General features: G+C 41.6%; 5 protein-coding genes and 1 long non-coding RNA gene across 11 annotated transcripts in view; 3 read left to right on the forward strand and 3 right to left on the reverse strand.

Moving 5' to 3' along the window:
• Nucleotides 1-2,534: 2,534 nt before the first annotated feature.
• On the reverse strand, nucleotides 2,535-37,920 carry PWWP2A (PWWP domain containing 2A). 3 transcript variants are annotated; one of them, XM_069868963.1, is made up of 3 exons: nucleotides 37,270-37,920; nucleotides 23,866-24,833; nucleotides 2,535-2,643 (listed from the first exon to the last, which is right to left on the reverse strand). In XM_069868963.1, the coding sequence occupies exons 1-3, from the start codon at nucleotides 37,893-37,895 to the stop codon at nucleotides 2,615-2,617; spliced, it is 1,623 nt and encodes a 540-aa protein (XP_069725064.1). In that variant the 5' UTR covers nucleotides 37,896-37,920; the 3' UTR covers nucleotides 2,535-2,614. The 3 variants fall into 3 exon arrangements, with proteins under 3 accessions (XP_069725064.1, XP_069725065.1, XP_069725063.1); XM_069868964.1 differs by lacking the exon at nucleotides 2,535-2,643 and adding an exon at nucleotides 9,222-11,891; XM_069868962.1 differs by lacking the exon at nucleotides 2,535-2,643 and having other exon boundaries at nucleotides 21,995-24,833.
• Nucleotides 37,921-38,677: 757 nt separating this feature from the next.
• Nucleotides 38,678-74,603, forward strand: FABP6 (fatty acid binding protein 6). The gene is made up of 6 exons (XM_069868985.1): nucleotides 38,678-38,782; nucleotides 39,678-39,765; nucleotides 70,799-70,903; nucleotides 71,642-71,817; nucleotides 73,324-73,413; nucleotides 74,480-74,603. Exons 2-6 carry the CDS (start codon nucleotides 39,738-39,740, stop codon nucleotides 74,531-74,533), a joined length of 453 nt encoding a protein of 150 aa, XP_069725086.1. The 5' UTR covers nucleotides 38,678-38,782; nucleotides 39,678-39,737; the 3' UTR covers nucleotides 74,534-74,603.
• Nucleotides 74,604-74,704: 101 nt separating this feature from the next.
• C1QTNF2 (C1q and TNF related 2) lies at nucleotides 74,705-86,970 on the reverse strand. 3 transcript variants are annotated; one of them, XR_011338493.1, is made up of 4 exons: nucleotides 86,666-86,970; nucleotides 81,946-82,194; nucleotides 79,061-80,621; nucleotides 74,705-75,162 (listed from the first exon to the last, which is right to left on the reverse strand). XR_011338493.1 is itself a non-coding variant. In XM_069868984.1 (3 exons), exons 2-3 carry the CDS (start codon nucleotides 82,184-82,186, stop codon nucleotides 80,008-80,010), a joined length of 855 nt encoding a protein of 284 aa, XP_069725085.1. In that variant the 5' UTR covers nucleotides 82,187-82,194; nucleotides 86,666-86,970; the 3' UTR covers nucleotides 77,211-80,007. The 3 variants fall into 3 exon arrangements, 1 of the variants encoding a protein (XP_069725085.1); XR_011338492.1 differs by having other exon boundaries at nucleotides 78,262-80,621; XM_069868984.1 differs by lacking the exon at nucleotides 74,705-75,162 and having other exon boundaries at nucleotides 77,211-80,621.
• Nucleotides 86,971-93,623: 6,653 nt separating this feature from the next.
• Nucleotides 93,624-107,047, reverse strand: SLU7 (SLU7 homolog, splicing factor). Of its 2 annotated transcripts, XM_069869078.1 has the most exons (16): nucleotides 106,897-107,046; nucleotides 105,533-105,710; nucleotides 104,749-104,902; nucleotides 104,401-104,481; nucleotides 103,946-104,110; nucleotides 102,443-102,508; nucleotides 100,789-100,836; nucleotides 100,164-100,295; nucleotides 99,790-99,887; nucleotides 98,301-98,368; nucleotides 97,946-98,085; nucleotides 96,952-97,113; nucleotides 96,397-96,501; nucleotides 96,133-96,207; nucleotides 95,788-95,892; nucleotides 93,624-94,803 (listed from the first exon to the last, which is right to left on the reverse strand). In XM_069869078.1, the coding sequence occupies exons 2-16, from the start codon at nucleotides 105,694-105,696 to the stop codon at nucleotides 94,624-94,626; spliced, it is 1,743 nt and encodes a 580-aa protein (XP_069725179.1). In that variant the 5' UTR covers nucleotides 105,697-105,710; nucleotides 106,897-107,046; the 3' UTR covers nucleotides 93,624-94,623. The 2 variants fall into 2 exon arrangements, with proteins under 2 accessions (XP_069725179.1, XP_069725180.1); XM_069869079.1 differs by lacking the exon at nucleotides 100,789-100,836 and having other exon boundaries at nucleotides 106,897-107,047.
• Nucleotides 107,048-107,263: 216 nt separating this feature from the next.
• Nucleotides 107,264-112,071, forward strand: PTTG1 (PTTG1 regulator of sister chromatid separation, securin). Its single transcript, XM_069869042.1, has 6 exons — nucleotides 107,264-107,337; nucleotides 109,018-109,114; nucleotides 109,408-109,583; nucleotides 110,484-110,574; nucleotides 111,386-111,535; nucleotides 111,919-112,071. Exons 2-6 carry the CDS (start codon nucleotides 109,039-109,041, stop codon nucleotides 111,990-111,992), a joined length of 567 nt encoding a protein of 188 aa, XP_069725143.1. The 5' UTR covers nucleotides 107,264-107,337; nucleotides 109,018-109,038; the 3' UTR covers nucleotides 111,993-112,071.
• Nucleotides 112,072-138,208: 26,137 nt separating this feature from the next.
• The window catches only part of LOC138727056 (uncharacterized), an 11,284-nt gene continuing 6,649 nt past the window's right edge, over nucleotides 138,209-142,843 (forward strand). The window contains exons 1-2 of the long non-coding RNA XR_011338517.1: nucleotides 138,209-138,721; nucleotides 139,562-139,787. This is a non-coding gene — a long non-coding RNA (uncharacterized lncRNA). The remainder of the gene's footprint in view (nucleotides 138,722-139,561; nucleotides 139,788-142,843) is intronic.

Below are 142,843 nucleotides of genomic sequence, written 5' to 3' on the forward strand. Positions count from 1 at the left end.
GTAGTACCCACTCAAAGTGCCACACACCAGCTAAATCAGAAGCCTCTAAAATGTGTCATCTGCCTCACAGCATGTTCTCTGGGTAAAATTCAAAGTAATGGCCTGAAAAGAGAGTCCTTTTGCATTGTCCAAAACCTGAACAATTGCATTTATTTTGATTTTTAAGGGTTTGGGTTTTTTTATGCCCAAACTGGTCACCCTAGGTGCCTCTAGAAAGGGACTGGGACTTCCTCCTGGTGTCATTGGCCACAATTCCACCACAGGGCCAGGGTGTTTTGAGTCACACAGGCTTGTAGCCTCTGAAAGGAAAAAAATGTTTTATGAATCTTTTAAATAAACATGCTCTTAAGCTAATGAGTTCCTTGCTGATTTGTTCCAACAGTTACTCACCCTTACTGTAACAAGCATGTGCCTTTTTTCCACTTTGCATTGTCCTCAGCTCCCAGCCTCTGTTCCTTCTTACTCTGCCTGCAAATTAAAAAATCTCTTCGTACCGGCAATTTCTCCCTGCCCAGGTCTGCACAGCAACACAGGGGCCTGCTTGTTGGTCTTCTCCCTACTCTGAAGAGACAGGGCTGCTTTCAGTCTCTCCCTACAAAGAAATTTCTGCACAATTTCCATTGTGTTTGTGTCCCAGACCTTCCTTTTTTGACATTGGAACCGATACTGTGATTTGTCTCCCTTCTGCAAGGTACAGAAGGCATCACACTCCTACTCAGTTCTGCCTTGTTTACACCCTCAAAGACCCTTTAGGCAACAGATGTGCTGAGTTTTAGAACCCCCTGCAGCCTTTTCTGGGATACAGTTTCCCCTTTCCTGCAGCTGTGGATGACATTTTCTTCCTTCTGTGCTGCTGCTCAGTGCTGGAGCAGTCACACTTTGCTTGACAGGCCTGGATTACTGAGCAATGTATGTTCTGTGTTTTTCCAGCCTGCTGTTGCTTTCCAGTGTTTTCAGGGCTGACTTCAGATTTGCTACTGATGAAACCGTCAAAGAGTCTAAGTTTTAGGCGTGACTCGAGCAGAATCTCACAGGCAATATCCCTGTTTGAAGGACCGTAGCAGACTCTTACTCCACGTGCAGAGTACGCGCGGACAATCCTGCTGCACCCACGCATCGTTCACTTTACCTTGTCGATGGTTACCTGCAGGTATTGCCCGTGCTGTGCAGTGCTGAGCCAGGGCGAGGCATCTTTACAATTAGACTTACTAAGCCTGATTGAATGACGAGGTCTATTTCTGAGGGATTTAATTGCATGTTTGCCTTTAATTCTTTAGTAACGGATTTCTTATCCTGTCTTCAGACTCCTGGCCCTGATGTCAGATTAAGCAGCCTAGAATTACCTGGGTTGTCACCTCTGCCCTCTGTTGCTCCACTGGCCTCTCTGTATCCAGCCAGGTGGCTGCTTTGGGTGAGGCAGCCAAGCTTCTTTTCAGGCCTGTTACTGTTCTGCCTGGGGTGCTAAGGGGATGGCAGATGCATCATCCCACTTGTTTTAAGTTGTGAAATGCCAGCACCAGTAATTTATGGTCAGCAGTGGCCACCACTGCATTTTGAGCACTGCTTTTATTCCTAATAGATTAAAATTTCTCTTGTGTCATCCTTATCTTTATTAGTCTTTGCTTTTTTAAGTGTTTCATATCAAGACTATTCTCTTACATCACGTTAATAGTAATGACCCACTTTGTCTTCCCCACATGCATTGGTTTTATGTTTTAATTGCTGCCTTCATATCCCTGTGGAACCTCCTGCATGTACAGCCAAGGATTACCTCATTTTATAGTTTTAAAAGATATATATATTTCTTTTGTCTAGCATCTTAGAAATTCAGTTTTCTTTTTCATATTTCTAGTCAAGTTTTTTCCAATTTTTCCTTCCCATTTTAGTTTTTGTAAAGCAGGGGTAGAAACAGAAAAAAAAGTTTACATTGATAGGTGGGCAGGTGTGCACAGACCTGTGAGTAAATCCAGACTCCATTGTTCTGTAGCCACCGAATTCCAGAACACCGATTCTTGTCTCTAGACATTATAATGTGGCTCAAAGTAACATATCCAGGATCTCACATTAGAAAGCCCTTCTAGAAATAATTTTAAGAAACTCGCAGTGCCCAGTGCCTCTCAGCAGTTTATCTTTTCATTACAAGGGTGTTTGAACAGCTGCTCAGCTGTTTTCTGCCAGGCCTGTCAGTCCTGTTTCCCGAGCTTTAGCATCACACCCATTGCTGTGTGCTTGGTAGCTGTTCTACTCTGTATTAGTTAAAATTACTGCTGCTTCTTCCTCTACTTACTCTACCTTTCCTGAATAGGTACTATCCAGTAATTGCCAGTCCAGCCATTTAAGCCATTCTACTATGTTACCATATTCTAAAGCTTTTACCATTTTTTTTTTTTCCTCATTTTTGAGGCTGTACAAATGTTCTTTCTGTACAGGAATATTAGGAGTAAGAATGAGGAACTAGAAACCTCTGTTTGCTCTCTGATAATCCAGTATGAGTTATTTTAATACTAAACTTCAGATTATGTCACTTGTGTTACCTCTGCCTCTTCCTGTCCATGCATGAAGGAAACAGGACACCCAAGAGAGCCACCTTCATCCACCACTTCTCGGCTGCCACTTAAGCCACCTCCACATCCTGAATCAAACCTAGACACAGAGAAAGTTCAGAGTGGGTGTTCGGGTTAGCACAAAACCTAAATTACTACAAATCCAGCAGGTGAGCTGCCCCAGCAGGGCTCACACGCAGAATTTGACCCATTCAAGATGATCTTCCCAACAATGGAGCTCTTCATGCCATAGACCCAAGATGTGCAGTGAGGTACAACCATTTCCAGTGTCTGTCTGCACTTATTCAACAGATTAGAAGAACCACCAAGGTTTTATAAATAACTTTACAGGCTACAGTAGTGTCTCATACTCAGTAATTCAATTTCTTCTCCTTCCTGTGGCTCCCCCCAGCAGCAGTTCCTCACCAGGTCTCTGTATCCCACCCAGCCTTGCAGGCACAGCTTGTGTTTCTGCCCTTGCAGTGCCATGTTTCACAAAGCTCTAAGGTGTTTGTGACAGGTTCCTGAGAAAGCACTCACTCATTCACAGAAAATGCCTTGGTTTTTTTGTCTCCTCAGCACGGTGCAGCTCTCCACCCAGCTACAGAGAAAGGCTCCATAAACCTTGTCAGAATCTTGCTTGTTCTATTTGGCACGGCTTTGCTGAAGCGGGAGGTGGGCTGAATCTTCCCTCCCCCGATTAACACAAACTTCCTTGAGATTTACCTACCTCTGCTTCCCAGAGCCATTGCCGGAGAGAAAAGAGAAGCTGCTGGTCACCAGTTCCTAGGCTTTAATTAGCTGTGTTATTCCCAAGGGATTTTTTTCTAACAGCCAAGCTCTGTTGCTGTAGCTGCTGCAGCCAAGAACCGATTATATCAAAGTGCCACCTCTTTTTAACAGCAGGTAAAAATGCGAAGGGGCACATTTAATGTGCAGCATGAATGCGTTGCTCATTCACTAGCTTTCCCTGTTTGGAAGAATCCCAGCGTTTTCTTGTTCAGCAACTTAATTTTTTTAACCCTGTGCAGCCTCCTGCTTGAAAGGATGTAATTGTTAGGGAGGATCTTTCATCAGCAGAGGCTCTGGTTAACCCGTTTGTCTGCCAAGGCACAGTAAATTGTCCAGCTCTTGGCTGCTGTGGCATTAAGCCAGAGGCGTTACAGCCTACCCTGACAAAGCAAAGTCCTTTAGAGAATAAAGGTCCTAATGCAAATGAAAACTAAAATAAATCATATTTTTCTGGCTCAGTGTGTTAGTGGTTATTCCCCCGCTTAGAAACTTCACCATCTGCAGCTACAGTTCCAGCCTGGAATCCCTGTACCTGCCCATTTCTCACCCACAGGTTCTCAAGAAGACGATCTACACAGCCGGTATTCCTTACGGCTACACAGCAGATGTAGGTTTGCCTTTCCTAGCCTGACTGAAAGCGATCCTCTGGTCCTGGCTCCCAGTGCTGCCTGCACCCCAGCTATCAGCTCCCCACAGCAACTGGTCTCTGGGTTCACGTGTGTGGGCGCCCCAGGTGCTGACCAAGATCCTGACCCTCCACCAGCCACACTAAATGACAATTCAAGTGCTCAGACACTAACGGTGCCTGTTTATCTGGGATAAACACACTGCTGGGCAGGTTGTTTTCTGTTACTTTTCTATCTCTGGCATGTAAAAGGCAGCCCGTCCCCAGTCCAGCCCCGGGCACAGCAGTGCGGGAGGCGTTGCTGAGCAAAACCCTCCCTGCAGACTGACACATCGGCCAAGCGGGATGTCAGGAAGTGGGGAGGAAATGGTATTAGCTCATCTGGGTAGTAGCTGTGTGCCTGACTGCTGGAATAGCTTCCTAAATGTATTCCTGGAGCGGTGCTGGTTAGTGCCAAGCGATAAAACGGGCCCCTGGAGAGGCAGCACGGCTGTTGGCTCTGCTTGCCTAATTGCATTTGAACACAGCTTCTGACAAAGCATCTCTCTTCATCTTGCTGAGGACTGACACATTCCCAGTGGCTCATTTGGCTGTGGCCTCCATTGTGGGGCACTATTCTACCTAAGGAAGGAAGAATTGCAGTATTTAGAAACTTTGGGAAGGGAGGAGGCTGGGGGCTGATGGATTTTACCGGGTGATCAGGCCCAGTCAACACGGGTTCACAAAAGGCAGGTCTTGCCAGACTAACCTGGTCGCCTTCTATGACAAAGTGACTCGGCTGCTGGATGAGGGAAAGGCTGTGGATGGATCTTCCTGAACTTCAGTAAAGCCTTTGACACAGTTTCTCACAGCATTCTGCTTCGGAAACTGTCACCTCTGGCCTGGAGAGGCGCACACTCTCCTGGGTGGAAAACTGGTTGGCTGGAGGGCCCAGAGAGTGGTGGGAAATGGTGTGAAATCCAGCTGGAGGCCAGCGACAAGTGGGGTTCCCCAGGGCTCAGGGCTGGGTCCAGCCCTGTTCCATGTCTTTATCAATGACCTGGATGAAGGCATCGAGTGCACCCTGAGCAAGTTTGCGGACGACACTAAGCTGGGTGGAAGTGTCGATCTGCTGGAGGGTAGGGAGGCTCTGCAAAGGGATCTGAACAGGCTGGACCGCTGGGTTGAGACCAATGGCATGAGGTTTAACAAGGCCAAATGCCGGGTCCTGCACTTGGGGCACAACAACCCTGTGCAGCTACAGACTGGGAGAAGTCTGTCTAGAAAGCTGCTGGGAGGAGAGGGACCTGGGGGTGTTGGTTGACAGCGACTGAACATGAGCCAGCAGGGGCCCAGGTGGCCAAGAAGGCCAATGGCATCTTGGCTTGGATCAGAAACGGCGTGACCAGCAGGTCCAGGGAGGTTCTTCTCCCTCTGTACTCGGCACTGGTGAGAACGCTCCTCGAATCCTGTGTTCAGTTCTGGGCCCCTCACCACAAGAAGGATGTTGAGGCTCTGGAGCGAGTCCAGAGAAGAGCAACAAAGCTGGTGAGGGCTGGAGAACAGGCCTTATGAGGAGCTGCTGAGAGAGCTGGGGGTGTTTAGCCTGGAGAAGAGGAGGCTGAGGGGAGACCTCATTGCTCTCTACAACTGCCTGAAAGGAGGTTGTAGAGAGGAGGGTGCTGGCCTCTTCTCCCAAGTGACAGGGGACAGGACAAGAGGGAATGACCTCAAGCTCCACCAGGGGAGGTTTAGGCTGGATGTTAGGAAAAAATTCTTCACAGAAAGGGTCATTGGGCACTGGAACAGGCTGCCCAGGGAGGTGGTTGAGTCACCTTCCCTGGAGGTGTTTAAGGCACGGGTGGACGAGGTGCTAAGGGGCATGGTTTAGTGTTTGATAGGAATGGTTGGACTCGATGATCCGGTGGGTCTCTTCCAACCTGGTTATTCTATGATTCTATGATTTACCCTCTACGGCAGCAGCCCCTGACCTTACCTTGGAGCGACAGATCTCTCAGTACCCAATGTACTTGCGTGTCCCTGCTCAAAGCTCAGATACGGCTGAGACCATGGAAGATGCAGCCAGCAGCAAGTTTATGAAGCCAAGATGTGACTGATGGCTTCCGAGATGATTTTGCAGTTTTAATGAAAAGGTGTATAATTTACAGCAGGCCCAGCCCCTGCTCTCACAGCTCATTTGCAATGTTCCCTTTCTAAAGGCAAACAGAACAAACTGAGTAAAGCATGAGAGGATCAATCCTATCTGTGTGCAGAGTATTAGTATTTCTGGGGTCTCATACTTAGCACAGTCCACTATTCATCCTTTTACACTCTGGAGTCCCCAGCCCCTGCCTCTGATGGCTCAGAGTGCTTCAATGTTTGAATGAGCTCTCCAGCAGGCACAGCCCGTTTAATATTTAATGATTGAGACAACCACATTTGGAAATTCCAGTCCCTAAGCTCTTAAAATGCAGAGTTCTTAGCTGAAAATCTGGATTTCAAAATTAGAACTACCCCTCCTGGGCTTTGAATATTTCCCCCAAATTCAGAACACCCCAAAAACTTTGGCAGCGGCATCCAGCCTGCCCAGCACGGGCTACCCACGGCTTGTGCTTTGAATCCAGCAAGGGAGTGAAAACAAAGATGACAGAAACACTCAAGGGAAAAGCAGGAGCAGAGGCATAAACAGGCTACAGAATGTGAATAAGAACCAGCTGCCAGCACCATATGAACCAGCAAACAACGTGATGCTTTTCCTACTGCCACACAGCACAGGCTGAAGCTTGCTACACGCTGCCTTCAGAAAGCCCTGACTCCACTTGCCATCAAAGAGGGAGAATGACAAATGGCTTGAGCAAGGACAAGTGAGCAAGAGAAAAAAAAAAAGAGAATGGTGAGTGGCAGTTGATCCCAAGGCCATATGCCCATCGCCTTGTTCCTGCCGCGGCAGTTGCACAGAGGCCCTGCCGGTCCTGCGGCCTCCCAGCACACTGCTGACAGTCTCTGCACGCTCCTTAGCATCTGGCAGTTCGAGCATCGCTTTGCCTTTGATCGAACACAGGGAGGTGATGCCTTTCAAAACTGCTGGGGTTCTTGGTTGCCCTGCGGGTGCTCCTCACGACACACAAACCCACCTAATGGGTCAGAGAAGCGTTCAAGCCCAGAGGCATCCCCAGCTCCTCAGGAAGTGCAAAAGCATGAGGACTTCACCATGCACATCTCAGCAGCCCCTTTTGCCCTTAGTGGCCTCAGAGGACCCTGTAGGCCGGGGAGATTAATCCAGGGAGCACAAAGATAACGTGAGAGTCTCCTGTGTGTGACTGCCTCAGCCACAGATGAGGCTCCAGGCAGGCGACTGCTCGCATCCTCCCGCCACGCTCCTCACCACATAATGCTTAAAAATAACGAGGATGTGACCGCGTCTCATCATTACTACATCATCTCTCTGTTACTGATCTACCCGATTGCTTTCACCCTAAAAGAAAGCTTATTTCTCTGTGGCGAGCCCTCACATTTTAGCTGGCAAGCTATCAGAAACCCCTCCTGCGCCAGGAGCTGCTCTGAGCAGCTGCTCCCTGCACTTTTGCCCTCATTAAGTGTCACCCTTTTGATGCTCCAGGGCAGCAGTAAACACCATTACAGAGCAGCTTTGTGTAGGACTGGCTTCAGTGCTGAAGGTTGGGTTACTTTTATACTTTCGTCACCGAACTACTGGAGTGAAGGTTAATCAACGGAGTAATTGCAGAACTCTGAAATCTGTCTGGCTAACCTCTCTTGTGGGCTTCACAGTCACGCAGCAAATCCAGCAGGCTCCCACAGCATGAAGCTACCAACACAATGTCACAAAGGAAAAGCCATTAATGAGCAATTACATTTCAGCAGGATTTCCCCTCTCCACCACAGCCTAATGAGGATAACCAATTCAAGAGGAACTGCTGCAAGGATGAATGAATAATGAGAGAAAGAGGATGGGAGTTCCTGCAATCCAGACAGAATAAGAAACAACCCCATGAAGGAAAGGAAAACCACATATGCTGGAACTCTGCTCCAAGCAGATGTGGACGTTCACCCATCAGGCACAGTAGGCACCAACTGGTTTCAAAAGTGTGGTAGAGGCCTGGGGCCAAGCCAACAGTAGCTACAGACAGTGTACATGCACACGATCACTTCAGTCCTGAAGTTAATAACATTTTTGTGAGACTTCCGACTCTCGACAACAGGTCACTGCAACAAAACACTGGACTTAAAAAAGGGTTAGCACCTCTGCATCCCCTACTAATTCTTGGTATAATGCTTCCTTGAAATAAGAATTTCCTAAAAAACAAGTTTAACTGAGCAGCTTATTTTTTGTTTAACCTGGGAGCTCTACTAAAATTGGGACAGCTTTTCTTTACAGTAATAAAATGTAAGTGAAAAAAAAACCTATATAAATGCTACCTTCCGTTTAATGGGAGAGTGCAAGTCTATGGATCCAGCGATGGATCAGTGCCAGCGATGGAGAGGTTCAGTAGCCGAGTTAGCTGTTACAGCACAACTTGCTCCAGCTCCTCAAGGGCACCAGGGCAAGAACAAGCAGCTCTGTGCAAGGTATTTCTTCCCCGAGTGGAGAAATACCCAATCACACTTACCTGCAATGGACAGACTCATCTCAAACTGTTAGCACTGCAAGTGAAAACCAGCTAAAGAAAAGAACAGCAGGCAGTGTGCAGGTGTTCAAAGGCGCAGCACTTCTTGTGTTTCAGCTGGTTTGTGCCTCGGTGCTGCTGCGACAGCACAGACCCCGTCTGCTCACAGTGGGATTCGCTCTGCCCAGCAGAGGTTGGGGAGCCCTGAGCTTGCTCCCAGCTCTGCAGCTCGCTCAGCACTCACCGACTGCGCTGGAATCACGGCAGCAACCTCTTCCCATGACATCCACCTTCCTCCTTTAACCAGGAATTAGCTTGTCTTGGTCACAGCCATGGATAAGAGCTAGCAGGACTTCTCTGTCTCTATAATGGACACATAATCTTTTCTTGTTAATTACACAAGAAAGTTTTTTTCTGTGCTGTGGGAAGCATCCTGCTGGTTGAGCGTGACTTGAGTCAAAGATAAGGTTGGATAGAGACTTGTCCAGGTGACAGACTTCCAGCAGTGGCCTAATAACCTCAGTTTAATCTTTTGTTTAATTCAGAAAAAAAAATGTTAACATAAATCAAAGGCGTTTGGATCAAGGACTGATCAAATAAAGTAGTTATGACATCAAAACATTATCCAACATCATTTCCCTTTAAAAGAGCACTGAAAAAAATCAAGGCTTTATTTGAATAAATGTTACACAACATTCTTTATCATTTACTTCTCAGCAAACCTTAAAGGGTAAATTGTATTTTCCTCATTCAAGTCTACAAAATGAAAGAGGCATAGTGACCATTCAATATACAGACAAGAAGGTAGCATGGAGCAAAGCTTAAATATTAAGCAACTAAAGCAAAAAAAGTGAAAAGCAATACATTACTGTAATTCTCTATCATTAGAATATCCCTGACAATTTCATTTCAAAATGAAAATCTGGTTTCAAACAAAATGGCTGCAATACTTTCTGTGAAAACAAACGCAAATACAGTTCGCTACCTTGTCTATTTTTATGCTATTTGCTTATATACCCATATTCTCCAATGCAGAGACCTGCATCTCTCTTAGGTGTATTCTTTATATTTCAGCTGCTGTGTACAAGTGCTCACGAAGGTTAGGAAATAAGAGCACATGGGGAAGAGTCAGATGTCACACAGGCAGGCACTACTGGCTTCTACTTACAACATCAATCAGTTTTCAATCCAATGTGCAATAACCCTGCTATTACAGTCCTGGGCCTTTTTCCTGAGCAGAAACTGGTTTGTGCCATGTTGTTTGGTGGCTTCTTTTTAGTTTGGTTTCTTTCTGTGTGTGTGTGTGTCTGAATAAATATGTAATTTATTAGGCCAAAATCCTCATTCATTGTTGATACAATTGGGGTTTGGTCTCTGGAGGTGAAAGGCTAGCACATGCATTACACCAAATCGCTTTCCCTTTCCTCAAATTAATTTGGCTTAATTTTTCTAAGTTGTGGTTAAATCTCAGGCCACAAACAGGACCCACCTGCTGATCCCCTTCAACTGGTGAAAAGGAAAAGCTCTGTAGAAGGAACATTAATAACAAATTTAAAAGAAAATGTAGTTTATTATAAAAAATGGTTCAATTTAAACCTACTGTACAGCATTATACAGCTATTTTCTAAGAAGTAAGCTGAAAGTATTCAATTTCTGGCTTTAAAAATAAAGAATTTACCTCTGAAAAACAGAAACTCAACCAACATGAAGCATGATCTGCCTCAACATGTGTGTATCATTGATACACCTACCCTGGATTTGGATGCCTGTCTCAGCCTCTCACTTCCCCCCTCTTCTATTGTTTAACAAGTATAAACCTGGTGCCAATATCAAAGCCCAACAATAGAGTTGTCCTAACTTCCAATTTGATGTGATTAATTTGGGCTTCATACATGAAGGCTGTGAAACGGCCTTTGTGCTGATACAGATGCTTCTCAGAAAGGTATCTCTTTTTAAATAACCTAGACAAAGACACTCTTTTCTCCAATTGAATCAAGATATTAGTGAAGAGGAAAAGAGCTCACTACAATTCTTTTCGCTTCTATAGAAACAAAAACTTGACTTTTAGCAGATTATGTGCACATTTTCATTTCTTCAAAACAAATATTTATTTTGCTGGGTTATAAAATAAATCCCCTTCTAATAACTTTGTAAGAAATGATACTGCTGAGAAAGTGTGCACACAATGTCAAATAATCAGTGACAAATAAATTAATAATTAATAACTCAATATTTCAGTGGTTGTTCAGCATTCACAAGCTCCACTGAAATAAGCCTTACCAAACACCTTTGGGGGAGGGGAATAACATGGACAAAACCCACTGGGTTTCTTTTTTTGATTTACAGCTATTTAAAGTCAATGCAACTCAGATCAACAGCCATCTGAAACACCAATGAAACCTTTACTCTACTAGTTAACTATCTGAAAAATATTTATGTCAAAAGGAAAAATTAACCCATGAATTGAAATAGAAATGCCATTCCATTTAATCATTCTCCATTCGTGATTCCCGTCTTGTTATAGTATTATAAGCAAAATGCTGCTCTCTGCGTTGTAACCCTTTGCAATGTTATTCCACAATCCTCAGTTCCCTAAGTGTTACAATAGCATAAACAAAACGCAACCATATTCACACAGAAGGAGCTTTCCCGTAACAGAGAGATACATGGAGTTTGTGGTCACTGTCCTTTCCATCACCTCTATGGGAAATATTGGTCTCGTATAGCAGGACTGTTCATATTTTACAATACAATTGGTTTTAGACATGCTTTTGATCACAGATCACAGCTCTGCTAACACCTGCACTAAATACTAACTAAGCCTCATAGAATGGAAAATTGCAATACTAAAATTAAGAATTAAAATAAAAGTTCAAAAGTTACAGTCAGCTTCCCAGGCAACTGGCTCCATCACTGGCACCTATCAAAACATACAAACGTGACCGTCACATTACAAAAAAACCCAGTTATTTGCAGTGATTCTTCATACTAATAGTTCAAGTGGTTCCTTGCATGTAAGTGTTTCATATAGTCTCTAATAATTTCATGCGTCATTTATTGCAAAAAAGTTTTATAAAATATTTCCTAACATCTTTTTTAAACTTTAAAGAAAATGTACATTAGGTACAGGTGCCCTAATGGGTGTGAGGGGGAGCTTTAACATATTTACCCCCTTTCCCCTTCAAAAAAAGTTTACTGCTTGGTGAAGATTTCAGAGGAAAAATTAGACAATTCAGTCTCAGATTTCTTTCAGTCCTGATGAGCTGGTGCTCTTCATGGCAGTGTAGTGAGGTTCCATAAAAACAGCAGTTGACTAGTGTCTCTGAGCTGAAAAGGGGAGAGAAAGGGAAAATGGTTAAATGTCTTCCAGTATATACTGCAAAAGTAGGTAAGCAAAGTCTGAGGCGTCCAGAAAAGTCACCAGTTCACCTGCTTTGTGCAATGCAGAAGACAAAAAAAAAAAATTTACATTATCACAAAATGTACACAAGTGAACAAACTCCTCAGTTGACTGGAGTTTTAAGAGAAGCTACCAGACTGATCTATGTTATATCTCACCCCCTTTCAGCATCCAGAGAGAATTTAGATTTTTAAAGGCATGTAAAGATAGCTAACAAAGGTGGGATATTTATACACTAAGTCCATACAACGAAACAAAGCTAAATCTGACACCGTGTTCAAATAGAAGAGGGAAATAAAATAACAGGCAGCTCATTACCCCTGTTCTAACCTGCTTGGTATGATTAGTTGATAGCATAGTGCACCCTTCACTTAAGGCAGGGCTCAAACCAGACAGAGCTGCCAATGTCACTGATCACTTCAGGTCCCCAGCCTGAATCCACATTGGTCTGTCAGACACTGTAAGAGAGCAGCACCTGTCTGACAGATGTAAAGAGCTGCCATTTGTTGAGACCTATGGTAGGAAAAAATCCATTTAACAGGAGTAAAGAACTGCAATGGTGTGAAAACAATTAACCTCCTTGCCTGCCTGTGTTTTTAATGGCTGTACTACTTTTGCTTTCCAGAAAACAACATACCAAAGATGCTAAAAACTCAAAGAAAAAACAGCATCCATTTTTTTTGAGCTAAAACTGGGCTTTACAAGCAGAGTTACAGGGTAATTACACATAATTGAGCAAACAAACTAGCACACAGCAAAACAAAGCAGCTACCTGTACAGACACCTATGCAGATGCTGTACTGCCCACTGCAGAACTTGGTGCTCAAAGCCAGAGCGACTCCATGAAATTTTGCTCGACAAAGTCACTATCTAAAATTAAGCAGAAACTGAAGCAATGGATAATAATTCATGGTGACTATGACTTTTCTGTATTTTAGAGTAAAAAAGCAAGCTTAGGGCACTACCTATTTAATATTGTTAGCATCTTACATCCAGTGAGCAATGCAGCCCATGATAAATCAGATTTTTTTATGCACTACGAAACCCAAACAAGTGTGACGGTGGGGCAGAGAACTTGCCGTCGCAGCAACACAACTAGTAGACAAATACAGTTAATAATTTTTTCCTTCCACATCTTAGATTTGCCTTGCTTTCTAAAATCTGAAAACCGCCAGCTCTTCCTCTACAGGACATGGCTCAGATAAGATACCAGTTTTTCCCCTCCACGTAAAAACCATAAAGATAAGATTGTGCCTTCTTTTGGCTTTGTATCGTCACACAAAACTGTGTGTGTACACTGCTTTAGTTATGGTCAAACTACCAAGAATTTCTTTATTATAGTAATTAAATCTGGTTAAAAGAGTAGTAGATGACTCACAGTTGCAGAGTATATTGCAGTTTCTTTGTATTTTGCTTCTCATTCTTTATTACGAGTGTTATAAAAACTGTTCCCATTTGGTCGCTCACATGGTCTTTAAACAGAAATTCAAAGCCTTCTTGCCAGTGGCATTATAATCTTTGTTGAATTGATTATAGGATGGAAGAAAACTGAGACAACAGAAGGTGAAAAAGCAAATGGAGCAGTTGCTCTTATGGATGTTACGACTGGGAGACAAAAATCCAGAGTAAAAACTAGATTTACAAAAATAGGCTTATTGACTCTAAGAGTGTTTCTGATTACTGCAGAATCTCACTATTCCAACACATACCAATCATACACTTGTTACCTGCATGTTTGGCAAAATTAATGAATATGAAATATTTCCTGTGGGAACCTCAGCATTGTCACAGTGAAGCTGTCTTCAGAGTTCTGCACATGAATTTAACCCAGGCCAGTGAGGAATAACCTTAGGCTAGATTGCTATATCGTATGAAAACTGATTAGGGGATGTCTGATCTACCCAGATAAAATACAGCTGGTTTCACATTCTTTTATCTGCACCAAGAGCAGTGTTTTGTATAGCAAAGGTTTAAGGCAGGAGAATATAAGATTAAGCTCCCCAGATATAGCGACTGAAAAATAAAGCCATGCATGTGCAGTCACACATCTCATTCACCTTGTATTGTGGAGGAATGTCTCTTACCCTGCGGATCTCCCTGCTGTGAACCACGCGGAGCAGGAACTGGCAACCCAGAGAACAAAAGGTACAAGGAGTGGAGTTGCCACAAAGGCTGAAGTGTCCCTGGGTGCTCACAGACAGTGCTTCCACAATTGCATCTGTCTGCCTCGGCTTAATATCCGTGTCATTAAATTCCCCGGCCCTCGTGAACACAGCAAGTCGGCTGTTTCATCCATCACTCACTGAGTTCATTCCCTCCATCGCGTAATCCATGACTGGTAGGTGAGTGACAGCAAAGGGGACGGCTTTCCAGTGATGTACAGCATGCTGGAGACTGCGGAGTCACCATAAAATTTCCCACCAGTAAGAAATATAAGCACATGTGTTAGGATGCGCACTGACACGGCTTACAATCTTTCACCACCGATGTCATAAACGTCTGCCCCACTCAACTACATTTTACACTCCCCTTCCTGGGAGTCATCACTGCAATGGGGATTCCAATTCTTTTAATCGTGAAAATGTTCTTAATCTAATATACTCACTGGTGTCTGAAGAGAAGCACTGCCTTTGAAAGTATCCGTTTTTCTCTTTACAGGAAAAGCAGAAAGACAACAGGCAGCTATCAAGAGGAAGAAAAGGCAGCCCAGAAGGGAAAGGAAAGCAAAAAGAGCATTATCTCACTCCCATCACACACAAGGAGAAGATACATAGCTCTTAAAGCAGACAGCCCACATTTAAAAATATAGTAGCATATATGCAACTTCATAAGGGGACTAATAATTTGCCCACATGCAAAACTGTATCATAGAAGAAACAGCACATGTTATTTCACTGCTACAGATTCAAATGTTAACAAGTTAGGAAGAGTTAAAATAGGCTTGTCTTCTAGATAAAGAATTACTAAGAGCAAGCAGAAGTGCTGCATTCCTCCTACAGCCCAAGACAATCTTCAACAACAGGCCCTCAGCTACAAGAAAAATCAAGAGCAGTAACACACATTCTCCAGTTCACATGTTTAATTCTCTGAAATATATAACACTCTATCCAGAGTTCCTAAGAGCCAGCCAAACACAGCTCTTTATATAAACCTATCAGAAGAGATTAAATCCCCAAATCCTTCAACACTTGAAAAATCTCAAGAAAATTTTTTCTCTCTAAAATAACCAGGTATTGCTAATGTGATATTCCAACAAATCAAAATATCCTCTGCTCAAAACCTTCAGCTGTGATTTTTAACAGCAACCTGTATAGAGAAAAAATGAGTTTTTTGTTTGTTTTGGGTTTTTTTCCCTAGGAGAAATACAGAAAACAAGTTTGTTTTTCCTTTTATTTTTTTTTTTGGTGGGAAAAGGTAGGGGAGGAGCTATTTTTAATTCTAAGCCTTCTCTCTCTTGTTTTTCTTGAAGGACTCAATGCGAATTGTGAGAGATTCGGGAGCTTTCACAAAAACACTCCCAGTGTGTTTCATGATGTCCACGTTAGCTTGAGCATCATGAAACCAGTAACAGTAACCTGATAATAGTTTCTTTCTCCAGTTGCTCAGACCTTGACCACTTGTTATAATAACCCCTAGCAAACGTGTTTCATGGTATTTTTACCAATATAAAAAAAAGTTTGTGTGTCAGAGTCAGGTGGCCAAAAGGACACAACTTTGTCATCGATCACCTTCCAGTTACGGTTCCACATGCGTCACCAACAGGAGAGCAAAGTACCTAGCCCATTCCTAGTACTAGGAAACAAAGAAATGTTCCTTAACACATACACCTGCGTCCCAGTATGAAGTACTAACTGATTTTTAGGGCTGATGCCTTAGAAAAGCTGACACAATGTGTCCCTTACTAAAACGAATACCAAGATGACTTCAGTTTTAAATGACTAAAGAACTGGATAACATGAAAACAGTCCACAATTATTTATGAAATGTCATTCATATGGATAATGAAGCATTTAACCAGGTCATACAGAGTGGTCTGAGATTCTAACCCTAACTAAATTTCTTTGAAAAATCCAGTTTTTAGGGATTTACTTCCATTTCACCAGAGATAATTACCAAAACTTGCACCACATGCTTTACAATTCTGAGCCACTGCAGAAGTACAATTAAACACCAGCGTATCCTAAAGCCAAACAAAAATCCTAAATGTTATTAAATAAAAGACTATGTAAAATTAGCATTTAAGTAAATATTTGCTTGGAACTGTATCTGCTTACTTCACTGACAATTCAAGTACCCTCTTCCTCTTTATGTACCTGTTAAAAACAGGCAAGGACAATTCTGTTACCAGAATTTCGTTGCATTTGTTACAGGATCTTTTAGTGATGGTAACAAGCTACTGAGAACACAGCTTGCCTTCCAAATCACAGTTTTATAGCACATGGCTGGCACATATCAGAATATTTCTTATTTATATTGCATATTTGACATCAAAACCATTCACAAGCAAACATGAACAGTGACCTAGATTAAGTTTTCTAAAAAAAAACCCCTTAATTTAAAGTCGACAAGTTATATAAATGATGGCATCCAAACAGACTTTGCATAGAAGAGGCCCCTTGGCAGGAGATGCAGTGCAGTTTTACTATACATGGAAGCTAAGACTCTATTGTTAGAAGGCCATATTTCCATTACACCAAGTGTGATACCTGCACGACTGAGAACAAGATACATGAGGCAGAATCCTTCATGATATGCATATTTCTACAAAGACTCTGGTTTTCCAAAATCAGAACTGTTAATAACAAAATTACAGAAGACAGAGCTGTGACAGGGTCAGGGTAGGCTGTCTATTCTATTCCATATCCAAACGTGGGATGAATTTAACCCATTCCTGTCTAAGATTAGCCTAATTTACTGTTTTTAAAAACCTATAATTGCAAAAACTATGCAATTCCCTAAACAGACCCCCCCACCACTTCAGTATAACAACTGGAATGAGTATTCTAGTGCCTAATCTTATAATTTTAAATGTTGTTTCTTGTCCTAGATGGTAGCATATTTCCCCTCAGCCCCTGCTCCTTTCCTGAAGGTTTTTGCAGACTTTAAACATCTTCACTTCCAACAGCCCTTCCTTCCTTCCTTCTCTGGACTGAGGAATAAAATCATTGGCATAGCAACTGCATCACAGTTGTTCAAAATATGCACAGTCCCGATTCTGAAATTAACTTCGAACATGAAGGCCAAATAAATCCCAGAGATCCATTTGCCCTCACACACTGAGCAAGCAAAGCTGGAATTTAAACTCACAATAGGGGATCCCGATTTGTCCCCTGCGCCAGCTTAGACCTACAGCCTGCGTTATTAACTACATCCCTTTGGCCCATGGGCAGGCAGGCAGATAGAGAAGAATAGAGACTGCACACCTCCACTGGCACAGGAAATCAGAGTTTTCAGCCCTGGGCGTACAGTAATTATCTGGAAAGGTTATGCAGCCACACAGGATCATCTCTTACCCCTATTTGTCTCCCTGTTGGATGTACAAAGTGGCTCAGACCTTCTAAGGTATTAAAGCCCTGGTCTTATCAATGACATTCATTTTCCACACTGCTGCTTATCCTACTTCATGCCAAGAACATCGACTGCTTTTTCTTGGAGGGAAAAAAAGTGAAGCTGTGGATCTGAGTTCCCTTCAACAACCGGAACCTGGCATTACAGCTTGACCTGCCCCAGGGAGAATTATCCCCAACTGCCCAATTCAGTAGCAACAACAAAGCTGCTTAGGGAAAAAGCACAATAGGAAACTGTCTCACCAGCCTTGCCTGGGAATTGCTCTTTTGCCTTGTGTTCGCAGAAGAGCAGTTGTGTCACTCTAGTTTATTAATTTTTTTCTTATATTAATCTAAATTACAATCTCCCTTGGTATACCTGGGATGTGTATTACAGACCAGAGACTGAAATGTATGAGTCAGTCACAGGAAACTATAAAGCTGCTCCTAGGATGTAACAATTGAAGAACAATAATCAGATATTTCTGACTTGGGGAAGAATCACTGCCAGTCACTAAAAGTTTAGTAAAACGCCACCTAAATTACCATAGAGAATTTTACCACTGACGTCAAAGAAAGATGAGTTCAAACTGGAACAGGTGCAAAGAAACATCAGTAAAACGAGCAGATAATAGAAAAGCCCAATTAAATGGCCACACTCTATACAGAGACTAACAGCACAGCTCCACAGGAGGAAACTAATTAAACTAAAATATGAAGTCACAAAGAACAGTAGTTGAGCTTTTTAAAACATTGGATAGGAACTTGCCATGATGATTGTTAAGGATATGTATCAAAACAGGAGTTCTTCCCATTACAGATTAAGAATAATTTGAAGCTGACTCATTTGATTGCATCCACATCTCACAAGCTGCATCTAATGCATCTTCAGATAGCTTGACAGCTTCTATCTGTCCCGCCATTAAACTTGGATGATCTCTGATCACTGCAACTGTGTCAGAAGCAGCTTTTAGTTAGTTATGCAAAACCTCTGTTATTATTGATCCCTTATTTATAGGAATTTTTTTTTATAGGAATTTACTGCAAATACAGCCTGCTATATCCCCCAAAGCAATCATACTACGTCTAAAAAAAATGACACACACTTAAGCACAGCTTACACTGACAAAATGCAGTAGCAAGTCAGTCCATTTCCACAAGTGTGAAGTAGATTCTAGATGTTCAAATAGCTGACTGTGAGACAATGACATACATTTCACCAGAATTATCCTACAAGTTCTCTAGAACAGAAGACCGCCCCCCCAACTGCGCTTGCAGAGTAACGTGTTGTCCTCAAACAAGTAATCGCATCTAGCTTAATATACCAAGTTCCTCTCTTTTACTCCAGGTTCCCTACGACCTTTCTATTTTCACTTGTAAAAACTAAACTGAAAATAAGAACGGAAAGATAAAGCACTTCAGCCTTTAACTGCTATAAACCCTGTAATGAAAGATTATTTCCAAGTTCATTTTTAAATAGCATACCTACAGTTTTATCAAATGGCTTATGACATAAACCACTGCCATCTTACTGCCCTTGGAATCAGTCTCACCCCATCCCAGTTCAGGCCTTAACTACAAGTTAGTCAGTGATCCCACTGCAGTGACTGAATCTGCTCACTCTTGTAAGCATTTATTAGAAAAAAACAATAAAGAAAGAGGAGATGAACTGAAACAGCTTCCTTCTTTCCAGAATTCTTCAGCCAAGGTAGCAGCCCTATTTTTCACTGTGGTTCCCAGAACATGCATGAGGACAGAGGACAGCTCGACTGAGGACTAGCTACTAAGGTTTATTTTCCAAAATTCATGTTCCTATTCTACTCTGACAACTTTAGCAAGTGCTTAGACATGAATGGAAATCAGTTTGGGGTCTTAAGGGAATTAGAAACAAATCTAAGGGTAGAAATGCAAAAAACCTCTTAACACTTCCTCACTTCCATTGATGTGCTATTTCTTAAACATAATCGCATTTAGAAACTTTTTTTGTGTTTTTTACATGCTGAAAAAAATTACTTCTCAGCCTTCACAGTTACCTAAATTACCCCCATTAAACACACCCCTCCTAGCAAGCTGTTATTCATGGAGGTGTCAAATATAAGATAGCACTGCCTAAGAGAAAACACCATATAATCAGTGATGATTACCTCATTTAAGTGTTGACATAAAATTACAACCCTGATTAGAAAAATAACAAACATTTGTCCCACCTCCTGTAGAATTCCAGAGACATACAAGCCCTTCACGTTTGCTTCTAGCTTCACTCATGAAGTGATCACACCTTCAAATGCTCCTGTTTAAAGCAATTAGTATAAGTTTTGGAATAAGTACTCTCTCCCAAAGTATTTTCACTGAAACTAAATCTTTCAAGGAAAAGTAGGCTTGTACTAGAAACTCACCACCACTTGTCACGTTTTCCCCCCTTAACTGAAAGGCGAGAAATATTCAACAACTGCATTGAGGAATTTAATCAATTCGGAACACCAGCATTTGCAATTTATTCTGTTACAGCTGATAGCAAACTAACAGTCACTCTGTGTACTGACATTCATCTTCTGAAGCCAGAGGCTGCTTCCAACAGTTGCACAGCTTAACTCCCCAGGTGCGCTACCCAGCACTGTCCAGGTGTGCTCCTGTCAGCTGCTACGTCACAAGTCATTTCAACTGCCAATCTAATTCCAAGGTGTAGATGTGCACCAAACTGCAAGAACAGCACTCCACACCTAAAGGGCAGGTGGTGCAGGTAGGCACAGTGTTGGGTTTTGCAGTTCATAGCTAAAACATTACTAAACTTTGTCCAAGTCCTCAAAGCTAAGCCACACACAGCATCCGTACTGTCATACCCAAGGTAACCAGAGCGTACATTAAGTCTAACATTTTCTCCATTGTAAACTCTGTTCTATAGTGTTAAGAGACTTCAGAGTGAAGGGAAAATCATGGGTGAGGATGAACACAGTATCTTCAACCTAATGTAGCACGGTGTTGTGTAAAAAAAAAAAAAGTCTATTTGGTTTGAGACCTGTTAAGTCTGAAGCAATAACACACATTCATTATAAAACTTAGGAAAGACTGATCAAGACTGATCAACTACAAACTAAAACTAATTCCTTTTGTAAACAGTTCTTTTAAACACAAAACAATCTAAAGAAACCTTTCATACTTGCTGCTCTCCCAACTCACCAGCCAACACCTGAGCAAACTTTGACTATGTAAGGTTTAGTACTATTCTAACTTTTTATATATAAAAAGAGTACAAAGCTCTCATTTCTTTTAAAGAAAAATTAACAATAAAAATATTGATCTCACCACTACCTGGCTTTGAACAACTGTAACTCATGAAGTTTGCTTGAGCTTCTAAACCTCAAGGAACTAATGTAGACATCTACACCACATTGTATGGGTTCCTAACTTTAAAAAGCACTCTGCTTTAATAACAAAGTACGACTTATTTACTTAAACAGGAACTGTTTTCTGTTTGCAGGAAAGAATACATTTAAGTGAAAAAGGATTATTTTTTTTTTTCACATTATGAAATTTATTGTGTGTTTATCACATTCAAAAAGCATTGACCAGTGGGGGTTTCTGGGAACTGTTAGAACGACAAGGTAAAGACGGTATATTTGCAAGCTTAAGTAGCACCTAACGGAGATTATCATAGGTTTGAGGAAAATTTGCAAGGCCGTGTATATGACACTTTAGGCTTCCAATAGTTCTGTGGACACAACAGCGATTTAAAAAGCTAGAAAGAAACTGAATGCTTTGGAAAGACCAGAGAGAATCATGAACTTATGAAAGTCAATCTTAAGTTAAAAAGATTGCAGGGTTTGATGATCAACTCCTTACCCCCATTTTCATGTCTGTTTAAACTCTAATTTCAGTCTAAGCTTAAACTTTTACATAAATCCATCATGATTGCCTACATGGGCAATTGTGGATAAAACAAGATGAAAACTGCTTTGGGATGAACGCTGAGAGATTCTTCACAAGGCATTGCAAGGCTGAAACAGGAGTGGGTTGGAGAAGAGACAGTAATTCGCATGGTCAGAAAAGGACCAAAACTAGAAGAAAAAAAAAATGTCAAGTCAGTTGCATGAAAATGCCCCAACACTGAGCAACAGACATGCAAGAAAGGCTGAAGTTACAGCAGAGAGTGGGTCTGATTAGGTTCTGATAGACAGAGAAAACTGAAAACATTTCCCCACTATCTAAGTGACACTGTCCACAATCTTTATTCAAATATAGGGAACAAAATCTGATTAAGGGAGGAATTTTATAAACTTAACAGAAAGCCCTCTACAGAGCTAGTTCTGAAAACAAGGGACAGATAATAGCTTAATCTTAAAATTAGGACTGAAGTATACCAATAGCACTTTACATCAAGAGTTATTTTAAAGAATGAATGAAAAAGGACAATTTTCTTTTAAAAAGGGTGTCCTCTAAACATGGCATACATCCTGGATTTTTTTCAAAGCTTTTTGAGAAACACACACAAATAATTCAGATTTAGTCAATTTTATTTACAGTTTGGTTTTTTACATTTCAGAGCATTACACAATTACATATTCTCATTTTCTGACCTGCAAACAGATACCTTAAACGGAAATATTAAAAAAAAAAGTTAGATACATCCAAAATGCAACAATTACACATCTGACAATTCACAAAGTGTAATTTACTAGGACGTATCCTAAGAATTTAGGAACAACCAGTCAGGAGAAAATCTGACCAATTTCAGCAATCAATTATTTACACATTCAGAACAAAGCCTCTCTTAAGCTAAACCTCCAGGCAAACAGCCTGAAAGATTTCTTCAGGAAGAAAGACCAGAAGATATAATTCACACCTATGCAGCATTAACAGCCCTTGATCCCAAATACTGAGCAACTTCTCAGCTTTGTTTTAGAGCTACAGGCATTCCCTCTCAGCTTCTCAGACCCTGAAGTGTTACATTTGTGCCCCTGTGTGCATAGAAAGGCTGAGTGTTTAAGTGGTCGCTACAATAAAACCCTATTTAATCTGGTCTTTAAGTTACATGAATAATTCTTCCTTGAAAATTTCAGCAAGTCTTCTAATGCCATTTAAACTGGCCTAGTGGATCGGGGCATGCCTCTGCAAGATGTCTAAGCATGCTTTGAACCAATTCGCACTGGCCAGACTAAATACATTAAAGACTATTTAAAATAATATTTAAAGACCATTTAGACAAGGCTTAACATTTCTACACTTCCCAGATGGGCCACCTAAAAAACCAAAAAGTCACAGCTACTACTTTCATCCCTTGTGTTAACCCTTTGCCACACAGCAACTAGTTATATACTGGGTAGAAACTACTAAAAAATTCCCTGCAAATAAGCTGCCTTTCAGCTGAGGCTATGGCTCCTATGCATTGGGTGTTTGAGGAGGGGTTTTTTCCTTTAAAAAAAAATGCTCACTTGTAAAATACTGAAGTCCTCACTTTAGGCTAATTTTGATTGCATGTTCGATTTAACTGTCAAGAAACCGCTACAAATGGAACAACTTTAGTATAAAAAGAGCAGTCAACTGAGTGCAACTTCTGACTTGCCAAGTCCTTCATGGTAGCTCTCTTAACTAGGCTATGAATTTTGTGGAGCCTCCAGATGTCTCGCCTACCTTACTCTCCATGTTCACGTTTCAAACTGCGTCAGCAGGGCCCGAACTTCGGGAGTCAGCTGCTTAGCAGCCTTAGCTGCCTCTGTGACGGCCTTGCGGTAAAGACCCTTTCTCTTCTTATTAAAGCGCAACTGGAAGCTTTCTAAAAAGGGGGATAGCTGTGCAAGAGCAAGAAAAGATGTTGTTGTGGAGCCAAACCATGAGATACGAGCCTCCTGTCGAACTAAAAGGCCATTATCTTTCCGGCTCACAGTTATGGTAAGAATACGGGCTGGCCACCAAGGGAAGCCATAAATCTTGGCCCACACAATGTCCCCTACACATACCGTCCTGCCATCTGGTGTGACACACTTAGAGACGTTTTTAGAAAAGACTTCCGTTTTCAAGGAATTACTGAGTTTTTTCTCTTCCTTTGAAGAAGAGGAGGAGGAGGAAGGTGCATGCATGCTGCCTGGAGGAAAATCAAAGCTTTCAGTAGAGCTACACTCAGAGTTGGTAGATTTCAAATCATCTGTGCTATCACTACTACAAACTGATGCACTGGAAGAGTCAGATTTCTTTTGATTAAGGGTCATGTAAACCGTTATATTGCTTTTGCTGCCTCTCTTGCCCAATGTCTGGTGTTCATCCTGATCAACAGTTACATGCACTTCACTTGTGTCCTGAACCTCACTGCTGGCCTCTTCAGGGCCTTTTGAGGGGCTCTGATTTTCTGAAGGGGCCTCACCTGCTGAGCGGGTGGAGGAGCAGCGAGACTGGGGCTTAGTTGCCATCTTGCCACTCCGTATTTTCTCAAGTCCTGTCTTGAGAGAAGAGTCATTTTCTTCATTCCGATACCTTTGTGGCTTTAAACGCAATCGGGGTGGGAGGGAACCTGAGCTGGTATTCTGAAGACGCCGTGTGAAGTGGACCTTTGAATGTGCATTTTTGGAAGAGGAGGTTGCACTCTGCTTCTTTTGTGCCTTTTCTTTGGCCATTTTCAAGACTTCCCGAGCTTTTGCATGATCCATGTTTTTGCTCTGGAGAACTTTTTTTGTATTTAACTGCGCTTTTGAAGTATTTGCTTGTGCAGAAACTTTAACTACTCTGCTTCTGCTGTGGGCAATATTTGAAACCTTGACCACAGCATTCCTTTTCTGGCTTTCATTTTGGCTTTTTCCATCCACTTTATGGTCAGTCTTAAGTTTTTTATTCACAGTAGTCACACTCTCATTTCTTCGTTTTTTATTATCCTCATATTTTGAAGAGTCACTTGCATTGCCACCTTTTTTTATTTCCTTTTTTTCTGCAACAACATTGTTTTTGCACTTGTCACATAAGACCTGCCGGGGTCGTAGTTTGATAGCATTCATGATAGAAGTGGGTTCCTCCCTGTACATTTTGCGCTTGGGCCGCTTAATTTTCCGAGGCGGAGGTTGAGGTATTGACTGGTTATACGTGTCCCTGATAAACAAAGGGGGAGGATATGGCGCTCCCTCATGAAAGAGAGGAGGTGGTTTAGAAGTCCATAGGCTTTTAGCTATGCTAGGTTCTGATGGCTGCGTGAGAGAAGAGTCATCAGGGACTGCAGCATTAGATTCACACTTCACCTGTGCCTCATCTTGGAATGGTTTACTTTGGAGCTGCATGGCTTCAGGTTTATCCTTGTATTCCCTTTTCGGAAATATGGTCACAGGGATTCCATGGGGTCCAAACCTGAAAGAAAAGAAAAAAACGAAGATTTTGAGGGATTTTTCGCTGCACTTATTAAAAAGCATTTGAAAATTTATTCACATTAGCCAGGCAGGTAGACACTATTTTTAAGACACGAGTCCCAGGAAAATTCACATCTAGCCTTAGGGTTGGCTCTGAAAAAGCAAGACACCATAACCAACTCAGCTGAGAACAAGAAATACACAAATACATCCCTTATTATCAGTTTCTCTTGCATCAATGAGATGCCTTGAAAATCTAACAACACTGTCAACATAGAGACAGCAGTAAACGCTTACGAAGCATACAAACTACACACTCATCCAGTCAACTCCAAATCTACCCAAGCATCTTCAGTAACTTTTATAAAATCTTTCAATTTCTAGCACTGTTCAAAAAAACATGTTTGAGATTTAATCAAGGCAAATAAAGACAGTGTAAATACCTGCATTGAACAGAGTGCCATCATTTTAATCCACCAAAGATCAGCACTTGATTATCTGATGCATTACAGCCCCAAACCTGCTAGCCTATTAGTTGGAGTTTCTTCCAGCAAATCTACATGCATTTCAACATAGAACACTCCTCCCTTTTTGCAAGCAAATATTTGAAAGCTTTGCCTACTACTCCCTAGACCGCTTCAGATTTCTGCTGCCCCATTTGACACGCACAGGACTTCTCACCATCCCAGTGAGCTCTCAGAGAAAAGAATGAAAAATCCCAGGATGACTTAAGTATTAGCTCAATTTCCCTAAAGTAACAAAAGCAGCATGTTGCCTAACAGGCAACCAACACTTTTTGCAAGGGGTTTTGCTAAAGGAAACATTTCCCAAGTTTGCAAGGCATTATGCTTGCCTTCACCTGAGAGGAAATCAAATAGTAAAATCATTTGACAGTAAAGTATCTTTCAATCCCCAGAACAGGGCAGGAAGGATTATAAAAACTTGCTTAACCTTCCTTGTGTTCCACTCCACAAGCTACCAGCCTTACACAGAGCTTTCATAGAGACTGTTCACTGCTCTCAAGCTCTGTCTGATTCCTGCTACCCCCGCAACACATGAGTTTGGCTTATATAAAAGTTGAGTTTTTAATAGTTTAATCTTCATGGAGTAACAACATGATAGACAAGGTTGCAATTTAAATGTCAAATCATCCATTCTGCATCACTAAATACATACCATTTTGTTTATTCCACCCCCGAACCTGAGAGGAGAATGAAGTAATAACCCAAGATTTGTCCTCAGGTTACCACTAGTTCATGTTGCACTGCAGCTGCTCAACTGTAACATCCTCTGAACTAACTGAACTGAAGTTTATTTACAACCTATTGTTGCCTCTCAACTGAGAATAAATGCTGAATACCAGTCCATTTCCCATTCACACTCCCGCAAGAAACACACAGCTTATGCAAGTGCCTACATGTTGGCCTTAAGATTCTTCACACTGTTACCAACTAAAGCAGTCACTTGTTTGTCCTTCTGCTCATCTGTTAAGCCTCTTCCTACACTTAAAAGTTGCAACCAAAGCAAACAACTCAGGCAAGATTAAATTATCCATCCTGCTTGCACTTCACTATAGAAGAACAGAAAAAGCAGGCAACCTAAGCAAGGTGCAACCTAACAATTCTGTCACAATTAAAAAGGGAAGTCAAACATATGACAGTTTACAGTGTAATATCAACACAGGCCCTGTTGTTCCCCTACACCCAGGGACTCTTACATTCACATCTCTGAATTCTGGAGACAGAGGCAGGAGCCCGGGTGGAGCAGTTTGGTCCTTATCCACGGGCTTATGAGTGCTCTTTACCACAAAATACCCCATCTCCCACACAGAAGTTAATTATTGAGGTTCAGGCCCACTCCAGTTGAACTCCATGTGTCCCTCCAGAAACGAGCAGCATAATTAAATGCACTCTAATGCACGAGTGCAAACCACACTGAGTTACAAACATTTAGCCTACAGTCAGGCATCAAACCACAACAGACTCACTCGGAACTAAGTCTTACGTTCCCTACAGTCCCACAAGTATAAAGAAGTTGCTTTTCCACACACACTTTTCCTTCCACTTAGGATTACATAGAAGTTATTCAAGTCCAACTAGGACAGTATTTTCAGTTTTATTTCATCAAGTACTTCAGCTTCTTTGAGTGCAGTAAGATCCAGATCCCATTTTTTACCACCTGATAAAGACTACAAGATTTGAGGAAAAGTTAATTTACTAAAAGAGTTGAGAACAAGACAGGGCAAGATCTCTGCCGTGCTAATTTCAGTCCCAGACAAACACCACAGAAGTAAAACTAGACAGAAATGTAATATCAAATGGGCTAAACCCTGCAGAAGAACATCACTTACAACTATTTTCACTGTCTCAAGAAATGCATTTCCTAGCCCCTCACAAGGCACTCCCATAGCCCAATGCACAAGTCTTTCTTCTAGAAAATATTTAAGTTGACTCTGTGTGAGGAAATTATTAATAGTGACCACTGAACAAGTGGATGAAGAGGACTGAAAGGAGGTTCTCCAGTCAAGTACTTAGCATCTCCTCTTCCTAGATTTTCATTCTACTGCCTCACGAGCAATATCAGCGCGATTAGCACTCCGAAAGCACCTTAGACTATCCTTTCCTTCAAGAATCTCTACAATAAACAGGATAAATAGAACAGGACAAAAAGAACAGGACAGCCGAAGTGGAAATTTATCTAAGATGCAAACCCACTTTACTACAATACAAAACCAATCCAGACTGAATCTCTGAAATCTGCCTTACAAAAGGGACTGTTTGAACCAATGTCTCAGCCTACCTCAACAGTAATGAATTGTAGAATTAGAGAACATTCATGGATCTCATCAAGTACCAGTGAAGCAAGAGGAAATGAAGACGCTATTCCTGTAAACTACGCATCAATACATAAAGACATAGCTAGTCAAGACATAATCTGCCTGAAGTACAAGATAGATTTGGCAAGCCCACAGACCAAATATTACTTCCAACAGCTGAGTGTACAGTGCCTTCTCTTCGGCCTTATCCAACATCACGTTTTATCCATAAACATTCAGTTTACAGATGATCTTTGTTTCTCCTTGGTGAATGAAGTTGTCCAGCTGTACAATTTGGAATATGAAAATCCAGAAGAGAGAACAATGGCAGGAAAACTTAGGAATGACACAGGTAAATGATACAGAAAAGAATGAAGACAAAGAACTAGGTAAGAAAAGAGTGAAAACAAAACAAGAAATGGCCTGTTTTTCTTAAAAGAAGAAGTGGAATGAAGATGTGGCCTTAAACCTATTCAAAATAAGGCGTGACACAGTATCTAATGAGTTCAACAGTGAACTAGAATTTCAAGACTTATTTTCATATGCCTAGTTGGTGAACCGTGAAGATAAATGCTTCTCATACAGACGCAATCATTTGTTACACCAACTACACATCTGGAATATCCAGGAGTGCCACATGTATGTAGGTTAGACATGAAAGTGGCAAAAGCTAGCATTTTGCTCATCTGCTACAGAGATGAAGATAGACCACAAGACTACCATATGAAAAAAGTTTAAAAATCCAAGCAACGTAACTCAGTTGTATCAAGATATTTACTGATCCACAATAACTGGGCAGTAGCAGATCACCTCTTAAAAAGAAACCACTTCAGGTACGCCTCAGCAAGACTATCTGTCCCATGTTGCATGTTTAAATACTACAGAGAATTGCCTTGTCTTTATCTAAGAAAACAGTATTTTTAAAAACATTGATCCTGAGAATCACCTGTGCCTACTACCAGAAAAGGCTACTATTCAAAAGACACACTCCAGTTACTGTTTGATCAAAAAAACCATCCATTTGTGCAGAAGTTCCAGCTGTTAAGTGTACAACCCACTCACCCATAACACAGTTCTACCTCAGACTATCACGTGACAGATTAGGATTTGTTGATGGGGAATCTAAAATTGAAGCGTTAGGAAAACCAAGGCAAGAAGTGAGCATTTCAACCTAGTTTAAGCCAGTTCTGCAAAACAAAATTAGAACCAGTTTTCCACATTGCCAGCTTCCTCTCCTGTAAAGGTGACCTAGGCATTTTTTTTTTTTTTTTGCTTTGAAAAGTCCTCTCTAATGGAGAAATTCCTTACAATGGGTCCCAGCCATATGATATCCAAGAAGTTTTACAAGTTACTGGAGCAATCAGGAGGATCTAAGCATATCTCTGCTATACGTACCACTTTGGAATTTAAGAAACCACATCAGCATTAAAGAAACAGCCACAGGAATATCAGAAACTGTATTTAAATAAGAGACTAATGGGGTAGAGAACATCTATCTGGGCAGCCCAGTGATTTTTAGGCCGAGAAGAGCTTTTGATTGACTAGAGCGTGCAGAGACAGAAATGAGAGAAACAGTCTGGTTTTACTTCCACAGTTTGTCAAGTGCAAGGTAATGAATAGGTAGCAAAGGCATCTTTTGTAATTATGTAAGCTCTAGTTTGGGGATCAAACCCAGAAGCCTGCCACTTAAAGCCATACAGATTTCTATTTCAGATATGTAAACTGAAGTACTTAAAGCGAGGTAAAAACACTTTTTTAAAAACAAAATTCTGTAGCAGGATTACTGTAATGAATACATGTTAGTATTCAATTTCTATGCAAAACAGGAGAGTAAGGGATATTTTATGAAAAATAAACATAAGATAAGGAACAAATCCCACTTAAATTCATAACTACACATACATAAACATTTAAACAATACAGCCTGGGGCAAAGTGGCCTTATGTTACCATGTAAAGACTTAAGCTCCATCTTTAGCCTCCAATGTCTACCTTTTACTTCTCTACTAGAAGAAACAAAATTGAAAAAGCATCTTGTTCTTCCAAGAGCCAAAGGAGAAAGACCACTGAACAGGTTCAAAAGTATTTTACATTTGTCTACTAACACACTGAAGAAGATCAACAAAGCATGGCAACTTCCAGTGTAGTGATAAGTTTGTTGTAAAGGACCATGATCAAAACCCATCTTCACCACTAAGTCAGACTACTGTAATCTCCGATTACCTTTTTATGCATTGCTTTTGTACTCAATATTATTCTTAGTGCTTTGCAATAGCCAAGATAAGTAAGAACTGAAGCAATTTATTGCACAGATAATAAGAGTTCAAAGACTTTAAATACTGGGATTTTAAAAAATACACTGAAATAATGTAGAACTAGTTGTACGCATGTATTTAAACATAGGGTTTAAGCTTTAATATTAAATGTAACATACAATTATATCATAGCTATTTGAACACACAGTATTTCAGAACTCCTCAAAATAACTTGTATTTAAAACACAAATTTTCAATAACCTGATTTTTGATATATGATTTACTTGGTGTAAATACAATATGGAATAAACTGTTTTAAGCAGCAGGTACCTTACTGAAAAAAAGCATGCACAGAAGCCAAACTATCAACTCAACGGTCTAGTCATCTCCTGAGCAATGTAACACTAGGCTAACTAGATTAGAAAACACATATTTCACTTTGAGCGACAAAAGCATGGCAAAGGATTGCAGCGCAAGTGACTCTTTGGAAACAACCCATCATCAAGAATAGATGTTGCCTTGCCATCACAAACTCTCAGCACCAAAATGTGGTTAGACAGTTGAATATGACAGAACAAGTGACAACCCACAGTGTGTTTGATAGGAATGGTTGGACTCGATGATCCAGTGGGTCTCTTCCAACCTGGTTATTCTACGATTCTATGATTCTAAGCAAACTAGTAGGAAGCTTACATACTCAAAAGATTAGTGTTTTTCAAGCACGTATGCTTGCCTGAAGTCCAAGCTCTGGTCTCTGGAACACTTTCCAGGCAGTGGAAAGACAAGTGCAGGGCATGCACAAAACTGATTTTGAAAGCTGATCAGAAGTATCCAGGGCAGCAGCTGATTTCTATCACTCCTAAGCACTGACAACTTTGTCTCCTACTGCAATCACTACCCCAGGAAACCAACTAGCAGACACTAAACAATATGCAAATATACCAAAGGCTGTATTAGCTTACAGTACACCTCTCCATGAAGTTCAAAGTCCTCTGAAAGACTTCACCTTCCAGCAAATTGAACCACAAGAGTCCATGCAGTCAGGATGCTGATGCAGACTCGGAAGGATTATCTGCTACAGGGGCAGGTCAGGGAAGTTGATACACCTGAAGAGTAGGCAGCTGGTCCCCTCATCACTGCTCTCTTTCCACAGAAGTAGGAAGCTACCCTTCACCTTTCCACTGGAAAGGATTTACAAGTGAATTGCAGAATCTCCTTCAATTCTCTGTAACTTGGAGTTCTATCAAGAATATTAAGGTAAACAATTCTACCTTACAAAATTTACATTTAGGCTTCCCGCTGACTACCACAATTTTACAGGCATGCCTATAAAGCTGAAGGTCTGTTCAAACTAAAGTTCTCTTTTAATTTTTTACACCTGTTGGCATTATTAGTTTCCAGTATCACCTGCATATTTCATCAGATGTTTTGCTGATATATTTGGAAGTGTTACACAATTAAGATAAAAAAAAGATAAATAAAATTAAAAAATTAAAAAATATAAATAAATTATTACATGATTAAGGTAAAATACTTTGTATTTGCACTTCAGTCCCACAACAGTGTAAAGAAATAAAAAGTACTTAAAGCATACTGTAAATTTCAGCTCCACTCTGTTTCTCAACACTTCAAGCCAAGTTAAGTTAAGTGAAGTCAAGTCAAGCTACTCTTAGAAAGTAACAGCAACCCATACTGGGTAACACAGAAAAGCATTCCATGAGGACAGTTTAACCATCAGCTGCTGCATCACAGTCCAACAAAAAAGAGCAGTAGAACACAGCTACTTTAGGAAAGTTTGCAGCACAATCCAAAGATGCCCTATTTACCAGCAAGATTAGAGCTTACTGGTTTGAGAAAGGGAAAAGTCACACTCCTTGTACTGGCTCAAAATCAGAAGCAGATTGGCAAGTGTTTTCAGTATAAGCAGCAGCTTTAATATGCTTTATACCTATAGCAAAAATCCTAACAGCTAGTCTGGTTTTATTAGCCATTTTCACTCACCAAGTGGAAACCTGGAAGTGAGTAAGCATTTCCAACAGCATTCAATTAGTGACCACAAGCAACACTCAAAGTTTTGGATTTAGACAGAGACACAAGAGAAACTATTGTCACATAGAAGCTGAAACATTACAAAATCATTGAAAAATTTAGGTTGAAATCAGTATCACAAATTCTCCTGATGCAACCCTGTCCTCTAAGTGAGGCTAAATTTAACACTATATCATTCGGTAAAACTTTAGTCACCAGCAGAGTGTATGCAATTTACTCTTAGCCACACACACACTCTCACATCGCACCTATGCCTCCAGTGTTCTGGAGATAAAAGCAAATACCAAGGAAGTGTTAAGGCTGTTCTTCAAATGCTAGAATTCCACCAAGCTCCTTTATACATCTGAGAACAGCTGATGAATTGTACAAACACCTTGCAAAGAGCATAATTAAAACCAACAAAAACAACAAACCCAACCCACACACAACCCTGACTAACAGACAGTGCTTTTGAAAACATATACCACAGAACATCAGTATTTCTATAAAATGTAAACCTTCCCAGACAAAGGCAATCAAATGTTGTCCCTATTTATTAAATGAAGTTACTAACAAAAGGGAACTTCAGAGCAAGGAGAACGTCACATTCATTTTTTTTCAAGTAAGAATTCTGCTGTTTCCTCCTCACATCAGCAGATTCTGAATTTCACACCACCTTGGGAGTACCTTCTACCCCCACCACCTTTCCTGGCGTATATGATTACAAGATAACAGACTCTCTCTGTGAAGTTTACACCGAGAAAATGGTTGCATACACAGACTGCAATTTTCAAGAAGTGTTAAATGTAAATGATTAAAAAAATCTACCAAATGTTCTGCAGATTAAGAGAACACTAAGGAATGAATGCAACAGTTCACTATTTATCCTTATTTATTTGCAATAGAAAGGTCAATGAATAAAGAAGGCATAGGATTCAAGAGTCATCAAGAAAGAATGTTGTAACTGAGAATTGTTGCTAGGACTGTTAAGAATTTGAAGCTGTCTTTAAGTTTGTTTTGATCAAAAACTTAATGCATACCTTGCAACAGAAAGTCCTTCCTCATCTTCCACAACCAAACCTCATTTAAGACATAATTTCAAACTTCTGTCTACTAGCAATACACTGTGCATCTCTGGGATATGAAGGGCTTTTAGATTACAAATCAAATTTTGTTCCCCCTAAAGAACTCTTATGATCACACACAAGTCAGAAGGGAAATAGCTTGGAGAAAAAGACAACATGTCCATCACATCTGTAGGAACAGAAGCAAAATTTTAGTCAAACGATAAAAGAATAGAACTCTTGACTGAATGTACATTTAAGCCCTCTCCTACCCTTAATCTTCAGGAAAACAAAATTGCAGCAATAATTACACTCTTTCCAGAAGAGCAAACTAAAACCCATTTTAACAGATTTACAAATGCTACACTCATCAGGCATTTCCTTACTGCTTACTTCCTCCAGGTGCAGAGCAAGATTTGCACTAATTCTGAGCCAGCAGGTGGCATCAACATCTAATCCACCTACAGTGCCAAATCCTGGGCACAGGCAGGCGGACAAGCCCCATTTAAGCCCCATACCCAAGGAACCATTTTCAATGATAGTTTGTACAATGGCAAGGAAAATAAAGGACAGCAGTGCATGAAGTGTTCCAGTATCCACTCTGACAAAGTAAGCCAGGATTCTGCTACCTGCATTTCCTGTCTCTCCTATCAATGTGACTCCATCAGGTACACACAGAGGAACTCCCATCAGAACCTTATGCTAGCAAGGAACAAGGCACTTAAACTTCATTACTACTGTTGCCATTACTTTTTAACAGTAGGATCACATTTTTAACTTGTGCAATAAGCCTTTAGAATTACAAAAGTCAGGATATGCCCCTTTTAAAATGATGATTTAGTGTGTAAGAAATTGATCTGGGGTTTGGCAAATGTGGGTTCCTGTTTTCTGCTGATTTTCAAAACTTCCTGTGCAGCTGCCATGAGTACAGAGAAAATACTTCCTTACCTCAAATAAATGCAGGAATAAAGTCCACTGAACACTGAGGGGCTTGTGTCTTGCGTTATAAACTCCTCAATGGACATCCAATTTACAGGGGTAGGAAGGGAAAGAGGAAATGAGACTGTGAATACAAACACTGCTGACTGCCTATCGAAGTCCATCAGAATAAAATGCAAAGTCAATGCATCATTTCAACAGAATTAAAAAAAAAAAAAAAAGAAACAAATCCAACCAAAAATGCCTTTAAACCCAGAAATATACGGAGACATTTTTGCTTTTCTTTCACCTTGAAGTTCAAATAATTCAGAACATGACTTGAGAAGGCTAAGAAGAGTCCAGTGTGCTTTGAAAACAGTCATTAAACCTTACTCTTCTTAGTACTGTATGGAAGTAGCAGTTCATTGCCCTGCAGGGAAAAGCAGAAATTAAGATCCAAAACGGACTAGGTATTGTCTTCCGGGTATACACTGAGAACAGTATTAGCACATGCAGTGAACACATCAGCCATTTTTGGAAGCCAGTGAATGAGTAAATTCTAATATAAAATTTCACTTTTATTTAACAAGAACTGGTGGTTTTAAGAGATTGATCTTTGCATTAGGGAAGTTTATAAGATTATTCCCATGCACTTGAACAAGCCAGTGGAAACAGTTTTCAGCAACCACCTGTCTTCCATACTAGAAATCCCACTGTTTTCATGTAAATGTATGTCAGAATTTACATGGTTTTGATTTAACTCTCACCCTTCCTTCCCCCCCCTTTTTTCTTTTCCAGTAGAAAAACCTGTTAGAACCCCAATGCCTGCTACAGATACAGAAGGCAGTTAATGAAGAATGCTAACGTTCAACAAGTCCACATGCTGCTACGCAAACCAAAAATAAACTGATATAAAAAAAAAGATGATACCTAAACAGCACTATCCTTCAGTCTTTTATCATCAAAGTCATAAAGTCTAGAATAAAACATAAGTCTCGGGCATTTGTCTAACACTTGGTTTCTGGTAACGCTTCAATTTCTTACAGGTAGAAAGTTCTTAGATTATTTCTAGAGCTCACTTACCACTGCATTCCCTGCTCCGAGACATCTGAACAGAGGCTCTTATTCATCTACAAATATTTACTTGCCACCAACAAAATATTATAAACCTTATGTCTAGAAACTCAACTCCTCTTGACCAGGCTCTCTGAAAAGCTTGGCTTTTAAAATCTAAATTTCACCTTCTGGTTTCCCACTGGTTTCCATGTAACAAGTAGGAAGTAACAAGAAGAACACACGGATGGAGAGAAAGAAGTAGTTCCACTGCATGAGAGAACCTTGGACTAATAGCATAAGCCTTCATGTATCGCCTTCCCCAGGCCCTTGCTGTTAAGCCTTGCCCCAGGACCGGTGTGCTTAAGAACAGAGGAAACTGAGATGCAGCTTCCCCTGAAGCCACAATGCAGAAGCAGCACTCTGCCTTCTACAGATGACCTTTACTGCAAAGGGCTGCAGTAGATCTGCTGCAAGAGAGAAGGATCCTCGGTGCACAAGAGAAGCCCCAGGCAAACGAAGGAATGTTTGTAGAATGGGAGGATGTCTGTGGTCGATCTGCTGTTTAGTAAGATACTGTCTCTTTCGGGAGTAAGAGATAAACTGCTTCTTTCCTTCTTCACCCATAGACCCCTACAAGTACAGACACAAGTGTTTTGCCACCGTGCTAACCAGGGCTACAACATAATTTTGCTGGTACAAACTTCAGACCTACAAAAGAATCAATGTTAACTAACATTACAACTTAATGCCTTCTGGCCTGCTTTGAGAGATTTAGTATTTCCCACTAGAAGGAGGTACAGTTTACAGATCACGTTTTAGTACTTGGCTTTAAAAGTGATAGGATGAGGAGCTTAGATGGGATGATTTAGATGAGAATATTAAGATGAAATGTTTTACTTCGAGAGTGGGGAGGCACTGGCCCAGACTGCCCATAGAAGCTGCGGATGCCCCATCCCTGGAGGTGTTCAAAGCCAAGCTGGATGAGGCTTTGACCAGCCTAATCCAGTGAGAGGTGTCCCTGCAACGCAGGGGGTTGGAACTGGATGAGCTTTAAGGTCCCTTCCGACCTAAACCATTCTATGAAAAAAACAAATCGATAGTTTAGCATTTCAAACCACAGAACGGACAAATTTAAAACTCACTTCCACGCCCTTCAATCACCGTTTCAGAAAAGGTCCTTCGTTTCAAAAACCAACCAAGAAGCTAGGCCCAGAACAAAAGTCATGGTCCTTAATATCTTTTAGAAAGCACTGACAACGTCAATATCACAGAAAGTTATTAAGCAGTCAGTAGCAATGTAAAAGGAATGATAAAAGAAAAAAAACATACGGCCACACACGCAGCTTAAATTTGAGGGAAAAAAGCACTGCATTTTTGGCATACCAATTATTTTAAATAATAACCTTGGTCAAAAATTCACCTTTTACATGTACTCGTATGGTCCTTAAATGCTTATTAAATAAACGCTAAAACGAAGAGGTCTTTTCACCTGTAAACGGTAGACCGTTTAGAAGACACACAGGCTCACTGATGAATCCTGGCCTCCCAAGAACCCCTTGCAATAGGAAGGCGACGAAAAAAGCAAACCACAAACCTCACAGTCTACAGCTTCGGGTTATTTTGTGATACATAACGGTTTCCTCCCTCCTCCCAAAATAAAGGGTATTTAAGAACCATTAAACTTCACCCCATTCACCGCAGACAAGGAACAATCAGCACTAATAACTGTACTCCAGGGCTGAAACGGCCTGGCCTTAACACCATTATCCTGAAAAATAGCGTGTGCTGCACCACGAGGTTACCAAGGCGATGGAGGGCACCGGGGAGGAACAGGTCTCCGGCTCCCCACCTTCGTATAAAGGCTGGGACCAATGCTCACATCTTCATCTCGGGTCCCTCTTCCGCGGCAGACGGGGATGCCGGAGGCCTGACGGGAATCCCAAAGGATGCTCCCATGTGCTCGCCCCTCTCCCAGCTCCTTTCCCCAAGACGCCACCGGCGCGGGGGGCACGGACGGCGAGAAGGGGCCTCCCCACCGCTGCTCCCGGGATGCCCCCGCCCTGCGGGCAGGAGACGCCCGTCCCCAACCCCCGGAGAAGGGAAGGACCCCGCCCTGCCCACCGCAGCCCCCGGGATGCTCCCGAGCCACCGCCTCCGCCCGGGGGCAGGAGCCCCTTTCTCCCCGGCTCCAGCCTGGCCCCACTCGTCCTCAAGGAGGGAGAGGGCCCTGCCCGGACGCGGGGCGAGCCCCTCCGAGGGGCCGGGGCCGTCCCCGGGGCAGGGCTCCCCCGGGAGCGCTCACCTTTTAGAGAGGTCCATGAGGACCCCGGAAAAAAGCTTCTCTCCCAGCCGGAACGAGACCACCAGGGCGTCCTCAATGATGTGGTCCAGGGTGACCCGCACCTCGGAGCCCGGCAGCAGCGCGGCCCCCGCCTCCCCCCGGGCCCCAGGCTCCGGGGACTCGGGCTCGGCGGCATCCGGCTCCTCCTCCTCCGGCCGGGTCGGCTCCTCCTCGGGCCGCGGCTCGGCGGAGCCCCCGGCAGCCGGCGGGCAGGGCTGCGGCTCCGCCTCGGGCAGGTGGTGGCGGGCGGCGGCGGGCGGGCAGGGCTGCGGCTCCGCGCGGGGCTCGGGCGGCGGCGCCGCCTCTGGAGCCGGGGGGGGCGGCGGCTTCTCGCTCCTCTCGGGTTCCGGCTCCCGTGTCCCCGCCGGGCTCCGCGCGCGCTGCACCGGTGGAGGCTCCTCGGCCTTCCCCCCATCGGCCTCCTCGCCGCCGGGCGCCGCCGGCTCCACGGCCTCGGTGACGGCGGGGAGAGGGTCCGCGCCGGCCTCGCTGCCCGGGATCGGCTCCATCTCGGGATCGGCCTCCCCGGCCCCCCCGTCGCCCGGCACAGCCGCGGTCGCCGCCGCCTCCGCAGCCGTGGCCGCCATTTTCTCCGCCGCTTCGCCGCCGCCTCCCTCCAGCAGCGGGATCGAGAGCCGCGGCCTTCCCCGCCCTCCCAGGAGGGAGGCCCCGCCCCCGGGGCGCGCGGCTCGGGGCCGATTGGCGGGCGCGGGGCGATCCTCCTCTTCTATTGGAGGGCGGAGCTGCCGGTCCAGCTCAGCGCGAACTTCTCATTGGCCGGCGGAGACCTCAATCAATGAAGCCTCGGGAAGAGGAGGAAGGGGCGCGGCTTGGCGCTTCATTGGCCGCCGCGGCGCGGTGGGCGGTGCTCGCGGGCCGCCCCGCGCTCCTATTGGCGGCTGGAGGAGCCGGCGGCGCGCGGGGCCGCTGGTTGGCGGGAGCGGACGCCCGTCACGGGGCGCGGGGGGAAGATGGCGGGGGCGGGCGGGAGCGGATGGGAGGGGGTGCCGCCGCCCGGCCTTGTGCCGACGGCGAGGGGCGGGTTGGGGGAGGTGGAGGGAACGGGAGAGCAAAGGGAGGGGAGGTGTGAGGGAAAGCGGCGTTGTGGAAGCCTGAGTGGCATAAACTGGGCGCAGGGACGTAAGGGCAGGAATGGAATCAATGTTTAAGACGTCCCCAGTCCATGTTTTTTCTTCCTGTGAGGTTAACAGTTGCTACCCTGTGGGAATCTGTCCCCCGGGTAATTAACGAAAAACACCAGGTTTTAATATGTTAAGTGTATGGGTTTACATTTTTTTTTTCCTTTTTTTTTTCCTTTTGGGAAGGCGAGTCTTTTGTGAAAGGAGGAATCTGTGAGAAGGAAAAGTAGGAGCAACTGGAGAGAGGAAAGCAAAAGTAGTCCTGAGGCACGAAGGGTTTTATTGCTCCTAGTGCTATTGTGAGGCAGGTTATTCAACTTTCTGAAAAGTAACAGGTAAAACGTGTAAGGTGTTCTTTAAAAAAAAAAATATTCCTTTCATTTCATGTTATTGTCAGACTTGAGAATTGCTTCCAACCATGTATTTACAGTAGAACCTTAGAATTAGAGAATAGTTTGCATCAGAAGGGACCTTAAAGACCATTTATTTCCAGCCCCCGCCACCTCCCACTAGAGCACCTATAAACCGGGAGTCCGGGGAGGGGGTGTCAGTGATAAACCTCCTGACAGTGGGTGCTGAACCCCCGGCGGACAGGTAGATGATTTACAAAAAACAGGCGTGACAAACTAATGAGATTTTTGCAGGAGGTATAAGGGGGGAAAAAAGAAAATCAGATTTACGGCCAGGTACTATAGTTGGCTTTTTTTTCTCTTTATTGTAGGAAAAGTGAGTTGTATGTAGTTAACGGACTACAGAAATGCAAAGCATTGTTTTTAGTAATAATAAATGGAATAATTAGCGTTCTGTAACAGCAAAAAAAGCACCATATATAACTGTATGCAAGCAAATCATGATCTTGCAAGCTGCTAACTAAAGGATTTTACTAAGTGATACAAACATGATGTTGTCCTGATCATAGTGGTTTGACTTATCGAAGGGTCATAAAGACTCTTCCTCTTGTATCTGATAGTGGTTTGCTTTGCATGGTGAGTGTTCCATTATTGATAGTGTAAAGTGTGTGAGGAACACATGGGAACATCGGGAAGATCAGCTAAATGCACTTGGAGACAAATGCACTTTCTGAAGATAAAACACTTAACAAATTTTTGTGTGTTTTACTACAATATCTGTAAAATCAAAGGTTTGTTGGTAGTGTGGGTGGGTAGAATAGAATGTGTTTTATTGGAGGAAGGAGTAGTAGATACTGAATTACATTATTTTTTTTTCCAGCCATGCTTGCAGCTTTGTCAGCCTGTATCACAGAGAAACAGCAGATGGATTCCACATATCATGTGTGGCTTAGAAGAAATCAGATTTGGTAAGCTTTCCCCAAACTACCTACTATTAATATTATTTCCTAAAAAAAATTTCAAATAACTTTGTTGGATCATATTTGTAAAAGATGTGTATTCCGTAACCCGAAGCTATAATGCTTTGAAAGATGGCAGCTGTCTGGGAGCCCCTAAGGCTGAATATGCTCTTTGCCAGAACTGTAGAGAATAATGAGAAAATTTGTGTTGCTACTGAGTTACCATATTTCAAAGCAATCCCTGTGCAAGAATTTCAGTTTCAATTCAGATCTGAGATTTTGGGTGTTTCTGTATGTTTTGCCAAGGGGAATGCAATAGTGGCTGTGGAAGGTTGACCACAGTTGCAAATGGTTCTTACAGAGTTCTCATCTTGAAGAAGCCTGGTCGTGAAAGTGGAAGGACTCTGCTGTTCTTTCCTCTTATTATTTTTGGTTTATGCAATTGTGACAACTTATGACGTGTAGAAAATGAAGAATTGTTCCCCAGAAACTTTCTACCTTTCTCAGATGAGTCCTAGGACAAATTAAAGAAACACATTGATGAAGATAGCTCATATGTAATACCAGAGTTGTTCTTGCATTGCTCTGCTACGCACGAGTTTCCTTGTACTTGGAGGAACTCCAACTGTATTTCAACAGCAGACCATGCACAGGATTGTTCCGCATGTTATAGGTTGGATCATCTGTTAGAATACTGGTTTCCATATTACTGCCTTCAACTAGTAGTAACCTATTCGTTCATCCTAAGACTAATATTGTGAAGAGAAGGCATCACATTAGGTAGAAAGACTGGTAGGGTACAGGGATATGTAGTGTCATGTATTCTGTTGGGTTTTGTTTGGTTTTTTTTTTAAGTATTTTCTACTCAGCAAACCTGGTACTTACGAATACTTGCACTCCGAAATTTGCAAAGTTCCCAGTTGGCTTTCATGCAGGGGAGGCGAGAACCATCATGGTTCTTACTATAAAACAGCATGGCGTGTGAAGGTACTTTGTACGGCTGGTGAATTTAATTGTGCTAGCCGGTCATTTCAGTTAGCCACAGTTCATTTCTCTGGTGCTGCTGTGCCGTGGCACAGAAGGATGGCAGTAAATTCTGAGCCTACAAGAAATTACCAGCTAACACAAAGAGACTACTCAGCCCTTGAGCTGTTGGAACATTGAGATCCAATAGCTCAGCCCAGCAGGCTTTTTGTTATGTTAAATTCAGGCTTATATGGAGGCCCGGCGTAAAATGGAAGATTTCCTCTCGCAAAACTGCGGCGAGGTTGATGCTTGCTGAAATCCACCTTGCTTTTCAGCAGGTGTTCCTTATGGCAGACAGTTACCATTAAAATGCTAACTGTCATCTTTTACAGCTGCTGGAGTCCCCAGCAATCCTTATGCTAAGCTGGGAGACAAACCTGAGTGTATGGCTTGTTAACGGTCCGAATTGTTTCATTGCAGGAACAGAGCAGATTATGTGCTTGACCCAAGCAGTTTAAACTACCAGGGGCGCCTTAAAGTAGAATGTAAACAGCTCTTTTGCAGTGTCATTTGCATGTTCAGAGGTGCTGCATGTGCTTTTAAAAAGTGGTAAATAAGGACATTGTAATTCCACTTTAATGGCCAACAGAAATATCATACCGTAGGTAACCCTTAAATGAAAGTACACTAATAGTAGGCACGTAGATGCAGGATGAAACCTGTGAGTTTAACAAAAAAGTGCTCACTATATAATACTTTTTTCATCTCAAATTCCTTTGATCATAATTTAATTTCTGTTTATTTAAAATCTAATCTGCAGTCTCATTAGGGTAGGGTTTGTCTTGTGGTTGGTTTGTGTAGTGATTAGCATTGTTGGGGCCTTGTTTCTATCTTGGAACCTTTTAGAAACTGCCAAAATGAAATTAATTAAGTTAACAAAACAAATTGCACGAACACTTTATGTAAACTAAAATTAGTCTCTGTGTTCAGCAAGTGGCAGAAAGGACAGAGGTAAAAAGAAGAAACTGTGAATTCAAGAGAGGAATTGATTCAATTGGAAGGAATGAAATTATTAATATGAAGGCAGGAAAAATGCAAAGGTTTGTGAAAATAATGTTACCAGCATATTAATGTGCTGGGCAGCTGGAGGAGTTGTAAGTTTGGTTGAGTGAGTTAAAGGATGTGATGTGGTTACATGATGCCTGTAAGAAGTAGATACAATTGATAGATGGCATGGGTAGACATGGGTGAGAGAATTGTTTCTGTGTGTGTAAGCTAGGATGTGATAAGGATCAGGTCTGGCAGGCCCGACTGTTTAAAGACGCGTGCTGCTCCATACTGGTGAGACTGATTTGTTCTGTCATGACCAAAACGTACTATTGCACTGACCTGGCAAATCTTGAAGTCTCTGAATAGCCACAGCCTGTGTATGTGTTTCAGTTAAGTACATTGGGTTAGGGTCTGCACTGTTTAAAATCATGTATAATGGTAATAACTTTCTCTGGGCATCAGGTTCTGTAAGTACACCACCATGAAATAGCTAACACAAAATGCAAACACATCTGTAGTGCATGGCTGTAATGGAACAACATATGTAAATGGAGTATAATCGGGGTTGCAGCAAAGCTGAAGTGCATGATTGCAGTGTATCTACAGATGCTCGGCTTCCTTGAAGCTAATTTAGCTACCAATAACAGTGAAATTGTGATGGCAGTCTCCAGAATGTGGTGCACCCAGGTAGTTGCCTAGTAGCTGCAATGTATGGTGTTACTGGTATCCAGGCTAGCAGTGTACATGTGAGTTCATGCTGCATTTAATCTGTTTTAGGATAGGCATACGAAAGCTCTCAACAAGTGTGTGGATTCATAGAGAGTGGTTCTAGTGTCTTGGTACAACAGTGGATATTTTTCCTAATATCTAGATGAAGGTGTAAGAATTTTAGATTGGAAGTTTACAACTAGAAGTTCTAACAACCTTGCTGAGACTTTGTGACTCCATGCATTAAAGGGATTGTGATTTATATACATTCGATAGATCCAGTCTTTGTTGGCTCTTCAGCAACAACACGGCAAAATAGTGTACTACAGGGAACATCGTATTTTTCTCTCTGTGTCATTCTGCATCATAGTGGTGACAGCTTCCTTTGCCTGCTGTCATGACCCTGAGGAAGGTCTGAGGGTCCCACAGAAACTCCCACAAGTCAGGGTTTAGGGACCACAGTTCTATACAGTATTAATAATCCATTTTAACACTCTTCAGTGTTGTTTGCAAGTCGTGATCTCCTATTGTAATGACATTTTCAAGGCTCTTCTGTTTAAAAATCAAATAAAAAGTGTAAGCAGTGAAATCTGATTTATATAAGCAATGCAGAGGAATATAAAGAAAGCAAAGATTGATTCTTGCTTGTTCTGCAGACTTACTGCTTCTATAACAAGTTAGAGTAGTAGTGATCTTAAAACAATTGTTAATTATATTTAAGCTCTTTTGAAACTTCATTATTGATTTATTAGAGAAAACTGGTATGGGTGGAGGAAACAATCAGTCATTCCTGTAATGTTTGGTAACTGATTTTTGTAGCCATACGGTAGTTCAGTTTAGGAATGATCATTAAAGGATTTGTAAAATCTCACTGCATGCACGCGTGCCCTACAAGTCTACCCTGCAATTTGAAAAGTTAATTATATGCTAAATTTCTTGAGAACAAGAGATGAAGTCAACAGTTGGGGTTTTAACTAATGTCCATATGGAGAACTGGTTTAAATGAATTGCCATAGTTGGGGTTGCTTAAAAAAACTGAAACTGTAAGTGAGCCCTTGGGGCAAGGCAGTGGCTTTAGCTCACTGCTGACATGTCTCACACTTTAGAATTTAGAAGAAATATGAGTCTTAATCTACTGCCTGTCTTGCCTTGTAATCTGACTGCTTTCTGCTATCTTTTGGAATTTGTGCATCTGTAGGTAGTGGTGCTATCCACATTGGTTCTCTACATATTTTTTTCCTTCAGATAAAACAATTTTGAAGATGCAAAATTGCTAATATTGTTTACTATTTTGGCATCTAAAACCTTATCTCAAGTTTGCATGCGTACGTTATAATTGTATTTTTATTAAAAGATCTTCTGTTATTTTGATAAAAATCAAATTCATCATGCACTGAAAAGATGATCTATGGCGTCTCTCAAATCATGACTATTGTTATGAAGTGATTAACTTGTTGATTGTAACTAATTCTTAGTAGATCAAGTGCCAGTCCTTTTCCCACCCACATATGCTAATTCTCTTCAACAGTTACTTATTGTCAGTATTAAAAGTTGTGGGTGTAAAATGAGTTTGTTCATTTATATGATAATTTTTTTTAGTTCCCAGCTAGATCAATAACTTTATTGAGTCTTAGAGACTCAGTAAATCAAAATGAATCTTAAAATGTGACCGAGATAGCAAAGAACAGGGTTTGCAGGGTATCCTTGTGAAAAGTATTGTTAGGACAATTCAGCCTTCAAAGTGCTGTAGGCCAGAAATGTGTCGGTACCTACAAGGGGTGCAAGTCACCACTCTCTCAGCATGTGAGCTGCCATGTATCTGAGTCAGGCATGAAATACTCCAGTTTTTCCTTGCTAGAGCTAGAAACCTCATGATGGGCTGGCAGTCCATCTGGCCACCTCTTCATCAAGGATGGCAGGAAGGGAAGTAACTTCCATTACGCTGCTCTTATAGGCCAGGTGGATTCAGTCTGGGAGATGCTGGTTTGTTAATGACTAAGAAAACACATTTTCAATTGCGGTTTATATATAGAGGGAGGTATTTACATGACCTAATTTATGTGCCTAGATTAAATGGATGGCTTAGAATAAAGGCATCATGGTCAGGACAGTGGTTCAGAAAGGGATATCTGCTAAGCTAGCTCTGGAAGGGATCTCGGAAGACCATCTGTCCTCTTGACTATATGAGTACACTAGTTTCACAATTTAAATGTGAAATTGTGATCATCACTTGTGCTGCCATCTTCTTAAGAGGTAAGGAAGGTTCTACAAATGTTAACAACTGCCTGGGTAGTGACCAACCGATCCGTTGAGGCATCTAGCTTAATTTTGTCTTAATTTTTATTGCTGAGGCTGATTTTTTTGAAAGCATAAAGGGCTTAGAATCTGAATAATTTTGTGGCTAAAACAGTGACTTATTTTTTTCAGAGCTCACATGAAAAATAAAAGAAGCAGCCTATATGAATCCACTGCAAGGGTGAGGTAGAACACCATTACTTTAGATGTTTCTCTTCTTCGAGAGGAAGTCCTACAAGTCCTCACAAGGGGGTGTATTTTACTGCTGCGTAAGCTACTATTATTAATTTTGTGACAGAGAAGGACAGAGTTCCAATGTCTCATGCAGTGGTTCAGCTGACTAGTTGGAGTCTGTTAAGCTGCTGGAAGCTGTGTTTGATTGTAGCTGGTTTTAAATGTTCTTGTTTGGAAGGGACCAAACTGCATTAAGTACAAGTCATGCTGAAAAGTTTCTCAGGATTTTCCATGCTATTCCTAAGCACTTTTCCCAAATTATTTTTGGCATCGAACTCTTGCATCTCTGTGCGTAGTAGATGTAGTTAATGTAAAATACATGAACATTTAAATTACATGCAGCGTGCTTGTTTGCCGAGTGAAGCAGGGTATACCTTTCTTTAAAGATGAGTGTTGGATTTTTTGTTATATGAAATGGCAAATGAATACATTCTCTAATTATTTCCCCTTCATCAATGTGGGTGCATTGAGTACACAGCGGATGAAGATTTTTATGTCCTTATGTTAAAGCAGCGACATCAAAATATGTTCTAGGGTGTGATGGATGAACGCCTCCTTCCTTTAGGGCAAGAATTGAACCCATTTACTAGAATGTCTTCATAGACAATTGGGGCCTTTAAAAACAGACCTTAAATCATTTGGTGAAAATCCTCAATGTCCAAACCAAATTTTGAAAATTTAGAACTTTTTCCTCCATAGTCACATGGTTAATCATTGACAGTGGTATAAAGACCACCAGTTTCTGTAGCTGCTGAAGGCAACTGCTCTGCAGGCCCAAATAAAGAGGAGCTCTTTTAGATTGATGACTTCCCTTCCAAGTTTGCTGAGCATTAAAAACCCAGTTTGTTTCTGACAATTAAATGGAATTCATTTGTTTCTGTGGTTGAACCTCTTTCTCATTAATGGCACTTTTTTTACTTAGGCTTTTGTTCTATCTTGCTCGTTTTGTAATAAATATTTCTCTTGGCCATATATGAATTATATAGTGGAAAATCATTAAACGAGATGATCTTTTTCTAAGTGAAAATATTTGACCCAGGTCTCCCAATTATATTTAGTTCTCAAGTGTAGGTAAATCAGCATGGTAATTAATTTAGAAGTTCTCATAGAAGTCTTCTGAGCAAATTGCAAAAGTCTGGTTTTGCCTCAAATAACATGTCAATGTAACTCTTCTGTTCTTTGTTTATGGTAGTGTTTCTGAGCTTATTCCACATCCGTAGATAAGCTCTGTTTGACCCCAAGATCAGCTGTTGAGGTATGGCTTTTCCTTACTTATGGTCCCTGGGGATAAATCTCATGTCAAATTGAAGTAACAGAGATGGTAAAATATTGGTCTTAATTACTTACATAAAAAGGAATACTATATAGTTTGTTGTCGTTTAGGTTTTTGTGCTGACAGAGCTTAAGAAGATGGGACAATAGAGGAAATAGAATTGACTGGTAACCCTTTGGAATGATTGTACTTCCCAAGCAGCTGCCAACACATCTCTGAGACTGCGTCCTTCCCTTTGTCACTTACTTGTAGCTTCAGCTTTGCTGGCTGTGAAATATGGACAATAACTCTTAATTCACAGAAGTGTAATGTGGTTTAATTATAGTGAATGTTTAAAAAAACTTGAGCATGAAAAGTGCTGTGTAAGTGCTAAATGTTATCCTTGACAAAGACACAGTAACAAGATAATTAGTCTTTCAGATGCATCTAGTTACTTCATAAATTACAAATTAATTTCTCACCTTAAGAGCTGTTGACACATTCAGCCTTTTTGCTATTGTTTTACATAGTTCATCAGCTGTATTTCAGTAAAATGGCTGGTGAAGGCAAATGTGTTTTCCAGCTAGACATTTCCTATATGCAGCATTTAAATGCGGATTGGCTACACATCAGATATAAGCACTGCATTAAGTCAACAAACTTGCATTGGTATTTTCTAGGTAAGATTTTGATTGTCAGTTCCCTTTGAAGTCACCTTGACTTCACAGTTTACCTGAATAACAGTGAGTAACTTTTGTCTCACATCCTTATGTTATTGTCTGCATGCCATTCATAACTCTTAGTTCCTTTGACTTTGCTATCTACTATCTGTCTGATGGTTTGAAAGCTATAAAATGGGGGCACTGTGGAGCCTAGGATTCTGCACTAACTTGGTTCTTTATGCCTCTTCTGTGACACAGTTTTGAAACTGTTCAAAGGGATGGGGTGTGGCGTAAATGGCAACTCATCCATGGTTTTCAAACCTTTTCCCCTTGCTGGAAAAGACCAATCAAAAGTATTGACAGCTGTAATGTACTGCTTAGCCATGCCATCCAGGTAAATGGTCGGTAAAAACAAACAAACAATCAAACAGCAACAACAAAAAATCCAGCTGGTACTGAGGTTCTGCATTTCTCACGTGAGGGGAGGAAAAAGTCACTGATGTGGAATTTTCCCATACCATGTAATCACATCAATATAAAGGTATTCAGGGTAATGTTCATTTCTGAATATAATTCCACTGACTTCTTAATCCAGTTACACAGAGGATTAATTTGTGCCTCGTGATGTCTGCAGAAACACACACAAAAGCACTGACAACAGTTGGAGGGGTCATGGCCCATTTGTGTATGCTAATGTCTCTGTGCCTGATGTGCACATTTCATCTTTTTATTGGGTGCTCTGTTCTCTGACTAAAGTTAGAATAGAAACTTCCAGTTAGCAATTTTTGATGCAGGGCTTTTTTTTTTTTTTTCTTCTTTTTTCCTGGAGGATTTGGGGTGGGTTTTTTTTTTTGGTAACTTTTATCAAGAGGACTGGTTCTTATTCCTTCTTTGTCTATCTGTTTTGCTTTTCTTTCTGTCTTTCCACAGAGTTCCCTTTTATCCACCCTCTTACTTCCTCAGGCCTTATCTGACGTGCATGGTTTACCAAGTCAAGAAGTGCTATCATCACAGACAGGCTCTTCTGAGCTTGAAAACGTACCTCAGACTGTACGTGTCCCTACCTACTCTGTGTGGGATGCATTCTTGATAAAAAATAATGAATGATCCCTAGTGTTTAATAAGAATGACAAGTTTATCAGTTTGAAAAGATCACAGGTGTTGAGGGAGGATATGTACAGAAATAAACTACAGATATGGCCCTCCGCCTTTTGGGGAGGGCGATGGAAGAGGAGGAGAGCTGTGTCCTTATGTCCTTACTCTCTTTGGAAGACAGTACAAATTTTTAGCTATTCAAATTAAGATCCTTCTTCGAATTTCTCCTCCTCCCCCAAAATGAGGACTAGCTGAGGATGTTGTTGCCATCTTGTCGGTTGCCTCGGGGCATGCATATAGCATTCAGCAGCTGGAGCTGAGTGCTGTCATCCCACCTCATCTTTAACAGTGAAGTTAATTCTGCAAAATCTCTTCATTTTACTGCCATGTGCTGAACAGCTTTTCATTTGGATTCAGAAATGTGTGGTATTTGGTGTTTCAGGTGGGAAATACCTTCCCTCACCTAATAGAAGATAGCTGTGCTGTAACACTATGTTGTCACATGCCTTAATTCCATCAGCAATTTTGTGTTTGTGTCACTGTCTATCCAGGCTTGGTTAGCCTAAAGTTGTAGAGACCTTTCTTTGCTAAAACCCTATGAGCGTTAAGTATGCAAGAAAGAAAAGGCTGTACTGCTTTCAGGACACAAACATTCCCCCTTGCATTGTCAGTAAAATATGCTTGGCATGCAGTGACTTTCAGTGCTTCCTGATACAGGAGCACTTAAAAGACAGCCTGGCCACAAGACTGCAGAGTTCACTTGTTAACACAGTGAAATGACAATGTGAACATTAGTTCATGATAACTAAAGATACCTGCACTTCTGAACACTCTAATTCTTCCTAGATACTAAAATGTTTTGCTCTTTTCAGTATGTGTTCTCTTGCCTGTCAGTGTCTCATGTTCTGTTTTCTTGTGGAATTAAAGTTGTAGAGCCTGTTGTGCTAGGTGTATCTCCTGTATTTTATGCGTATCCGATATGCGTGTTTTCTTACCGTTACCTAATGAAATTACAGGTAGGATTTGATAAAGTCAGGTCACTTTTTAATTGTTCTTCATGTTATCTTGTAACTTGTAACTCTGAGAAAACACTACCTGCAGTTGGTTTGCACATCAAGAGAAAGAATCCTTCAAGCTGAGAGCTTGCTCTGTTACCTTTCAAGAATGTGCTTGATTGTCAGTGGTTGGGAAATGGCATTTCGCTCATTTGGAGACTCCATTTGACTCAAGCCTTATAGCCATAGAAAAAACATTCCATTATCCCCAAAACAAAACAGGCTGTGGTTCTGCTACTGTAATCAATAAACAACTGTGTTTTGTTATGTCAGGGTAAGTGCTTGGCAGCTGGTCCATGAAACCATGTCAGAGATGATTAACTTAAGAGACTTGATTTTCTTATTGATGATAAGGACATGTCGTGATCATTGGAAGAATTTGCAAGATGGTAAATGTTGCTTAGTCCAAAAGTTCTGAAAGTGTAGAGTTCGAGTGATGCAGTCCCAGAGGATACTCTAACCAGTGCTTTTCCTTGGTCATGTCACAGACAAGCCCATAAAATTACAGATGCCAAGGTGTAATAACATCTCTGTCACTGTGTCATTCAGTCTGTGTTTAGCCATGATTTCTGCATACCTATCTGCTGGCAATTCTAAACAGAAAATGAATGTCATTAGAACTAATCCTGATAATTTGCAAAACATTGTTTGTTCCTTTTAACTGCACTCTGTAAGATAAGAGTGGCTGGATCTCCCATTTGAGCTCCTGCATTTGTTGTTTATCATGGTTATTGTCTGTATTCTACTTGACAGTTGAAGTGAATGGAAGCGTTGCCAAAGCATAATGTGCAGACCTGGATTCTTCACGTTCAGAGAGGGTTGTTTTTTTAGCAGGAATGCATAAAGACTTTTGACAGGTGATTTTTGGTAGTTTAGCGTGGTTTTAGGGCATTTCAAGGAAGTCTGAATTGTTGCATTACAGGAGTGTGCATTATAAGGACACAAGCAGGAAGATTGTGTTGTCTCACAAAATGTTTTTACCCATGTCACACAGTTCTCCAGAGCTGTGCCTAGTCTGTGGAGTCTGACAGCCAGGCCAAATTCAGGACTGAGTTGCTCAGCTTTGCAATTCTTCCATTGGTCAAGTGACTTGTAAAGCTGCAAAAGCCCAGTATTTATATTGTTGAGGTTATCAAGAACGCTTGGGATTTTGGCACGTACCAAAGTCTTGTTTCTGTCTGGCTAATATGAATTCTTGGTCTGGAATCTGTTGAGGCTGTGTGGTACCTTCTACAAAGTATTTTGCGCTATCTGTAGGCCCCCAGTTCCAGTGCTCTAATTAAAGCACCTAACACTGTATTTTCTAGTCAAAAGCTCAATGTTGCCACATTTTTTTGTTTAGTTGGTTTTTGTTACTGGCTAATTTAAACATTTAAGTTGTGAAGTAAGCTAACGTGCCTGCCTTAGGGAAGGAAACTTGAATAGTGGTGCTCAGTAGGATCTGCAGATCCTGAAATGGTAGTAGAATGCATGAAAATAGTGCAGAATGTTTGAACACTGTTATTTCACTAGAGCAATAGCAGTCATGCCTGATCTTGAATTACATATGAAAGATGATGCAGTATTAGTATCTTTTATAACACAAATTCTTTTATTTCTAGAAAAAGCCCAACGGAAACTCTTCCCTCTCACCCCAGAGCAAATAATAAAAAGGAAAATGCAAACCTCCAACAACCGTTTCACCATCCTTGTGAGGAAAAGTGTTGGTGTAACTATACTGCATTTCTCTATACTAATCTCATTCCCCATGTGGAGGCTTATAGCAGAATAAGGGCCAGGTCTGCAGTAGTGAGGATATGCTGATGTAGCTGTATAGCAGAGTTTATTTTAACAGGTGAAGTTCCTTCCCCACTATGGCTAAAACCACAATGCTGAATAGTACATACTCTACTAGGAAAAGATACCTTTACTAGCCTAAATTTACTGAAATGGTTGGTTAGAAGAGTAGTTGTTTTTCTTCATGCTTCTAGTAGGCACAGTTAGGCTGCAAAACCAGTAAGAACTGATTTAAAAATGCTTTTTTTCCTGGCATAGTTTATATTAGTTTGAAGATTAAACTGCAATAGAGATACTTCATTCTGAAAAGGAAGGACATATTAATGACTGTTTTTTTTGCAAGATCCTTGTATTTAGGCTCAGCCTAACTAATGGAATAAAAAGAGAGGCAAAACTATAAGAAAAACAAATTAACTGTACCATGTAATTATTATCGGGGAAAGATCGAGAGTGATTTAAAACTGCAACACTGCTTCCAAGCAATCTGCACTTCACACAAGCTTTATTCTTAGTGTTTCTGAGGTCTGCAGTCTAGGTAATTAACGTTGGAGCACCACTGGCCTTTGGTATTACTTTCATTTGTCATTTATTAGTATGTGGGTTAGATGCTATATTCACTGAACGTTCCATCACCAGTTTTTGTACTTCAATCCAGTGTATGTCTGGGGGTGGTTAGTTTGTTCTGCTTTGGCATCCATTTGAATCACAAAAATGTTCTGAAATGCAACTTGAATTTCATGATGTATCCTGTCAAGTTACACATTTCTGTAGTAAATAAGGTATGGTGAAGCATACAATGCAATGCAAGGGGTTGTGTCCCAAAAGAATTACCAGAATGAAATCACACTTTCTCTTAATAATAATGGAGAAATTGTGGTTAGGATTCTGCATAAAAGCTAGAGCAGCCAAATATCTTAGCAAGGCAGGGGAAGGAACAGAAGAAGGAAGGGGAAAATATCTTCTCTGAGATGAAGAATCAAAGATACAAAAATCAGTGTTGTTTAAAATTCAATACGTGGAAAAAATCAGCCATCACAAAGCATTGTCCATACCTTTGAAGAAGCAGCATTGAGGGGCAACTTCTGTTTTGATGTATTTTTATTATAACGTGACTGATAAAATGATTCAGTTGCTTTGCACTATCAAAATACTTTCACTGAGGCTCTCCAGAAAAAAGACAAATAGTTATAGGGTTTTTTTTAGGTTAGATGTCTAAAGTACTGATGGCTCCAGAAGAGAAACTACGTATCTAAACTTCAGCATTACTCTGAATATCATCTTTTTTTCCCAAAGGGTTCACCTCATCTGAAAAATTAGGAAGTTCTTGAGGTCCTTAAAATGAGTAAAGATAGCAATCATTTGCCACTGATGCCTTTAGCTGATGAGGTGCTGTGATCAAATGGTAGACAGATCAAATTCAGTTCCTTTAGGATTTGCATGCTACTTTCTTTCCAAACCTAAATTCAATCCATTTCATCTTTTTATTTTTATTCTTTAATAGAGAAACATTGATATCTCACACACAGTAGTGGCTTCTTATCAGATGTTGAACAGAATGGAACTAATCTGAAAAGAACTAAACGCTTATTTTTATGGCCTAATCCTAGAGATTGCACGTCTCACTAATTACGTAATGATAAATAGTACATTTGACTTGAATATTGTATCATTTTGGGGATTTTTAATAATCCAACCTTTTGTAATTTTTTATTTGTTTGATTGCTTGTTTTTGAGTATTGTGTTCCTCAATCTCTGCTCAGGCAAATTCTCTTTAATTTCAACAGGAGTTAGCCCAGTAAAGAATTGAAAAAGTAGTAAAGCCTTTGGAATTTTGCCTTTTTTTTTTTTTTGCTTGGCAGTGTCCCCTTATGCATATTTCATAACCTGGCCTACCCTGCTCTTGCAAGCATAGAACAGGCTTTGCAACTGTCTCATGTGTGAAATGTGAAAGTTTAAAATTTTTGTGTAAGCCACTCTAAGCAAAATAGTATTTTATAGTTCCCAACACTGATGTCTATTTTAACACATTGTAATTGGGGGCATTTCATAGCATTGCTCTAGTTTTTCATGTGGGTTTTTATAAACCGTGAATGGGTTTCTTAAAATTTTGTCTGTCTGCTACAGTGAGATTTTTGTAATGTAAGGGTTTTTTCTTTTACGGTATAAAATTAATACGAAAGGTTCAACTTCATTATAAATAAAATCAAGTTGTCTGACTGATGCAAGTTTGGACTTGTAATAGACCAGGTAAATACTGCTTCTGCATTCAGGTTGGAGGCCAGGAATTCTTCATCATATCAGTAGAGAGGCTGTAGCTACAATTTGACTGTAGTTTTGCTTTTTCTAAACCAATCTCAATTTGATTCTGATTTCTGAAGTCACCCAGAGTGAGTCAGATCTGGTCAAGCCAAATGAAGCTCTTGAATCATTCCCGAATGATGGGAAAAATGAGTCAATTTGGAAAGCTAAGTAAGTAAAGACAGTTGTCATAGGCATAAAGCAACCACAAAGCTTTATATGGCTCGTTGAGAGAGAGAAGGTCCCACCCAGTGTGTCAAGATTGTGAGTATAAATGGATTTCAGGTCTCTTCTGTAAGCAGAGCTGGTGAATGGGCAGAAGAGAAGTATGTATGAGTGAATGAAGAGGAAAAATGGACCAGCACTTACGTTGTATGATTGTTTTGGGATTAACGTAAAGCGGTACACCCAAAGTGGAAGAGGTTTGAGCTGTGGCTTGGACTTGAATGTTCTTTTGAATGGAAGCTAAAATATTTAATGACAAGGAAGTAGGCAGTGGACTTAAAACTCTGAAGACGGGTGATGAGGCTGTGACGTGTCTTGCACAGTAAGAACAGAATTCCTTGCACTCATTAGCATTTTGGTTGCCAGCAGTATTGGCCTAGATACATGTATTGCAATAACTGTGCTTTCTCAATAGTTTTGAGAAAACCCGTGCTACTGTCAAATACCACAGGGAATAGTTACCATTTTGCACAAACTATTGTTATCTGTGGGAAAACGTCTCATGCAGAGACCTAGAAAACAGGAGGACTGGATGTAATATGGAAACGTATCAGAATTCATGTGTAAATATGATGGTGCTTCCTGGCTGTTAATGATCGTAGACAAAATACAGTGCATGTGCTGAGTCAAGAAGAGTTACCATAATACAGTCAGCTCTGTGAGCATGGCTACAAAATTTGGTGAAAATTCCTTATATAAAGGCAGGACCTTGGTGATAATTTTAATTTACAGTCAGGTATGTACCAAGACAAAACCCTTTTCTTTTAGATCTTTTCTACTCATTTGTAACCTATTGCTGCCACCTCATTACTACACTGTTCTTTGCTAGTGCAGTAAATCTGGCGACCTAATGGTGCACAAGTGCCTTTGAGGACAGCACTGACTTCTAAAATATTCATTTCTATGCGGATCAGGGATATCCCAGTCTGGCTGTAATCAGAAGAAGAAGGAAGGAGACAATCTGTGAACATGACTGTTTAGGGAGCAATTTCTGTCAAAAGAACAATCGGCAACAAAGGTGGATGTGAGCTGGCCTTGCGCGCCCAAGAACAAGTAAGAGTGATGTGGGCTTGTTTGATAGCTCTGATAGTATAATTGCTTCTTTGTATTCCTTATCCTCTAGCCAGCTGCTTCTCCTTCACCATGCTGAAATGCCTGTTGTTCCTCTCTGCTAACTGCTGAGTAATGTAGGGCCACTGAAAGGTGCCAGACTGACAGCAGTGGGATCTGCACTCCTTTGTTTATACTGGGAGTGCAGGTATGTCACCAGCCCTGACAGTGCCCCTTGCTGTACTTGTGGGACACAGTCCTGACTTGCAGGGACAAATAGTAAAAACAGAGGATCCTTCAGGGCAGTTAAGTTCTTGGTTATTCTTTTTTTTGTCAAAATGGTGCCAGTTTTAGGAGTGAGCTACATGTTCTGCCACAGCAGTGCAACTGTTTCCAGCCAGCAATCCAGACAGATCAGTTCCTAGCCTGAGATATTCCAAATGGAATAGACCTTTGTGCTGTGAAATCGGTTTGCAGCAAGTCTCCAGCCACTGGGAGGTGAACTGACTACCAAATTTATCTCACCTAGGCTTAATGAACAGTCATCAGGTAGTAATGATCCTACTGGTCATAATTTAAATGTAAGTGGATTCCATATCCCTAGAGTAATTTCTTGTGCCATCCAAACCTCATCAAAGTGTCTTGGTGGAAATGATTTAAGCTAACATGTTGTACTTCATGTTGGCAGGCAGCTAAGGAACCTGTTTATCGGCTACTGTGGCTCAGTGGTAACATTTTAACTTGTAGTAACTTAATCATGTGTCTCAGTCCTGTGTTTTATTCAGACTGAGGCATAACTCTAGGCTTTTTATTTTTAATATCAGAATTACAATACTAGCAAGGGTGTGTCCATCAATGCCACAATGCCACCCTCAGTGGGTAAACCCTTGCTTTTTTTTTTGCTTTCTTTCTTTTGAGATACTTAAACATTCACTATGCTAGTGAGGAAAAAAACCCCAACCAAATATAAATTACATAAACTCATAGCTGACCCTGCATGAAAATATAATACAGAGGCCACAGCAACTCCTGAGCTGGCTCAACCAAGCAATAGCACTTAAAGCTCTCTTTCTCTTTAATTTTTTATTTGGATCATGTCTGTATGTAGGTCACAATGACTTAAAAGATCAGGAACTGACCAGACAAAAAAAAACCTTTCAAAAAAATACCATTATTGTCAAAGAAGGATTCTTTCTCAAACAGAAGAAAATTATTACTGAAAGGATTTCACTGTTCACTGCTATTTTGGTTGGTTGTGATTCCAGTTACCCGTGACTGAGCAGAGGGAGGACCTGCAGTGGTTGTGTTCTCAGTTTGCCTGTCTCCTGCTTGTAAGCTTATCCAGCTTAAGCAGCAAGATGCCATGACACTGGTTCAAGCTATTTCTCTTCCTGGCTTTTTGCACTGTGTTGACCCCACGTAAATCAATTCTAGCTTGATCATCCTTCCTCAGGAATAAAGAAGAGATGTGAAACCTCTCACCACAGCTCCACTGGTCTACGTTTCTGCTTTCCTCCAGTCTAGATCGAAGGGTCTGGACAAAAAACCTCTCCTGCCACTTCTACCCTTGCGAACAACTCAGTGGCCAATAGCCACCCTGTGATTCTGAGCTTCTCTGCAAGAATTAACCGTTTATGCAGGGACCTGCACAGTCCATACCTCTTTTCTGGGCAAGCCACTTTTCAGCTTAGAGCTTGAAGAGGGTAGGGAAAGCAGATCTGTCTTGTCCTCTGGTCAGCCTTTGTGCAAGCACAGTGTGTAACAGTAGTCTAATAAGCATTTCTTCTACAAGAGGAAGCTGGAGGCAGTGATGCAGCTGTGAAGAGTTAGGGCACAGAAGGTCTAAACGCCTCTGGCCAAAGAGCTCTCAATGACATTTGAATTACAAATAGTGATACTGTGTGGCAACAGGGCAGGTAAAATACCCCACAAAACCAAGGTATAAGCTAAGCCCAGAGTACAAATCACTTGTAGAAAAGCTGTGTGGAAGTTTAGATTGATGTTTTTGAAATCAACGGTGGAAACCTATAGATTCTCCTTGGCTTTAGAATCTATACTGGGTGCCCAGATTGTGTATCACAGTCCATACACGTGTGATTAGCAAACCTTTTTTTTTTTTTTTTCCTATGCCCTTCCCTGGAGATAGCAGTAACTTCAAGGCACTGTGCCGCAGTGGAGGTGCTTTTCACAAAGCTTAGGACTTTTGAGACAAATCTGCTCTCGGAGGATGATGTATCTTTCAGGAAAGCAGGAAAACATTTTTTATTTTGAATGAGAGTGGTCTTTTTCATTTTTAATTTCCTGCAGTATTTTTAAAAAAAAAGTGTTGATTTTTATAATTTTATAAAATTACTGGCATAAAGCCATTATTTATTATAAATACCATGTTTTCTAATAAATAAGTTAAGAGTTTTGGTAAACTAACTTTGTAAAAAATTATTTGCGTAGTAGTAAATGCCATAATCAAGGTGATCAACACTGTTTTGAATCCTCGGTGAAGGAATTTACTTTCTAATTGCTTTAAAACATTGGAAAATTATTTTCTAGGTTTGTGCCAAATATAGTTATTGAGAGAGATGGGGCAAAGAAGCAGAATCTGTTTTGTGTTTGTATTTTCCTCTTGTGTTGTGAGTTTTGTTTGTGAACAAAGGAAATCTTTCATTTGGCTCCATGGCCAAGGTAGAAATAGTTGATTATTTTGTCATAGACTCATAGTTTACATTGGAAGAGATCTAGTCTAACCCCCCCACCTCCAAAACATACATAGTTAAAGGCAAATGCCTTAAAGTTTAGATGGTCAGGACCATCTCTTCTTGAGTCCTGGCCAGTGCAAAGGATGGAGATTCTACAACTTCTCTGGGCTACCTCTTCCAGTATTTCACCAGCCTCGTTATCTTAAGAAAAAATAAAACAATAATAGCCAATAGAATTTTTTGTATTCCCAGTTGTATCTGTTCTTCCTCCTCTTATCCATATGGCCTCTGAGAAGTGTATGACTCCATCTTCTCTGTTTCCTCTTGTGAGGTAGTTGTAGAATGCAATAAGGTCTCCCCTTTGTCTTTATTTATCGAAGGTGAAGAGACTCAGTTCTCAAGAGGAAAGCTAGGCATAAAAACATAGGTAAACCAGAGGTTTAATGCTTTAGTTGCTCTTAATTGTGAAGTGGTTTATTGCCGATTCCAGTATTAATGGAGACCTGCTCCCATTTTGGATTAGCTCTATTTTCACCATATGTTAGTGTTCTTTCCCAGCTTGCTTTCTCTGTTTCAGCTTTTTTTTATTGTTGTCCATCCAGTCTGCCAAAATGAAAGTCATGAAGTAGTTAATATCAGTATGTGAAGCATCACAGACGTTGCATGAGCCTAACATTCAAAGGAGATGACTAGAGCAGAATACATGTTTATTTTTCTTCAAATAATTGTCTCAGCCTGCCTGTTTTACAGGCTCCAGAATACAACAGGATAGTGTTTTATATCAAATCACTCTGTGACTTTGAGAATTAATTGTCACAGAGGGCTGAGACAGACCTTGCAGTTCAATATCAGAATGTCCTCATCATGCTTCTGTTGGTGTTACAAGTTGAGAGGGTTTTTTATGATAAAGGCTGATCATTCCAGCATTCTGTCTTTGCATTCAGGAATCATTACTGTGGTTTATTCTGCATGAAGGATTCTGCATTCTACCAAGAAGCAGAAAGTGAAAAAACCACGCATAATGAAAGCAAAAGGTAGCCCACCTTGAACCAAAGCAACATTGTGTTGCAACCTGATGCCAAACAGAGCCGCTTTGTGTTAACAGAGAGTAAACTGAAGCAAAGGCGATAGTGGCTTGTTTTCAGAATCTCATCAGGCTGGTTCTAGTGCTTTGAAGGGCGGTGGTAGACTTGCTGTTAAACACAGCGTAGCATTTTCAGTGAATACGTTTAATAATCTGCCTATAGTTCAAATTTTGTAAATACCACAAAACATCCAGTATTGTGCAGGAAGCATTTATGTGTTTTGGTTTCTTTAAATCTCCTGGTTTTTAGGACACAAGCTGCAACTGGCCTTACGAGCCACAGATCTTGACACAAGTCCGTCTGAGGCGTATGGGAATGGAGTCCTTGTCAGTAGATGGCAGTGTGGCTCACGGCACAGCATGTGTCTGCTCTGGAGAAACAGTCACGGAAATTGGGGCTATTTTTAGCACCACTCCAGCATGTTCACCAGGGCAGTCAGAAGGATAATCCTGGGGACTAGAATCCTGCGTTCATGGTGGGTGCAGCGGGTTTTCAAGCTTTGTGCAAATTTTGTCAAAGCATTTTCTGTCTGAGGAGCCAGGATATGGGAACTGAATTGAACATCCACATTTTTAGGCATCCTGAGAATAAGTGACCTGTATATGTTACCACACTGAGGCATTCAAAAATGCAAGTTTAGGTTAAGAATGAAGTTTAATAAATAAACAATCGTTCGGTTTTTTTGTTCCTTACTGCTTTCTCATAACTTAGGAGGAAAGCAGCTGTTGTTTGGTACTGTAAAGTTAAGAAACTTCCAAGTGGAAGTTCAGATTTCAAAGTGTTTTCCAGATTTTCCCTCTGATTCCAGAAGGACTCTTTAGGAGAAATGTGGCGTATTCTAGAGTCTTAAGATAAAATTACAGCTGTCAACCACATAGTTTCATTTTCCCAGTTTTACATCAGTGTTGTTTGATTAATAACAAATTTATTGTTGACTGACTCAAGAATAAATAAAACCATTGAAAGAGGGACACTATAGTCTAGATGCAACACAAGCAGTTAATAGAACAAGCAGTTGCAAAGATCTGCTTGTTTTGGAGATGGTTGAGAAATGGCATGTAAGATGTATTTCTCTGCTACAAAAGTATATTTATTTCTCCTTTGAAATGTATCGAAGGCAATACAAACCATTTCAGATTGTTGTAATCATACACATCAATGTATAGCCAAAGCCCAAAGAAGTACTTATATGCAAAGAAAACTGACCTTTTTCTGTATTTCAGCAAAAGAAATGCATCCTGCTCTGCACCACACGTTTTCAAACTCCTTCTGTTCATGCACAATTAACTGCATCGGTATTTTCAATATGGCACCCTGTAAACACTGCATCAGCGTAAGAAAAAACAATTCAAATACTGGTTTCTCATGTCTGCCTTTGAGATTCTTTGTGAGAAAATCCTTTCTTGGCTTACTGGAGTAGCAAATAGCTTGTCACCATCAGTAAGTAGCCATCTTTTCCATCTAATAGAGGAAAAGCTTGAGAGAGTGAAGGAGGTGGGAGGAAAGCAGTAAACACGATTTTAACACATAAGAAAAAAGCCAATTGGAAAACAGATGTGCCTTGAAAAAAGAAAAAAAATAGCATCTAAATTAAGCATTTCCCTTAACAGACGTTCAGGAACTGCATTTGAAGGAATCCTTTGGAATAGTACAATTTAACTGTGCATGGGGTTTATGTGAACTAATAAAGCAGCAGGCTTTACAAGTGCAATAGATGAAGGCTAATGCACTTGAGGAAAATCAGTGGAGGTACAGCACAATGTGCTGGAGAAAGCATTAGATGGAGGGTTGTCTAGTGTTTTAACGGACAGCAGTGAACCAGGATTTCTGGCTATTAATCCCATCTCATATGACCTGGGGCAAACTACATAATCTGTATTTAAAATATAGTACTATTGCTTTAATGATGGAGGGCTGGGGAGCAGCAGTCTGGAAAGCAGGATGCATAATCAAGTATGTTGTGTTTATTCCATGCATACTGAACTCTGAGTAACCCTTGCAGTAGAAGGAGTTTCCCTGGCAGGCCGAGTGGGGAATTTGGCCTTTCTGTGGCTCTGCAGCTTTGTGTATTTGCTTCTGTAACCATTGATGATCCAGAAGCAGAGATGTTGACATTAAAAGAGTAAAGATGCGTGAAAATAAGGACGTTGTGAAATTGCAGCATCTTAAGGCAAAAAACTGTTGTGTTGGCATTTTCAGTGGAAACAATCTGCTTTAAAATCAAAATAAATATTTTAGTTTATTACAGTGACCTAGAAAGTTTTGTTTTGAGACATACAAAATGCATATCTGTATTTCTAAATGGGGAATTGTCTTACTGAAGCTGAAAGTTAACCCCTTGCTCAGCACTCATTGCTAGGCTGCATTTTTCATCATATGGATCATGAAGTAAACTCTGCAATATATTAAAGAAAATACTCCAAATATCCCCAGCTAGAGGGAAAAAGTGAAGGGAGTAGGGCTGAAGGCAAGCTCTGTGCAGCATTTCTCCAAGAAAGCCAAAATCAACATCATGTTCACTAAACCATCAGTTGCTTTGTTTCTTGGGTGGAGCTAAGCATTCTGTGATTATTACAGTGGAGTGAACACTGCCAACTAGAATGCAATGTAGGGCACTGCAGAAGAGGTATGTGAGAAGTAGGGACAACACTAAAATGTGCACATCAGTTCAGTGCATGTGAAAATGCAAGCTCTAGGACTAGTTTCAGCAAGTTGTCCAGGTATCAGGAGAGGGATGCTGTTACCAAAGTCCATCCAGAACTCCTGCTCATACTGTAGAAGCTGTATAAGTTCTTGAAACACCAGAGTCCTGGTTTCATCCTGTGTTCATCCTGCTGCCTTCTAAGTCTAATTTGAATAAATTACCATTCAAATTTTGTAGGCAGCTGTACAGAGGAGGCTGATAACTTCCAAATACATTTTGGCTAAGAAATAATTTGCTGAGACCAATGGCATGAGGTTTAACAAGGCCAAATGCCAGGTCCTGCTCTTGGAGCACAGCAACCCTATGCAGTACTACAGACTAGGAGAAGTCTGTCTAGAAAAGCTGCTGGGAGGAGAGGGACCTGGGGGTGTTGGTTGACAGCGACTGAACGTGAGCCAGCAGTGGCCCAGGTGGCCAAGGCAGCCAATAGCATCTTGGCTTGGATCAGAAACGGTGTGACCAGCAGGTCCAGGGAGGTTATTCTCCCTCTGTACTCGGCACTGGTGAGACCGCTCCTCGAATCCTGTGTTCAGTTCTGGGCCCCTCACCACAAGAAGGATGTTGAGGCTCTGGAACGAGTCCAGAGAAGAGCAACAAAGCTGGTGAGGGGGCTGGAGAACAGGCCTTATGAGGAGCGGCTGAGAGAGCTGGGGTTGTTTAGCCTGGAGAAGAGGAGGTTGAGGGGAGACCTCATTGCTCTCTATAACTACCTGAAAGGAGGTTGTAGAGAGGAGGATGCTGGCCTCTTCTCCCAGGTGACAGGGGACAGGACAAGAGGGAATGGCCTCAAGCTCCACCAGGGGAGGTTCAGGCTGGACATCAGGAAAAAAATTTTTCACGGAAAGGGTCATTGAGCACTGGTACAGGCTGCCCAGGGAGGTAGTTGAGTCACCATCCCTGGCGGCATTTAAAAGACAGGTGGATGAGGTGCTGAGGGGCATGGTGTAGTGTTTGATAGGAATGGTTGGACTCGATGATCCTGGGGGTCTTTTCCAACCTAGCGATTCTGTGATTTTTTTTTTCCCTTGGTAGTGGTGCTGGTGTGTGGTGGTGACAGCCTATTACATTCACTTACTATTCACTGCTATTAGTTGCCACTTATTTTAAGTGCAGGTAGAGTTCACATTTGTTTTATATTGGTATGCAGCTTTTTTCCCCCCTTTTGGTGGTGCCTGAGGATTCTTTAGAAGACCATGTGACAGACAGAGGTCTCCAAATTAGACTTGATTACCTTGAAGATAAGCTTCCATTTGGAGCTATGTTGTCCTGATGCGTCAGCAAGTACGGTCATATAGATAGTATCAGGCAATAAAATCTTTACAACACACCACATGAACTGTATAGATAAAGGGAAGTAACTATGGTTTTGGTTAGAGAAGTCCCAAAGAGTAGTTGTAATAATGCCTGTCTTTAGGGATGTCAGTAACTAACTTTATTAGAATTACAGTTTCTTTTTGTTAGGGACTTCTAGTATAAATATATGGCACAAAGACATACATAGAGGTATCATCTTTAACCCAGTTAGCTTTTGCTAGAAGTCTCTGCAGATAAGGTTGAATTGTATCTTTGATTTTAGCAGCTTTTTAAAAGTTGTCTGTATTAGACAAAAACCATTGCGGTTCAAAATGTTGCATAGTTGCATGTTGCATTCTTCACAGAAAGGGTCATTGGGCACTGGAACAGGCTGCCCAGGGAGGTGGTTGAGTCCCCTTCCCTGGAGGTGTTTAAGGGACGGGTGGACGAGGTGCTAAGGGGCATGGTTTAGTGTTTGATAGGAATGGTTGGACTCGATGATCCGGTGGGTCTCTTCCAACCTGGTCATTCTATGATTCTATAGTGGTTCTTAATAGAAACTTGGTATTTCAAACAAATCTTAATAGTTTTGTGAGAGCCAAATTGATAGTAGCCAAAATTAGTTTTACCCTGTGTTCTCAGATTACATGAGTCAAAATTGACGTAACAAAAATCTTCAAGTCTTCTGTTGTAGTTGTTAATAAAATTTAAAAATCAAGATAGCTTCCTGTTTCTGCCATCAGAGCCCTTACCAGTGAATTGGAAGCAATTGGTAGCATTTAGTAAAAGATATGTAATTAAAGGGAAGAATCCCGAAGAAAGAAAAGAACAATTAAATTGAAGTTGCTGGTATCAATCTTACCGTAAAACCATAACATTTTAGTATGTCTGTTAAGGATCTTGGTTTAAGAGGTGGGATGTGTACCAATGAAACTTCTTGTTGATCTGGAAAATGTTACAGGTCCAAGTCACCTCTAGTCCAGAAAGGTTATGTGAAATTGGAGCAAGTGAAGAGGAATACTTGGTTAATAAGAGGAAGAAGTCTGTCACTTCAGAAGTGTCTAACAGAGTTTGGCATGGCTTAGCCCAATTTTTTTACATTAGCAAAAAAGAGGATGTAACTACTTTCTAAATCACTTTGGGGTAAAATCAGAGGAAGGACTTCTGCTTAAGAGAAGAGGCAATGCTGGCACAGGTACAAAAAGGCTTAAATTAGCCATGCTTTAATTTAAACTAGTAATTAAAAGAAGAATTTTGCTTACCAGGGGATAAATTGCCTGCCACGGTAACAAAGACAAGAAATTATATAGAGTGCTATCGGTTCTAAAAGAGACTGAAACAGAGATTTCCCTCCCTTTTTTTTATTTTGATGCTTCTGAGTCCAGGAGTGCTGATTTGATTTACTTGGGTGTTGGACTCTGAAGAGACAATAGGAAATAATGAGTTCAGAGGATCTGTACTGAGCCTTCAGCTTGCAGAAAATTTGTTCAGTGAACCTGAGCTAGGTACCACCAGCTCAGATAGCATGAGTATATTTCTGCTTTTGCTCTCCAGAACCTTGTTTATAATTATCAGCTCAGTCTGTTTTGTTCTTTTAATATAGATCATAAAGTGTATCTCAGACTATGATTACAGGGAGCGTTTTTCAGTGCCAGAGACACCTTGCACCAGTAGTCCACCAGCTGCTTGTTCCCTTTCCATGCCAATACTTGCAAGCTGTTGGTGTGATCATGGGAAGAACTGGATCCAAGCACTGATCCAGCTGAAAAATACCTTTTAACTTTATCTTTGGTATTTTTAATTCAGATCAGGCCCTTGCTGTGGTTGCTACACTACTTCATGAATGGCTATGCTGGCACAAAGCAGGTGGTGGCTCCAGAAGAGCTGGAAATCACTTGAGCAATTTAGGCAACACTGTCATATCCTCAGGCTGCTCTCCTGGAAGGACTACTTGCCATGGTGATGATGGTGCCATTCATCATCTCCTCCTCTCTCTTGTAAGCCATGTTGCACTGGCCGGGCCAGACCTCAGCAGTGCCATTACGGTAGCACTGGAGATCAGGGACAGCACGCGGCGGCCGCAGAACCAAGCACTTCTTACACGAGCTATGCTTACAGAGCTTGTACAGCTAGAATGAATCATTTGGTTATCTTGCTGTCTGGAAACTACCCTTTGGAGATCCAAACAGACTAAAAGTTTTCCTGGTAGAATGTGTTGGCAGAAAACAAATTTCCTTCGAGGGATTCCCCAAAATACTGGAGTTTTGGAAGATCTGTGCCTTCCTGCCTTGCAAATGTTTCTCTCTCTCAGCTTCTGGTAGGATCCTTTCTTTCCTATTTTTGTTAGGCAGATTATCCCCATCAGAATGTCGCATATGGGGCAAGGACAGAGCCTGTCACTGGCAGAAGTCCTGTAAATCTAGCTGGTACATTTCTGTTAAATATTTGGATTCTGTACCAGCATTGTTTTTTTAATAATTCAACTACATCTTGTTCCACTTTTCTACTGCTTATGAATTAGAATAGTAACACCTACTACTCTGCTAAATGGATACTTGGTAAGGCAACATTATAATAGGACTCCCATGCAATTGCACATTACATTAACACCAAATGAGTTCATTCTGAATTCACTGTGAATGATTAGTCTGAATACCAAAGGAATTCATGATCATTAGCCATTTACTATGGAGGGTTGCTGAATAATTGCCAGATACAGCTGTATTAAGGATTTACAAGCTTTCCTGATCAAGTTCTGTAATGAAAGAATCATTAAGCGTAACTTCTTTTCACTAGAGTGTTCCTACTTTTATTCTGAATCTGTACTCCTTGTTCAATTGCATTCTAATTCTAAAAGCACTTCAAAGAATAGTCAGTGTGGTTCATTCACTAATAGAATTACTTCCCTTATCTCCATTTTGTCTTTAAGTATATCTCAGTTGGCTTTATACAACACATCTGAAAGGTTAATAAACTTCAAAGCATGCTGGGAGACATTCAAGGGCAGGGTGACTCTGACATGACAAAAAGAATGCAAAAGCATTATATTTATGACTTTGTGGCAAGTAAATTCTGAAAGTAAAGATATCCAAGGTCTTTGATTTGGTTCCTGAAATTTCCCTCTGTTCCTACTAGCATTTGAAGACTCAGCTGTTTTGCATATCAGAGGTAGCTGACTTGGATGCAGAGGGAATTAGCCACTTGCTTTAGATGAACTTTTCCTTTGGGTATAAGCTTCCACAGGAGTTCTACTTCTTTGACAACTTAGTCATGCTGACTGTCTACCACAGCCACACAGTTGCTGCTCATGTTATCCTGACAAATTCAAGTAGGGTGTTGAGCCTCTTTGTATAACTTCTCCTTGTAGCCAGCAGTTTGATTCCTGCTTGTAGTCCTGACAATATGCATTCAAATTTGATATTTGTTATGTGTTGGTGTTAGATCAGTGGCTCAGGTTTCAAAGTTAGATAAGCACAACCTTAAGTGTGGGGGTTGTTTTGGGTTTTTCCACCACTTGGTAAGACAAATTCAGTGTAAAAAGCCTGTGCATCTCAGACCTCACAGAATAAGATTATGCCTTTTCCTTACATTCTATCTGCAAAATGATGCCCACCCCCACTTGGGTTTCTCTGCAGTCCCTGAACCCGCTCAGTGGGTTTCACTAATGCCAGTCTGCCACAAATAGCATTTGCAAATAAAGTTAGATTCATTAAATTATGTTGAAGTGTTGGTGTAGATGTTCCCACTGAATTCAGGGGAGCCAGCATTTGGCTTCTGATGTATAATAATATTTAACAAAATCCATATGAAGCAGTCTTGTGTCCTGTTGGTTGCCAGGATAGCAATACAAACGAGTTTGGCAAAGGCTAATATTGTACGATATTTCAGCGATGCTGAAAACCAGTGCTTAGGAAATCATCTTTATTTAGAACTTTGTCCCAAAATGAAACCTATGAGCAGTGGCACAGGGTGGGCCTGCAAGCCCTGCCATTCCCTGGGTGAACTCAGGGTTCTGGCAGGACTGAGGTGGGCTCAGTGCCGGAGGCTCTGCCTGGTCCGGGCCCTGGCAGTTGGCCACCAGATGGCAGGCACAGTCTCCTCCAGAATAATGAGATTTTCTTTGACCTACATAGAGAGCAGCTGCATCTTTCTCCACTGAAAATGAGATATACTGCCAAGTGTGCTGGACATAGTGGTCACTTGCTGAAAGCTGTTTTCGCTGTTTTCAGCTTTTACACCTGAAGCTTTTTATTCTTTTGCCTTTCTCTGGTATGATTCTCACCTTATGCCAGGGACAGATCTTTTGTTTTTTTCCACTGGTCTCAGTTACAGCTATTAAATCAATTGGATTTGAACTGATTTCTATTAAGCAGATGTATAACATAACCAAGATTGTTTGCAGCAGTGTGCAGGTTCTACATTGTAGTAGTTGGAATGGATTAAATACACATAAAGTGTTTGAAATACATCTGTACAGAGATAATTTTGGTTTAATTTAATTGTTTTTTACTGGATGTTTCTGGAGATTTCTGCAGAGTTTAGGTCAGTGCCCAGCCCACCAGTGATGAAGCACTTCTGTATCAGCATGCAAAAGCAACATCACATGCTCACAGCTCTGAAAAGGCAGGAAAGTCATGAATACTGTAAATACAAAGTGTAAGGTTATTAAACAGATACTGGTTTTAGCTAGAACTGAAGAGATAGGGACTTGGATGACGCACCGTAGCTATTGTGCAAGTGACTGTAACCTCAGTCAAGTCAGAGGGCCTCTGTTCTTTATTATTCTTGGAGTAAATATCATCCTGACTCAGTATTTGAAAAACTACTGAATGAAAGTCTTTATTCACCAATACACTGTTGAATTTCATTATAATTTGTAACAAAAAATGCAGGAATGAAAATAAGGATTTGTTTCAGAATAAGTGAGCAGAAACATAGCTGCAAATTCACAATGCACAGTAAGAACTCTTTTGCACAGACAGGTACAGATGAGGGCATCTTTGCTTGAAACTTGTTCTAAACTGGTTCTGGTCCTGTGCAGCCAGGCAGAGCCAGCATGTTTGTGAGCACTTCATGGTTTGGATGGATGTTTGTAACCTGCTCTAGAACTGTTATGCACAGCATGACATACAACACCTTGGGAGTGAATAAACTCATGCTTAGTGTGTGGTGAGAGTGACCCACCCAGTCAAGTAGTTATTCATTGATAATTTACTGTATTACACACTGGCTCTATGCCCACCACATTCCCACTGCAGTCAAGCTTCAAGTATTGCACAGTGTCAGCATTTTTATATCTGATCACAAGAAAGTTATCAATATAATCTGATCTTTAGAGAGAGAGAGAGAACGTAAAATCTCAAGTACTGTCCATATAATCTAATTATCTTTTTCCTGTTTCACAGAACCATGTCATTTTTCTTATCCAGTGTGATCTATCTTCCAAGGTCCATGTGGTGTTACTACGCCAGTGCCATTGTCCCACAATAAGTTTTATGTAAACGGTAGAATTTATGGCTTGAGTTCATTTACCTTCTTCACCGGGTTGTGCGTGCCTCTCTGGAACACTGAGCACAGTGCAATACAAAGGCCTTCAGTGCTCAGCTAACCTAAGGACAGTTCCACTGGTCACCCACTCCCGAAAACCACAGTTCGGGCTGGACGCTGATTATTTTTCAGTATACACCGTGCTGCAGGGAAATGACAACAATCTTAATGAGGGACTTGCTCAGCCAATTGTGCTGAGCATCTGTAAAGATTCTTGTAGCCCATCGGTTGGCAAATGTGAAACTCCCTTGGGTGACTGAAAGCAAATGGTTGCTCAGAGCTCTCATTGTTTGCTTCTAAGGGTTTGTTTATTATAAGACTGTTTAAATTAATGTGCCATCCTGTGGACACTGGGTTAATGCCTGGACTTAGAATTTCTTACTGGCTGCATCATCCATTCACTATATCATCAGCTCTGACAGGTCACTTTTCCTCAGTATTTCAGCTTCCTCACATATGAAATAGACTTGATATTTTCCTCTAAATGGTATTTTTGAATTGTTGTACGACTGAAATTACTAGGGGGTTCTGCCTCTACTAATGGCATAGAGGTTACACTGTTGTAGGAGCTTTACTGATATCCACTTCGCTTTACCACAGCAATGAGAACTTAGGCTTCTGTGTATGTGCAACCACTTCATTGTTTTCCATGCTAATGCTGTTTATACAGCTAGGGCCTAAGGATCTGGGACCAGCTGATAAAGTTTCCTTTTCAGTTGTCTGCTCCTGCACAATTGGTCCCAAGTTCAGCAATCTTGAGATTAAGCTGTAGGAGTTTTATTTAAAAAAATAAGTGTCAAATATGGTTGTGGGACAGTCACAATCAGTTCACGAGCACTTTAAAATCAAAAGGGCAAAGGAAACACTAGTAGTGAACGAAGTTTCTCTGTTTCTTCCCTGAACCTTATGCATTTGTAACTGATACAGAACCCCCCAGTTTCATACTTCTCTCCCACAGTCTTGTATTTTGAATGCTAATGACGGGACAAGGAGAATCTTCACAGAGGGAGGGTGCATGGCTCTCTTCTATTTCAAGTGTGGAGACATGCTTTTAATTGCGTGTAGACAGCAGATGGTGTGGCTTTTATGGCATCATGAACTCAAACACAATAGAGTCAGCTACTGCACAGAATGGTAGAATTTAAAGCTGAATAAGTATGGGGAGACTGAAGGGTTAGGGGTTGGAAGGCAGTAATTCCTAGGGCATTTGTCCCATTTTTATTTTACAAGTTGACCATGATTTTGTTATGCTTCACTCTTGTTCACTTCGTATCCGTTCTAGAAAATTACGTTCCTGCCAGGAACATAGACTCAAACAAATAGTCATCAGTCAGTGTGTTGTTCTGGAATCCCTCTCTTTTTTTCCCCATAAGGAAAAGTTTTGAAACTGCAAAAATTTTCCTAAGGCAGGAAATGTTTTCCTGTGCAAACCTCACATGCCTAATGTATTCTGTCTTTGTTTTAAAGGCTGTATAACTTAGGACAGCAGTGGCTTTGTATAAGACAAAGCAGCTTAGTAAGTAAAAGAAAAAAAAATACAAATTAGAAAGGATATTTTCATTGAGTTGCAACATATACTGACAAGTAATATGCCATTAAATATATAGGTGTATATAACAAATATATATAAGTTTAATAAAACTAACCCACCCTCCCCCCAAGAGATACTAATGTAAGGAATTAGTGTGCACGCTGGTGTGCTGTGACAAAACAGTGGGATACAGGCTGTCTTATTTCTAGCTCTTCTTGAATTTACTGCTGGTGTGATGTAATCTACATCCAGTCCCGAATCTTTGAGCCTACCTCAAGACGCAGGCAGTAATGGTCGTACAAGACAGGAGCCACAGGAGGCAGGATTCACCTGGAGGCACCAGTCTATATCAACTCACTAGAACAGTTTGCAAACTACAGTGCATTCTCCAATATGCAGGATTTAGAGCACAGGCTGAGAGAGTGTACAGCTGGCTATGTAAACTCAATGTTATCGGTAATAAAACTGTGAGATGTAGCAATGCTGCTTATTTGTATCATTTTACAGTAAAGCTATAGCATGATTTATGGTATTTTGTTTTATTGAAGTTTCATTCTGTTACTGAAGTTTGTCTCATCTCTGACAGAGTGGGGTATAGATGAGTCTTATCAATAAGAAATACAGGAATGTTAACATAGAATGTATTAATTCGAAAGTATGCCAAGGCGAAGAGTGGTGAAGCATTTAATCACCCAGACTTCATTCTTGTTCTTCTGGTCATTTTCTTGACTCTAGGAAGATGTGTTCTTTTGTTAGCATGCGACATTAAAACCCACTTCGCGTTCAGCAAAACTTGTTGAACACTCTTCTATGTTTCTCCCCAAATTTATTACTTTAATAAAATAAAATTGCAGTCTGTTGCACCACATTTCAATCTTGGGAATGTTTTTGTTCAGATTACAAATTATCAGCCCGTGTTCTTAGCCAGTGGAGCTATGCCAGTGCAGAGCACTTGGGAATTTCCTGCACTGCTGTCTGTGAGGCAGTGGATGCACGGGGCATAGGACACCTCCTGTATGCATTCTAAATTACCCAGCAGACTCCCTGACTTTTAACATATGGTTATCTTACACAAATTAGAACTGTGCTTTTCCAAATATTTATAATTTTTTTGAACTTTGTGGAAACATTTCCTAAGCAATACAAAGCACTGTTTGTTTCTTGATATTAAATAAGGGAACACGGTTCCATGGACTAATCTAATGTACCATTATTACATCCTGAATGCAAAATTACTGGAATTTTGAAAGTAAAAATATATCACTTTATTTAAATATGCACTAAAATGAAACGTGAGCTTTGTCCTTGATTTCTGCTGATCTCTAGTTTATTGTCAAGGATGTATAATTGAGTTACAACCTTAGTTTTCATACAGGTCAGTGGCATCCATGCTAATGACTCACATATATTGTAAAAGTATAATTCCCAGGGGGTGTTGGTATAGGTAGGCTGAATGGTTTGGGCTGGTGTATAAAAAGGAGAGCCTCAAGGCATCTGCATTTACCCATTCTTCTTTGTTTCAGCTGCTGTTCTGCTTTACCAGCCACATTACCAGGGCAACATGGCATTTGCAGGCAAATACGAATTCGAATGCGATGAGAACTACGATGAGTTTGTGAAGAAGATTGGTATGTCCGGGGTGTAAGTCTTAAAGACTATGAATTAGTTAAAAATACTTGTATCAGAAGAGGTTTTTAATTGAAATGTGCTTGAGATCAACAGGGGCTAAGACTGATAGGAGTGCTCTGCACTTCAGCAAGGAGGTTCAGTTTTCATTCTTGCAAGCTCTGTCAGCCACAGGAAATAGTCGTGTTCTACAGAAGCAGTGTTATTGCTTAGTGGCAGCAGAATGAAGGGACAAGGTGTTTGCAGCATGAAGGTCACTTTTTCTGTCCTTAGAATTCATTGATGGGAGTATAAATTCGGTATGAAAATGCTTGTCAAAATCTTACACAGGAACAGGGATGCTAAAATCTATATGCGTAAGTTCAGTGCTTGTATTAATTTACTTAAAAAGCAATACTGATGTGCAGCTGTAGAGCAAAGAAAGAAATTCATATACATTAAATTCCATGCATGTGTAGATTCTATACTTTGCATCTGTACATGCATTCTGTGTATCATTTCTCAAGGAAAAGAATGCAAGACCAAAACATTATTTTAGTAAACATATTGATACACCTGTATCTTCCTTTATATGAGTAGTTAAACTCAAGAGCTTTGATACTGCTGTAAAAAAAGAAAAATACCCAAACCAGATGCTCAGATATTGATGTCTGAGATCAAGCATACTGTTAGCCTGCTTCAATTCAAATACAGCTGGTAGGCTATTAGGTTTGATAAACTGTATGTTTCTGTTGATTAAGGTCTCCCCAGTGACAAGATTGAGTTGGGAAGGAATTGCAAAGTAGTCACTGAGGTGGTGCAGAATGGAAATGACTTCACCTGGACACAGCACTTCCCAGGAGGCCGCACCATGTCCAATTCATTCACAATTGGCAAGGAAGCAGACATGGAGACGATGGGTGGTAAAAAATTCAAGGTAAATTAGTTTAGCTCTTAAATTCCATGCTGTCTTATTTTTTTGGTTTTTTTGTTTTGTTTTTTTTTAATTTAGGATGAAAGTCAAATTATCTCAGGGACATCTTCCTTAAATTGTTTTGAGTTTTTTTATCTGTCCTGGCTTGGAAACATAATTTTTTCCCCATTTCTTGATGTCCCTAGGAAAATATCTAAATCTGATTTTAAAGACAGCTGGAGCTTCAGAACTGTATTTACTAATAAAGAACAAGGTTAGAGCGTTAAGCACCTACTGGTGTCACAGTTCAAGCAAACATAAGGCTCATCAAAACTCGGAAGAGTTGGTTGTCAGCTGTGTTGTTGCCCAGCACCATACAGCAACTGCAGAACTGAGGGGATCCCTGGCTCTGCCTATGCCTGTTGGCAGCACTCACCTTTTGAAGTCACCTGTGCCTGAGCCTGAAACAAAAGACTCTGTAAAGTGAAGGGGGAAAAATACCTCTGTATCATCCTTCCTATTGGAAGTAAAAAGCAACTTGCAACTTAAGCAGCCCCTAGCAAGAAGGAAGATGACACAATATTGATCTGCTCCTGTCATGGAGCAAATCTTGATAGAAAGCCTGCTGTAAAATGATTGCTTTACTTAGCTTATTCTTTTCGCATCTACTTGAAGGGATAAGACAGCTAAACTGTGCATTTGTTAGGTGTCTGGAACCTGACCATAGATAACTGGATTAACACCTTATACATATTGAAGTGATGGGAGGACAAGTGATTGCATCAGGGTGTGATGACAGAACGGCAATAGCATTGCATGATTTCTAGAATGCTTTAGTTGCCTTTCTGATTGTGAGAGGAAAAACACCCATGCCTTTGGTTTTGAGAAATCTTTGTGAAACCTAACTGGTAGAATAAGGCACAAATTTACATGGTCAATTTATTGCAAACTTAATTTTTATATATTAAAAAGTCCATTCTCTCCTTTTTGGCCCTGGACCCTTCTGCAGTCCCAAGCCTATTAAATAGCCAAAGATTGAGGCACAGTAAATGGCTCAGCAGAGAAACCGCTGCCTTTAATTATAGCATCACTATAAATACATAAACTAGCAAGATGGTGTCCTTGTAGCTGGTAAAAAACATCCACTTGTCTCTTCATTTTGCCTATACATAAGAATGCTACTTCAGAATCAACTCATGCAATCATGCCTTTGACTTCACTGTCAAGAGAACTACATGAAAGGGACTGAAAGAGAAGCATAGTCTGTAGTTAGGTCATTTCTAGAGTTATGAAAAAATATTTGCATAGATATAGAACTTGTATGGTGAACATTTTTCTGTTTAAATTGTGAACATTTAAGAACTAAAGCACAAAGGTTTTAGTCTTGTTCATTAAACTGCATGTGTAATACACAACATCTACTTTTTTAAAACTAAAAACTTTAAGCATCAGGTGTACAGATGTTTACAGTGTATGTGATAATATAAATGCCAGTAACCCCAGGGAACATGAATCCTTTCTTTATTACAGGCAACTGCTAGAATGGAAGATGGGAAAATTGTAGCTGATTTTCCAAACTATCATCATACTGCAGAAATTTGTGGAGATAAGCTGATAGAGGTGAGTTCTTAATTACCCTGACTAGTTTATAAAAAAAACAAAATACAAAAATAAACCTTCTAGAGCTGCAAGCTTAAAATTTTCAGTTTAGAAAAAATCTTTAGGTTAAATAAAGTAAAACTATTAAAATACTTTCTCCTTCACTCTAGATACTACAGTTTTGTGCAGGTTTAATCAAAAAAATTAAATGAACAAACTTTTCATCATATATTTTCAAAAACTTGAAATGTAGATCTTGCATCTCGGGGATAGATACACAGCTTTAGAGCTGTGAGACTGGAACATTCAGATGGAAATATTCCCACGCTGCCTTGTCTTTGTGCCTATACCTCAAGAAGAGAAAATAACGTGTCTAAAAATTTTCACCTGCTACTTACATGTTTCTATAAAATTACTAACTTTATTTCATTCTTGTAAAACTTCCTAGCTGCACCTCCTCACAGGGTTTCTGTAGAGACCTATTTCCTTAGTCTTACCAAAGGGAAAGTAACCACCAGAACAAAACACAAAAGAGCTTGGATTTCAAGTAGTATCCTATTCTATCAACCATATGGCAACATAGCTTTGGAAGATTACTGGAACTACACTACTTACTTTCAACTTATAAAACAGACAGGATTGTCAAATACAGCTGTTTTCCTGAACTGACTCCTGTCTATGCTAGTTATGTACATCTGAGTGCATCTTCAACAGAGACTAATCAGAAGTTACTCTATGGATCAAGAAAGGACACTTTCCCTCCCTGAAAGTAATGGCGTTGGTCATCTCTTGCTTTTGGAAAGTGGTTATCTCACTTGTCTGATAACTTGGAGTTGGCAAAGTCATGTTTAACATAGGATACATTTAAGTTATCCCCAAATACTTCTTTATAATTTGTGCGAGAATATTTTTGCACTGTGTGTTTCGGGTTTGACAAGGACATTCAGCTTACTTTCTAGATTATGTCTTCTACCAAAGGGTAAATGTAGCTTCAGTAAAGGACAGGTTCTGCACACTAGCCCACAGGTCTTTTCATTTGTGACACTGAGGCTGTTCAAACAAATTTCTGGTTTGTTCTGTATTCCAGATTTCTAATGTTTGTGGTATAGTCTACAAAAGGACCAGCAAAAGGATTGCCTGAGGCTGTAAAGCCAGTCTCTTCCAGAGCTCTGAAAACCAAACAACAATACAAATAAATAAACTAAAGTTCTGATTGTCTTTCCCTCTCTCTTTCTTTGTATTACAAACATGTTCTTCAGGGGAATGTTATCCTTAACATTAATGCTTACCCCATTTCTAAAGTGCCGACAAATCCTCAGAAAAACAGAATGCAAAAATCAGAAGATGCAATAAAGCATTTAACGATGCTGCTGAAGTCTTAAGTATTTCAGGATACAATACATACTCGGCATAGTCCAGCGTTGTCTACTACCTACTTAATACATTCAGCTTCTGTCTAGAGAACAGGATGGTGCTCTGCCTAAAGTGTACCTCAAAATGCAAGACCTGATGAGAGTCTTGCAGCTGTGCCCAGCAACTTCACAAAGGACAACAGGCACAAACTGGAACACAGGAAGTTCCATGTGAACACAAGGAAAAACATCTTTACTGTGAGGTTATCTTTACTGAACCATGTTTAGTGCAACAAATGGATCTACTGATCTAATAGAATTCTGTTGAAATTCAGTTGTATGAGGCCATAGCGAGAAGTACTAAGGGATCTCTTCAGGCTTATTCCTTGTTTCTGTTCACGTCAGCCAGTGCATTCCTCTGTGAATAATAATGTGACATCTTAGAACATTTATATTTACTGCTTCACCAGCTACACACAAGGACCCACAAAGTTAGGCACAGGTATACTAGACAAGTATACTAGACAAGTATTACATGAAACTTACCCTGGAACAACGGGATGATGGTGGTCTGTCTGAACCATCCACACCCACAAGAACCTGCTCTGAAGGTTATGCCAACACCTGGCAATTCCCCACTTTGAAAAGAAAATGGGACCAGTTCTAGTAGCAACTACATTTAGTGCTGTGCAATGGCACATTTTTTTTTTCACATTCTGCATGCAATCAAGTAACTTCCCTTTATGCAGACAACAATGCTTTGAAAGGAAGGGTGAGATTTCTTATCCAGGCTGTCTACAGAGCATAGAAGGGGTACTTTCACACAGGGAAAAAAAAAAAAAAGCAGCACTTTTTCAACTGGAGGATGTTTTTTAGGCTGAGCTTGACATGGCAGCACAGCGAGCACAGTAAATACCCCTTATAAAAACAAACCCACCAAAACAAGTGCAGAGTTATCACTAAGAATCCACCAATTTGCCCCACATCTGCTGGTATCTAGACTTCTCAGTAAAAAATAGCTTAACAAAATTTAGCTTAGTGCAATACCTGACACGTTATTGTATCAAAGTTTAAATTGTTCTCTACAGTGCATGAAACCTGCTAAAACAAAAGGATCAAACAGCAGCTTTGGCAGCTTTGCAAAAACCAAGTTGTGGCTTTATCAGGGAGATGGTAGCATTTTCCCTTTCCTGTTTAAAAAGCAGCAAACTAGCTCTAAGACTTTTTTCACCTGTATTGCTGCTGCAGGTCTTGTCAGGACTCAGTGGTAGAGTTATTTTAATTTTAATGGCTGCTTTCTCATTTGTTTGGTTACATCTGCAACATCCTCCTGCCTACAGGGCGTAATTCCTGCCACGCCCATTTTGCATTCACAGCCACGTTTCCCTGGATTTGCTTTTGCAGCAGCCTTTCTTACTTCAACGTCTGCCAGGGATGTACGAGTTAATCAGCATGTAAAATCTCTGATCTGCGACTATGCTGCAGGTGACAGTATCCAAAGCACAAGCATAAGGTGGGAAGATTTTGTATCTCCACACATTTAACTTCCAAGTAAATAGTTTCTCATGCAATGCCATTTTTTTCTTTTGGGAGCGAATGTAGGAGAGTTCAGCCAACTGAAAGAGGCTTTTCTCAAGACTTTTGCCACAGTTCCTTTTGGAAGGAGCTGCAGGGGTGAATACAAAGCTAAGTTAATTTTTAAACCAATAGCTACAAAATCAGCCGCCAAAATCTGTTGCGAACTGAACAGTGAAGGTGTGTGCTTCTGCCTTTCCTTGCCTCCTAGCCCTGGCATACTGGATGTGCTGGAGGGACTTGGTTGTGCCAAAACATGGTGCAAAGAGCAGCCCTGAGACTTGCAATGAAGGATGATGCTGTGGCATAACAGGTCTTTCATGAGGGCAGCAGGTACGGATGGTATTTCACTCAGCCAGGCTGTTCCTCCTTACTTTCTGATAGCATCTGCCCATGTGCTCACCCAGTTGCAACCATTCCCAGCTCTTCTCCCACTGCACCAGAGGTACAGGCAGCTGGCTGGGCTGGGGCAAGCAGCCTACGTGGGAGCGGTGGTCTCTTGAGACAGCTCAGCTGTGAAAACCAAAGCTCTTTATTTGGTGTTTTTCCAGAAATGTTGTGTTGCTGGAATAAAGAGACTTTATGTTAACCTCCATTTTATTTTAAAATCAAAGCAAATAACTGCTTGGCTGGAGGACAATGGCAGCACAAACCAAAAATGCTCCTGCATCTTCAGGCTGCGAGCCAGAATGTGTTATTTTTAAAATTCTCCATGGTCTGAGCCAGTCATTTTGAGTTTTGTGTGGTTTTCTCCCACCCCTTTATAGTTGCGAGATTGGCTCAGCAGTGACCCAGATGTGCTTGTATCTTGCCTGCTGCCTTTCCCTCACTGCTCTTCTGGGTGAGGCTGGACGAGCACAGCCCACAGCTGCTTGGTGTGTGTCTTCTTGCAGAATTAGGCTTAGTGGGGACATGTTCAGCATGTAAGCTGATCTTAAGACATCATAAGAGGAAATTAATCTTTTTCAGAGGAACCTGCACAAGAGGTGGACGGGAGCAGCCTGGAGCAAAGGGGTCCTGTGCTCCTCCTGAAGGAAGGACCTTGTAGCCCCAAACTCAGTGGGGATTAGTGGTTCTCTCTGTAACTTGCATTTTGATATTCCAGACATAAAAGGCTCATGTAGGTTTTCATTTTCACTGGAATAAAAGGGATGCTTCGCTAGACAGTTAATAACTTCCACTTTGTCTCATCTGAGGAAACCAGCTTGTGTCCCCTGAGAAGGCTGACACTGGGAAGAAAAGCTCCCTGCTGGGGCCTTCTCTGGAGATAACAAGGGAAGACTGAGCTACCGAGCTAATCTAATTGCTCACTGCTGCTTCCCCTCCACCCACCTCTTCTCTGGTTTATCCCTTCCCTGTGGTGCTCCTCTAGCCCTGGTATCTGCCTTGTGCCAAGTGGGTGCAGCTCATAGAATCACTGGAGGCTAACCTGACTACCAGTAATAAACAACATCAAAACCCCTCAAATATCCATTTTGGGGGATAGGTAACGCATAGAATTGAAGGGAAGTACTGGGAAGGGAAGCAAGGTCTCTGTCTCTTGGTAGCAGTGGGCTGTGAGCACTACTGGAGTAAGTAAAGTTGTGCTATGTAATTTCCGTTTTGGGTGCAGCACAGCTGGGTGGTATTGTGGTGAGGCAGCACCCTCCCCTGTGTCCCACCACCTCCCCTGAGCTGCCCCTAAGTGCACGGGTGCTGGGGGACCTGCGTCATAGTGAAGAGCTGTATGCAGCCCAGCCAAAAAGTGGTTATTGCCCTGCAAGGCTCCTGGTCTGTCAGTGTGGGAGTGCAGGGCTTGGCATTGAAGGAGAACCAGTTCTTGAACTGCTGCTGCTTTTTGGGAAGCTGCCTGCAAAATGCACCCCAGGACTCACTAAACAAGGGAACTTTGGAATGGGGAATATATTATCTGAGCAAATGCTGTCAGGGGAAGGACACCTACCACCCATTGAGTAGCTTCTGGGGCTGCTATTCTTCCACCTTGCAGATTTTCTTGCACAGAAAACAAAAAAGTTTGTGCACCTAGCTAGCTAGGCTGGGGGGGGGGGGCGGAATACTGTTGCACCTGCCCCTACAAAATCCATCACTAAACCACCAGTGTCTGTAGAATCTGTAACACAGTTTTGAAATAGATTCTGAGACACCACTTTTATGAATCTCAAGGCTGTTCCAGCAATACTTTACTTCAGCTTTATTTTATAAAATGTATTTGAAAAAAATTGTGTAAGATATCACACAATTACTGTAGTTCACAAAACTCATGCAAATGTTTCAACTTGTAAAAGTAAGGTTAAAAAAAATATCTTTGTTCTTATGGGATATCCCTTCAATGTCGAAATATGAGGATAAGAGGAACTGGAAGTTCATGAGAGTTTTGGCCAAGGGATGAAAGAGATTAAAAAATATGATTGGATAGCAAGAAGGCACATCTGGTAGTGAGGAAGAGATTCCTTCCTGCTGGCAGAGACCTCAGTGTTACAGGAGTGTTAGACATCTAGGGGCAAGGCAGCCAGACAGAGTGGCTTTATAGCAGAATTCTTTGCTGTGCTAATTGTGAACCATTTTTGAGTGTGTCTGTATTAGTTGATACAAAGGAGGGTAAAAATGCTAAGCTTGGCAAAAGTTCAGCTTTTTACACTTCTGGGGTTTCTCCCATACAGTTTAGAATCAAAACATTGATTTTGGAGCAGCTGTAATATTTGACATACAACATAAAAAGGCAAAGCAGCATTACAATAGACCTTATCTGTAGCATAAGCCATTGAGGAGGATCTCAGCAGCACCACAAGTATCTCCTTCCGGTAAAGGCTGGCAGGGATGAAGGAAGGGGGTTATTAGTGAGTCTCTTTCTGTAGTGAAGGTTCATGCTGTCTTTGACAGCTGAGTCTTATCTGCAAAGTTCATTCTCCACTGTGACTCCAAGGCCTGTGGGTATTTGGCTTGCACAGTCCAGCTTTGGCTCTGGTCACAGCTTACCAATGCTTGTCTTAAACTAGATGCTGGACTCCCGTGCTGGTATGCCGGGGCTGAAACCTGAGAAATGCCAGTGGTGCTCAGTGGCAACAGCTTGTGTCTTAAAAGGAGTCTTACCTTTAACCTTAAAACTGAGCTCTCATCTTTGTGTCACTTCCTGTTTAGACCAGATATCTTTGCTTATTAGTTTGGCTTCAATGATGCTGAGAGTTACTCTTATTTTTGTAACTTTAGCTGACAATTTCCTGACTCTTAAATAGCTGGTAGAGAGTAACTATTAACAAGGATTGTTACTGTTCTGGGGTGTAGAGGGAGGAGGCGCAGTGGTATGATCTCCAGCATCAATGATGGCATTTCAGAGCTCAGCTTTCAGAAAATGGCTCTTGATTTCCATGCTTTATAATAATAATAATATAATCCAAGCATTCTGCACCAGTATTTTAGTTATGTGTCCATGGTGTGTTGGAACTATCATGGAAAACATAAAGGGTGGCTTTGAGACTTAGAGATTCATGAGGCTGCTTAAAGGTGAGTCCTGGTATCCTGTGGACTGTTTGATGACGTCAAGTAAGTAGCTACATAGCCAAAACAGGCTGTTAGTGTCAAGAACGTGAAATGGTAATACAATCCCCCACATGTCCATGTACGGGCTGCACTTTGCTGGACTGAGGTCTCATGCATTTCCTATGTTTTCCCCATAGGCTAGTTTCTCATCCTATATTTCATTGAGATAATCTTGATCAGGATATATCAGGAAGCCAGTAAATAAGCTGTCTGTCCAGTAGGGATCATAAAAGAGCCCATTTTGTTCTGAGTAAAAGATCTGCAGCCATACCTCATCATCCTGCTTCAGAGAAAGAATGGTTGATCCTGAGGCAACATCATGGTTCCCAGTGTTGGCATCAAAAGTCTTGATCCGGTACTGCCCGTTGTGGACCAAGCCAATGGCCAAATGTTTATTGGCCAAAGTGATATCATAAGTGAAGTAGTAAATACCTGGGATGCTGCATATAAATTTCCCACTGGAAGCATTGTAATGTCCTCCCTCGTTCATCAAAATCCTGTCAAATTTGATGGGCAGTCTTTCCCTTGGGTAGCTCTTTGAGACAGCCACGGAGAAGGCAGATCTGGCTTTGTTGACACTACAGGTGCAGGGTCCTGGCATCCCGGTCTCACCCTTGTTCCCTTTGGGCCCTTTCTTTCCAGGTGCACCATTTTTTCCAGGATTACCCTTTAAACCCTTGGGTCCTCGGGGGCCTGCCTTGCCAATAGCTCCTGCTTTCCCCTTTGGTCCTGGCTTGCCAGGGTTTCCTGTTTTGCCTTGTGGACCTAGAAGACAAATAACCTTGTTAGTTTTTTAGTGAAAGGGATGATACGGTGAGTGGAAAGGGGTTATGTTGTTGCTGCAATGTCTGTTCATTTAGGAGCAAAACCTTGCTGGTGAGAATCCCAATGAAATAACACCTGGGGTTGGACATGTATCAGGACTGACTAACCATGTTAGGTAGGTGGCTGACATAACAGGATGTAGGAGCAGGACAGGCTGTTCCGAAAGGACCAAAAGGCTGGTTCAATTATCTGAGTCACTTGAGAAAAACAGGTAATTAGTTACAACATTATCCAGGAGCAAGCTTTAAACCATTGGGTTTTAAAGGAGTGGCATGAGTTAGTGAAGCTTTTGGAACCTAGTTTTGAGCAGATGGAGTATTTTTAATCTCCTATCTCGGTCTTTTTTTTTTTTTCATATTTATAATGAAAATTTGTTGTTTTGGAAAAAAAATGGAGGAGAGGATGACAAAAGGTGCTAGGTATAGTAAAATCCCAGCTTAGTTGGGAGCTGGACCAGTAATAAACCAGAAGATGCCTGGTTCAGGGATTGCCATGAGATGGGAAGTGGGTTGACAACTGTCACAGTGCTGCTGAAACTGCTGATCAGTGCTGATTGCAGTAGTGTCTGCTATAAGACAAAGCCATGGGGATTTGTACCATGTATCTTGACCTGCTGTAGCACAAATGACTTTAAAAACAGCTGTGGGTGGACACCTGTTCTCCAGATTGCCTGATTTGAAGGTGGGAGAAGAGAATAAGGTGCAGCTTGGGCATGCTGATGTTATCCTGAGTCAGGAGTGCGCTCTAGTGTGGAAACGGGAAATTGCTGTTTTCTTGCTATAGCTGGTCCTGAGGCTCATTGAGTCTGAGGCCGGATCTAAAGGAGGGCCCAGGGTTAAAGTAGCATTGTTGTTTGCTTTGATTTAGGTTGACCATAGTCCGAGCAGTGCCTTTTATCCAGCTAGGCTGTTCCAGGCAGCAAGTATTTAATTTTTTCACGTGACTCCATTTCCCTTGAGAGCAGGAGTCAGAGACCACTACTTTGTCCTGCCTTGAAGCATATGTCAGAACAGGGAAAACCTCACTTCACAACAAAGTGAAGCCAGCAGCAAATCACACGCAACATGAAAATACTACCAGCAAATATTGTGAGTCTGAACAACTTGGCGTGAGCTGGCAAGTGGGGGAGAGTGGAAATTTCTAGAAGTGTTTCCCAGATGTCAGCTGTCAGGGCTCAGATTTGGGATGTTCCTCTCAATTGGGCTATCACACTATTGCTTTTACATTTTAATCCTTGTTGTGTTAAGAAGCACTTTTCTCTTACCTTCGTCACCATGCTCGCCTTTATCCCCATCCTTGCCATCTTTGCCATCTTTGCCTGGGAAGCCCATCCTGCCAACTGTCCCTGGAGTCCCAGGTGCCCCGGGTGGGCCAGGTGGCCCAGGGGGTCCCGGCAGGCTGCATGCCAGCTGGGGACCTTCCTGCAGTGCTTCCTTGGCAAAGCCCCCGAGGATGTGGTTTGCCACACAGGGCACGGTCCACAGGAGGAGGACAGCAGAGATCATGGCACAGCCTGTAAAAAGGAGATGGGATATGGCTGTTATGTATAACAGTCTGCGTGTGTGAGTGCAGTGGTGTTCCCTCCACTGGGATGGTGTATTGTATAAACTTGCATAAAAATGGGAGATAGTTAGCCCAATTTGTTTCTTTCGGCCTCTGTAGCTGGAGTAGTCCTTGGAAAAATGAGACACAAAGACTAAAACTGCCCCATACAACTCTGTGACTGGTTCACCATTTGTTTGGTAGCTCTTTGATGAAGAGATCAAGCTAAAGCCAAAGAATTTTTTTTTTTTTTTAAAAAAAAAGGGAATTAACCATCTATCACTCTGATACAACTCCTACCCTCAGGCTACGAGATGCAAACTCTTATCTGATGGAAAAGACTCATATGAAATTTTGTCTTTTCCCTTATTAACAACTACCTCTGATGGTAGGGGATTAAATATCTTACAAGAATCATCCATTTGCATGGGCTTTCTTATCACATCCCAAAGTCCTGCTAATGAAATGCAGAATATAAGCAAGGATTAAAAAGCAAACAAACTGCCTTTCACATATTTCTTAAAGCTTTGGTGCTGAAACAAATCTGTAGTTAAATGTGGATGTAATAGAAGACGAGCTGGGATATCCCGGACCTTGCCTGCCTTTTGGCCAGGCAAGGTCTTGCTTGGCATGAATTCAGATTCTGGGAGGTCTTAGCATCTCCCCAGTAGTGTTATGTTTAACTCTTGCACTGGAAATAACATGTTAAAAATACTGTATGAATTTCATATTGGCCTTAGTGCTCTCATCCTGAAGGGGGTGGAAATGCATATTTCATGCTCCAAGTCCAGTGAGCAATAAGCTCCATATTAATGCTGAGTGGGAGCTCCCAGTTCTGCGATATGTATAATTAAGGACATTCAGAGGAGTGGGAAATGCAAAACAGATCTCCATCCTGGATTTGTCTGCTAAGCCATTTTGTTCTTCATCTCTCTAAGTTTATTTGCTGCTGGTGAAAGGTATCAGTTTAATGACCTTGTGAGGTGGAAATCACCAACTAATAGTAATGTGGACAGTTTATGGAAAGGGAAGCAAAATGTTACAACGCCTGTGGAGTGGGGAGATCCCAAGGAAAGCTAGATTGCTGCTTCCCAGCAACCACCTCACGTAGGGCAGAACAGAAGTGAGAGACATCTGGAGGTGGATGATACTAATAAATTGTGGCAAGGAAAAATGTCAGTGTGGAACATAGCCTGGAAAAAAGCTGGGACCACTTCATGCAGAAAACAAACAAGCAAGAGAGAGCACAGGGCAGGAAGGCAGCTCCTTCTGTTGAACTTTCTTACCGTAAGTAATTCTGTTGCCTTCAGACAACCCAGTTAGTTGACCTGACGGGATAAAAAGTGGCAAACACAAAATATTTCGAGGCTGGGAGGTTAGTAGTACTGGTACTTGGATAGACTGGGAATATTTGGCTACCTGGAGCTGTGTTCTGGCCCAGCTCCTGGGTTGGTGTTAATTAACAGCTCCACAAGAACGTTTCATCCCATGTCACAGCAGTGTGTGTGGGGTGTAAAACCGTCACATTCACAAGAGGATCTATATATAACCTCTTAAGGAAGTCTCTTTGAAAGAAAATAAACCTCATGCTGTTCCACCTTAAAAGGAAAATTGCTCTTCACTGTAGAACATCTGATGAGCTCCAAAAAGCAAATTGGAAACAGATCATTATCTTCCCTCTCTGCAGTATGGGCGGCAGGCCCGGCACTGGAGGCCACGCAGCATGGTTTCAGCTGAGGACTTACTTTCCTAATGGCATTTTAATTATTGTCTTTGTTAAGAGGGTTTTGGAGACTTTTTGACCATGACTGGTGCCTGTTGTGTGGGAGTGTGCGCAGTGCCCAGGTGGTTATGAGAGCTGGCTTAGAAGAGGACTTCTTAGGGAGGAGATCCTGCCTCATCTGACTGTGCACAGGGGCCAGGACTGAGCGCAGGGGTCAGGCAGTGGCTGCAGTTTGTACACTGGTACAGGGCAATGGTTTCAGCATGGAAAAGAAAATGGACCAGCTTCACTTAAACAAGGTAGCTTGGATGTCCGCAGCATAGACATGGCTGGGCAGACCTTAAGGCTGCCATGGAGTGAAGACCCTTTGAGCTCCCAGATGCTAGGTGGGATGTGGCTGAGACCTCATGTATCTCGTGTTCTGATCATAGGTGCTCAAACCTCCAACTACAGAGGGGGGAGAGAAGCTACAAATTGTGATGAAAAATCTGAGCTCTTAAGTAGAAGGATGAGGCTGACAGGTGTCCATCAGCTGGGTTTGAGAGACAGTGATTGCCTGTGTCCAGCAGCTGAATTGATGCAAGTTGTTGCTGTGGGTCCAGGGCATCCACTGGGATCATTGTAGTCTGTAAAACTGTGCTGTGGATCCCCACTGAGTAATTTTTGGGAATACTTGCAAGAGAGCAAACCAAGAAGGGAGTGATTTTGGAAAGTGTGTTCCAGTCTAAGATTCAGGAGGGAACTCCTTTATAGAAGATACCTGAAGGCAAATAAAGCAATAAAGACAGAGCGCCTCTGATTTGCAAGCATGTTGCATGCAGAGCTGAGCATTTCCTGGCTTCTCTCTTCCTAACGAGCTAGATATTTAGGCTCCTTCACTATAATTACATATGAAAATGTAAAGGATGACTCAAAGCAAGCACATGTCCAAAATGGGATGTTCCAACTCTGCCCCATGGCCTTCATGTGACACTCCCTTTCTGCTTTAGGACATTTTGTTTTCATTGCTTGTTCCTTTGATGGGTCCTTCTCTTCCTGCTGAAGCTCAGGCCCTCGGCAGAGGCTACCCTGCGCCCCAGCTCTTGCTGCTGCAGGTGCTGAGGAAGGGAGACAGAGGATTAGCTTTCCTCAAGATTGAGAAATGCAAGGAGCGGATGGCTGCCTTACTCCCCAGCTGCCCCAGCAGACAGAGGCAGTAGGATTGTAACTCAACCCCTCCATGCTGAAGTCTGAGAATTCCATGAGCTTCTGTAGCACATGGAATATCTCTACAGGGGGACTGCAAACCCATGCTCTGTCCTAGCTTTTCTCTACACACTCCTTGTCGCTGGAGCTGCCACTCTGTTAGCGAAAAGCCTCCATCCCTGGGAGCTGTGTCCCCACAGGGCTCTTTGCAGCCCCCAGTCCTGATCTGCAGTGTGGGATGGGCTTGCTGCTGCCAGAGGGGCTTCACAGGCAGGGTATGGTGGGGACACACCTCTTGCCGTGTCTGCCCTATAGCTTTGGCTGCCACAACTCCACTGCTCCGCTTGGCTCCTGCAAGCCCTGTGTGACCACCTTCATCTCAGCCAAGCTGCAGGAGCTTCCTGAGTCCCTTCACAGTTAAGAAGCCAGACCAATTCTATAGATCTATATGCGTTAATAAGATGTTTCTGTAAGAAAAGATTTTGCCTGTAAGAGTGAGTCCCAGATGTGAAGGATCAGTTGTACTTTCTGGTGCTTACAGGGCAGCTGGGCTGAAATCCTGTCAAAGGGAAAATCCCTGAGGGTTTGCCAGACACGGGAAGGTTTGATAGCACGTGCAGTGGTGATGGTGATCAGATGGTGATTTTTGGCCAGGGAAGCCAGGCTGTGCCATGCAGTGGTGGTGTGTGACTGCTCACAGAGAGGAAAAGCACAGTGGGAGAAAGAAGAGGAGAGGGTTGCGGGGAATTGCTTCTCAGAGGGAGGGCAGGATGGTCTGGTAGCCCAGGAGGGTACCTAGCAGTGAACAAATGACCATGGCTTTCTATTCCTTTTCCCTTCAATACCTGAGGGTTTCTTAAACAAAACAACCATCTTCCTGTTTCACAATTTCCCAGTGCACCTCAAGACATCTTAATTAGGCATCAAAATAATTGTTATCCCCCTGAGCCTAATTCTCAGCTTTGGTGGTTGCCCTGTGGTGTCCATCCCCAGGGTGGAAGCACCAGGAGCACTCGGGCACACAGGGCTGATTTAGATAAAATAAGGTCTGCTGGCAGTGACAGCAGCTGAAATAGATGTCTTTAATTACTGATAGAAGCTGGTAAAGTATTTATACCAGATATGAGTTTGATCTGTTATCTGCTGTTGCACAAAGCAATGTCAAAGGAGATAAAGGGGAGCGATGCCTCTCCTGTGTCTGAACCTGCATCACCGTCTCAACTTTAGACAGCCAGGGATGCCTGTGGCAAACCTTTCCTAGCCCTGGGCTAAAGCCTCATTACAGAGGCTGATTGTTACCAGAGCGAAGGGAGAGGCTGCGGTTTTGCTGTACAAGGTGGGTGCTCCTAGCAAAAGCCTGAGGAATGTTTCCTGCCCGGAGTATTTCTTTTAACTGGCAACTGTTGTCTCTATGGATTCCTGTGAAGGCTTCGAAACCTGAGTCCTCAGTGATTTAGACCTTATTTGGTAACCTCTCAAAGTTAAGGTTAAGAGGAGGGAGGGGGAAAAAAAAAGGAAATGTGAATCTACTCACCAAGATTAATCTCTTCAGAGAGATCTTGACAGGTGCTGGAAACATGCAGGACTGTAGGCAGGTGTTTTGCTGTAGGTCGCTGTCACACGTGGTGCCCAAGCCCCCTCCTGCCACAGCAGTATCCGTCTGAAGGGTGTGCAGTATTGACTGTGGTTCTTTTTTATGAACGTTTTACTTCTTTTTGTGCAGATTGCTGGCTTCCTGCAGCAGCTCCAGGTTTTGGCTCGGTGTTGCCAAAAGCATATTTTTATTACTGTGTAATGGGTCTGCGCCTCTTCCTCTGTCACGTGGCATGGGAAGAAATTTTTACGCACATACAGCTGAAAAGCTTGCAATGCTTGGCGAATTTTTCCTTTTTTCTTTCCCCTGTAGTCTCATGTGAAAGGCTTGGGAGTTGCCTGGATCATTTCTGAGTGACTCTGCTGTAGCCACTGCCTGCGCAAGCAGAATTTGTAGGGGTATGGATAACTTGGATTGAACTAGGGAACAACTTGAGTACTTGATCCTGGATCATTAGCAAGGGAAGCACATCTCATCCCAAGGGTGGAAACTCACTTCTAAAACAATTTAGACAAACAGGTAATGACGGATCTCTCCAGGCTTGAAGTAAAGTACATTGTGGTACATTGTGCTGCAGCTTTGCAAACATGAATTTTGGAGGAGACTATGTACCTCAGTGCTGCTTTAGGTGGATGCGTGAGGCAAAACACAGAGACTTCGCCATAGAGATGATACAGCAGAAATGTTTCTGCCTTTGGAAAGGGTTGGGATTTTGTTTTAAGCTTCCAAAGTAATTACAACTCTCTTAGCAATTGCTTAAGGTAAGGCAGTAACCCTGGAAGCAGTGGTTGAAGCTGGAGTTTAGCGGTCATGGGATGAACAGCCAGCTGTGCCAACACTGAAGTGTTGAGTTGCAGTAGATCCCTGTCTCTTGCTTCTCCGTGGCAGCAATTCATGGTGTTATAGGTCTGGATGTTGTTGGTATCCAGGCTTATACTAGCCCATTAAAGCTGGAATTTGCAAATGTCTTATGACTCTCAAAATATGTGAACAAAGGCAGCACTTCCATCATGGTCCTGGGGAGGTACCTCGCCTCCCTCCCTGTTTCGCAGGATGCTCTGTGATGATGCCGAGGTTGGTACAGACCAGACTTGTCTTTTTAAGTGAGGAATGGGGAGAAGCTAAACAGGAGCTGTGACATGACCTAGACTTAGAGCCTGGCCCCACGGGCACTCGGGCCGGCAGTGTGGGAGGTTACAAGGGACCCATCACCCTGCAGTGAGGCTTGCAGCGGCCCTGGGGCTGTCACCACCCACACAGAGTGGGTAACTGGTGATCCTGGCCACAGCCTGTGGGTCCTGGTTGTGGGTGCAAGGTTCCTGCTTTGCCTCAGCCAGGATCCTGCACAGGGCTTGGGACAGGCATGTGCTTGATGGCCGAGCTCCAGATCCTGCCCTGCTGCTCTCCAGCCAGTAAATATTTTCTGCTAAGTGTAGATTGTCAGCTGATTGGGAGTATGAGGGAAGTGTCATTACTTACTGTGCTAGAATTCATCCTTATTGGATCTGTTGTGGGTTTTTTTAAGCTTTCTCCTGCACTTGCTGTTAACCATGATGGGAACAGATATAACATAAAACTGAAGGATGTATGCAGTTTGCTTTGTGAGCTGTAATCGGCTGACCCACTCGTGGTAGGGGTGGGAACATCTGTCTGAGGAAGCACAGGGCTGTTTTCTAGCTGTGTGGATGGTCCTGCAGAGCTCCTTCAGAGCTGGTGCCCTGGCCCTCAGCTCAGCGATGTTCCCTGGCACTGAATAACCACCTCCCTCCCCAGACCCATGCAATCCTCACCTTGAAACCTAATGAATCCTTATTAGGTTTCAATGGGATAAGGGCTGTTTTAGAAAAGCTGCTGTGTGGCCGCAGAGTTCTGGTGTGCCCATGGGGGGCTGCCCCCAGTCCCTTTGGCACTGGAGTGAGTGCACTGGAGGACAGCCCAGACATGGGCTCTGAACGCCACTCTCCCCTGAGGCAACTCTGGTGATGGATCAAATGTGCATTCTCACTTTTTGCCTCTTTCCATGAAGTTTGTTGGAACCCAGTTCCCTTGGAGAGCATCTCCTGCCTGGGTATGGGGCTGGAGTCAGCCAAAAGGCTCAAGGCAATTACGAAACCAGATGAAAACTTCCTGTGCGCTTCGCCAGAGTGCCAGTCTGATTGACCTGGGAAGTCACAGCAGTTTCCTCAGACTCTGACGGTGTTGAGAAGAAAAATCAGAGAGTCGTAGGATGGTTTGTGTTGGAAGGGACCTTAAAGCTCATCCAGTTCCAACCCTCTGCCATGGGCAGGGACACCTGCTGGATCAGATTGCTCAAAGCCTCATCCAGCCTGGCCTTGAACACCTCCAGCGATGGGGCAGCCATGACTTCTCTGGGAAACTTGGGCCAGTGCCTCACCATACTCATGGTAAAAAAATTTCTTCCTAATACCTAATCTAAATCTCCTCTCTTTCAGCTTAAAACCATTACTCTTTGTCCTGTCCCGGCACTCCTTGATAAAGGGCCCCTCCCCATCCCATGAGCTTATCCCAAACCTTCCCCGTAGCAGCTGTGCTGGGGCTTTGACATGGGTGCTAAAATGGGCCAGGGACAAAATGACACTTGAATTGCCAGGCAGGACTGCTGTGTTTTCAGAGTGTGACTGGGGAAGTCAGAGTTCTTTGTGATTTTTTTGCCCAGATCTGTGGTGTGTTGAAGGCAGCAAGAGCCTGACCTAGTTCAGCTCTGGGGGAGAGGCAGTGCTGGGAAGCTCCTGCCAGGCAGATGGAAAATATGTCTGTGCTGCAGCACCGAGCAGAGCTCACCCGGGGTCCCAGACTGCTCTGCTGGAGAACATGTTTGGCAGCACACTGTGTTAAATAAATAAACTGCCTGTTCACAGTGAAACAGAGCAGCCCTGAGACTGGGTTCTCCATTCACTGTTTCAGCTCCATACTGCAGGGACGCAGTACAAGAGATCGTGTCCCTTCTATGCTGCTTTTTAGGATATGCAGGAAGGCAGGACAGGATTTTCCCTCCTTTGCTCTCTGAGCACTGATGCATTTCACCTTTAGGTACTGATCTTGCAGCAATGACTTTGTAATCAAATAAAATTACTCAGCAAATGCCGAAACAGCTGTACTTCACCCAGGGGTGGAGGCAACCAAAATACAGCCTTCCCATTGCACTGGACAACAGCAATGGAAGTGCATTTCTCTTCAAAGATGAGTGTAGGTGCCCTGGGGTTTATTTTGGAGATACTAATGGGAGGGGAAAAGCATTTTTCTACCCAACAGGCCTCCCGGCTTAGTTTGGAATGGTGATCTGAGTAATTTTTATTGCTCTGCCTAAAAGGAGTTTGGACGTCTGCGAGCAGTCTTCAGAGAGTGGTTGTCCCTCTCCAAAAGGCCCCATAAAAATGAGTCAAATCTCTGTTTAAACTTAAAGGATGCCCTTGAGACCATTAGCTCTGCTTAGGAACTGCTGTCCTAATCCATTAAGATAAAAATAAATAGAGCTTATTTTAGGAAGAGGGAAGTGGAAACCAGGCAAACACCAGCGAGCCACCACAAGCACAGTGCAGATGATGTGTTAAGGTTGGGGTTTTTCTTTTGTCTCGTGCACATTCTAAATCAAAGTGAAATTCAACAATTTTTTTGGCTTGCTACAGTTGGCTCCTGCCTAGGTATCTAACAGCACAGTTAGACAAGAAAAGACTCTTCTGAAAATGCCTTGCATTTCCAAAGTACAAAAAACTCCAGCCCCAGTACTGGAGTCTGTAGCACCAGTGGCTGCAATCCCGGTATCTGGGCACATGGGCAGCATTTGCCTGAGCCAGGAAAGCCAGCAGCAAATGGCACAGTGTGGTGCCTCTGTCCTTCAGGGCAAAGAGCAGCTCCCAGAGATGAGTGAGAAATTACTTTCCCTTGCATGTGAGCAGTGATAGATTGTGCAAATAGCAACAGCTACAGATCAGATCTCCTCTCCAAGCAGAGAATTTTGCATTACAGCTGGCTTTTCTGTTCTCAGAGAATTTATAATTTGCTAAAAATAGTCTTGCAGCTATTCTGAAAATATCGCAAAAATAGTAGTGTGTCAACAGACTATACAGTGGGACTGTGCTGCCACGGGGGTTGAACCCTTCTGCACGTGCCCCGTGGGAGACTTTTTAAAGCAAGAAGGGACAGGGAACAAAACCAGAAGCTTGCTGAAAGCACCGTTTTACTCCACGAGCTTGGGTGTCGTGGATGGTATAATGCTTTCCCAGTCAGGATTTGCAGAACCAGGGGCAATGCTGGCATGAGGGAACTCCTCCTTCCCCAGCGCTGCTGGCACAGCCGCCTTGGGGCAGAAGGCACCTTAAGCCTCAGGCCTTGTGCTCCCGCATCCACCTCCCCAGTGCAGTTGGCATGTGTCGTAGCAACTTCTGAATAAAGACAGGCAATGGGTTAAAAATCAGCTGTGGGGTGAGGTTGGAGCCAAATGTGTAGTTTCTAGCTTTATATAAAAAATTGAGAACAAATGCATGTGCAAATCTGATGAGGAATATGCAAGTGGAAAAAAGTCCAGATGTAAGAGATGTGGTGGGAAATTATAGAGCAACAGGCCAAGGGCTGTGCGTGGATTCGAATGCTGTGCAAATGAGCGGCTGGGTGGAAGCTGTTTCTATAATGCTTTAGAATTACTCAAATTACTTTTAAGACTTTGTAGCTTAGAAACTTTGAGTTTGCCAATCTTATCCACTCAGCAAGGTTTTCTTGGGAAAAGTGAGTTTTTCCTCTGTTCCACTGAGGTCTGAAACGTGCTGGCATTTTACAGACACAAAAATCATCTGGTTGGATCATCTAAGATGTAAACAATCTTTGTTTCAAGACAAATAACTGATATAAATTAAAATTTTTCTATTTCTTTGTTGCGTCCTGCCAAAGGAACACAAACAGGAGTACTAACAGAACAGGGAGTTGCCTGTGTGTAGCCCAGGCTGCAATGTTTTGGTCTGAATGGAGTAACTAAAGTTATCTCCAAAAGTGGTGTGGAAAACTGCAGTTATTGGTTGCACTAGGCACCAGCAGGCACGGAGAGAATCCTGATGTTTTTTCTTCTTCCTAAAAGTTGAACTCCATTTCATCCTTAACTGGTTGCTATCATTCCTGCTTTTTTCCTGATCCCTCAGCAGCCAAAACCAATTACAGTTGTGTAGAACTGTGCACCTCTTCCATTAACCCACTCAGAAAAGCCGTAAAGACCTCCAAAAAATACAAGGAAATGTGAAAACATTAAATGAACAACCTTCTGGCACGCCTTGAAAGGTAACACAATGCTAGAGTTCTCAACAGAAAATAAAGAGGACTGGTTTATCTCTGTGTTTTAAAAATGCAAACATCTTCAGCTGGCTAAGGCACAGTTTGCAAGCCGAGTGCGCTTCGGACAGTGCTCAGCAGGATGGGAAAGGAAGCAGTTGCAGCAACCATTGAAAAGGGAGATGAGGAAATAATTTTTGAGTTTTGCCAAGGGCAAGATTCTGTGAAAGCTACCCTGACTGTGCTGGGAGGGTCCGTCTTACATTACGATTAGAGAATTTGACTAGTCTGTGTTACTAGACTAAGGAATTCCCTCTCACCTCCCTTCTGTCTTTGTGCATGCAAAAAACAGTTCTCAACTTCAGCTGACTCTGCTAGAGAATGCTCGTTTCCATTGTACGTTCATTTTTGTCCAAGCTGGTCTCCAAAATTGTTTCAAATGCATTTTGGAAAGGAAAAATTTCTTCTTGTGCAATAGTAAGCAGCCTTTGATACACAGTCATGTTGCATGCCAAATCCAAGGGGAAGCAGATGGAGGAAAATTAATCCTCATGATGAGATCCACAATGTTCTTTAACATTTAACCTTTATGATATAAATAGGACATGTTTTAAGCTTTGTTTATGCTTAAACTGTTGAGACTGATCCAGATGAGATCTACTATGCATCATTCACAAGCTGAAGAAACTATATTTTGAATAAAACACCACTAATTGCTGGAGCTGCCTTTCTGCCTTATCAGAAAAACTGGTCCCTTGGTCCCTAAAGGATCTCTCTTAGCAGATAAAACAAGGCATGCTGGAAAGTAAGTTAGTCACATCTTCAAGTAGTGAAAAGCAAATCCTAAGCATGCTTGAGGAATTTGTTTATTTCTAATAATCATATCTCCCTCTAGCAACAGACATGTTAACACTGGCTTCTAAAATAAACCCACCTTTAACTCTCTCCCCATTTTTCTCTTGAATGCAAGAAAAATAACTCCCTGAACCAGAGTTTAAATTTGAGTGTTACACACTGCCTGGACTGGCAACGAAATTAGTTCTTCATTCCAAACTGCTCTTTTCAGTGTTCTTTCCGATTGCCTGCTTTACTCTAGAAAGAACCAAGTCTCTAGCTACTTTTAAAAAGGTATGGAAATAGCTCAAAGAATGATACAGACTCTTCTGCCATCTCATCTTCCCTCAAAGTGAACTTGGCACTGATCAAGACAACATCTGCTCTCTCCGCAGCTGGAGGTGTGCTGGCCAGAGCTTCCTCTGTTACAGCCCTGGGAAGAGTAATAAGTTTACAGGTAGCTAATTGAGAAAAATCATCCAAGGACAGTTCGCATTCAGGTTACACTAGAGCATCATTGAAATCCAACCCTCAAAGCAGCTTTGGAATCACACACGACACCTAGATTCATGTTCATTGTACATAATTACTTGTGGAAAAGAGCAGCTTTCCCTTGAAGTTATCTGTTACCTAGAATGCTCAAGACATGAGCTGATGTGGAAACCTAAAATGTGTCACTAGTATAGCAAAAGGAAAACTATATCCCTAATCTTCCTCCCTCTGACTGTTTAAATCCACATTGTTTGTGAAAACATAAAAGCAACTCCATTAATATAACCTCATTAAATGTGGTTATAAAAGTCATGTTTAATAAGATGGTTTAAGCCCTAACAGAAATAATTCTCAAGCATTCCAAATCTAAAGTTGAGCTGTGAAGTTTCCACCCATTTCTTCAACTTTTAATAGTTAAAGGGGAAAGCTCCCAGTTTAAGGATTAATATTGCTGAACACAAAGCAGATTGTGCTTCATATTATCACAGGTGGTTGAAGCCTACTTGGTATTACACGTGACAGGGTTCTACAAGTTTTAAGGGCAAGATGAATACTGTTATCAAACAGAAAACCAAAGAACTGGGAGCTTTGTAACTGAAATTTGTATGTCATCTGCAGAAACAGAATTGGAATTTAAAAGCTCCACAGTCAGCTTCTTCTAACCTCTACGTTAAAAAGGCTGGACAGCATTTAGACCTTCCTATTAATTTAAACAAAACTGTACAAAGCAATCAATTTTCACATTTCCAAAACACTACAAAGTGATTAAGAAAGAAACTAGAAACTATTTCTCCTTTCAAAGCCAGGTGAGGACAATGAATGCCCTTTACACAGAAGAGTCTCCAGTAACTGTGTAAGTTTTTTTTTCAAAAATTTCTGTTCTGTATTAACAGTGACACCTGCTGACCACTTCTTTTGGGTAGTCAGCGTTACTGGATGAATTGTGACTTTACACATACATTAATGGGCCAAACAAGCCTAGAATTCCAGCCAGTATCAGATCTTTTCTCTTCCAATAAAGAATTTACAGTAGGTATATGTAATTTATATATACACAATTTCATGATAGGTGTATATTTGTGACTGTATAAGCATACATACACACAAATATAAAATTGCTCTAAGTATTGGGCTGCTTATGTCTGTTGAAAGAAGTTTTCACCAACTTCTTTGGTGCAAAGATGTCTTTGCCATTTCTGGCACTTATTAGACAGATGAAAGGTAAGCAAGTGTCTACAGAGTTGTAAACAAGTATGAAAAAAAGGTCTCATGCGTTGGAATGATTTTCACTGGGATTACTGTCCAAGAAAAGAGGCCATGGGATCGTCAGGTCTCTGACGTTTCATTCTATAGGCTTCCATTTCCTCTTCTGTTGGCTCCCTGGTTTCATACTGGCTGTTGTATGGCCTCTTCCTCTCGTCTAACTGCATGATTTCTTTAACGTGGAGAAGACGAGCCTCTTCTGCATTCAGAGCCTGAAATAAATGCAAAGGGGAAAAAACCCACAATGAAAGTTAACCAAAACTAACAAACACAAGTTTGTGTTAGATTCTAGTATGAAGAACATGCAGCAGACAGAACGGTGGGACAAGCAGTGCACATCTGTCTGGCCCGCCTACAGCACGCTTCATTTAATGGTGGATAGTAAAATGATATTTAGCAAACAAGATACTTTTATGTCTTCCCAATTGTCAAAATCAAGTAAGAAACTCCCTCGCTTTACCGAAAATGTAATCGCAATCCAGCAAGTACAAAAGCAGATAAGAAAGGATGTAATCTTAGGGGTCTCGGTTTGTTAGATGGTTTTTTTTGGTTCATTGGTTTAGGTTCTTTTTTTTTTCAGTCAGCGTGCTGTTCTTTTTTGAATGCTTTTCAAAATACATATTATCACATCCCTCAGACTACCACTGTTACTCCTTCTTGCTATTGAAAAGAAGTTACATTTGTGCAAGGCTTTGATTAACCATAGTTTAACACCAGTCCCAGACGCCAAGGCAGAGGCAGACTGCTGTGCTCGAGGAAGGGCTGTTCAGCAGTAGCCAGTGGATAGTGGATGGATTTCCTGCATCAGCTGTAAGACTGGGCCCAAGTCTGGGATAAAAAGTGCTAAGTAAGCTTTGACAGTGCCTTTGATCTCTCCATCTTCCTTTAATACCCAAATCATTGTGTTCTGCAATGTCATTTATAGGTTTACAGCTGGGATAGGTGCATAGAAAGGAAGCATTATAAATTTTCTAAAGCCTTGCAAAACTACATATTTATTGCATGTTTGCCTGAGAGATAGGGAATGTACTTTAGAACATCTAACAGCATTTTAAGTTTGCTTTAGCTCAAAATTAGCATCAAAGAACACCCCACAGAATACCACAGAAACTGCATTACAGACTTCATAAAACTAACATTGTTGTAAAATGTTTCAAGGTCTTTTTGCCCCAAAACCAATGAAGAATATAGTGCACCTTTTTAAGTTTTTCTTGCTTCTTTTTCTCTTCACCCTCACTATCTGAATTTGAGCTCTTCTTGTGCTTCTTCTTTTTCTTCTCTTTCTGCTTCTCTTGGTGGATCTGTAAGGTGGAAAACAGCTATGGTTAAGATTCAACTAGCAAACAATAGTTATGTTCAAGCCAATAAATCCCAATCTACTAGTGCTATTTGAGAGCTTAAATTTCAATAGAAATGCTAATGATCTAGTTATACAGTCTAATAATTTATAACTTACATGATTTTGTAGTTATACACATCTTTCCATCTCTTAAAATGCTGAGGAAAAATACGTGCTTTCCTGAGAAAAGGAAACAACCTACCTCCATAAGTGTTTTTGGTTTTGTCAAGTGTTCTTCCTCCCTGGGCTGCTCTTCCAGTAAGCTTGCTTCAGCACTCTACACAATAGGAAGGAGACACATTTACTTAGCACATGGGAAAGCGGAGGGACAAAACCCCCAAAACTACAAAAAAAAATCCAACCCAGGAAAAAAAAACCCCAACCCAAACCAAAGCAGTTTAAAACTTTAGTAGGAAGATGAATGCTTTTTAACTCTTTCCAAGTGATTAAATAAGATAACACTTACAGCAATTTCTTTCCCAGCTTCTCCTGTACAGTACGAGTACTTGACAAATGAGTGGCAGCATTTGTAACCCCACTTGCCTTCTTTCCAGTACGAACCCCAGATGCACTGCAAGAGAAAACACCATAGCGGTTATGTCCATAACGATACTCCTATAAGAGGCAGACTGCACGTTATTCCTGAGGTCATATCCTGATAAGTAAATTATTCAAACACTTCAGAAAGGAAAGTTATGAGAAATACTTTGCAATTTTACTTTAGACTTACAGGTACAGTTTCAGAAAAGAGAAAAGCAACAGGATGTGGTCAACTCATTTTCAAAGTCAAAGAGAAATACAGTAACTTCCCCTTAAGTTTAAGATTGCCATCACAACTCACAAATTCACATCACATCCATTTGAAATTCCTTCTTACTAGAAAAGAGAGAATGTCACTATTGAGACAGGAAAAATTTATTTGCTGTATTAACTGTAAAGTAGTGTACTATATCCTACCACACCTCACGCCTCACAGGAAGAAATCTAACTTTTTAAAAATTTTTACATAAACTAGGCTTACGGTATGGTTGTTGATCTTTACATCCTCTTCATATTTAGAGCATGCAATAGCTTTCTCTTGGCCTTTGATGACTGTTCCATGCCTAGAGTACTCCACATAATCTTCTGTTTGAGCTAACAGCAGTTCAGCTGGTGGGGTATCCAGATGTTCTTGTCCTCCATACTGAAACACAAAGAGAAATGACATAAGAGTTTTGCTAAGAACTCCACCTTTCATGTAATTAAGCACACGTTTCAGAAACATGACATTCAGTAACTTCTGAAGAAGACACAGAAGAAGTGGATGCAGACATTTTAGTTTTTACCTCCCCCTATAACTATTGTGGTAGTTTTTGGTGGGTGGTTGTTGAGTTTGTTTTGTTTTGTTTTAATGTCTGAATGATACAACAGTGATAATCCTTACTCCAAGTAGGAAAATTTTCAGACTAAACCAAAGGCTCTGGTACTTCCTGCCCCCCTCCAAACTTGGTTGCTGACATGGTTAGAATCCAAACTGATTACTTAGTTCTCTATCAGCTGTCTGAGAAATCGGTAGCAAAATATCTAAAAGACTGCACCCAAAACTTGAGTCTGTAAATTCTGCTTTTCAAATTTAAGAAAAAAGAAAAATTTAAAAATAATTTTGGGAGACAGTTGCTTGGGTATTTTACAAAAGACACCACTTTTAAACAGTAAAATAATTTTTTCCAACCACTTAAATAATTTTTAAAAAGTCAATCTAAATTCCTACTCCTCCTACATACTGCTATCACATTTTTCACTGGAGAAATTCTGACAGTTAAGGGAAAAGCTCTCAATAATCCAAAGAAATACCAGCAGATCTTCAAAAGTTCCTGTACTGAATAATATGATTCCATTTGATTGAAATAGTATGCATAGAAATAAAAATCTTTTTATAAATCTAAGCTGCTGAGAACATTTTCACATAGCATTAGTAACCTTACTTGTTCCCCAAGACACAGAATTCTTATTAAATGAGACCAAATGTCTGTTACCTTCTCTAGGATGCTTTCTTTCTGCTGTGCCTTGAAATCTTCTTTTTTCACTTTGAAGGATTTATAAAGTAGCTCTAATTTTGTAGGGTCTGCTTGAAGATGAACTTCAGAACCTTTGTCATAAGCCTCCCAAGCAAACACTGTGTACACAAGAGGTTTCATTCAATATTTATTCTAAAACTGACACAGGCATTCAAATTACAATCTTTAATACTGTAGAAATTAGAAAGAAAGCCTCATTTGAAAAAGATTTATTTCTCTTTTGCAAGAAAGACACATCAGTAACTCAAGTCTTTTAAGTCCATTTCCTAAAAAAAACCCCAAACCCACAAAAATAAAATCAAAACCCACTTACGCTGAGTCTGTGCCATTGAAATGGTGTCCCCAGTGTAGCGCACAAAGTTGTCACCTGCGTAACCGACCCTGAGAAAAGAATAATATGATTCTTATCATTCAGGTAACATGATTTCCTTTCAAATTCAATGACAGAGCATCAGCAGGAAAGCAGAAATTTTCCTTCGTGCCCTGAGAGTTAAGAATTGACTGAGACGAAGGAGCATTCAACTCAATACATGAAATTAAAGTCTAGGCTCCCCACAGAGTCATGAAAGTATCAGAAAGCAACTCAGAATGCTCGATGCCTATGTTCACATGGAAACATCTTACAACACAGACCTGGAGCTCTGTCTAGGATAGCAAGCACCGTGAATGAAACTTCGTTCTAATCACACAATAAATATGGATCAATGATAGGTGATATTCAAGCATAGTAATTCTCAGCTTTTGGATTTGTGAATCTCCTCCTGCCCAGACCCAGTGCATACGGCTGAGCAAAAGCTGCTAATAGCTTTACTGCTCTCAGTTACCTTTTAAACACCCCTTGAAGAGATCCACAATAATTATATAAAACACAGGCTGAAAATCAAATAATGTCTACAATCCAGTTTCCCACTCTTTTCATCTCCCCAAAGCCACTCTGAAAAACTGTCTCTAATGCCGAGGCAGAAACACAGATTCAATAAAGGTCAAATTATGACTCTAGAGAAAAGTGAAAGCATCTGCATTTGAAAAGAACTGACTGTCATTATTCTATCTCGGGGCAAGGAGAGGTGGAAAGAGTGGTATTTGCTAGTATTTAGCCACTGCCATTCTATTTCAGGCAGCGAGCTAATCCAATTACTGTACACTAAATAAATGTTTCTACTCACAGCCTGTCTTCCCTGTATGTCTGCAGCACTACACAGGTTATGGCAGGGTCATGACCCCAGTGCCTTACTCTGGTTTTAAGTGAGACAGCCTTATGTGCAGCCAAAAGCCAGTCTATGGCGTTCTTTAATTAAGTTGTCTATCTAGACAATGCCAAAGCTTTCAGACCTTTTCTATGCAGACTCCATTAATATATGAGGAGCTTTAGCTCCCAATTCAGGCATTTAGTTAGGTACCATGGGTACTCCATGCTAGTCTCCAGCGCTGAATGCCTCCCAACCCAGGACAAATTTTAAGATTTGGTTACGGAAATACTTTACATAAACACCATTACTGTTTACAGATATCACCTCTAATGGCAGCAGTGTTAATACATCTTCTACAGGTAATTACATTAAGCCATGGTTCACATACCCCTGAAAATTAAGGGCCAATTTTGCTCAAATGCAACTTCGGTATACTAAACCAGAAAGTGCTGCTAAATAAAACAGGTTTTTCCCATGTTTACTACTGCTTCTCTCCATAACTGACTAGAAGTACATTAGTAAAAGGACACAGAGATAAAAAAAATACAAAATGATTAATCTTATTTTTGACAGTTTTACTGGATACGCAAGCATGACGCTGTTTTAACTTACTCATCTGGATTCTTGCCTGTATTGGCATATGGGTTCTCCCTCATCGCTCTAGTTTTGGGATCGTAATAAGCAGAGTTTGGATCTAGATTCCTCAAGTACTAGGGAAAGAAAACAACATACAAAATATTGAGTATTTATGATTTTAAAAGAACTTAAGTTACTACTGTGTCCCCCAGCTTAGACATTTTTAAAAGATATATTTGTGTAAAAGGATGACTTAGAGGAAGTTGTAGCATCAGCAGGAAAACTGAGAACAGATCTTAACTTCCAAACTCCATGAGCCACACACAAACTCATTAATAACTGAGTCTACTGTTTTTTGAAATTAACTCTCGTGAATCCAAAAGAACATCTGTAAAGAATTCTCTACTCACTTTTGCAATATCTTCCCGAATACGTAAATTTCGAACTGTGATACGTCTTTTAGAGTCAAAGTTCTGCCCAGGCATATCAATGTCATCTGCGTATTTATCTTCATCTTCGTCTTCACTGTTATGATCTCTTTCCTGAGAAGAGACGGGAAACTTGTAATTAGAAGAGGACACTCACTCTAGAGACAAGTACAAAAATCTGATGTTAGTGGTTTCTTTAAAAATGCTGCAATTCCTGTATTTATAAGGAAGCACTGTTTACCTGGGCTTAAGTGTGCTGTCATGCTAATCTAATACTCAAATTTTCAGAGGTACTCTTGTTAAAGGATTTTCACTTCCTCACAAGGGAACAGTTACAAAGCCAAAACTACAATGATATTAATGTATCTTGGACAAAATATAACACACTGAAAACTAGTTATTAGCTTGCATCTCTAAGGACTGATAACACATAGGAATTAAAATCGCTCCCCCCCCCCATTAAATCTAACAACCTCTGCCCAGAAGAACAGGCAGCCAACAGCATGAACCCAACAGTCAAACTCTGAGGCCACCCATGTTTCACTGTTCCACTAACTACTGGCCCTGTTTTCTGCCCATGATATGATGCAGTAGGTAATCATCTTACTGTCTGTGAATTTGGTTCCTCTTCTCCCCACTGGTGTCTTGGGGAGTTCTGCAGCAAACAAAGAGCACATCAGCAGAGAAGACAAGATAGTGGAGAGAGGGAAAATGGCAGGGAGATGAAAAGCAATCGAAGCAGAGCTTGATGCTGGATACAAAATAAAATTTATCTATGGTACAAAATGCTGTATAATGCTCTAGGACAGAGCTTACAAATGTCTCTATTAGACACATGCTGGAGACCTTCTCGTGGAATTCCCAACTAATTTTCCAAGCCTTTGCAAGAACAGCAAATTCTAGAACTGTCACTGTTATTTAGAGCTTGTTATGCCTTTTTACTCTAATGGGTTAGACTAGAGTATTTCATATCATGCAAATATAACAAAATTCAACTCTGAAAGCTTAAAATAATAAGGAAGATACACAAGCAAGTATTTCGTTAGGTCTGACAAATACTGAGCATGTATGAAAACCCATAATTTCATCTGGATAAACATAGCCAGAATTTATTTTTTTTCCCTGCTTAACCTCTAACTCAAGAATACTTGCAGCAGTAAAGATGGAAATTACTCTGAGTGTGGGAAGACGGACCAGCAAATTGGGGAGCACTGACTATCCAAATATGCATCAGTTTTGGTCCTCTCCATCAGAGGTAGTTCTTATGTTTCAAATACAACTTACTTCCTTCTGCTCCGTTTTGTAAGTAATAAGTACATGGAAGCCAACAATGTTGCCTTGTGGTGAAAACAAGCATCAAAAAGAGAATCTTTTCTATCGGGAAGAGTAGAACGTTGTAGTTTGTGCTGGCTTGGTGATTAAGTTCAGCCTGTCATCTAGTCTGCCATCTAGTGACAAAAATGCAAGGGAACTTCCTCTGGAAAACCAAGGCACAAATGTATACAGGCTTTTGCTTGGTGTTTTCCTACCATGTTGATTAAAGAAACTACTTCTGACTAGTAACAGTGTCTATCTAGTTTTCCCCCCATTTTATAAATTTAGAATATTATTAAAATTGCCTTTTAAAATTGTAATTTAAAAAATTTAAATTTTATAATTTTAAAAATCAAAGTTTATCAAAAGTATTGTCTATAAAGTGAGCTTGTTGAAGTTAGTGAAAGATGTAAACTGCAGTTATTAGGCAGAGGGAAACACATATGCTTAGCCTTCAAATGACCAGAGATACTGCAAACAGTCATAAAAATGACTGAAGAAGAAACAAGGTTGATTCCAGGATAAAGAAAATATCTTCCTACTCCAATGCTAAAACAATCCACAGTCACGTAACAGTCACTACCTCAACATTAGTCAGATATAACAATCTTAAATACAAAAAAAGCATTTCAGTACATAAACAAAACTACTACATGGAAAACAAGTTTTTCTGACTGAAAATCCGTGTCATTAATTTTAACAAGAATAATCACACAGATTTTTTGCCCATAAGGGGAAAACAAATCCTCTCCCACCTGAGAGGAGACGCTTCAAATTCTTGAATGTGATACAGAATATTCTGGTGTTAGGAAAAGTATTTAAATTCCTGAAGGGCATAAAAAAACCATAGCAGACCACATAAAGAATAGAAGTATCAAAGAGCAGAAGTAACCCACTGCGTCTTTTTTCATCCTACACAGAAGTAAATTAGAGTTTAGTTCACTTACTACTTGCTCCAGCTTTCCTGATGCTAGCTCTTCCTGAAGCTTCTGGGCTTTCAGTGTACGTTTGGCCTGTGTAACATGAAAATGCATGTTTTAATATTTCTCTTAAGTAGCAAGTGTGTAGTAATACTTATCATAAGCATCTCTTCTGACTGCTGTAATTTGAAATTTATTACTAAAAAACCAGGGGTTTAATTCTCTGGGTAATTCTCTGTAATAAAGCAGCAGCCTAGAGCTCCTCTCCTCTATTACAATGCTTTTTGAACCTCAAGAAAAGGAAGCTATATATTCACTAACCATTTTACTAATTTACATTATACTGTTAAACAGAAAAATTCACTAGTACTTATACAGCTATACCATTACTACATGCATCCTAATTTAAAAAAGAGACAGCTTATTTTAGTTCAGTAGTGGTTAAGGACACGTTACTGTGTCCTCATAATCTAGTTAGGAATATCAATGCTTAAGATACGCACCAACTCCTACCATATCAAGTGAAATTTTGAAGCAGCATGCAGTGAATTTTTGCATGTGTTTGACATCATAGAACCACAAACAGTTGATGTTGGAGGTACCTCTGGAGATTGCCAAGAATGGTCCCCCTACTCAAAACAGGCTCGCCTACAATACGTTGTGCAGTACCGTGTCTATGCAGGGTTTGATTACCTCCAAGAAAGGAGGATCCCCAGCCTTACTGGGCAAGCAGTTTCACTGTTTGATCACAGTAAGACGTTTTTCTAACGTTTAAACAGAATTTCTTTTATTTCAGTTTTGCCCACTGCTTCTTGTCCCATCACTAGACACTACTGAGAAGAGTCTGGCTCAGTCTTCAAACTCTCCCATTACACGTTTATAGACAGTAATTAGACCAAATTTAGCATTAGCTTGCCTATTCATGATAGGAAAATACTGAGGACCAAGTACCTATGGCAGTTAGCCAGGCACTTCACTACATTCTGGAGCTGGCTCAACATCCAGCTGAGGTAGTGAACCGTTTTTTTCCTTCTAAAAAGTGAATAATGTGCAGATGCACTTGGTGCATACAGATAGAAAGTTAACTGTGACAGCAGGGTGATAATTCACACAAAGACATGCACAAGTAGTCCACTGCTCCCCATCATGGTAACAAGAAGGATTCATATCTAAAAACATGATTAAGATTATAAAATAAGTATAGATTTATTTGCTCTAATACAGCCAGGTAATAACGCTCCTTTCTTGCCTGTAATTCTATCTGCATCTTGGGTAATAAGTTCTAGGGCTTGTCTATTAAAAAGTAAGCAATCTGAAAAGGTGCTTCTTTTGTTGTGCAGACCCATACTCAGCTGCCACTCCCTGTCTGAATTTTCAGTTTAAGCCAAGTTTGCTATCAAAGACAGAATCCTTCTTACTTTTTCATTATGAATACTGCACAAGGGCTAATGTTAACAGCATACAAATGTTTCTCCTACCAGCCAAGGCAAACTGTGATGCTTTCCCCAGTAAATCATAGCACTTACGTACCAAATCAACCTTGGAATATTCCTCTACGATCTTCATGTGTTCTTCTGGGTTATAGCCATTCCAACGGTCTCGCTTTCCATCATAATCAAACATCAGTTTAGGCTGCACATGTTCATCTGGTGCAATATTCATGCCTGTGTATTTTGCTCCAACTTTCCTAGGTCTCTGAAAGAAAAATAACTGGTTGGATCAGTCCATTAGATGGATGTATGTTACTCACCCAGACATCTTTTTAAAAATAGTGTCACTTGAGCTCCTCTAAAGCCACTTAAATTCAGCACTACAAGCTTGTGAATTGTAAATAAATGCAAGTAGTTAATTTCTTTACTCTAAAGTAGGGCTACTGACTCCAAACCCCACAAATTTCTAACTCTATTATCCACATATGTTTCACAGAGATTAGACTTCCTATTGTTTTCAAAATCATTAAAACCATCAACAAAAATAAGGTTTACCTCCATGCAGTCTTTCTTTTTGTGTGTCAAGGCACCACAGTTCTCGCAAGCTCCTTTACGATATCTAGTTGCTACAGCATGCTAAACAACAAAAAAGACGGTGCTGTACAAACTTGTGGTAAGATGCACATACGTGTTCCCAATAACTAATTCATTGTTTCAATACAACTAAGTTGTGCATGGTCTACCCAAACCCAGAACACAGACTTTGGTTATTACCAAACGCTGCCACTTCCCTGCTGAATAAGAATTCCCAGTTTCCATCTCCATCAAAAACATGTAACCAGAAATTATATCCTCACAGAATCAAACCAAATCTTTCATTTATGACAAAAACATTTTGCATACCTCTTGAACTCCTCGTTTGTACCATTCTCCAGAAGAGCTATACTTTTTCTGCTTCTCTGGCTGAGGTCTCTGGTGCTTTAATGTGGGTCTTTTAGAAGGATCAATATACCATGGTACTGAGGATATGTACTGAGGAATATGAGGATTGATATCTCTGTAAAAGATGTTATGAAATAAATATGTAGCATAGTGCAAAAAAATCCACAACAACTTAGCCTAAAGAAATAACTCTCACAATAAAGTTCAGTGCTTCAGGAGTGATAATAAAATAATGAAGTTGTTACAGTGCATTACAAGATAACTTCTAACATAACTAGATAAAACCAGACTTTCACTGAGATTTTGTTGCAATCTAATTCACCTTAACTCCCAATTCCAAATCAAACAGCTTACTCTTTGCAATGCTACTGAGCACAGAAGTAGTAATGTTTCTCTTCTCAGAGGCAACGAGCCTTGTAGAAGCAAGAGAGAGGGAACAGATAAGGTATGAAGTAAAGATCCCCAGTACTACGTTTTGGTCAATTTTGAAATATCACTTGTGAGTAGCTGTATGGATAGGACTTTTTAGCAGCACCATCCCAGGATATTAACACCGAACCTACTTTTTTTTTTTTTTTAAAATATCTGTTTTCTGAGATGACTGGACTCAAATTCACAACGTTCAACTATCTGCTTCTATAATGGCTCACGTAGATACCATAATCGCCCTCATAATTATTCTGTAATCAAAACAGGGAGAAATAACTGGTAGCTCTAGAATAATCATAGCTTTAATAAAACTTACTTTCCTTCTTCATCCACTTCAGCAGGTGCATTTCCTAGTTTTCTTTGTTCTTCTAATTCCTTCTTTTTCCTCCAGTCTTCCCTGGTCATCTTCTTTGGTTCCTCCAGGCTCACATCATTTGGTCCTCCTGAAGGAGCAGCATTTGTTACCGCAGCTGATGCCATTTTGGATTTTTCCCCTGTAATGTGGAAAAAAAAAAATAAATAAGAGACTGTAACAGCAGGCCTGGACAGCAGAGTTCTTCAACAATCTTCTTTTTTGTCAAGAAAGGTTGGCCCAGACAATCCTTGTGGTCCCTTCCACCTGGGTATTTTATGATTGCATAGTGTGGTGGTGTAGCATTCAGTTAAACCAGCAGCAGATTCCTAGCATATTTCTCCCCATACAAAAAAGCACCAGTGCTGAAAAAACAAGTGATCCCAGTAACCTTCTTCTCTACCCTCTATGATGTGCGATGGGGCAGCCAGCAGCAGCTTTGCGCCAGCAGCAGCTTTGCATCAGCAGCTGGACAGGCAGCGTGAGGCCCTGAAGAAACAAATTATCCCAGTAACGTTCCTCTTTTCTAGCCCCTATAATGTGTGATTGAGGTGCAGAGCAGCAGCTCCACACCAGTGGCAGGACACGAGCTGCCAGGCCCTGAAAGCAAATGATCTCAGAAATGGTCCTCTTTTCTAACCCCTGCAATGTGTGATAGGAGTGGGGTGCAGTAGCTCTGCAGGAGCAGCAGGACAAACTATCCCAGTAATGCTTCTCCTCTCTAAACCCTGCGATGCACAGTGGAGACAGGCAGCCACAGCTCCACACATGCATTACCAGGCCCTGAAAAAGCAAAATATCCCAGTACCATTCCTCTTCTCCGGCCCCTATTACGTGTGATGGGGGTGGCGAGCAGTAGCTCCACACCAGTGGTAGGACACACTGCCGGCTCCTGAAAACAAACGATCCCAGTAAAGTTCCTCTTCTTTAGCCCTTACGATGCGTGATGGGGACGGGCAGCCACAGCTCCACACCAGCGGCAGGACAAGCGGTGCCAAGCCCTAAAACCAAACCATTCCAGTAACGTCCTCCTTCTCTAATCCCTATGATGCAGGATAAAGACAGCAGCAGCCCAGTACCAGCGGCAGAAAGGTGCTGCCAGGCCCTGAAAATCACAGAATCATAGAATAACCAGGTTGGAAGAGACCCACCGGATCATCGAGTCCAACCATAAAACTTAAATGATCCCAGTTCTGCTCGTCTTCTCCAATCGCTAGCGCACAGGCGGCGGCAGCCCCGCACCAGCGGCGACCAGGCGCTGCTGAGCCCTGGGCCACCAGGACACCCCGCACCCGGCAGGGCCCGCGCAGACCTAGGCCTACACTCACCTTAGCGGCAAAAGCGATGGCGAGAGAGCGGTGCCCGCCGGGGCCCAGGCCTGGGCGCTTCCTCACGGCGGAACGCGGCTGCTCGGCGGCCCCAAACTCGCTCCGGCGGCTGATCCACACCCCGACCACCCTCCAGCCCCACCGGACCTCGCCTACTGGGTCGCGTCACCACCCCACAATGCACCGCGCGCCGCCCCCACAATGCACCGCGCGCAGTCACGCGCAGGGCGTGGCCCCACCCCCGAGAGCGCTGGAGGCGAGGCCGGGGCGGGGCCTGTGGTGCCGCTGAGCCAATCGGCTGCCGCGCGTCTGTCGAAACAGCCAATGGGCGCCGGTCAGGCCGTTTAAAAGGCGCGGGCGGTGGAGCGGGCGCTGTGCTCTGGGAGAGGTGCGGATGTGGCTGCTTTGGGGGTCTGCCTCACGGCCCTGCCTTGCACTGAGGTGAGTCCCGGGTGGCGCCGTGCTTTGGTCTCGGGTGGGAGCTTTGGACTTCAAGCTGTGAGAGAGCTGGGGTTGTTTAGCCTGGAGAAGAGGAGGCTGAGGGGAGACCTCATTGCTCTCTACAACTACCTGAAAGGAGGTTGTGGAGAGGAGGGAGCTGGGCTCTTCTCCCAAGTGACAGGGGACAGGACAAGAGGGAATGGCCTCAAGCTCCGCCGGGGGAGGTTTAGGCTGGACATTAGGAAAAAAATTTTCACAGAAAGGGTCATTGGGCACTGGAACAGGCTGCCCAGGGAGGTGGTTGTTTCACCTTCCCTGGAGGTGTTTAAGGCACGGGTGGACGAGGTGCTAAGGGACATGGTGTAGTGTTTGATAGGAATGGTTGGACTCGATGATCCGGTGGGTCTCTTCCAACCTGGTTGTTCTATGATTCTATGCTATTTCTGAACTGCTCTTTCTGTGTTTTTTTTTCTTCTCTCGAGTCATAGAATAGTTTGGGTTGTAAGGGATCTTAAAGTTCGCCTAGTTCCAGCCTCCCTGCTGTGGGCACAGACATGGGAGTCACCTGTACAGGGACAATGATTTTCTGTGAGCAGGTGCTGCCGTTAGCATTCCGGTCTCGGTTTGGGCTGGAGCAGCGCTGGGACGATCACACTCTGTAGGGTGTCCTCGGGCGGTTTGTTTCTCTGGTAAGAAAGTGTCTTTGCTGGTGAAACAATTGGTGCTCTTCTTGGTTGCCCAAGTGCTGTAAGCTGAGTGGGGGGCTAGATTGTTAGATGAGAAGATAAGGGCTGTTTTTTTAGGCTGAGGAAGCAGTGAATTACCATGAAGAAGGAACAAAGTGAACCAAAGGTATTAAATCATATAATAGGTAAGGCTGGAGGAGACCTTAAAGATCACCCAGTTCCAGTTTCCCTGCCGTGGGCAGGGATGCGTCCCACTAAATCAGGCTGACTAAGGCCCATCCAACCTGGCCTTGAACACCTCTGGAGATGGGTCATCGACAGCTTCCCTGGGCCATGGCCTCACCACCCTCATAGGGAAGAAATTCCTTCTTATGTCCAGTCTAAATCTGATCTTACTCCTCTCCAGTTTATACCCATTGCCCCTGGTCCTATTGCTACAAGCCTTTGTAAACATTCTATTACCAGCTTTCTTGTAGCTCCTTTCAGGTGCTGGAAGGTCTACCTGAAGCCTTCTCTTCTCCAGGCTGAATAAGCCCAGCTCTCAGCCTGTCCTCATATGGGAGGTGCTCCAGTCCTCTGATCACCTTCATAGTCCTGACCCAGTGTAGGACCTTGCACGTGCCTCGTTGAACCTAATAAGGTTTGCATAGGCCCACTTCTCCAGCTTGTCCAGGTCCCTCTGTGCAGGATTGCTAGGGAGACTTTGCTACTTTCCCAAGCTCAAACAAGCTCCGTGGGGACTGTGGTCCTACCACATGGACTATGCTTGTGGTATAGTGAGATATAGACCCTCCTCATGCACCATGCTTGACCTTCAATCATAAAGGCCTGTAGATATACTTAACACCATTTCATAGTCCTTTAGGTTTGTTCCCCCTCCTGTAGGGACCAGCATATTGCAGCTGTGTTGTCTTAATATGGTTTGCTTAAGAAGTGTTTGATGGTGGAAGAAGTGACAAGAGTGATTTCCTCTTTTCCTATATGGGTTTTCCAGAGTGGTCTCATCAACACGAAGATGCCTACATTAATCTATGTTGATAATGGTGAAGTTGATACTACTAAGAATCGGCGAAGACTCCCTTCAGGATCTTGTATGTATATGCTACCCTAAGCCAGTAGGCGATCAAGTGTACAAATCATGTTTTACTGTTCAAAACTGAATAACAAGAGTTTATATCTATTTATCTAACAGATTCTGTTAAGCCTATCAATTACTATAAAAATAACTCTGTGCTTTTGTCATAGATATGGGGCTTGTGCTCCTGACTTATGAATGGTGAACAGCGATTACAACCACTAGTTTTCCAGCAGGTGTGTGTGTTGAAGCAAGCTTTAGGGTTGATGTGGTGCTAAAGTTTGCTTTTTTCTTCCCTAAACTCTCCAGCAAAGGTCGTAGCTGAAAGAACAAAAGTTAACACTCCACTTCCTAAAAAAACAATCACTACACCTCCAGCCACGTCTCGCTCTGTCAGAAAGGTTCTTGGAAATGTGAATAGAACCGGAGCTGTGAGTGTGACAGAAAAGACAGGACAGAAGAGTCAGCCTTCTGCTGCAAACAAAGTGAGTACACCCACTTCTACAAGGGGAATGTAAAGGCATAGTTTACCTACTGTTGTGGCTTAACCTTGGCAGGCAGCTAAGCACCTCGCAGTTGCTTGCTTACTCCTTTGTCAGCAGGATGGGGGAAGAGTTGGAAGGGTGAAATTGAGAAAACTTATGGATTGTGGTTAAAACAGCTTAATAATTAAACTACAGGGAAAATCAATTTCTCCCCACTGTCTGACTGATGTCTTGCCAGTCCCTGAGCAATGGCAGCCATGGCAAGCTTCCTACCCATTTTCATTGCTGAGCATCACACCATAGGGTGCAGGATATCCCTTTGGTCAGTTGGGTCAGCTGTCCTGGCTGTGCCCCTTCCCAACTTCTTTCCCTCCCCCAGCCTGTTTGCTGGTCAGGTCGTGAGAAACAGAAAAGGCCTTGATGCGGTATAAATGATGTCCAGCAACAGCCAGAACAGCTGTGTGTTATCAACAGTGTTTTCATCATGAATCCAAAACATTTCAGCTACTGGGAAGCAAAATAACTCTCCTAGCCAAAGCCAGTGCACCTACATAGGTGCAACAGCTTAGGGAGTACCTAAAGGCAAATAAATGTCTCTGGAGAAAATATTCTTAGTTACTGTCTTGTTTGTATGTTAAGTATCAGAGGTTTAACATTATAAGCTTAAGTGTTCTAGTGCAGTGATTTGTTGCCGCTGTGTAGTACTGTGCAACATAAACTCAGCTGATCCATTTGCCCATCTCCAATTTATTTGCATTGAAGGTTTTGGATTCAGGTGTGACTGAGGACTGTATGGCAGGCATTCTTGTCTGTAGACCTGTGTAGCACAGGAAGACCACTAAAAAGGTAGTACACTAGGGAACTATAGTAGCTGAGATAAAGAGACTTTGTTTTTTTAAGATTCCAGAAAAGACTGCTGGATTAGAAAGCAGCGAAGCAGTGACTGAAGACTGTCCAGAAAAAGAATATATGTTTCCTTTTGATCCTCGAGGTAAGAACTATTAGCGTAACTATTAAAATGAACAATGAGGCTTTCATGAGTGGTATTGCTATAAGACTGTGGCCAAGCTATTATGACAAACAAGCTACCATTGCATTTTACTGGAGTCCTTCCTCAAAGATAGGATGCTTGCTACTTCTGAAATACCATCTTGTTCTTGTTTAAGTATTCCTAGTAGCAGTAGTTGTGCTCTAGATATGTAGTAGTTCAAGTCCATTATTGTGGTTCCAGATAACCATGCTATAGCCTCTAAATCCATTAAATCATGACTAGACTGCCAGTATTCAAAGGTGTATGTAAGCAGTACTGAAGAGCAGACCTCTCAAGAGTGTATGGGAAGATGGTAATTTGTAATTGAAGATGTTTGTACTGCTGTAGAATGTAAGTAGTTGGAGATGAAACATTTGAAGCTGTTGTTGGAATATCTGTATGGGGGCGTGCTGTCTGAGTCCTTTGAAGTGTCCTTAAGCCATTCAGTTAATGTGAGTGCAAAAACTGTACAAAAGGCTACTTAATTGTTGGTGAAACACTTATGCTGTGCTTGGTGAAGTTGACTTAGTGTAGTGGTTGGAAAGAAGCTATTAAAAGTGCCTGATTTACACTAGCAGTTATGTAGTCTGCTCTTCTGATGTTAGTACATGGGTTTTCATGGACAGCTAAGATGTAACAGCAAATAAATATCCTATAAGAGTGGACCATTGGATTGTATTGTGGACTTGCTCCCACTTAATTTAGTCTAGGAGAACTTTCGGCTTCTTAAGCTACCGTATGTTTTTAAACTACAATGTGTCTTTCTTAACAGATGCTGAGACTTTTGAACTTCCTGAAGATTTCAAAATAAGCAATATCAACCTGTGGGGTCTTCCCCTCATGGTATATGAAAGGTCACATGATAAATATGTGGATATGGTTCCTTCACCTGTGAAGATTGAGGAGATTTCATGGGAGCCTAGTAAGTAGAAACTTAGCATGAGTTTCAGTACATGCTGTGCTCATTAATCGTTTGAGGGGGAAGCTAGTTGGTGGCAATGATGACCTGCCACTGCTATCTCAACCACCAGAGCAGCACAAGAGTATTACACAGCATTTGGTGTACAGTGAAGCTGAACTTTATCTGTCAACCCTACTAGTATACGTAGAGGTCTCAAATTGAAGTTGCTGAGCAATCTCTTGCAGTGTGCTGCTAACTGATCAGTTAGGTGGAATTGGCTTCCACAATCAAACAATAGTACCCTTAGTCATTCAAGAGGTTTATGCTAATCCACTGGGAGTTAGCTTATGTTAGAGCATAAAATGTGGGTTTCATGAGAAATTTGCTCTGTTTCTAACTTTCAGACTTGCTACAATCGACTGCTGACTTCCTTGCTACCCTGGATGAGATCATTGTTGACGTGCCACCTCTACCCTAGAAACTTCTGGACACGCATAAATTGATTTTAAATTTCATTTAGTTCTGTATTTTAATAAAGGCTAATCTAGCCTGCATAATAGTGGAATTGTCTATTTTCAGTAGACTTAAGATATAGGGAGTAAATAGTGCTTTGAGAAGGAGGCTATCTGAGCAAATAAAGCAGAGCCTGGGTACGCATCTAAGCAGGACTATTAATTCACTGGTTTTGAACCATATTTAATAGTTAAGAACTGCTGATCCATCTACGTGGTCATGATAGATTGCCAAGTCTTGTCTCCAGTTTCTTGTCTTTGCTTAAATTTCAAAGTATTCAGATGAATATCAAACTAGATGGGACAAAAGATGTGGTTAAGGAAACTGTAGAGATTTCAGGTTTGCGCTCATCCTTCATTGCATTTTAAGTTTTGATTGTAAAGTGATGTGGCAGTTTCGGCTGAGATTGAAGCTTGGGTATAGTCTACCAGCCACAGGAGTTATGCTGCACTTGCTACAAAAGAGAGTGAATAAATGCACCTTCCTTTGACTTTGTCTTTAGCAGTTCAAACAAGCTTGCAGAAAGGAGTCCAAGCCTGTAACTGAGGCATAAATTGTTCCACAGTGCCATCATGTGGCTGCTTGTTGTGAAACTATACAGGTAAAAAGTAGTCATTGGTATGCAAAACACCAGATAGTGTGGGATGAGAGAGTGTAAGGATATGACATTAAATCAACATAACTGCAGGTTATAACTCTTTGAATGTACAAACAGACACCACATCTGGAGAGAGGCACTAGTGCTTTGTATGTGTTATGGAAGCTTATTGTGGGGAAAAAACTTTTTGGTTGATTTGAAGTATTCATTGTGATCAAGCACTGAAAACGATTATTCAAATCACCCAACTCAAACTTTGTGCAGTGTCTGCATGTGTGTACACATGCACACATCAAAACATTTACAATATGCCTGCTAGTTGTAGGATTTTTTTACCAAAATCTAAAAGCATTTATGTAATATCTGTGACAGTGATATTTCAACAAGTCACATAGGCTTCTTGATACTGATACTTTAATCTTGTAGCAAAAAACTTGTTACTTGTGGGGGCAGAGGTATGGATGTACAGTTTAACTTGGGAATGTTGCTAGTCTGTCTCCATGAAAATGAATGCTGCTGTGCTTTGGGTGTCAACTAAATGAGTTCATGCTAGTGTAATCTTATTGTACTTAAATTAATAAATCCTTTCAAAGTCCAGGGAAAAAGGAAGTCATAGGTTAGTGTCCTTTCCTTCACATACCCCCACCCCAATTTTTCTTGTTTTCTGTATAATTATGGAAGGGTGTTTTGGATGCAGATGAAAATTTTCTGTAGGGACTTTTTTAAAACTGCTTGTAATGTTTTGGTTTACTTGCTTGAGCAGTTTATGCTTCCTGCAAAGATTTTAAATATTTGGGATTCTGAATGTATGGCTATGATGAAAATGAATGTTTGCTTGGTAGCTTGTTCTTAGTTTGAATGAGCCTTAATAGGCCAGTGTAACTGTACTGTGATGGGGAAGTATGAATTGTAATCTAGTACATAGCACAGGTACATTTTATTTGGTTATTCTGTAAAGCATCTTTGACAGCGTTCTGGCTGTGAGAATCACTTTAAATCCTTACCTGCATTTCTATAAGGAGAACTTGGAGATTCATTTGGAAATAATCTGTTAGCAGGCTGAGCAAAATTACTTCACTGTACATCAGATAATTCACCCCATTTGTAATGTTCTGGCAGCGGGTGGCACCATGGTAACAGTATGTATTACGGCTTCTCACTCCCACAGCTGTTGGGTTGTGGATGTTTGCCTTTGGTACATCATGCACGGTGCAGGCATCTCTAATGGGTTTCATTGCTTCATTTATGTGGAATGGAGGATAAGAGTCAGTGCTAAGGAATTCAATGTGTCATTACCCTGTGACTACAGGGAATAGTGTATCAGTCAAGGGCACTTTTATCTTTCTTTCTTTAAAAAGAACAGAAATTAGAAGCCTGGAGGCAATGGATTTCTCTAGGGTTAAAAAAAGCCATGAATCCTCTAACTTTTAGTTTCACTGTAGTTTTATTAGTATTAGCAAAGTACTGTATAGAAACACAATGTCCCTCTAGCCCCCAAGTGGTACTTGCTGTGTTCCAGGAGAATCATAGAATCATAGAATAGTTTGGGTTGGAAGGGACCTCAAAGATCAACCCCCCTGCACTGATCAGCTCAACGTGTCTATAATGAGGTTTATATGAAGTTTATATATACAACATGTATTTAGTAACCGGTTGTTTGGAATTTGACTGTGCAAGCATGTGTTTCTTTGCACATAACTTTGCAAAGCATATAAGATAAGCATAATTGATAAATTTATTTCTAACTGCAGCTTGAGAGAAGCTAAAAGCACGGTGGGCCTGTTGTACTTGAATGTGCTACAAAGTTAGAGGTAAAAGTTATAAGATGGCCTTAACGTGTATTTGCTTGCAGTCAGATTGTGAAGAATGCTGGGATGAAAGAATAGTGTGCAAACAACTTACTGGGCATCTTGTGCTTTTATAACAGGCGAAGCAATCTCTCCCAGTTAATGAAGGTGGAGCTAAAGGCGTACTTATAGCTTTAGGTATTGTCTCTGGCTTTTTGTGCTAGCCAAATTATTTCCATAAGCCATCTGGAAGGTGGAGCCTTTGGAGACCTTCAGATGTTGGTCTTCAGTGGGTGAGAGTGTCTTGTAAGTTCCTCGGTACCACGCAACAATTCACTTAAACTGGGTAGAGACTCCAGTAGAAGTGATTCTCCTTTCTCTTAGACAAAGGACAAAAATTGAGATCGTTATGCATAAGGAGAACATTTAAAGACTGGAAGAGGGGAGAGATTTGAGTCTATAATATATTTGTTTTGAAAACTCTTCTTAGTCAATATTTCTCCTGCAGAGCTGAATTCTTTGCATAAGGGCATGTATTAAGTATGTCCTTTTTGTTTGATATCACAGTCTGTAATAACCTGAACCTATTGATAATGCTAACTTTGGAAAAGTTTAAACCATGAATAAGATCCAACACTGATCTCATTATTACTTGTGATGATGACTTACATAGCACTGTAAAAGATCTAAGATCCAGTCTGCAAGGGTAGCACTACAAGATGCTCAGCTCCTAGGAGCTGCTGAGGCTCTTAAAGAACAAGCAAGGTGGAAGCATTGTTTTAATGATGGAGATTTTCTTGTATCATTTTTCAGTTACTTAGAACAGAAATAGAGATGCTTACTTTTAGATGGTGTAATAATTGGTGTTGCTGTAAACAAAGGGATTTGAAAGAGTGGAAGGAAAGCTCTTCTGCTTCAGACACTGAAGATTGAATGAATAGCCAGAATGATGCAGGATGACAGACAAGATATGTGCAGAGACATCCTACTTGATGACAACATTTCCACTTTATCTGAAATTCAAGTTCTAGCTACAGTGTGGCCTTACCCACAGCCACACTCCCTTCAGAAGTAAACCTCCTCCAATGTGGCTTTACCCATGGCTGCAGCTCCTTCAGGAGTGTACCTGCCCTGTTCTGGCCTTACCTGTGGCCACATCCTTCGAGATGCTCTAGCATAGACCTACCCACAGCCACTGATGCTTCAAGATGTACCTGCTGCAGCATGGAGTTATCCACAGCCACAGACGCTTTGAAGTGTAGCACTTCCAGCATGGCCTTATTGCTGGGCCACAATCCTTTCAGAGGTTTACCTGCTGTGGCACAGACATATCCATGGCCACAAACAGTTGGAGATGTACCTGCTCTGATACGGGCTTATCCACAGCCATAGATGCTTTGGGGTGTCCTGCTCCCATGTGGACTCATCCATAGTCCCTTGGCCTAGATTTCCCACTGGAGTTCCAGCCTGTCCAGTACAGCAGCACAGGAGCAGTAGTGATGCCCTGGCACATGGCCGTTGCTTTTTATCAGAATGTTCCCAGGCACAGCAGCGCAAGACAAGCAGTAAAAGTAAAAAGCAGCTACTGACAAGCCCTGGACCTTAATAGGCAGTAAGGCAAGCAAGCCTCATGGCAAGCACAGGAGCTTGTTTATTGATAGCTGAACAGCAACAGCAGCTATAAATTTGATCTAGCACATTCCAATCAAGTTTATTATCTTGAACCCTTTGAGCTCCATGCTGGGTGTGAAAAAGGACTGTCCTGGTTTAATCATGTCTGGCAGCTGAACCCCCCACAGCTGCTCACACGTTTTCCTCCCCCAGGAGTGGGTTTGTGTGAGAGGTAGAAAAGGCCTTGATGCTGGGTAAGCACTGCTCAGCAGCAACAAAAGCATCTCTGCTGCCAACATTGTTTTCGACACAAATCCAAAACATTGTATGCTTCTACTGTGAAGAAAATGAACTCTGTCCGAGCCCAAACCAGCACAGTAAGCTTCATAGATCTTAAACCAACCAACAGAATGTCCCACAAAATGCTGATTTCTGACCTGAGAAAGAAGCTGCATTACCTTACCAAACCATTGAGGCAGCAGCGCTCAGTTTAGATGCCACTCACTTCAGCTCACAACTGTGGTACTTCGGGATTGGATATTTTCCTAAGGAAGCCAACTCTGGGAGAAAATCCCTGACAAACAGCTAGCTTTTTAGTTACTTACATTTTTAGGAAATAAGCTTTTACATTTGGGCCTTTGGTTTGGCTTAATGTCTATGCATTTGGTTTCATTTCCACAATTAACTCTGAGCCTCCTTGATAAAAATACCTTTTGGAGCTGGCCTGTCAGACAGCCTCTCTTTGTGGCAAGACTGCATCTCCAACTTGAGAAAAGGTCCTGCATCAAAAAAAGATAAAAGCATGGTTGTGGCAGCTCTGAGGGTAAGTTTGACCTCCTCTCCTCTGGCCAGTAGTCCAGAGGTAAAACTCCAGCATAATGAAAAATGGCCCTTAGGGTGCATGCTGTAAATCCAGCTTTTTACAGCAATGCAGCCTCAGCTGAGCCCTCAACAACCCTGGGGGGTCTGCTCTGGTGTTTCCTAGAGACCAGATCCTGCATCTTTTATCTTCTGCTCTTTCCTGGTTCAGGCAAAATTTACTTGAGAAAAACTTTCGGAGTCAGAACAGTCAGGAATTTCAAAAGTGCTGCAGTCAGTCAGGACAGGTTATGTGGATATATCCAGGCTCCTTTTTGCCTTGCTCTGGACCTGTTGAGTTTCATGGCTTACACACCATAGTCCTCGGGCTCTTCTTCCTTGCTGTGCATCCTGCACTGGTCTTTTTGCCCTTCAGCAGCCATGAGCCTGGGAAGAGGCTGTGGGCTGGGCAGCACCTGCCTTGGTACAGGTACAGCTCCTGGCTTAGGCTTCCTGATGGGCATGGAGCTGGGAGAAGCTGGGGTACTGGGATGGGGGGCGGTCTGGGTGTTTCTTCTGGGCGTATGACTCGGCAAGGTTGGTACCTACCAAGGTGTGTTGTGCTTGTGTGGGATTTTGAATTCTTCTGAACTGTGGTGTAAAACCACTTTGGGAATCCTACCTTCAGTCCCGGCCTTTCCTTCAGAAAGCAGCAGGACTGGCATGTCTCAAATACCAAACTGCTATGCAACGTCTCTGCAGGAGAAGTGCAGCTAAGCAGTACTGGTGGGAGCTGCCATTCTCTTGGTGCTTTTTTCCCCCTGTTGCCAGCTGTGGGTTGAAAACTAGTTAAAATTCTCAGGGTTGGTGGTGCAGGTGTGGTGGAAAAGCTCATGGGGTGAGCTTCATACAGTAAGGGCAGACTTGGATGTCACTACACCAAGAGCGAGGGGCTATGCCTGGGAAGTGATGGTGCCTGGAGAACCGGGCTGGCCTCACTACCAGCACAAGGCAAGAGAGACGGACCTCATTCTTCTGCATGGGGAGCCCTTTGGAGGCTGCTTTCTGGAGGAAAGATCCCTCCTGCCAGGTGCTTTTTGTTGCAGGGCCGATTGTGAACTCAGCGTTGCGTATGCCCAATTTTCAACTACAAATATAGAAGCTAAGATATATTTAAATATAAGCATGTTTGTTTGTACTTATTGCAAAGATGTTTGTTTGTAATTCCTATAGTGCTGTGAACACGTGCATGGATGCAGGAGCTGCAAAGCAGGGTATCTGCTGTTTGTTGAGGGGTTGAGCTTGCTGTGTTGCTGTTCAAACAAGCCTCCAGTGGATGGCAGAGCCAGACCCTGAGTGGGAATGGAAAAGGCACGGCGGGAGCTTTGAAAGATGAGGATAAAAGGTTGATGACACAGTTTGGCCTGCTTGAGAAGAACATATTTCACTGGTGAGAGAGGGTGTTATCCCTGTGTCTGAGCATGCCAGACAGCTGTGGCAGGATCTAGAGACCTTAGGATTGGAATATGAGGGGCTCCAGTGTGGGTGCTGGGAAAAGAGGAGAGGGCTGACAGAATGTGGCTGACAGCTCTTGGTGTGAGGAGGGGTAAAGGGGACCAAAGGAGCTGGGGATGGGAAGCAGCAATCTTGTACGGAGCCTGAGGGATAAGCAAGGCGGCAGGAGAGGATAAGGAGGAGGCTTTTAGCAGCCAGGGCTTCCCTGTCTGACAGCCCTTCTTGGCGAGCTCAGCCACAAGAGGCAGCTCTTGCTACCGGACAGAAACAAGCTTTTCCAAGATTCCTCTTGTTTTGGGGGTTCTATCTCTGAGGCTTCAGCCCCAGCCTCATTGCAGGATGCAAGCGCAGTGCAAGAACCAGCAGGACAGGGTTAGAGCCTCTGTGGGCATTGCTGCTCATTGTGCTTTGCCAGCCACGGGGACACCACTCTCAGCAGGGCTCCCCTGTGTTTCCCATTGCCTTTTCTTTCTATGGTCACAGCGGTCTGTGTGTGTGACAGGGATCCCAATAAGAAGGAGAAGAATTCTCCTTGATCCTGAATTATAGACCCTTGTCTTCCCAGAGAGCAGAGGTTGGCCCTTTCTTCAAAAACAATAAACATATTTTCTTGTAAACTGTGACAGTGTGATTGCTGTGCAACAACGGGGAGTGCCTTTTAATATTTCTCTGTCACTTTTCTCGCTGCTGCTGCTGCTCAGATTTCTTCTGACATCCAAGCAGGTGCTGCTGTTAATCTTCCATAAATAGCCAGCTGGGATGCTGGATATTAGTGGGTTTAAACAACAATCCCTGGAAACATTTACGTTCGCGGTGTTTTTTCCAGCTGCAGCGTGAGTGTGCATCTCAGAAGGTGGAGAGATGAGCGCAGGGAAGAGCAAGCAGAGCTCTTAGGGATGTGAACTGCAAGTTATCCTGTTCTTCCTTCTTAGGAAATTCCCAGCTATCCACAAAGACACAAAACAAACGTGTGTCCGTCCCTGTAGCGAGGGATTTCCCTGGGACTGTTGCAGGGAAATCCCAGCCGTGGTGCCTTGTGTGCCCCTACTGCTCCTTGGAGCAATATGCACTTCTCCAGCCTGTGGGGTGAATGACGTGGCCGACCTCCCTTCGGAAGCTGCTTGGGCAGGCATGAGAAGTCCATGTTGTGAAGAGGTCCCTGCTGCGGTTTGAAGAGTGAGCACTGCAGGGCAGTGATAAAATGCCTGCTCCACATGCTGATGAATCATCTTGGTTGAGAGGGAGGGAAGGGCTGTGGCACGAGGCAGATCGCCCACAGCAGGCACAAGCCCTCTGTGTTGGGATGTCCCCGTCGGGGGACGTAGGCTTGCAGCACAACTATTTCCTCAACAGGAATATTTTTCTTGGCTATTGCTCAGATTCTGCAGAGTCTTTATGGTACTGTTTTGGAATGAGAAAAAACTCCAACAGAAACAAGCTTGAGTCAGTTATTGTTTGGCTTCAGGTTTTTTTGTAAGCCAGGTGAGCAAAACTATTCCAGCTTTAGGAATCATTAGACTAACATCAAGTTCATCTAACCTATCATCTTGTTCCTTAATTGTATAACAAGGTGCTGCCAGAATTCATTAGTCCAGAGACTTTTGCATTTCATTCAGTATGGTAGTAACCTCCTTTTAAAAATCTGATTAGACAGAATTGGGGTTCTCTGTACTCACTCCTTGTGGAAACTCCAGGCAGTAGAAATAAGTTGTGATTCTCTCTAATGATTCTGTTTATTTTCAGGGAATATACCATGTTCATCAAAACATACCTAGCAGCAAACAGTGAGTGACAGTTTCTTTACTGTCAATCTTTTTACGGCTTAAAAACTTTGTCTATTCAGTTTTCCCCCTAAGGCCTGTCTTTGCTCACCTCCCTTCTTAAAAACCACACAACCTTTGAGGGCTGTTTTTAGCAGCTGCGTGATTCTTTGCTTGGAGTAGAGCCTGTTATGTTTCATTTCCTGGCTTTTGTGAAGGAGCTTATAAATTCTTTTTATAAAAATTATCAGTTAAAGTGTCCCATTCCTGTGAAATCAAGAATTCTAATTCCAAAGCTGACATACAAAATCTTACTCTGTAAAACTTAGGAATGAAACTTCATTTTGTAAATGCAATGTCCCCTGGTTCCAGAAGCATGCTGACCTATCAAAGCACAGGTGAGAGAAAAAAATCAAAGTGAAAATGGACACATTCCTATGGGAGGATGAATCCAACTGCACAGCAATTTTCTGGGAATAATTATTCCAGTGGAAGATGTTCAAAATTTGCAAGTTGCAACCAGGTACTGGATTTTGCTTTTTACTTTCTACCTAATTTTGCCCAGCCTTTGTTTCAGATAGCAAGTTTCTCAACAGCTTCTTTCAGTGTTAGTAAACCTTCCTCTGAAATGCTTTGTTCTTTTGTGCCCATCTTCCCACGCTTTATTCTGAGTTTCTTTTGAAACTAGGGAGGATCTGGAAATGCTTTGCACTGAAATCTAATTGCCTTGAGGAAGCTCATACTCTTCAGTTGTGTCCTGGTTCCCTAGCCTGGTGTATGTGACCATGCTCTTTTTTATGACTCTTTTTTGCTACAGTGGTTTGCTGCTTTATAGAAGATTATTCTTGGAAAAAACAGAGGGGCAAGGGTCTTTTCTAGCACTGGAACTCAGCCAGTTCTGTCTGTCCTCCAGATTTTATTTTTTTTTTAATTGATTTTTCAATTGAAAAGATTTTCATTTTTTTTCAATCCTATTATTCTCATTAATACAGAGAGCAAAAAAATAATTTGTCAGCCTAACAGCTTCAAAAGTATGCTTGAAGCAGAGACCAACATATTAGGAACCTGATGCTCTACCTATAGAACAACAAATTCTTTAACTATTTTGCCTTTTTTAGAAGCCTGCAAAAAAGCTGGTGGGTACATGGTATTGACCTTGGGTCTTGGTGATTGTACAACTGCCCAGCCTTAGGGGCTGAGTGTTATTTTCTGGTACTGCAAGCAGGAATGCAACATTTTTGTGTGAGGGGCAGTGTTGTCAGATTTCTAGAGCATAATTTTCAAAGCTGTCTGTGTGAGTTCAGAACACAGGTTCTATTTTTAGATGTAGTTTTTGTGCCTGGAGGCTAAAGTACCTGAGTCTCTTTTGTACCTGTCCCTAAAATGCATATCCTCAGGACTCCTACGGTAATGCTGCTGAGCTGTGGTAGCACTGATGGCTCATGTTGCTTCTGTTTACTCCAGATGAATTCTCTGATAAGCATCTTTCTAGACAAGCTGCTAGAGTTTTGTTTATGCCTAAGCCTTGCTAAGATGGTCTTTGTCCTCCTTATTCTCTGAAGGCTGATGTGACAGTGTTTTCGGAGCGTTTCTTCTCAGGTGGGATGTGGGCAGAGAAGGATGGCAACTGAGGAGGAGGTGTTGGTATTTCTGTTTCAAATAGCACCGTAGTCATCTGAGTTCGTGAGCGGGCAGTGTTCAAATTTCAAGATGCTCAAGGGGACATGAAATCTCGTTCCCAACTGAGTTATTCTGGAGAACTGTTCTCAGCCACTCTGCATGAGCAGAACTGCTCAGGAGGCTTCTGTGAGCCTGGGCAGGGCAGGGCTGAGCTACTGGTTTGGTGGTAAGGCTGCCTCTACAGGGAGAAGGAAAACTGGTTAGAAGAGAGTCCTGTGCATGGAGAAAATCTTCCCTTCTCTGAGCTGTGGTTGGTAAAGAAACCTCCCTTTCCCCCTCTGTTCCTGCCTTGCTGGTGCTCCCTGCTCTGATGTTCATTCACTCCAGTTCTGGATGTCCGTGTCCATGTCCCTGTGGCTGGGTATCTGCAGTGGAAGGGGTTGCTGTTTGCTGTCCCTCCTGCTCAGAGCTGACTCACTTCCTGCCTTCATAACTTGTTTGAAACCTTCCTGTTTTCTTTAACTTCGAACTGCAAAGCATCTAGTGAAGCCATCTCTGAAGGTTGTTATGAAAATTGTACTGTGCTGCCTGATACCACTTTGCATCATTTCTTTTCACTCAAGCTGGCCGATAGGACAGCAGAATTTAATTTAATTTTATTTTTTTTTATTTTATCTGTTGAAATGCTGAATTCATCTTAGCAAGAGTCCTTTGTCACAAGTGTGGGGTGCACGCAAGCCCAGGGCTTATCGCAGGCAGCAGCTCTCAGACAGAGGTGACTTGGCACAGGTCCTGCAGGCCAGGATGGAGGTGCAGCTGCAGATCTGTGGATGCCCTGTAGCTTAGGGGGATCTGATGATGCTGCGCTGGCTCTCACAGCTTTGCTTTCGCAGATGTTAAAGCCAGTCACAGCAAAATAATTAAGTGAATTATAAGCCTGAATAGAATAACTCTGGCTGGGTTTAAGACACTAGGACAGATAATCTGTCTGTCGTGGGGGACTGTGAGCAAAGCTGCAGGGGTTGTGGGCCATTGTGGTAACATCCAAAGCCCTCTGTGCAACTATTGGAGCAAAATTTTGCCTTTAGGATAAGAAGTATGTGTATGTACATGCACTCATGTACGCAAACAGACTCTAGGGGGAAGGTTAATTCCTCTGTATGAATCTCTGAAGGCCTTCCTGCTGTGAATGCTTCCCAGTTAAGAAAAATATGTCATGGAGGGGAGCTGCAGCTCTCCTGTCTTGGCATGTTCCTCTTTTGTGAGCCTTGTCCAAGCTCTGTGGCTTCTGGAGGCTGCATAGGTCATCAGGAGCACACAGAAGGGCTGTTTCTCTTGACTCTGCTACCCAGGCATGCCTGATGTAGCTCTTCCCTGCTTGTATGAGAGGTGGGAGCAGTGTCCTAATTTATACTCCAATCACAGTGCAAAATAAGAATTGGTTAATCATACCCTGCCTGGCTTGATATATGACTGTAGCCTGTGTAAACGTGCAAAGTGATCTATAGAAGGTGCATGATTTATAAAGTGTTTCCAAGGTTTTTCTGTCAGCACAATTTCTTTTGGATCAGATAGTTGTATTGGATATTAAAGCAATGAGACCATAACCAGTAGGAGAGCTCATAAAATTTAGAAGTCAATTCAGCTTAAAGAAACCTGACAACTAGATGGACAAAAGTAAAAAATAATATGTATATTTGCATAAGGCTCTGTGTTCTAGAAAAGGGCCCACAGAACTTATTTCTCAAGGGAAACCAAATGAAAGTTTGCTTTTAACAGTATTGAGGGACAAACGCCAATTTCTTCAAAAGGAATGTGTATTTTGCCATAGTTTTCAATGGGACCAGACTCTAGCTCCTCTTGGAATTCATAACTCACTGTATTATCTCACTGTCTGTCATAAAGAAATGCTATAAGCAGGGATGGAAGATTTATGAAATCATGCAAGAGGTGACAACACGTCTACTATGCTTTCTGAAGGCTATATTTTCGTGAAAGATATTTTGTATACGGAACCTGATTTATCTCTGATGCCTGCACGTTTTATAGTGCTGTAAACCTTTTAACTAGCTTGGGAGAGACCGTCCTTTCTGGGAGGACCTTCCTCCCCAGTGACAGAAGGAAGTCAGCCCTTTATATTTATACAGAATACAGCGAACAACAATAAATCAATTGGAGAAGCTGGAACTAATTGATGGTGATGATACTGGCACCTGAGCTGTGATTTAATGCCTGCAGACTGCACTGCATTGCCACGCATTGTGTTTCTGATAGTGCTGTACCCAGGGCTGTAGCATTAACTTGTTTGGCCTAACATAATATTGCCTCGAGAAATTCCAGCCACTGAATTAGAGTAAGAGCTAGACTTCCTGTCAAAAACCAAATTCAGCTAGTCAAAACTTTCCAGAAGAGATGCTAAGATGATAATAACCATCCTGACTGATGTCAGCTGTCAAGAGCATCGAGAGCATTGCACTGTACATTGTCTCTCTCTCTTCCTTATCAGTTACTGTGTACAAGCTTTTTTTTATTTTTTTCTTTAATCTCTTTAGTCTTTGTTTTTGTTTCACAAGGCGAAGTGGAGAACCTGTGCTGTCATCTTTTCTTTCTAAAGGCCTGTGGAAATGTTTAGGAATTGTCACTTGTCTGCTTTTGCATGCAAGATGCAGCCAGGACTGAGGAATGTGACCCTCTTGCCATGGGACTTGGGTTGTGTTTAGCTACTTTCTGCTTTAGCTTATCCAGCTGTGACATGCACACATAATGAAACCTGCCTTTTGGGATGCAGAAAATGTGAATAACCTCTACTTAAAGAACTAGCAAGAATGTATTGGTCAGCAGGGACAGATGAATTAAATTCAGTGTCTTTTACAAAGAGATTTTTAAACCTGGGGTAGAGCAAGGATCTGTTTTGAAAGTTGTACCAGCGAGCACTGCAAATGGAGCTGAATCCCTGCCTGAAATATGACTGTTCCTCTGTAATGACTCATGCAAATTAATTTAAGCATCCTTATTGACAGGTCCTTCTAAGCATCCTTATTGACAGGTCCTTCTAGGCTTTGCTTCCCTGTGCCCAAACTTGACCCAGGGCAGCATCTGAGAGGTCAGGCACAGTATTTTATTAGTCAACACCAGGTCTCTCATGCTACTGGAAAGCAAAATTGCTGTTCCAGATGCTTTTGGAACCTTGGTATTATTACCCATCTGGGTCTGGATTCAGTGTCAATGGATCTGCCTTCCACTGTTAATTACTATTGTTATGTATTTTGACATGGGTATTAAAATGATGGATACTTTTGTGTCTGAAACCTCTGCTCTTGTGAAATATTTCTTGTATATTAGCATAGTTGGAGATCTGTTAACCAGACCTTGGGCTGAAACAAAAGGTGGTATGTACTTTTGCCATGAGCATGGACAACCTGAGCCTTTGTACTGACTCAGAGGAATGTGATTATTAACAAGAACTATCCTCCCAATTTTTCTCTTCCTCAAAGTAGCTGGTCCATACATGAGCTTGTTTTTGTGGTAACCTTTAGGGTGAGTGCAGCAGGAAACGTCAGTGGTCTTGTGAAAAACATTTGTTATTTTTTTATGCTCTGGGAGTGGAAAGTGGTTTAAACCCTGACTGCTTGCAGACCTGCAGTACCTGGGAAAAATGTTTTTTCTTGTGGAGATTTACTCCTCTAGGGGCTAAATCCACAGATCAAAGAGTAGAGCCTGCTATTAACCTGCAATGAGTGGCTGTGAAATGGGTTTGGAAACCTCTGTTTAATGCCCAGTAAACAAGTATACACACTGGACAAAAGAAGGATTGCCACACTTGCCAGCTTTGCTGGAGGAGCCCGTGGGATGAGAGGGCAACAGATTTTTAAGCAGCCTCTTCCTTAGAAACAATCTTCCTCAAGTCAATGATGAACAGCGTCAGAACAGAGTAAGCAATCTGTGCTGCTGCTGCTTCTGCAGTGTTATTTGTTTGTGGATAAATAGAGTCATTTAATTAACAAGACATATAATTCCACTCCTTTTTAATAAGCTTGAATTACACACACACACACACTGAGTATCTTGATGCAGGTATGGAAAAGCAGATTTGTTTATGCCAGCTTTAAACATCAGTCAAATTATTTTGAATACCGGCGATGTTAGACTACAAGTCTAATCTCTTCTCCATTAGGGTCTAGCTTTTTATTTAGATTTTAAAACTGTATTCAAATGAGGTTTTGACCGAAACTGAATCACTATGTACTTGAAAGCTAAAGAGCTTATCAGGCATCTGATAATGTTTTCAGGATTTCCCCAGATTAGACCGCGGAGAGTACAGACAGGAAGCTGAAGTATCGAGCGCCTGACCAGAGCTTCCTCCTGTGCAAGAGTGGGGGTTTCTCAGACTTGAATCTTTAGCTCTACATGCATGGTCTGAGCCTTGAAATCTAAAGGATAAAAAGCACACAAATCTCCCGTTTGGGTCCTCCAAGCAAGGTGAACGGAGAGGTTCTCTTAAGCCCCACTTGCAAGGTCAGCAAAACTGTTCTCATCTCTCCCTGCTGCTATCTTCCTGGCTCTTTATCAACCAGGGAATCAGAAAGGGACTTTCCAGAGCTATAAACATGTGAGCTGAATAGATGGAATGAACCCATATGCAAATGAGTTTGATTCCCTTCCCTTTATAAAGTTAAAATGTTTTTGAGAAAGAAACAGATCCTCCGGAATGTGGGTGTCTGAGATTGTTACCTTGGACTGGCCGTATCTCTCTCCTTGCTGTCTGTCTGTCTGCCTGCCTTTCTGCCTGTCTGTCTTTCCATTGTAGAGAACAAAGCGGAGTGATGTAAAATAGAGAATGAGAAATGAAAACCTGTGGTGATTGAAGAGGAGGAAGGAAAATGAAAGGGAAAAAGCTGAAGAGTGGGAAAAAAGATAAACTAAAATGAATTTTGGGGATTCCACTGTGAGCAAGATCTGAAAAAAATGTAAGCCGATTTATTACATGTTTATCTTCTGCCTGAACACCAGTTCGCTTTGTTTATGTGAAAGGTAAATTGCACATTAAAGATTGAAAGAAAATGCCAAATTCTTCCTCAATTCCTCCAGCTTTTAACCAGAGTAACTCTGTCAGCTTCGATGGATTTACATTTTGTAAACAGCAGCAGAATCAAGATCAAGTGTTTTAAGTCATGTTGGGTTATATTTATGCTGAAGTGTTGACAGATTTCGAATGACTTTTAAATACTGTTGTGTCAGGGAATCTGTGTGTTTTCTAATGCTTCTCTTCACCAGGCAGGAATTTCTTGTTATTGCCCTTCCAGCACTGTTATAACTTTATTCTGAATCCCGTGGTGATTCAGAAGCAAGGGGTGGTGGTAGTGTTATGTGCATTAATGTTTCTCTTGCCTTATAATTTATGTATATTAATTTTTTCTTTTAAATCTGTATCTTAACCTACTTAAGTAACAACTGTTTAAGCGGGGAGAGGATGTGACCCAGCTGGGTATGTATTTTTTTTGCTCTTGCTGAGTACACTGTTTGATAGCAGCTAAGGGGTGTGACCGGCTTTACCTGGTTTTCTTTCCCACTGTTCCTTTACTTTTTTGGAGTTGATGTATTTTTTTTTCCCTCTAATTGCTCTGAGCTTATCTAGGCATCCAAAAGTATGTTTTAAAGTATGGAAAAAAAGGAATGAGGGAAGTACCACAGTTTTCCACGGTGGAGTCTCCAACAAATTCCCACATGGGTTGGAAAGGTGCAGAGATGCGTGTCTGGAGTCTGCAGTTCCCATCCCTCTATCTCTTAGCTTGATTAGAGGCAGGCAATTGCTCTTCTCTAATTCTGAATAGTTTTTTGGCTGAAAAATGCAGCTTTGAATGAACTGAAATTATTTACAAAGCTCAATTGAGTGCAGCAAGTAGTATTGGGGAAATTAATGGTAAAAATATTTTAACGTTTACTGAATTAAACCTTACATATTTTCTTTAAAAATACCATTTTCATTTTCTTTATTGCCCTCATGTAGTAGTAGTAGTAGTAATAATAATAATAGCAAAAAAGAAAATTTTTAATTTTTTAATTAATTTTTAATTTTTTAATTAATTTTTTTAGTTTTAGGCCCAGTAGTGTACCTAAAATGAAAGTATTTTTTCTTCAGAAACTAATTTTTTAAAAAAATAATTCCAGGTGCAGCCAAATGGCATTTTACTTTTGCCTTATTTTTCTTCTTTTTTGGCTAATGGATGGAAAAATTTCTAACTGCCATCACTTGGCTGCAGACCACTATTGGGACCAGCTGTATTTCCCAGTCATCTGTGAGAATGTTAAGATTTTATTTTCTCTGGGAAACGATGATGAAAATGTGCACTTTTACATCTTTTTATTGGTCAAATTATCCATCTTTTCCCATAATTAGAAAGAATGAGAAAAGTAAACTTTAATTATTGAAATATATTTTGTGTGTGATTTTTGAACCAATTCCCTAGTGTCCTGAGCAAGGCTTCAGCTACTCGCTCTTCTTTTCAGGTATCAGTACTGCATCTCTGTTTGCTTTGAGGTTGGCTCTCCATGAGTACTTAGAACAGTTTTGATGTTGGATAAGCAGGGCCTGGAGCCCCTTGGGAACGAGGGAGTTTGAGGAATCGCCGTGATGTCAGGACAAGGGCCTGAGGTTGCAGTGGGGGCTCTTTTGCAAGAAGGAGGTTTCAAATATGCCAATGAATACCTGTGACCTTCTCAGGGGAATTCATTAAGGAGAAACATGAAAAAAAATATTCAAAGCTGTATTTAATCCTTTAGTGTATACTGGATATCCAAGTCCCTGCTGGCAACTCTAGTGATCTTCTGTTAAAAGTCTCTGCATGCATCAAAGAATGTCTTTGCTTTTCACTGTAATCATTAGTTGTAGTCAACACACTTGACAAAATATTCTAGCTGTCATTCTGTTGGATCTAAATGGCACCTAAAATTATTTTCTTTAAAATCAGATCTGATGAGCTCAGGGGGAGTGACATTTAAAATCTTGAATAGAAGGCAAATGTATCCCAGAGGAAGGAAGTGTCAGGACCCTGCAGACTGATGTCAGTGTTTCTCAGACTTTTCTAGTGGAGCCCCTTTAAAATGAAAATCCTGGACCATTTCACATGCAGGAAAAGGAGCCGTCTGCACCTGCAGGCAGTCCCTGGCAGCATCCAGAAGCTGGCTCCAAACTCTGTCTCCCAAAGCTAGAGCATCGCCGCCAACAGTGGGGGTATAAATGTGCGTTTTTTCAGCTTCTAAATGACATTGTGCATGTTTCTGGTGTCTGACAGCAGTGGTCCACAGCCCACAAGTAGAGTAATGCTGCCTAAATAACTTGCAGTGGTTAGGGCACCTTAACTGGGTCAGAATTTGCTTATCTCAAACTACTTTATTAACCATCATATACCTTTTAACTATGGCCAGTATCCACAGTACTTGAACTGTTTCATTATTTTAATATTACACTGATTTATTTCAGTGAATTAATATTGAAATGAGAGATGTATGTATTGGAAGTCTGCTATTCATAGACTACTTTATTTTCAATAACTACAGTATAGTTACAATATATAATATAAATACAATACTCTGCAATATTTAAAATACTAATATATTGAACCTGTTTGAAGAAGAAAAATCTCTGGCTTCTAATGGATTACGAACATTACAGTTATTATAGAATAAACTCCTTACTGGATTTGTCACATTCATTTTTAACTAATGGGAGGGTTACAAAAAGGTGATTATTTTCCTGTGTGTTTTTAACGGCTTATACACAGCCTAACTATTTTGGTTAGAAATATATGGTAGTTATGTAGTGACAAATACTGTAAATATCTGTGTACTTCCAGCAGTTGAAACATTGCCAGATCTTTTTAGCTATTAAAAATGTGGAAATTGGAAGGGAGAAAGAAATGGCCATATATTCTTTACTGCTTACTTTTTTTCCCTCTCTTCCTTTATTTTTGTGTGCTTTGATCCACATCTGAAACATGTGGATTGACCAGCTCCTCTTGCCCCACTGCCTGCCTTTTCACGGGCTGGGAGACAGCGTGGGTGTCACCTCCAGCACCTGCCGTGGGTATCCGATGTCCTGACCAAGCGTGGAAGCATCGCTGAGTTTGGAGACAGCTCCATAGTCAAAGAGGTGGGCCTTTTCCTTCGTCCTCATTATGAGTTAGCTGTTATGAAGCTTCTTGTTTGTTTTGAGTTTCATTGAGCTGCAAGGGCTTTTAACGTCTCAGTTCTCGTTACCCTCATTAACCTACTGCAAACTGGCTCTCCAGCCATCCCTCGTATTGCAACACCTGGGCCTTGTTAATGCAGCTGTTACTGCAAAATACATGGTTTAGACTGTTTATGTTCCTCCGTGCTGTTTCATCTGTCATTGGAGAATATATTAAAAAAATATGGAGCCCATAAATGTTTGTATTTTTCAATATAAAAAGCTTGCTGAAGTTGTCTCCAGGGCTGTGACCTATTATGGCTTAGTGTGCGTATAGGTAAAACTGTCCGATGTTGTAACTATGCTTTAAGTGTATGCTTTGGAGATTATTAAAAATAATAATTAGTATTAGAAGTTTTAATTATTAATGCTGATGCTTTTAACAAAATATGAAATACCATTTTCGTTATGCAGTTTTCCATATGATCGTTTTCACCGGCTATAATACATATAGATGGCTGACAAGGTGTAAATACATGTTTTTTTTCTAGTGATTTATGCCTGGTGTGTACTTTGCTGTGTATTTTTTCTTTAAATTAGTGAAAAAATGCAAAAACCATCAGTAAGTTTTAGGGCAAAAAATGAAATGGAATATGCAATCATTTTTATCTTTCATGAAGAAAAAATGGTCTGTTGCACAAAGTACCGTGTTGTTGGAAAATGTGATTAAAATGGAGACAACAGAATTGAACCTCCAGATAAGCAGAGTGGAATAATTCTACAGGAGAGGAAATTGAATGTTTGTTATTTGTGACATAGACATTGGCAGCAGAAATATATCCACTGCTTGAAATTAAAAATGCATCCAGGAAATAACTGGGAGTTTCAGAAAGCATATTGGGAACAAATGCATTTGCTTCTGCCAAGCCCAAAATATGCTTGGGTTAATACTGATTCATCATGAGATGTGAATTTTTTTTCAAATAGAAATTAACCATTCCAGATAACTTCAGGTTTTTTTTTGGTGGGGAGACAATGAAAGTGTCTGTGTAGTTGCTAGGCTGAAGGCGTTATGGACACCTTGAAGGGCTCAGGAGACAGAATACCTGCAGGCAGTTCTGCACCTGACATTGCTTGATGGTCTTCAATGAAGTGGTGAGAGCCTGGGAATTTAATCTTGGAGCAGGAAGTGATTATGTCTGATGCGAACTGTTGGATACCAGCAGAGTTTAGCTCAAGAACAAAGCCTGACTGTGCTTTTTCTTTAAGCTTGCACAGAAACTTTTGCCTTGGATTTTTCAGTGGTGAACATAACTTCTATAGAGCCTGGAAAGATTAATAGCTTCTCTGCATGTGAGCACTCTTTTCCTGTAAATATGCGTATTAGCTTTACCAAAAGGGATTAGCAGTATTCAGCATATGTTAAGATATTGGCAGTGTTTGCCTTGTACCTAAGCAAGGTTGTCAAGAGTTCCTTATTTGTCCTTAATTCATGGGCAGAGCTATTCTGCTATTGGTAGGAGTGATGGAAGAAGACCTGGTCAGTATAGAAAGGGCTTGACTGTTTTCAGTGTGGTGTAACCCTGAGCGAGGACAAGGCAGGCTCCTCAAGGCCCAGCACATCATGTAGCTTCTGTAAAGCGGTGAGTTGGGGAAAAAATTTGAATTACAGCCCCAGAGAGGCTGCCTGCCCTGGGCTGAGCAGGGGCATCTGGGGCCAGGGCAAGCAGCCAGCCCAGGCGAGGGATAGGGGGACGCAGGAAAGAAGGAAGGTCAGAGAAATAGGGTTTTTTTAAACGGAGAAGACTGTAAAGGTTAGGTAAGTCTTTTTAAGGTTGACAGCCTGGGTTATAAATGTTGAGATCTGGGATCACCACGTGGAGCAGAATTTTCTTGCTGACGCGTGCCGTACTGGCAGAGACGCAGGTGGGTGTGAGGCGGGTCTGCAGCTGCACCTGGCTCTGCTCTCACAGGGGAGGAATGAGTTCTGCCCAGCACGCAAAACACCGTCCTGCTCTGCAGAGTGTGCTGCCCACAGCCCCGCTTCTAAAAGCCTCTGCTTTCCTGCCCTGCGGCACAGCAGTCCAGTTTTAACATGAAGGCTTTGAAAGGGTTTGTGTGCACGGCTGCCTCTGGTGTCACTGTGGTCCTTTCTGGCTACAAGTTTTCCTTCTTTTTTTTAACCACCAGATCTCTAGAATGACTTCATCTTCCATTTCGCTCTTTTGTCGCAGCCAACCAGATGTCAGTGTAGCTGTGAGATATGTATTTTTCCACTAGATGTGGGGAAAATGTTTTTGACTAAGTAGGGGTGAAGAAGATACATTATGCTCCTAATGAAATGCAATTATATTCATATTTTATTTCAAGTTCCCCGTTGGTGCTAATTAATTACCACCCATGATGAATTCATGTGAATAGTATCTGGGTTTCATGTTAGCTACAGCAGATCATTGATTGGTTAAGAAGCATTAAAATCTCAGTCTTTGGCTGTATATTCAGACATATGTAGATATTTTAATAAAAAGAATGGTAATAATTGCAATATAGAGAATAAAAGTTGGGGATGACAAGGAAAATGCAGAGAATTTACACATTCCATTAACTTGATGGCTTTAGGATCTTTATGTTAATTCAAAAGGAAACTTATGGAAGAATAGTCTTCAGGCACTTAACACTATTTAATCACTATAAAAAGGTTTGCCTTTTGGTGTAGCAGTAAAACTTTATATGATGATTGCCTATTAAGTATCTGTCCTGTAGGGACAGTTAATTCTGGTGTAATAAGATCTCCAAGCTATGAGATACTAAGTGACCTTGCTGGAATAGGAAAAAATAATGTTTTTCCAGAAAGTAGATTTATGGCCTGTTGAAAATACTCACCTCCTCACTGCCTTTGCAAAGGCGGAACAATGTAATTTTATGGGCTGTCTTCTTGTTTGCAAATGTATGAATTTAATCCTTGAGTAAATGAGTTCTCAGAGGGAGGGGCCTCTCCAGGAATGACGCTGAAAGGATAGAGGATGGCACATGTGAATTTGACAAAGGGTCAAAGCAGAACGTGTCTGAAACTGGCATCGTCTTTTTTTTAAGATCAGAGGAACTAATGCACTGCGACGGTATTAAACCCAGCAGGCAAACTGAGAGAGAGTCTGACCTTTTCTCCTTCTTAGTTAAAAACCTCTAAAGCCAACTTACCTTGAAAACGAATTATGAGGATGCACCAGTTCATACCTGCCCTTTAGGGATTTGACTAAAACACTGGCTTTGATGACAGAGAACTCAGCTGGGTTGTCCTCCCCGGGGCAACCCTGGGACAGGTCCATCCCTGGGCTCTGGGAGGGAGCGGAGCTGCCTGCCACAGGTTCCTGAGTCTGAGATGTTAATTGTAAAACAAATCCATTTGCAGCCCTGACCTGCAATGGCTGCTCTCCATACTTGTCTCCTTAGGAAGGTGGCAGCTCTGCAGCGAGCTGCTGGGTCTGCACTCGCCTGGGAAATGGGAGAGTGGGCTAAGCTTTCCATATGGCAGGTCTGGGGAGCATCCCACGCTGTGCTCCGATGCCCTTCTGGCCTGGCTGGGGGCTGCTGTGGTAGGATCACCAGCAGTGCCCGAGCAAGGTAGCTTAGAGCTACCTCCTGCAGGTCCAGTTTACTGTGTTTCACAGTGAGAGGTTTAATATTTCCTCTTGCCATGAATGTGCTTGTTTGTGCAATGCAAACGAGTGCCCAAGTTAGGTCTCCCCAGCTGTGTGTGATGACCACACTGGTGGCCAGGTAGTGCCAACTCCTCCTGGGTACTTTACAGAACTCCTGTGCACCTAACACAGGCAGCAGGACTGTCCCAAGGGTTGGACACTTCCATCCTCCGTTATTCATGAGCCTTTCTTTGTTTTACCATATCATATTTTCATTGATAATCATTTGCTTTTTCCTGCTTCAGAGTGGAAGAGTGATTACCACAGAAGGGCCAGGCTGCTGGTAAACCTCTTGCTTAATGTCAGCAACGATTTTCTTCGCATGCCAGTGACCAGTCAGAAATACCAGACAACATGTATTGCTGTGGTACCCTATTTCAAAGCCACAGATTAAATTGTGTATTATTTCATAGAATCATAGAATCACCAGGTTGGAAGAGACCCACCGGATCGTTGAGTCCAACCATTCCTATCAAACACTAAACCATGCCCCTCAGCGTCTCGTCCACCTGTCCCTTAAACACCTCCAGGGAAGGTGACTCAACCACCTCCCTGGGCAGCCTGTTCGAGTGCCCAATGACCCTTTCTGTGAAAAATTTTTTCCTAATGTTCAGCCTAAACCTCCCCTGCCAAACAATGGTCTCTGTGCTCAGCCTCTGCTGATTTGGCTGCATGTGTTGCTAATTTAGCTGAAAAAGTGGCACTGGGTGTTATCAAGAATCATTCATTGCCATTTTCTCAGATGTTTCTTGTTCATTTGAGATGAAGGTTTTAGAGATAAATTTAAGAGCTGTTGCTAGTTAATTTAAATGATTTAGAAAACCAGACAGTAATTGCTCTAGGACAGGCTGTACGAAGAATAAGGTTTTCATATCCACACGCTGCTGGCTACACAGTCACTAGTATCCCTGTCTTCGACTTGACTGGTGAGCTCTACAAGGGGAGCTTTGAATTCCTGCCAGGGCTTGGCAAACTTTTGATTGGAATAAGTTGGGCTTTTTCTAGGAAAAAAATTGGAAATATTTTGCAGCTTTGAATCAAATTACTTTCTCTGGGAAAAGCTAGAAACTCCTTGATGCTTTTTAATTTCCATTCAACGTATTTCAAAAAATTTATACTTTATAATTTAAAAAAAGCAATACTAAAAAATTATCTTTGAAACAGTCTGTTAAGTAAATTTACATAAATTTATTTTTAAGGCTAGAAGATTTAATCTGAAATCCCCTTGACTTGCAAATATTTTATTGCAAATATTTCTTTTAATTGAACCCGAAGGGAATTTTTTTATGATGTCTCATCTTACTAGAACATAAAGAAATACATTTAAACTGGTTCAAACTAATCTGAAATTATTTTTTAATAAATAAACAACGCTGTTTATACATGGTCTTAAGGAGACCTGACATCTAATTTACAGATGAATGCATCGTCTAACATCTTATGCAGTCTGTTTTTCCTCAGAAATTCCAAGTTTAGGCTATGAAGTCTAATGGAACTTGTGAGTTCTCTTTGGTCTGTAAGAAGCGATGAGGTGTTTCCTGTCTGAGGTGTCAGCTTTGATCTTCAGTGCATTTGAACAGTGTCTATCTGTAGTCCAGTACTCCTGCCTTTGGGTGAGATTGTCACCCTGGGATGTGGTTGTCACATCAGACAAAGCTGTGTCAGGGCACAACCGTGCTGCTAAAATGCTGGAGGCTTCTGCTTGTCTTTTTGCCACCCAGACTCAGATGGCTCTGAAGGGCTGCACCAGTGCCAGATTTCCTTTTGAGCTTCTGGTTGGATTATTTTGTTAACAAAGATTGCTGTGTGACTCTGGAAGACCTCTATGTCTGTGTTGTTGTATTAAAAAAAAAAAAAAGGTAAGGAAATTTATAACCTACCTCTTTGAAATTCTTGAAGGCTTCTAGAAAAGTGCAAAATGTTATAGTTATACTCCTTGGCTGTAAATTTCATTTTTTATTACTAAGAGTTCTGCTGTGTGTTAAGGCACATTCTGGCTATGTGTGTGGCCACTTCTGGTGCCAAAAGAAAATATAAAGTAGCCTATTTTTTCAATATATATGACTTCAAGCCGTTATTCTTCATCTGACCTACAGTTTGGATAGAGTTGCTTTGGCTGCAGTGAAGGTTTCACTGTTCTGTTTTACAGCACCTGGAAGAAGGCCAAGGCACTGGAGAGAGCAAGCAGGAGTATGAGATACTACTGTGCATCAGGACAGCGTTAAAATGAACGTCATGTATTCTCAGCTTTGAGAACTGAATTCCATGGGTTGTAATTGAATTCGCTGTCAGACCCATGGGGCTCAGTTCTTCAGCTTGGATATTTCTTGTCTTCACATACACAAGGGATCAAACACACTTGATCATTTGTTGACTCTTCTGGATGATGACAGCAGCAAGTAGGAGAAAAAGAATAACTGCTGTGAATCATTTAAACAGGGAAGTTTCATTGTAAAGGCTGGGCTCTCCCATGTCAAATGGCTATACAGTGATTGAATCTTTTCTTAGTCTCTGTGTTGCCGCTCACTGTTTAACTCCCTCTGTTATTTCCTCTTTGTTCTACCAAGGTTATATATAAATCGCCAAGGTATTGTGGATTGAATGATGGTCCCCAAATATTGCAAAGTGGTGCAGTGCTCCTAGCGGCATGTGGTGAGCTGCATTAGACTGGTGAGGCTCCGATCAGTTCCAGTCTGAATACCAAGTTTGCCGACCGATAATCTGCTGTAACCTCCTCCGCTCAGTACTGCTGCTGTACAGCTATTATTTCTTTTGCCTATGTCTTATGCCAAATACCTATTTTCAGCAAAAAAAAAAAAAAAAATCTCAGTTGTGACTGTGAAGAATATGCATTTGCACCAGCTACCAGCAGCTTTGCATAAACATGCATTTGCATTTCTGAAGATGGTAATGTGCTCCCAAAGTGTTTAGGTTAGGGAGCTTCTAGTGTAATCAGTGAGGGCAATGTGTGTGCTCTTTGAAGGCTGGCAGTGCAAGCACCTCCTTACAGGGGGATTCATTCAAGTCACAGGCTGTTGTTTTTTTCTTGGATGATCTATGTTCAAAATTTTCAGTCAGACATCAGGAAAATAATACTCATGGTCTTTTATAGCATCTAAAGACTTATCATTACCGATGAGCTTTCCACCTCTTTCCTCCAATAGTAACACCTTCCTAAATTACATTTTTCCAAATCAGTAAAGTGGATCATGCACCCCTGTGGTGCGATGCTCTTAAAAGCATAGAAATATTAAAATCCCACAGGTGCGGGAGCACTGCATTCAGCTAAGTAGCTTAAAACTGTCATATGCCTTTTGTTCTGAAAATATTTTTACACTAAAAGTAATCAGATATAATCACTGTTGCCTGTGGATACGGATGTACCTTCATATTGATGTACTTTTCATATATGTTTTTATTCTAGGGGTTGAAGAGTTTCTTTGTGACTGTCTGAAATCTATCATGCTCACCAGCCTAGGGATTATAGTTCGTGGAAGATCTTACTAGTTCCACCATCTCCTGCTGTGGGAATATCCATTAAACAAGAGGAAGAAATGTACAAAGCAAAGGATGATACTGAAGTTTCTTTTTTTTTTTTTTCTTTCTTCTCATTTCCTCTACCATCCCTGTCCAAAAGAGGAAATGAAGTTTAAGGTCAGACTTAGCAAAATTTGCAAAAGATTAGAAAGCAAGGAACAGTTTTACAGGATGTCTACTGCAGGCAGCGTGGTGGGTATTAGATGGCTGAAGGCACAAAGCTTCATACACTTCCTTCACAGTGAAGCCCAGGCTCCAGGCAGTGATGCAGTAGAGAAAATGATGTGCGTATGATAGTAACCACACAAGGCCCCTGATGAAATCAAGATGGTCTTTGGTATAGGACTCTTTCAAGTCCTCAAAAACGTGATGCAAGTAATGCTTTTTTTCTCAAAAGTCTTCAGTAATTCGTGAACTAATAATAGCATTATTGATGTTATCTCAAATTAACCTTAAGTAGTTAAAACATGGAGAGGTCATGAACAGGTCACCATCATATATGAGATGGAACAGATACGGGGCTGTTACTCGGATAATGGTTTGTACCTGTGGTTGTACTTGCAGGAAGGGCAAGGGGGTTCCTGTGGTGGGTCAGAGCTCTGTATGTGTCATAGAGTCATAGAATAGTTTGGGTTGGATGGGACCATAAAGATCATCTAGTTCCAACCGCCCTGCAATGGGCAGGGACATCCCACTAGATCAGGCTGCCCAAGCCCCCATCCAACCTGGCCCTAAACACCTCCAGAGATGGGACATCCACCCCTAGAGAGAGGTTCCTCTCTCCCTACAGATTTACCCAACCCTAGTACCGCACCTTCAGTGAACTTTAAATGGGACTAGCAAATCATGGATAGCTGTATCTACATGGTGATGAATCTCTCCAAGTGCCACAGACTGCCTATGTCTAAATGGAAGTCATGAAACTTCTGTCTAGCTCTTGAGCTGTAGCTCCCCATAAATGTTGGGCTTGCATGTAGGAAAACAATCACACAGCCCATGTGTAATGAAAAATTAGTTGGTATTTGTGTCCTGAGCAAGTATATGTTCTGATCATAGTTGTTCATATGAAAAACAATGAAGGAACGAGCTATTCCCAGAGTTTGTTATTCTCAACTTTTTATCTCTCAAAGCTCCCTATGTGTTTTCTGTGCTCTACGATTGCTGCTGAGACCAGATTAAAATGATTAGGCACAGAACTATTTTGAAAACAGAAGCAAGCCTGCCTTTCAGCCCCATGGTAACTGACCAGTCAGTGTGTTCTCCTTTGCTATAGGCTGCAGAAGTTACTTTGGAACCTTGCTTGCGGTGGATGACAAAACATCATCTTTTTGGATACTCTTGGGATCTTTCAAGTCCCAGGCTCTCCTATTGACAATGCCGTGTCTCTCTATCAGAACAGAAAGTATTTTTAGCTTGTGGTTTCAAACCAATGTACCTCCTGTCTGTCTAATTATGTTGCCTTGCAGTATACACATTTCTTCTACTTCACTGTAAGCAGGAGAGTCCCCAGGATGCCCCGGCCTGCAGCTCACACCCCACCTAGCCTGCACTGGGATACGTGCCTGTCAGCACCCTGAAGTAATGCAGTGTCACAGAGCCGAAGGTAAAGCAACTCAGTGAGTCATTTCCTGATGCTCTGTCAGATGTACGATGTGTTATGTATATTAATTGATACAAGTCCTGAATTCACAAGCTTTGTGCTCGAGCATCAGAAGTAGAAGCATCACGACTCTGATGACTGTATCTCTTCTGAAGGATTTTCTCATTTTCTGTTCCCTGACTTACAAAACTGATCTCTTTAATCTGGTCCTCCAAGTGTTTCATTTTGGAGTGAAATTCTGTTTTTTATTGTACTTTTTCCCTCTTGGCAGAATCCTTCAAGTGAATTCAGCTATATCTATTAGTGCTGCTATAGATTTGAAACTTGATTTTGGATCGAGTAAAGCATTTACTAAAAAGATACAGCCTCTCTATATCTTTTTCAAGCTGATCCATGCCACCTTCTGGTGCTTATTTACAGATCTTTGTTTATTTTGTTCTAAATAAATCAATGGACTGAATCCCCTGGCACAGCTCTAGCAGACCAGCAAGGCTACCTACATTTTGCAGGTGACTAAACTGAGAGTCCAAACACTTAAAATGGAGAAGCAGCCCTGAATTCTGTTGCATGCTTGTTGCTCTTTACTTGCTTTCTGCTTACTATTCACAGCAAACAAATGAGGACAAACACCTAGACGCTTCATCTTCTTGCATAAGCATGCCCCGGTGTCACCCACTGCTGCTGTTTGTGTGGTTTGCTGCCTCCCCCTCCTTTGGTTGATGTTCCATCCCCACTGCTTGGTCCTTGATCCCTCCCTGCCTCCCTTGTGTTTTCTTGGCTTTTCTCCCTTGTATATTGTGGGTGCGTATATTTTTTTCCCCTTTTTATTTCCTTTTTTTATAGGTCATCCCCCAGGGATTTTTTTCTCCCTGCTTCAAGATAGTGCTTGAATCTGGTGGAATAAAAGCAAATGTCATGAGTGCTGGAGTGGCTTGTGCACTATTTCAAAAGCAGAATGGAGACAAAGAGTGAAACAACGCAGAGAGGGGAGTGGACAGAAGCAGACAGAGAGAGAAGAGCTGCTGCAGCAGTAACAAGTCTGTAAGTGCTCACATGTGTTGCATTGCAGGTAAAGTGAGAGAAGTGCCCTGTAGCATTAAGCACTACTCCCTTTTGCTGCCTCCCACCCATCGTCTTCTCCTTAAGCCTCTGCATTTCTTCTTTTTACTGTGTGTGCCTTGTCCAGTGAATGCTGATGAGAGGCGTTAGTGCAGGTGGCAGAATCGCATTTATTCTCAGCAAGTGATCTTCAGCCTTTTCAAATGAGTGGCTGCACATTGCACGCTGCTCTAGAGATGGTTCTGCGCTTGCTGCCCTTTGGTACCCCAAGACAAGATAACTATTGCTAACTGTGGCTCATCCTTTTGGCTAGCATCTCTTTTGGCTTCCAGGAAAATGATGAGTTTATCTCAGGTTCAGTAATCCTGATAGCTGCACAGCTGAGAGAAATAGCAATTTAGTGCAAGCGTGAGTGCGCATGTGTGTATATGGAAACTAGAGCTTTGACAAGTCTCTCATCTGCCCTGGAAAAGAAACAGCAGGGTTGAAAAGCTATGGAGTCACAATATGCTGACTAAGGTCACTAGTTTTCAGTGACTCACAATCTGTTGTTCTGGCAGCCCAACCATACAGCAGGTTGTCCTTTTCTTATCTTCTGTTTCTTTCCTTTAAAAAAGCTCTACGTCAGAAAAAATGATATCTAAAGATATCCTTTAAGGTCTGTCCCTTTGACAGGATGCATGCACTTAAGTACAGAAATCTCTGTTCACTGGTGTCCCCCCCTCACTGTCCCATAAGAACCTTTTTTTTGCACTGGCAAAGAGGCACTTTTAACATTTACATTAGGCTAAAGTTATTATGAAATATGTTTGCTAATTTGTTTTTTGGGAAGTCACCCTTGTTTTGCATTTTCTAACTGCTCACTGCCAACCTGGGGAGCTGTGTTGGGCAAAGCCAGATGAAGCAAACAGTGCCATTATCTCACTGAGGCACTGACATGTTTCTGGTTGCCATTAAGTACCTTGTTTCTAAAATGAGGGACACTTCCACAGATTTGTTTTTTTTTCTTTGCTCTGCTAAAGACAGGACTTAACACTGCCCCAGCACCTATGGATCATAAAATTCTAGAGTGGTTTGGGTTGGAAGGGACCCTAAAGACCACCCAGTTCAAATAACCCTGCCATGGGCAGAGACACCTTCCACTGGATCAGGTTGCTCAAAGCCTCATCCAACCTGGCCTTGAACACTTCTTGAATACTTGGAATTATTTGAGTAGAATTATTTGAGTAATGTAATTTATTAGAAGAATCTACCAAGATAGGGATTTTTTTTATTTTCATTTTTCTGATTTTTTTTTAAGGTTTTCTATGGCTTTCTGCCCCTGTGATTTCTTCTCTCTTTTAGCTTGCAAAAATTTTGTTGTCTACTACCTTTGAAAGAACTATTGCATTTGGAAAAAATCAAACATAAAGTCATCAGGAAAGGTTGATATTTCATTTCAAGATGGGAAGGAAATTTTAACATCAGATTTGAAATGAAAATATGCTAGCCAGAAGATTTGTCTGTGTGTATTAATATCTGTTGCTTGCCTGTAAACTCCGTCAGTGTGCAGGTGATGGCTGAGTGCCACAAGCCTTCATGCATCGCTGCTGAAGTCCCAGGCAGCACTTCCACTGTGCTGTCGAGGTACCTTTTAGAAGCAGGTTGTAGATAAATGAACCAATTTGTTCATCACTGGGATGTTTCTTTCAGATTTATAGTACTGTATCAAATAACAATCATTAATTTGTTGTTTAGAAAAAATCCCAAACCCAGCCAAGTGTTTCCACTTTCTATAGATAGCAATTCAATTACTATTGTGGTGGAGTTAAATCTCTCGATATTCCTGTGAGAAATTTTATTCTTTATTTATTTTCATTTTATAGACCAGGACACAGGGACGTACTTGGCTAAGGAAACAAAATGAATCTATTTGAAATTTTCTAGGAATTTTGCCATAGTTAATATCACTGGTTGAAATGCTTGAGTGTAAAGGAGGCTATCAGTGTTGTCTGTAGGCTACAGATCTCTGAACAGATGCCCACCATGCAGAAATGTCCATTTTCTGCTTGCACTGTTGCTCAGAAAGTTGCTCTGCCTATTTCTGCTGGGGAATGATCTTACAGGAGAGGAAAATGCCTGTCAATGCCCACGAATCAGCAAACACCATCAGAGGCACCTAAATCACAGCTCCACTTTGAAAGCCTTCTGCTAACATTTTACAGTTTCACTTGTTTTTCACATCTCCTCCTTTCTGTGTTTCTTGTGTGAGAAAGAGGGTTTTTTTTCTGCATACAGACATCTATGGCTCTTGTGGCATTTTTAGGCACATTGCTGCCAGTTGACTGGTTCATGCAGAGAGCCCAGCAAACCAAACCTGAGGCCACAGCACATCTTTTAGTGCCTGGGCACTTGCACTGTGGTTGGGGCTTAGCAGTGGAAATTTTTATCCTTTTCAGCATGGAAACAAAGCTCTCCTCTTGACTGAGATCTCACGCGGTGCTGACAGCATTTGCTGGGGTGCTGCCAGATAACAAAGGGCAATGTTTTCTTCAAAAAAGCTGAAAGCATATTAAAAGTTTCTATGCTATGCGAAAATCTCGGAGTCACTTGATTAGGAGCTTGAAGTTGGTCGGATTCCTTCCAGCTTCCCTGCTTCACCCTCGTTTCTGCATGATACTGCAGCTGCTCTGATGAAAAACAGTTATTTAAAAATTTGCTGGTAGTTATGGCAACCTTCATGCACTGTATTTCAATTGAAACTCTGAAACAGCAGCAGAAGTTTCTTAATAGGATATTTATGAAGATTTTAGTCTTTCTACATTTTAAAATGGAAATATTCCATTTTTGAAGGAGGGGTTATCAAAATCTCATTAATTTTGGAACTGTGTTTTTATTGTGCGAGCTGCTACTTAGCTCTTTTTTGTATTTTTTAAAAATGCTTTTGTTTAAGATTACTCTATATTTTTTAACTCTTGAGAGCCTAAAACCTGGGGTACTTCTCAAATGCTTTCGCCTCCTGTCTGTGCCTGGCTTCCTGCTCTTTCTAGCAGATGGCTTGTTTTGTAGTGGCGTGGTGGAGGGACA

Source organism: Phaenicophaeus curvirostris, chromosome 15 (genome assembly GCF_032191515.1).
Source record: "Phaenicophaeus curvirostris isolate KB17595 chromosome 15, BPBGC_Pcur_1.0, whole genome shotgun sequence".
NCBI lineage: Eukaryota > Metazoa > Chordata > Aves > Cuculiformes > Cuculidae > Phaenicophaeus > Phaenicophaeus curvirostris.

Coding starts and splice junctions, on each gene's coding strand:
- FABP6 (XM_069868985.1), top strand. CDS start 39,738: ATGTGTGGCTTAGAAGAAATCAGATTTG. Junction 70,904..71,641: donor TGAGTTTGTGAAGAAGATTG/GTATGTCCGGGG, acceptor CTGTTGATTAAG/GTCTCCCCAGTGACAAGATT. Junction 73,414..74,479: donor GTGGAGATAAGCTGATAGAG/GTGAGTTCTTAA, acceptor TCTGTATTCCAG/ATTTCTAATGTTTGTGGTAT.
- PTTG1 (XM_069869042.1), top strand. CDS start 109,039: ATGCCTACATTAATCTATGTTGATAATGGTGAAGTTGATACTACTAAG. Junction 109,584..110,483: donor AGCCTTCTGCTGCAAACAAA/GTGAGTACACCC, acceptor TGTTTTTTTAAG/ATTCCAGAAAAGACTGCTGG. Junction 111,536..111,918: donor GGAGATTTCATGGGAGCCTA/GTAAGTAGAAAC, acceptor TCTAACTTTCAG/ACTTGCTACAATCGACTGCT.
- SLU7 (XM_069869078.1), bottom strand. CDS start 105,696: ATGGCATCAGCTGCGGTAACAAATGCTGCTCCTTCAGGAGGACCAAAT. Junction 104,111..104,400: donor AAAAGAAAGACTGCATGGAG/GTAAACCTTATT, acceptor TTTTTCTTTCAG/AGACCTAGGAAAGTTGGAGC. Junction 98,369..99,789: donor ACAGGCAAGAATCCAGATGA/GTAAGTTAAAAC, acceptor TTCTTTTCTCAG/GGTCGGTTACGCAGGTGACA.
- PWWP2A (XM_069868962.1), bottom strand. CDS start 37,895: ATGGCGGCCACGGCTGCGGAGGCGGCGGCGACCGCGGCTGTGCCGGGC. Junction 24,834..37,269: donor CTCATGGACCTCTCTAAAAG/GTGAGCGCTCCC, acceptor CTTTTCTTTCAG/GTTTGGACCCCATGGAATCC.
- C1QTNF2 (XM_069868984.1), bottom strand. CDS start 82,186: ATGATCTCTGCTGTCCTCCTCCTGTGGACCGTGCCCTGTGTGGCAAAC. Junction 80,622..81,945: donor AGGCGAGCATGGTGACGAAG/GTAAGAGAAAAG, acceptor TTTGTCTTCTAG/GTCCACAAGGCAAAACAGGA.